Source organism: Triplophysa dalaica, chromosome 7 (genome assembly GCF_015846415.1).
Source record: "Triplophysa dalaica isolate WHDGS20190420 chromosome 7, ASM1584641v1, whole genome shotgun sequence".
NCBI classification, from domain to species: Eukaryota; Metazoa; Chordata; class Actinopteri; order Cypriniformes; family Nemacheilidae; genus Triplophysa; species Triplophysa dalaica.
In genome coordinates, this window is record NC_079548.1 from 1,081,189 (window position 1) to 1,205,435 (window position 124,247).

Consider the following 124,247-nt stretch of genomic DNA (forward strand, 5'->3'; position numbering starts at 1 on the left):
CCATGTTGAAGGAGCTATAAGCGAACAAAAGTTCATAAGTAGTTCATAAGATAAGACCTTAGAATACATCATGTATTGTCATCATCTTACCAGGGTTCTTAGACGGAGCTGCCGCTTGGCGTCCGGATGACTGACAACTCTGCTGTTGGGTCTTTGAGCTGTTCTTTTCCCACAGATTGACGTTGTTTCTGCTGTAACGTGAAGGATCGCCCCATGCAGATGTGCCGTCGTCGATCTCAATCTTCCTGCTGACGGACTGAGGCGAGGGTTCGTCCCAGCCACTCGACTCGGCAGCTGAAGGTATCTGAGGGATGGGCCCAGACGTCCATCCAGACCCTTTGTTCTGACTCTCTGGATGACCTCTGTCCTGTGAGGTCTTTGGAGGTCCCGCCATCTGTGGTTGCGGCTGCTGTTGGTTTTGGGTTTTAAGTGTTGTTTGTTTGTTTGGTATCTGTGCCGGAAGCTGTTTCTCAACTCTCCATCCACCCGTCTCTTCAGAGCTGCCCCATAAACCCTCAGTCTGATCCTTGCAGTCTCCTCCAGGTTCAGGCAGAGGTGTGGTCTGTGCCCGCTCACGTCTGCTGCTCTGATCCCACCCAGCGCGTTCTCTCTTGCAGGAACTGTCATCGTCTTGAGCTTCCCCCCACCCACCAGTCCTAACTTCTCCACGCGTGCCCCAACCATCCCTTTTCACTGCTGTTTTCTCACTCCACTCGTCATCTCTCCACCCCTGACCCTGACTGACCTCCGGTCCATCCTGCTTCTGGAGTTTAGATCTGAAAAGTGGAGCATCACCTGGACTCTTCCATCCCTCCTTACGCACGTTCTCGCTTTCTAGCTCCAGATTCCATGCCACGGTCTGTTTGATCTGGGTCTTACCCCATCCTGTGTTACAGAGGACCCTGGGGTCGAGGTTACTGCGACTGATCATCGTCTGCAGGGTCTCTTCAGTCTGGATGCGTGTTCCATCATCACTGCGGGCCGATTCTCCCTCCACACCATCCCATTCACGAGCGCTCTTCTGATTGTCATCTCTTGATTTCACCGAATCGTTTGCGAACACAGAGTCTTGTAAACCAGCTGCGCTCAACCTCGAGCGGTCCTCTCCTGACGCCCCAACTGAGTCTGACGTCCATCCTGTAGACGTGTGTTCATTTGAACCCCTCATCTCTCGACCACCTGAACCTCCGTCCTTCTCTCCTGCAGGGTCTGCACGGGTGACTCCACCCTCTTTGCTGTCATCTTTTGGTCCTGCTTTAAGCTCCGCCCACTCTTTGTTTCCGAGTGTCTGGTACACCGCACCAGCCGGACTCAAGGGTATGGGAGGAGGTTCCTCAGAGGGAGTGATGGGTAAGGGTCCACCAACAGGGTTGGCAGTCCAAGATGAAGGGTTCAGGCCTCGAGGGCTGTCTTCATCACCAGCAGAAGATGTTGCCTTGGAATCGATGGACTGATCCGGTTCTTTATTTTGAGCCGGTGAGGATAAACCCTCTACTGCACTGGTGTCTGAATAATCACAGAGTGAAGAGCCATCCATTCTTGGTCCAGCAGACGCTCTCTGATCTCTATTCCAGGAGGAACTGTAGACATGTGCTGCAGAACCCTCCACACTCGGCCATTTCTCTGAATCAGAGACGTCCACTACAATCTTGTCCATTCCCTGAGCGGAAGATTGGCCTCCGGAGCCTATCCCCCATGAGTGATTTGCATAAATTGGAGAGACGGAGGTGTCAGATGTGTGCAGTGAAACAGTAGCGTCTGAAAGAGATCAAACACTACATCAGGAATCAAAAAGAACAGAAACACACGTACGGGGGACACTCAACGTTTATTCTTCATGATTCACTCCACAGACTCACCCGAGGCGTCAGCTGTGCTTGCATTCGGAGAGGGCGTGACGTCCCCTCCCTGTCCACCCCCCAGCAACATGCAGGACAGAGGCGGCTGACCCCTCTTTAGTAGCACTTTTGGTTCCTGCTGGTTGCGGAAGCGCGGGGGCACCTCACGGGGCATGTAGCGCTGGGACACCGCGGAGGGGGGCTGTCCGTTGGCCACAGTGGTCCACTTTGCATTGTTCCCTCCCTCGGTGGGCTCAGATGAACCCCCGACAGCAGAACAGGGGGAGAGTGGTTGGGTAGAATCAGACCGTGATGAAGTAGAGGTGAGATATGAGTCAGATAAAGATCCTAATTGAAAGAAGAAGAAATGTCGACACAGGACATCAAGAACCATTCACATGTTTAGAGTCGCTATTATGTTGTTTTATAGGATACTTGACCAAAAGAATGATTCGTTATTTGACATTTCAAACATTTTCTTTCAGCAATTTCTGAAGCGCTACCTATAAGATGTGAATGTCTTACTGTGCAACAGATGCGTTTATTTAATTGTTCATTCAAAAAACAAGTCTCAGTGAATCAACACATACTTGCACACATACATATATTCAGTATATGTAAAGAACTAACCTTTAATACTGTCTTTAGTGCCCTGTTAAAAAAAACGGTATATTAGTTATTACAAAAACTATCACAGATCTGCTGACTCACTTCATAAAGCACACATTGGTCTGAAATCAATGTTTGATATGAATGTGTGTCTTTGGGTATAACTCATTTGAGAAAAAGACACTGACTGTTTGTTTGTGCATCTCTAAAATGTGGATTTGAGAAGGTCAACAAGCAAATGTTTTTACAACGATTCATTCCACCAATTTAATCTTTTAGATGCGTTTGTAAAGCTCAAAACTTAAAACCCAAGGATTATTCTCCACATGATGTGTTTGTTTATTGATGTTCAGACAGCATCATTGAAAACGGTGATGGTTTTACCTCCTGATGAGCGCTGTCTTCGGTCTTACAGTGAGGGTCGTCCATGAACTGCTTCTCCCGTCCTGTTTCTGACACACATCACATCATCAGTTCATATGAATCGACGCTTATACTGGACATATATGATCCGTGATCACATGGCATATTTGTACAAAAATAGCTTTTAATAAACCCATCAGATTCAAATTCTCTTCTAAATATGTGTTGAATGGTTTTGTTCTCATATACAATAAAGGTTCTGGTGTCTTCTGTTTGGGTTTATGTAAAACGAGAGAACTTAGACATTTTTAATTGAAAACAATGATCTAAACTTTATTATGTAAAGTCACGTGAGAGGGAACAATGTAAATGTGACAATGAGAGAAATACTATGGTTCAGCAGAATTAACATCGCATGCATGCATCATGTCATTTACATGCTACTATATTAGCATTAAATAGCATCCACAAGTAATGTGTGATCGTATTGTTTTTGATATCCCACGTGTAAAAAAATGTTGTAGAATACTGTAGTAACAGAAACACTGTAGTAGTACATTAAAATATTTACTTCACTTGTGTTCAAAACACTATTATATCTATGAGATGTACTGCAGCTTGCGGTGGTGATTTAAAGTACACTACAGTGTTTCTTAAGCGGCGTTATTCATCTCTCCACATGAACTTATCAAGCTAACATGCTAATGATGGCGCATTTACACTTAAACATGAAAAATACACAGACATGGAGGTTTATTAACACACGTATCGTATGAAACAATGTTGATTAAATCATTTAATCGTGAGGTCAGCTTATATAAAACTGTTGTCTATATAATGCACGAGTCTGTGTCGATAGCAAACAGCTAAAAACATTCAAAGAAAACTTCAGCACTGATATATACGATCAGAAAACAATCAAAGCAAACAGTTGCACGTGAACGCAACACAGTCGTGTGTGCACGCGCGTTAGTGTTTGAGTTATGGATGTGAGAAGTGTAAAATATCGAGTGTGTGTTTGTAAATGTTTGAGGTTTGTTTTGCTCACCCGTCAGTTCGGCCTCCCCTGCAGCTGCGCAGTGCGCACTGACGTCACAGCGAGCGTCATACGATGAGCCGCGAGCGAACGCACGCGCAGATCGATCGACACGTTACATCGAAGTATCGCGAGAACAAGTTCTCTAGACTTCCGTTGTTTCAATACATATTTATTGCGGTGGCCGTTATAGATTATTACTTTTATTACTGGTGAAGATTGAAATGTTTCAATGTTTGACACGTTTCGCTATATTTGTAAAGATATTTAAAAAAATATAAAATAAAAACATCTTTAAATCTTGCCATTAAACCTGTACACACTTGCTGTTCACATAAATAAACATACGACATATAAACCATTAAATATAATAAACTTTATCATGAACATTGAGTCAATATGATTTTACAGTGTTTATTGAGGAATAATTTCATTACAAAATGAATCACATTTGTTTTTATAATCACAGTTATCGAAACATTTACTGACATGTTGTCATGTGCCAGAATAGTTCAGACAAACATTCGGTCATCTTTTATTCCGCTCGTGGGTTTGTAAACCTGTATGTCTTTCTTCAACAGAACACAAAATAAGTTATTTTGAGGAATATCTTGGTGGTTTTCTGTACATTCAATGGAAGTCAAAGGAGTTATAGACATTCTTCAAAATATCTTCTTTTGTGTTCTGAAGTGATTCAAAAAGTGAAATGTTCAGTTGTGCTTGTGGACATGTGAGGCTCAGACTAAAGTCAGTTCAATACTGTAACTTAAACAGCTGATATAAGATACGCACTTGCTTGATATACAAAATGTAAAATATATAAAACATACGAACAGGGTTCACATTATAATTGAGTCATATAGATTGTTTCATCAGACGCGTGTGCACCTGACCCCCAGTTAACTTCCAGTTTGTGTTCGGTTAGTGTCTAAAATAGTTTTATTTATCCATTTATATTATTATTTTATGTGTATAATAATTGTATAAAATAAACGATCTATTAATTTGTAGTATGTTCATTTTATGAAATAAACAATGTTAAATGGGTCCTCTAGTTTATTTAAAGAAAAATATGGTACAATGACATCTAGAGGTTGAGCTTGGTATCGCAGTCTAAATTCAAAATACTGAAGAGGTTTAGAAGTTTAGTCAAGTAATGCTTCTCAGTTTCTTTTGATTTGTTATCAGAATGAATCTACATGCGCTCTATTGTTTGTGAATGTGTACCGGAAGTTCATATGGGGCTCACAAAAGTGCGCATGTGCAGTAATGTTTGTCAAGATGAAAGCATCTATAATCAGTAAGCAATCTGTTTTGAAACATCCCTCCAATAATGAGAGATAAAAGAAGATGTTCAGGTCTGCTGGATGCGGTCCTGCTCCAGCCACACCACAGACCTCTGCTGCATCAGGATTGTGCTGCGCAGGACAGACAGAAGATCTTCAGTGCTGGTCCAAGTGTTGGGCTCGACCGTACAGAACATCAGAGGAAGAGTCTCTAACTGCAGCTCCTCAATCTGACACGCCTGCATCACCTCCTCCTCCCTACAGCCCGATAACAACTTCCTGAAACAGAGACAGACACACAAAGGGACGGTTTTCAACGATGAATGATATCAAGAACTCAAAGAACCACAACTCCAGCTTTACAGCGATTGGTCACATGACATTTGCAGTTCAAACGATTGGCTGAAAATTATCATCTTGTGAATTCAGATGAGTGTGGAGCTGAGCTCAGATGAATCAGATCTGATGACGTGATTCGGTTCACACATGCTCACCTGAATTTTCTGCCTTTCTTATCTTTGGGTTTGATGTAGATGATGATGGGATAGATGCTTTGCTTCAGAAGATTGTCTACAGAGCTCACGGCCAGCGGGAGCAGACAGTGTTTCTCCTGAACACACAAACACACACATGAGGATCCGCACCACTCAGTTTCTCATTCTGTGTGTGTGTTTACCTGGTTTATAACCTCTTGAACACTCTGTAGTTTGATTCCCATGATTTGATCTGAAGAGTTTAAGAGGAACAGGCTTCGATCCTCACGCACACATCCCTCCAGCGGCTCTGCACACATTTCATTCATTCCTTCATGAACACAACATGAATGACGACATTTACCTTTCGTGCAGTGTGTGAATCATTTGAGGAGTGATGAAAGCAGTGGGCGGAGTCATACCCGGTTGACAGGTGTCAAAGTCCAGAGCGGATTCTGCCGGCTGCAGGAGTCTCTCGATGATCGCGCGGGACAGAACAGACGGTGAGAAAATCACCGGACGCTTACTGGACACGTGAATCATCTGAACCAGACTGTAGGGAATCAACTGCTCCTCGTGACCTGACATGCACACAAATACACATGTTACACAAATGTGCTCACAATCTGTCTGATTGGTTAAAGGGAGAAGTGGGAGGATCTTACGGTTACTGAGTGTGTAGAGCACGGGAGCGGACGAGCCAATGGCACGATAGTTTGATGCGACTGCTTTAATCAGACGAACACGCTCAGGAGTTTTCTTAGAGAACTACACACAGACCCACATTAAACAACTCTGAGAGTGTGTTTGAGAGATGAGACAAGAGAGAGATACAGAGTGAGGGATAATCACCATTCTCCTGTAGTGATTCTGCTCCAGCGCCATCGTGCGGAGTCTCACTAACAACAACTGCTGAGCCCTAAGAGACAACAAACACACATTTCACAAAGTGTGTGTGTTGTGTACCTGTTATAGTTGGGCAAAGCTCCAGCCTGCAGTGCTTTGGCTGTGTGTTTATGCAGTGTGTGTGTGTTGTTTATGTGTGTGAGTGTGTTTATGTGTTGTGTACCTGTTGTAGTTGGGCAAGCCTCTGGGCTGCAGTGCTTTGGCTGTGTGTTTATGTTGTGTGTGTGTGTGTTTATGTTTTTTGTGTTGTGTACCTGTTGTAGTTGGGACTAGCTTCGAGCTCCAGTGCTTTGGTTGTGTGTTTATGTGTTGTGTGTAAATGTGTGAATGTGTTTATGTTGTGTGTGTGTTTATGTGTGTGAGTATGTTTATGTGTTGTGTACCTGTTGTAGTTGGGCAAGCCTCTGGGCTGCAGTGCTTTGGCTGTGTGTTTATGTTGTGTGTGTGTGTTTATGTGTTTTGTGTTTGTGTTGTGTACCTGTTGTAGTTGGGACTAGCTTCGGGCTCCAGTGCTTTGGTTGTGTGTGTTTATGTGTTGTGTGTGTATAAACGTGTGAATGTGTTTATGTTGTGTGTGTTTATGTGTTGTGTGTGTGTGTATGTTTGAGTGTGTTTATGTTGTGTGTGTTTATGTGTTGTGTGTGTGTATATGTTTGAGTGTGTTTATGTTGTGTGTGTTTTTTGTGTTGTATACCTGTTGTAGTTGGGCACGGCTTCGGGCTCCAGTGCTTTGGTTGTGTGTGTTTATGTGTTGTGTGTGTATAAATGTGTGAATGTGTTTATGTTGTGTGTGTTTATGTGTTGTGTGTGTGTGTATATGTTTGAGTGTGTTTATGTTGTGTGTGTGTGTATATGTTTGAGTGTGTTTATGTTGTGTGTGTTTATGTGTTGTGTGTGTATAAATGTGGGAATGTGTTTATGTTGTGTGTGTGTATGTGTTGTGTGTGTGTATATGTTTGAGTGTGTTTATGTTGTGTGTGTTTATGTGTTTTGTGTGTATAAATGTGTGAATGTGTTTATGTTGTGTGTGTGTATGTGTTGTGTGTGTGTGTATATGTTTGAGTGTGTTTATGTTGTGTGTGTTTATGTGTTGTGTGTGTGTATATGTTTGAGTGTGTTTATGTTGTGTGTGTTTATGTGTTGTGTGTGTGTATATGTTTGAGTGTGTTTATGTTGTGTGTGTTTATGTGTTGTGTGTGTATAAATGTGTGAATGTGTTTATGTTGTGTGTGTGTATGTGTTGTGTGTGTGTATATGTTTGAGTGTGTTTATGTTGTGTGTGTTTATGTGTTGTGTGTGTATAAATGTGTGAATGTGTTTATGTTGTGTGTGTTTATGTGTTGTGTGTGTGTGTATATGTTTGAGTGTGTTTATGTTGTGTGTGTGTGTATATGTTTGAGTGTGTTTATGTTGTGTGTGTTTATGTGTTGTGTGTGTATAAATGTGTGAATGTGTTTATGTTGTGTGTGTTTATGTGTTGTGTGTGTGTATATGTTTGAGTGTGTTTATGTTGTGTGTGTTTATGTGTTGTGTGTGTATAAATGTGGGAATGTGTTTATGTTGTGTGTGTGTATGTGTTGTGTGTGTGTATATGTTTGAGTGTGTTTATGTTGTGTGTGTTTATGTGTTGTGTGTGTATAAATGTGTGAATGTGTTTATGTTGTGTGTGTGTATGTGTTGTGTGTGTGTGTATATGTTTGAGTGTGTTTATGTTGTGTGTGTTTATGTGTTGTGTGTGTGTATATGTTTGAGTGTGTTTATGTTGTGTGTGTTTATGTGTTGTGTGTGTGTATATGTTTGAGTGTGTTTATGTTGTGTGTGTTTATGTGTTGTGTGTGTATAAATGTGTGAATGTGTTTATGTTGTGTGTGTGTATGTGTTGTGTGTGTGTATATGTTTGAGTGTGTTTATGTTGTGTGTGTTTATGTGTTGTGTGTGTATAAATGTGTGAATGTGTTTATGTTGTGTGTGTTTATGTGTTGTATACCTGTTGTAGTTGGGCACGGCTCCGGGCTGCAGTGCTTTGGTTGTGTGTTTATGTTTTGTGTGTCTGTGTGTGTGTGTGTATATGTGTGAGTGTGTTTATGTTGTGTGTGTTTATGTGTTGTGTACCTGTTGTAGTTGGGCACGGCTCCGGGCTGCAGTGCTTTGGCGGTGTGTTTGTCCACACGGACGCAGCGCCACTGATATTTTCCGTTGTAACGCGTGTCAGTGACATGCAGCACATCATCGCAGTGAACATTGAGACATGGGGGGTCGCCGTGGGAACAGAGGTCAAGGTTCACACGCACATAGAAGGAATCAGCACCAGTGAAATCAGGAGACGAGAGTTCAGCGCTTAAATCAGAATATTCTGACACAGAGAGAGAGAGAATGCATTTATTATTCACAAATAACATCAGGTCTTTTCATTTCACAATATTTTAAAAAAGCAGAATGTGTGTCTGTTGTGTTGTGCGACTCACTCTGTTGGTTGTGTGTGTGTTTCAGTGAGTCCGGTTCTGTCCACCATCGCAGAGAGAAATGAGCCACTTCAGCAGTGCACTGATGTAGAAGAACACAACCCCCCGCACACAGCACCTGATCCAGCTGACACACACACAAACACACAAACACACGTGTGATGTCATGTTTGTCAGTAGAGTTCATATGTGTGATGGAGACTCTATCTCACCTCAAGTAACTCACTGCCCTCTCTTAGACCGCACCGCTCCGCACATGAGCCCCCCTTCACACTCTGAACAAATACACCTGTCCGGTTGCCCCCCACGAGAGTGATGTCATCAGCCAGACTGAGGCTTCTGGAAGAGGAAGACGTTACAGGAGTCAATCTGAGAAACAAATGAGAAGACAGGAGGTTTATTGATGACTTCGTTGCTAACCGTTTCAACTTCAGTTCATTTGATGTCACATGTCTGTGTTCACGGTTCAGTTCACTGTGATGTGAGGAGCTCATGGGACACAAACACAGAGAGAGGTACACTCGCACCCCAGTGATGATGATGATGGTTTGAATGGGGTGGGTGGAGTCACACTGCTCAGATCAGGAGGAAGGAGCTGAGACGGTAGAGAACCCCACGAACTGCACAGAGACGAATCTAAATCTTCTGCAGTACACACACACACAGACACACACACAAACGTTCTGTAAATAATAATAAAACCACCATCTCAAGAGATGAACAGAGACACACACCTGCATTGGGCTCGATGTCATCACTCCCCAGAGAATTCAAATCAAATCTGTAAACAGACCACAGCAGTGAGACTCTTGTTTGTGTGTTGTGTTATAAATGTCATCATACATACAGTTAATATAATCACAACACTGTGCATTTATAGCTAAACAACATCAACCAACTTTTATAAAAACTTCATAATATTTCATTCTTATCAAACAAAATGATGTCATGATTCCACTGGAAGATCAAACATGTGTGTTATGTGTCATGTGTGTCATACTCTATGTTCACTCTGCGGTTGATAGAGTTCATACAGGGTGGAAATGGAAATGTAGACAGTCTGTTGATGTCCTTTTCTGTGTTAAACTCCTACACACACACACACACACACACACGCAAATACTGATATGTAAAGAAAAGTTCTTACTACACATCATTTTAAATGATTTTATATTTGTCGTAGTTGTGTGAGACTCACCGGTGAATTTGAACAGCAAGTGTCTGTGATCAAATACACAACAGCAATAATTATAACAAAATCACATCACTGAACATCACACACACACACTGAATATCAAACACACACACACACACACACACACACTGAACATCACAAACACCACGTACAGACACAAACAAACACACCGAACATTACACACACACACTGAACATCACAAACACCACTGAACATTACACACACACTCAACATCACACACACACTCAACATCACACACACATAAACACACTGAATATCACAAACAAACACACACATACACACACTGAACATCCCACGCACACACACAAACACACCGAACATCACACACACACACTGAACATCACAAACACCACTGAACATTACACAAACACCACTGAACATTACACACACACACTCACACAAACATACACACACACTCACACAAACACACCAAACATTACACGCACACACTGAACATCACAAACACCACTGAACATTACACACACACACACTCAACATCTCTCACACACACACACACACAAACACACTGAATATCACAAACAAATACACACTGAACATCACAAACACCACTGAACATTACACACACACACTCACACAAACATACACACACACTCACACAAACACACCAAACATTACACGCACACACTGAACATCACAAACACCACTGAACATTACACACACACACACTCAACATCACACACACACACACAAACACACTGAATATCACAAACAAACACACACTGAACATCACAAACACCACTGAACATTACACACACACACTCAACGTCAAACACACACACACACACACACACACACACACACACACACTGAACATCACAAACACCATCGGACATCCCACGCACACACACAAACATCACACACACACACACACACACACACACTCAACGTCACACACACAAACACACAAACACATAAACACACTGAATATCACAAACAAACACACACATACACACACTGAACATCACAAACACCACCGAACATCCCACGCACACACACAAACACACCGAACATCACACACACACACACACACACACTCAACATCACACACACACACACACACACAAACACACTGAATATCACAAACAAACACACACATACACACACTGAACATCACAAACACCACCGAACATCCCACGCACACACACAAACACACCAAACATTACACACACACACTGAACATCACAAACACCACTGAACATTACACACACACACACACACACTCAACATCACACACACACACAAACACACTGAATATCACAAACAAACACACACTGAACATCACAAACACCACTGAACATTACACACACACACACTCAACATCACACACACTCTCACACATAAACACACTGAATATCACAAACAAACACACACATACACACACTGAACATCACAAACACCACCGAACATCACACACACATGCTCGCACACACTCACCTTCAAACTGTTCACTGTTTTGAGCTCCAGAGAGCGACTGTGAAAACACAATAATAAACTAAGAACACACACACACACACACACACACACACAGAGAAAGGATGTTAAGAGTTGTGTGTGCATGTTGTGTTTCTGACCTTCCAGTGAGCTCCACGTGTGTGTAAACTGGGGCTCAGATCTCCAGAACAGCAGGGCCCAAAACACTGATCCTCACTGAACAACGACACGTGAGACTGCACACACACACACACACACACACACACACCGTCAGCACGAGATGAAGTGTAGAGTACACTCATGATGAGGGAGAGATGCTGCAGACATACACAGTTCAGACAGGTGGCGCTCTGCTCTCTCTTCTCCTGATTTCTCTCCGTCTCTCTCTGCAGCTGCTCTAAACTGCTCTCCAGCTCTGCGATACGTTTGCGCAGACGGTTCTTATCCAGCAGGCAGTCTGTGAACTCCAGCTGCAGACTGTCACGACTGCGCAGAGCCTGACAAACACACACACGTCATGTGTATTAGAGTGATCAACAAGGCAAACAATCATAAAGATGAATTGTGCCTCCACTATACAGAGGACTTTGTGTATCTGTGTGTGTGTGTGTTACCTGGTCTCTCTCTCTCTCCAGCTCCATGATCTGGTTGAAATAGGACACACATCGTCTCTGTTCTGTCTCCCAGTCCAACTGTAGAGTCCTGACCCTCAGATGCATCTGCTCACACTGAGACGCCAACTACACAAACGCACATAAACACACACACACACAAACGCACACACACACACACACTGTGAGAAATGCAATTCAACTGTGATTCATGACCCACTTTTATTCTTCCTGTGAGTCACATTTTTACCGCACAACTTCAGTACACAGAACAATATGTGTAATGCACACACACACAACAGACGAACACACACCTTATCTCTCTGTGCCTCTGAGGTGTCCAGATCCCCCTGCAGTCTAGCAATAGAACAGCACAACTCTTGTCTCTGCTCAGTGGCTTCTCTCCGATCCTGCTGGAGAATATCCAACAGAGCCTGCACACACACACATACACACACACACACACACACACACAAACCTTAAGATCATAGAAAACTTTTTGTATTTGAAGATTTAAAAACAATATCGTGTACGATTAATAAGCTGTTTTGACAGGAGTCCCCGTGTTTGTGTGCGCTCAGGTTTAGGTCCCCACCGGGATATAAAACAAGGACACACACACAATCAGAGGAAACACAACGGTGACGGGCGTCTGTGTAAGAAGTGTGTCATGTGATTCTGACCTGATTTCCAGAGACACACCCTCTGTTCCTCTCAGGGGGTTTGGGTTTTTCCTCCAGCACTGAGGGGGTGTGGCCACACACCTGATGGGTAAGAGAGGGGGTGGAGTCAACATCGTTTGGTTTCTCCACCTCCTGCAGTCTCCTCCTCAGCTGTTCCACCTGACAGTGACATCACACAGCGAGATGAACATACAGAACCTGTGTGTGTGTGAGTGAGTGAGTGTGTGTGTTTTGGAAATTGGTGTATGATGTGAGTGTGCATATTTTTGTGAGATAGTGTATGATGTGTGCGCTTGTAATATACGTTTGTGTGTGTGTCTGCGTTTTTTCTTCTTCTAAATTCGGTGTACGATGTGTGTGTTGGCGTTTTTGTGAGTTAGTGTATAATTTGTGCGCTTGTAATACACGTTTGTGTGTGTGTGTGTTCCCACTTGGCCAAATAATGAAAAAGTACCAAATTGCCTACCACAGCTATGCAGATGACACTCAGACCTATCTAGCCCTCTCACCCAATGACTACAGGCCTATTGACTCTCTTTGCCAGTGCATTGATGAAATTAACAGCTGGATGTGTCAAAACTTCCTTCAGTTAAATAAAAACAAAACTGAAGTCATTGTTTTTGGTAACACAAGGATGAAACTAACAAGGTAAACACATACCTTGACTTAAAAGGTCTAAAGACACAAAGTAAGGGAAAAAATCTTGGGGTCATTTTAGAGTCTGACCTTAGTTTCAGCAGTCATGTCAAAGCAATAAGCCGATCAGCGTACTACCATCTCAGTAACATAGCCAGAATCAGATGTTTTGTCTCAAGCCAAGATTTAGAGAAACTACTTCATGCTTTCATCACCAGCAGGGTGGATTACTGTAATGGACTCTTTACAGGTCTCCCAAAAACACCATCAGACAGCTGCAGCTCATACAGAACGCTGCTGCCAGGATTCTGACCAGAACCAAAAAATCTGAGCATATCACTCCAATCCTCAGGTCCTTACACTGGTTACCAGTTACTTTTAGAATCAACTTCAAAGTATTATTATGGTCTATAAACCACTTAATGATCTAAGACCTAAATACATCTCAGATATGCTCATTGAATATAAACCAAACAGACTTCTCAGATCATCAGGATCAAGTCAGTTAGAGATAGCAAGGGTTCACTCAAAACAGGGCGAGTCAGCGTTTAGTCATTACACCACCTGTAGTTTAAATCCAGATTAAAATCACACTTGTGTAGCTGTGCATTCACAACCATTTTTCTTTTGCTCTTGTTCTTTTTATATATACAGTACACTCACATTTTTAATCACTTTTATTACTGTTTTATTGTTTAAATCATTTGCAACTTGAAGATACGTCTTATCTCTCTCTGTCAATCATTTTATGTAAAGCACGTGTGTATGGAATGTGCTATATAAATAAACTTGCCTTGCCTTGTGAGTGTGTGCGTGTTTTTGTAAATTGGTCTATGATGTCTGTGTGCGTGTTTTTGTGAGTTAGTATATAATGTGTGCGCTTGTAATATATGCGTGTGTGTGTGTTACCTCAGTGACCAGCTCTCTCTCACGAGCAGCAGATCTGCGTTGTTCCTCTAACACTCGTGAGTACTTCACCGTCTGATCCAGAAGTCTCTCCTTCAGTAAACCCAACTCACGACTACCAGACTCCCAATCCTGCCTCAGCCTGACACACACACACACACACACTTTCATTTACTTTATAGTTTTAAAACAGATTCTATTAAGACTTTGTGTGTATATGTGTGTGTTCACCTCTCCAGTTGTATTCTGTCCTGTTGTAGCTCTTTTGCTTTGCGTTCAGATCGGCTGCGCTCCTCCTCGGCCACACGGCACCGCTGAGAGAAACGCCGTTCACACAAACGACTCATACGCAACTGCTCACGCAACTTACGCACCTCAACCAGCAGAAACTGAGTCAGACCCTCCGGACCCTCCTCATCTACAACACACATTATAAGTCAAGCATATGTACACTTTACCAAACACACACACAGTTGTGTGCACACACACAATATAACACAACAACAAACTGATTTAAAAATACACAAAAAACACACACTGTTGTGTGCAAACACACATAAACACACACAGAGACACACACCGAGCATGATGGAACAGCGTTGTGTGGGTTGTTCTCCTGTGAATTGTGTGTATTGTTCAGGATGGTAGAACTCCAGTGACTCCATGAAGGCCTGTAAACCCCGCTGGCCACGCCCCCTCAGAATGTCCAATAAACGACCTGCAGCGAGCACACATCAGCCAATCAAATCACTTAAAAAAACAAGAACACACTAACTGACATGTTAGTGGATTAACAGAGGTTTGTTTCATTTGTAATTTAATGATTTTAATTTAGCTGTTGTAATGTTTAAATACATTTTTTTTTCCTCACGTTTATGAATCATGTGTGTGCGTGCGCATGTTTTTATATAAACCTGAATGCACACCAACACATGGGGACCCGTGTCACTGTGGGGACCAAAATTGAGGTCCCCATGGGCACAAAAGCTTATAAATTGTACAGAACAATATTTTTTTTTAATCTAAAAATCCAAAAAGTTTTCTACGATTAGGGGATAACATATAAAGTTTGTACAGTATAAAAACATTATGCCTATGGACTGACCCCACAGAGATAATAAACCAGATATGTGTGTGTTTGTGTGCGTGTATGTGTGTTTGCATTTGTGTGTGTGTGTGTGCGTGTAGGTGTGATTGCATGTGTGTGTGTCTGTTTGCATGTGGTTGTGTGCGCGCACGTGTGTTGTTTCTGTGTTCTCACCAGCTTTACTGATTCTCAGTGGAAACTGACTGGAGTTCAGCACCTCGTCTTCATCCTGCTCATCGATGACTTTGCACTGACGCAGGTACGGGGTGAGTTTTGCCGGGTTTAACAGGCGAGTGAGTTTGTGTCGGACTCCTTCCACTCGCTCCCACAGCTCCTCATACTTCTCTTCCTCTGACGCGTCCAGACTCTCGTCTCCCAACGGCCATTCACCTGTACACAGGAGAAATAATCCATGTGTGTGTGTGTGTGTGTGTGTGCGGCGTGTTAAATGCGATGTGAACATACAGACATGCTGAAATGTGTTGTTACAGCTCATTGAAATAACACTTCATTCTTCCTGACGACTGATGAAATAAAAAGCTATTGTATCATGTACGATAACATGGCCTGGACACATCTGTTGGTACCCCTTAGAAAAGATCCTACATCATTGCATTATCACAAGACTATCAAGGCATTCTGGAGCCAAACGTACTGTCCAGTGTCTCAGTTGCAGGTCATGTCCTCCAACAGGATGAAGACCCAAAACACAAAGCTGGAATCACCCAAGAATGGAGAAGAACAAAACATGTGACTATTCTGAAGTGTCTCCTATGAGTCTGATCTGAATCCTGAAGATCTATGGAAAGAGCTGAAACCTGCGGTCTGGAGAAGACATCACACCTGTGAAAGCTGGAGCAGTTTGCTCAGACAGAGAGGGCCATACTACCTGTGAACAGGTGCAGATTGAATATAAAATCAAAAGCAAAGTCTGATTTCCATTCAATGTGGAATAAACAGTGGTGGGTTGCCAAATTGCGCATTCTTCATTTTTTGTGGAGGGGTACCAACTAATCTGAGCATGTCTGTACATGTTAATCTACTGTATGGGGAGACAGAGACAGTGATGTCTCACTGCTGAAGAATGCAGACGGTACCAGTGAGAGTCAAACACCAGAGAAAGAGAGATAACAGACACTTTCAACTTCGATCTGATCACCGATCAGAAGAACACGCGTGATGATGAGTTTGTTATTGACATTGACAAGAAGAGTCAAGAACATTTTACGTTCTTCTGTCTCAACTAGTTTGTAAGTTGACTTGCCAGGAGTATTTGTCCCTTCGACTTAAAACCGCTTGTATTTCCATTCTACCGCTCGGAAGTCAAATGACACGTGGTGTTATAGCACAAAATATTGCATACCCAAGTCACAATGTGCAGCATTTGTGCGAGTGCACATTTTGTTGTGGTGCGACTTGTTACTTTACCATCGTTTTGCAATGTAAACACTAGTCGGTCGTGTATGGCTGTTCGAGGGCGTCTCGCTGTGTTGGGAGTGCATCGCACAGATGAACAGCAGCAAACTGATAGTGCACTCCATCTGGCTTACATCTATTTGACGTCTGCGTTTACATATGCAAGACATAGTTTGCTCAAGCTCTAACACGTCTCTGAGACATCTGTGCGTCTGTAGTAGGTCTCATAGAGATCTGGAAAACATCTGCGTTGTTAAAACATCCTATACATCTTAGTAAGAGTAGTTTAACATCCATTCTAATTCATAAACATCTTATATGACATCTGACAGTAGACGTCTTGGAGACGTATTGCAGATGAGCAAACTATGTTTTGCAGATGTAAATGCAGACGTCACTTTCATGAAACCATCAGAGAAATATTCAGATTCTACCTATAGTCTGAAATATTGTTAAAGTTAGGAATGGTAAAATAACTCCTGACTTCTCTGAATTATTTTATCCCTAATTGTTCATGTTAAGATTTGGATTTGTTTGCATTTACCTGCTATATGTGACCCTGGACAACAAAATCTTAAAAAGTCTAAAGGAGCACGGGAACATTTTTAGTAATCACCAAAAATACATGGTTTGCGTAGAAATTACCTATTTTTCTCATGCCTAAAGTCATTTGGATTTAAACATGACGCGATGATCATGAAGATCATGTTCCATGAAGATATTTTATACATTTCCCCCTGTAAATGAATAAAATCTTTACTGCGACAGTGCCTATGACAACAACTTCAAAAACGATTTTCAACTTCAACAGTTGATGTTCCGCCAGATGTTCAAGCCATTTTCCCTGACCAATGGACCTCACCGTCTTGTAGTGGAGCTACAACTTCAGCTATTTCACAACACCTGATCAATGGTCTGTCACAAGGCACTGAAAATTCAAGCCACTGATACCAGGTTAAGTTTAAGTACAGTACAGTACTTTGATGGTGTATATTGTATTTGTTCAATAATAAACTGGCCATGGCCAATAATACTATTGCTATTATTTATCTTCTCTGAGGTAAATGTGACCTGTGGTGTCATCTGTCTTCCTACAGGTGATGCGTTGAATTGTGCGAATACACAAGAAACCATGAAAGTAAGTTTTACTGTATTGTTAACCACCTTATAAGTCATTTAATTGTTAATATTGGTTTACTCTTGCTTTTTGTAAAATCTTTGAGTTTTATGGTTGTATGTGTGAATGTATGTTTTAAAGTCTTTTTATAACATAATGTTTTTTATTGTTATTTACACACTTTACAATAAAGTCATTTTCAGTACAGACCGTCCAGGTAATGGACAAGTATGTCTACTAAACTTTTTTAATTGAAAATACTTTGAATATTAAGTACATAAAACTTAACTGAATCGAAGCTAAAAGATAAGTAAAAAATGTAAGTTGGGTGAAAACATTATTTCACAGTATTATGGAGATGATGATGTAGATAGAGAAGAACGTGAACATGAGTGTGAGGGGTCGGTGTCGCTCTATCAGAGAACAACAGACAGGTCCAAACACATGCTGGAATCTCTCTGAATGAATGTTTCACACTGAAGGAATTCATCACTGTTCACAAACACTAAACTGACATCAGCACATTACACTTACACAAAGATAAAACACTACGGTCACATTAATGATATTGATAAGAATGTTCTAACACACAATATCTACAGCACACTATATATACTGACATTTATGCATTTTCTATGATGGTCATAAGTGATGTCTATGTGTATGTACAGTATCAGAGAGATGAAATGTGTGTCAGAAATAAACATAATGAAAGAGTAAAATGTCTCACCACTCATGATCCAGAACAACCGAAGAGATCAGAACGAACTGAAGAGAAAAAAAGAGCGGAAAATGACAAATGAGCTTGAGTTTGAGACGCTCGCACCTATAATAAACACTCCTGACTCATTACACACACAGAGTGTATATATCTCGCCGCTCTCTCTCCCCACTCTCTTTCTCTCTCTCTCTCTCTCTCTTTCTCTCTCTCTCTCTCTCTCTCTCTCTCTCTCTCTCTCTCTCTCTCTCTCTCTCTCTCTCTCTCTCTCTCTCTCACTCTCTCCCTTTCACTCACTCAAGCCCCTCTATCTCTCTCTCTCTCTCCCCTCTCTATCTCTCTCTCTCACTCGTCTTATCTCAGTTTGAGAAATGACACATTAATGAATAAGTCTCTGAGTCTTGAGCTTCAGGTGTTTGTGTTGTGTCGGCTGGGGTTAATCATTAAACGTGCGTCCGGTGGGTTTGGTCAGACTGTGGGTGTGTGTGTTAGTGACCTGTGTCTTGACTCACACAGTGTGTTTGTGGATTTCTGCCACTAGAGGATGCTGTTCACATTCAACACACACAAGTCTGTTCTAAATCTGACGGAACACTGACACATAGACACCTTTAACGACCTGTGTCTGCTGTTGTCAGATTTGTTGTGATGTGTTGTGTATTATACTGTATGTGCCCTACACTATAACGTCACTTTATAAAGGATACTTAAGCGATGTCATTTATTTAACACATTTTGAGTATACAACTAGTTAACGACTACATTTTTCTGAGAAGTTAATCAAAAGTGAAAGTATACTTTCTCCTGTCTGAGGTTTGTTGTGTTTCATGTTGCGTTGTGGCATCACCTGTATGATGTTGTTGTCTTGATCTCCACAGCAGTTTGATGTTGTTCTGTCATCTCCTCCATCTCTCTCTCACTCTCGTGAGTTCAACAGTGTGTCTGTGTGTGTAGCAGTGGGTGGAATGTGCCGGAGGGCAGAAGTGTCCAGCGGTCATGATCTCCATCTCTGATCGATACAAACACACAATCACAGCTTTGTCCTGCAGAAGAACGCCTGCTTGTGTTCATCTAGACAATAAAAGATGTCAAAGCTGTTGCTGACATTAAAGAGACAGTCCACCCAAAAATAAAGATTCTGTCATGAATGAGTCATTCCTCAAGTAGTTTCTTCATCATTTTCTTTGCTGTGTTGAACACAAAGAATATAAGCAACTGAGATTTCCGGGGTAGTCAAAAATGGCAGTCAAAGGTGCCACAGAACTGTTCGTTTTCCTAAATCCTTTGAAATATAAATTATAATATTGTATATTTTTTTGTTCTGTTAAACACATTAGACAATATTTTATATGATAAATATACAAAAAACATACAATATTTTTTTCCTGTATGGTAGTCAATGGTGCACCAAATATCCGTTGCTGACATTCTTCGCAATATCTTCCTCCATCCTCATCAGAACAAAGAAATTAAAACAGGTTTGAAACAACTTGAAGGCGAGTAAATTATGACAGAATATACATATTTGGGTGAACTAACCCTTAATAGAATCTAGACTTAAACAAAATCTTAAATGAATATCAACAGCAAAACTCAAACTATTGCATATGTTTAGATATAATCAAATATCAAATATAATGCACATATATATCAGATTCAACATTAAACACAGAATCAAAGCATTTCTTCATCGACAGGGTCAATGTTATCATCTTCAGTTCTGTCATGTGTGATGTTCAGTTCTGTGAGCGTTTACTGTAGTTTCTCCTCATTCAACCCAGGAGACGCTTTCATGAAGTCGTGGAATTCTCTGGAGTTTTAAAGCTCATTTGTATTGAGATCTGGTCCTCTCGCTCCCGTCTCCAGATGCTTGTCTGTGTGTTGTGGTTGTCATGACACCCGTCGAGCTGAGAAAGATGTTTCTGGAGTGTATCAGCAGTTCTTCAGGATTGATGGAAGCATCTGTGTCCTTAACTTCTCTTTTACACACTCTCTGTACACATTCTTGGAGTGTTAATCACTTTAAAATCAAGAACTGCTCCTGAACCACCTTTAGGATTAAATAAATAATAATTATATAAGAAGAAACCAACAAAACATGAAGTGAAAAACTCAACAAACATCATCATCATCCATCAATTTGAGATAAAGAGAGCAATTCATAAGACATTCAGACAGTGTTATTATTATTGTGTGTTGTTATTTTCTATCTGAGAGTGTGATGTCGTTTCAACTGGACAACATGTGACGTTGGTTTGTGTCAATATGACCAACAATAAAAGACGAAAACTCACACGACATTCAGTATAATGAGATGAACTCTTTTATAAGATTTGAGGTAAAACATGATTTATGTTGATTTATTTCTCGTTTGCGCTCATGAGAAACACCTCAGTGTATTTTTAACACATACGTCACTGTTCAACAGAATAAGTCTGAGGGGAAAAGTTCGCAGTTTAATTAAATAAACGTGTTCATATCGACTCTCACGCGCGTGTTTTTATGTTCAGATTCTGTCTGAGAGGAAAACTTACTTTAATTTCTGAATGTGTTCATGTTTTGTGATTATTTGACGCTCCTCCGGTCACAGATGCCCGCGCGTGCACACTACATGCGCTATTGCGCTTAGGTTTCCCGCCCCAGCGAGCTCGTGCACGTCACGACAAGTGCGCGCGCACAAACTTCAGAGAGCGCGTGTGGAATATGTGACGCTGATCTGCGTTTTTACGGTAAGAAAAAAATATCTCATAGAGTCTAAATAAAGATTTGATTTGACATGTTTGAGACGCTGTGAATGCTCTATTATTTCATTCACATTTTAATGTTTACGGCCAACATAAAAAACTATTGTGAACTGTATCAGAACTCATTGAGACTTGTGTTGTTGAACGTTATCAAAGTAAATATTACATTACAGTGTTTTCTACAGTTAATACTACAGAAAGTGTACTATTAAAATATTTTAAACTGTTTATGTGGGATTATCAAACTGTTATAATGTAAAAAAAGAACCTGTTTTAATAACATGATTTAATCACTTGGGGTGTTTTGGATAAGACAAAGTCTGTTTCTTTATTTTTTATTATGTCATTTACTGTATAATGCTAATGGGAAACTTTCTGAAGTTTAGACTAAAATATAAATATTTGACATAGACTGCTTACATATAATTGGATCTAATATGTAATCATTGATCATCATAAATATGAAATAACATGTGATTAATTTGTGTGAGATCACTTTTGAATTAGATTCTGTTTTTTGTGTCGTTCTCAGGATATGTGTTGTGTTGTGTTGTGGAAATAAATCACAGACTGACAGACGAATGCAGTGAAGGGAGAGAGAGAATAATCCAGATAATCTCTGTCGGTCAAACCCCTGGTGACGCAGCGGGATTATACTCATGTGGTTTTGTGAGGGGTCTGTGGTGGTCTCAGTGTACAAACACAAGATCTCAACTCAGATGAACATCACACACACAGGACAAAAGGATCATCTTAACTCATATGTATCTGACAGAACATCACATCCCTAAAGCGACAGCGTTCAATGTGTGAAAGACATTTAGTGGAAATATGATTTGAAGACAACATTTAAAAAGATCTCTGAGTAAACCAGCTTAAATTGTGGGCTATTGTGTAAGAGATGTGTCTGTGTCTTCTGTCAGTCAGAGTTTAGTGAAAAGGTGTTTTAACTCCAGTGAATCCCATTAGACGTCTTTAACAGGTTATTTATAAACGTTCAGGACGAGCAGCTCACTGACTGAACACACACAGTCTCTAGATCAGTTGTCTTTTAACAGATGTGTGATGGACAGAGTTTATAAAGAGCACTACCGGTGGTGGACATTTGACGGGGGTCAAACTGGGAACTACAAATGATTTCCTAAACAAATGACTTTAAATTCTGTGATTTGTTTAATTAAATTTCATCAGATATTTCCTGCCTAGGTCACATAACTCAACAGTTTTTCAAACAGATCTTTCTCCATTGATATTTCTGGTCAGTGAGCGTAATTGAAGATTATTGTATCAGTATGAGTTTGGGGAAACAGCCGGTGATTAAAGGACTGGTGTCCTCGTCTCAGAGCAAACGGCGTTTTAAAAGCGATCTGTCCGTGGACATGATCAGTCCGCCCCTCGGGGACTTCCGGCACACAATGCACATCGGCCGCGGTGGAGATGTTTTTGGCGACACCTCATTTCTCAGCAGCTACGGAGGTCCAGCTCATGATGAAGAACCAGATTCACCCTCTGGATCGAGACCCACGAGATTTCTGACGCGCACACTACGACACGTACGGAAGAATCCTCCGGCCCGGCTGAGAGGAGGGTCACGTGACCTCTCCTCACCGCCCCCCTCCGTCTCTCCCATCATTAAAAACGCCATCTCACTGCCTCAGCTGAACCTGGACGCTTCCAACGGGGGGATGAAGAGGACACTCCTGTCCACCTCCATCAGCTCACCGGCCGACTCGCTCTTCTCTTACAGTAAGAGCCTGAAAACACACAGAACACCAAACATACGGTTTTCATATTTCATTTTTCACACTCCTCTGTTCCAGAAAGTGCAAAATTCTGAGTATATGTTGAGTAAAACCCATAGCATTTGTGCTCCTTACACAAACGTTTTATGTTATGTTTAAAATACACAACAACCAATGAAACATTTATTTGGCTTATTAGCCACAGGATGCAGATTCTATAGGTTTTTACGTTTGATTAAGAACATACAAACAAATCATTCAATTCTGTTACATGTAACAAATATGTTTTAACGTTTGATTTTGAAGACACACACAAATCTGTCAATTCTGTTACATTTCTATGTAGGTAACAGTGTTGACGGTAACAGAGGGGACCATTTCAAGCTTTTTAGGCAAACCTCCACTTGCTAGCATAAATACTATGAACACGTGGCTTTAGTCATATCATGGTTAAAATATTGTAAATAACTCACCGTCTGATCAATGATCAACTCTGTTTTCACTTTGAAAATGAGCTAACAGTGTTGACGTATTGGGAAACAAGAAATCATGATTTAACCCTCATAAGACACTTTTACAAATAATATATTATTGTTACGGCCTGAAACATCTTGTGATGTATAAAATAATCATCATGTCAACAGACAAAGAAAAGAAATGACATCAGTCACCTGTACACATTCTCACAGGTGAATACACACACATGTGGAGTGAAACAGTTACTTACATGTGTGTGTGGGTGTGTGTGTGTGTGTGTGTGCGTGTGTGTGTGCGTGTGTGTGTGTGTGTGTGTGATGGGCCTAGTAGGATCCATAAGCAACAGTCTTTAATATAAAAGTAATATCTGTGGAAACCAAAGGCCGACATCAAGGCCACAAACACATTACAATACAAACAATACCAGAAAACTGACACAAGAAACACAGTCACTATATATACACACAAGACACACGTGTTGAAAGTTTGGGTGATGTGGAGAGTGCCCTCTTGTGGCTTTGAGAGGGCCCTGCAGCTGGTGACTGTGACATGATGTCTCTCATCATTGTATGTCTGTTTGATATCTCCATCTAGAATTCCGGAATTTCCCTTCTTATGAAAAAAATGAAAGCACTTTAAGCCAAATATATAAAATAAAGCACTTGAATAAAGTAGCAAAAGAATCACACACACGCACACACACTGGGTCAATGACGTGTTTTGTGTCCAAATTCATTATTTTCCTAAAAAGAATTTGAATAAATACATGTCATATATCAAATGGATCTACAATATGTCCTTTATAAGAAACCCTTTTCATTTTATTGAAATTCAATAGATTTTTTGAGTTTTGGTGTTTGAAAGACCAAAAATGTCAGGTGGTGCGACCGTCCGAACATACAAACAGAGAACAAAACTGAGAAATAAATGTTAATTTTCTCAATAAAATTCTTAATAAAATATTTTGGCATGATTTTATGTTAAATTTCTTATATATGAGGGGAAAAATACTCAGTGCTAAATACATTAAATGTATATTATTTTAAATTAATATATGGTCGCACCACCTGACATTTTCTTATTTGTCATTGACCCACCTACAGATACATGTGTATCTCTGTGGGGACAGTCCATTGAAGTTATGATTTGAATACTGTACAAACTGGATATTTTATCCCCTAAACCTAAAGATCATAGAAAACTTTCTGCATTTTTAGATTTTCCAAAAGTACAGTTATGTACAATATAGTCCCCATCGGGTACAAAAACAAGACCACTCACACACACTGCCACCTGCTGGACTTTAAACATCACACTTGTTTCATAAAGAAGCATCATTGATGAAGTAAATAATATATGAATGACTTTATATATTGGATAGGAACATGTCTTTTAAATCTCTTTTGATCTTACAGGAAAGCAACTTGTTTCTTTTTAAATGCCACTGAGCTGTAACATTTATTAATGCACAATGACTTAAGATGAATGAAAATTTGTAATAGTTAACGATAAAATCTGCAAACTATTTTTTACTAAGAACTTTTATATTACTTTAGTCTTTATATTATTGATCGTTTATATGATATAATAATGAGAGTGACCAGAGATCAGTTGTATTCAGGTATTTGTCAATAATCTGATGTTCTGCAGGTCTTCTGGACTCTGGATTTGTCACACTGCCTCGTTTCTCTCGGATGGATCAGAACTTCAGAGAAGCGTCAGGAAGTTTGTGTTCAGACTACAGAAGGAGTTCACTGCCTGAGAACAGCGACATGACACTGACACGATCTGATTCTCTCACCTCCTTCACCGTAGACCTCGGGCCCTCCCTCATGACTGAGGTTCTGGGTTTGATTGACAGCTCAAGAGGTCTCTTCAGCAGCAGTAAGGACTGGGATATGGAGGAGAGTTCATCCGTCTCTCCACAGGATGATGATGATGATGAAGATGAAGAACAGATGAACATGTGTCCGGTCAGACAGGAGGTCAGGATTGAACCTCAGAGGTTTCAGGAGGCTGCAGACGTGCTGGCGCATCACTTTGGAGGAGATGGAGGATTGATAGAAGAGGAGCGTCACAGATCTTCATCTTTCAGACACAAGAGAGCGCTGTACACCTTCACTGAAACAGAGGAAGAGATCAACCTATGAGATGCATATGATCTCTGATTCCAGACAGAAGTACTGCTCATTTCATATACAGGGACATTTATTTACATCTGCTGACAGAAGACTATACTAACTACTTTGAAATTGTTTAGATTTATTAACATTTCTGTTCCATACATCAGTGTGTTATATAGAGAAGCAGTATTATGATGATTTATGGAGTAAGTGATGATGACACCATTTTACAGGAGAAGAAAGTGTCTTATGTGTTCTTTTCTACCACGTCTGGATCTGTCTTTATGGCTGAAGAATCTGACATGTTCAACGGTTTGTTTATGTCTCAGTCTCTGTTTATTCTGTACTGACAGACTTTAGACAGCTTGTGGCTTTGATATTTTCATGTAATGAAATGGATTTCCAAGAAATGCATCAAACGTGAATGTTTTAAATCATATGGAAGGTTCGATAAACGACAAATATTGGTTTAATAAAGACTAGTGTTAAAAGTGATACATGAATTTTAAACCACCGGTTGTGTTTGATAATATTTTACAGCAAGGGGTTAAATTGAGCCGGGTTTGATACCTGCTGTGCCCCGGTATAAATCTCTCGTTTAAGCATCAATTTACCTTACATTGATACATTGATAAACACTTACATTAATGTGGGATGGAGAAAAGATACATTGTGTTAGGAACACACCAATCATATTGGTAGCTATTTTCAATTTGAAATGCAATAGGCAAATGGCAATGCAGTATGTAAAATGACAATGCAATTGTGTACTTAAATGTACATTTTGAATAACACATGTGCAACATTAAGTGCAAAATGAAAAAAAATTATATATATATATATATATATATATATATATATCAATTACATATGTCAGTCCTTGCACTTAATTAATATGTCATTTAAATTGACATTTTTACGCTCTTTAAGTTGCAAAATTAAAATGAAAGGGATGTGCGACTGCTGTAACGCCCCTCTCACTCGATTGGTCAAATCGCTCACGATTCGGTACGGCCATAATTCTGCTCGGCAGAATAAGAGTCACCTCTAGTCCTTCATTTTTAAGTTATTGCAAGTATATCTCGACGCGACCCACTGCTTATTGTTAACTGTGCGTGATATTTAAGCAGACATATGTGTTGCAATGTACGACTGTATACAGTATTACTTCTACATTTTACACCATTTTCACAAACTTTGATCCCAGAAAAATTGTTGTTAAATTGCTAGAGTGCTTAGTGGGATGGATCAGGGGGGTATTCTAGAAAGCTGGTAAGTTTAAGGGTTAGTTTGCTGACAGTGTTGGGTAAGTTACTCTGAAAAAGTAATTAATTACTAGTTACTCATTACATATTCAACAGTGTAATTAGATTACTGTCCAAATTACTCTGTCCAAAAAGTATTTAGTTACTCATTACTAATTACTTTCTATATCCTACATCAACCTTGATTAGTTAAGTGATTCAAGGATAGACATGAAACGGCTTATTTAATTCATTCAAATAAATAATATTATTAACTGACCAAAGTATTACAAATGTGAGAATTATACATTAAAGCACAGATTTTAAAGTAAGACTTTGAATTTTGATGTCAATTACGCTATTACACACGCATATATTTCACAACGAATTTAGTTTAAGTACATCAAAAGTAACTGTAACTAAATTACAGAAAACATATGAGTAATGCCTTACTTTACTTTTTCAAGGGAAAAGTAATTAAATTACAGTAACTAATTACTTAGTAACTAGTTACACCCAACACTGTTTGCTGATAACCCCAACTTTCAATTAAAAAAAACAGAGATAACTTTCAGGGTATGTAAGTAACCATAGCAACTCACTCTCTGAAGATAACCTGGTCAGGAGCAGCTTATGTTCCAGGTTTAGTTAATTTTAAGGAAATGTTACAATTTCCGACTAGTTAAAGGATGTTAATAGTGAGGTATTTTAACTCCAGAGGAATTGCATATCATCTTGTCCACTTATAAGGCAATATTTTATTTTTTGTCAATATATTATGGGTTGAGTCAAAGATAGTTGTGTTCTAAAGGTTAGAGTGCCAGATTTAAATCTCAAAGATAGCAAATTCAATTGCCAGGCTCCGGGGTTTCATTAGGCCACCCCCAATGGGATCACCAGGGCATATTGTTAACGTATTTAAATTCTTATTATAATTTAATATCCATTTACATTAAAAAATACATAAAAACTTAGACTTAAGGTTTTTTATACTGACTGTATTCCTTAAAAATGTCTTTCTGATCCTCAGCCTCCTCCTACAGTTTAGTAATGAAAAGCCATTTTCCAAATTACAAGTAGCCTTTCAGAATATACCGTTTTCACCTCTTTTAACTTCAACATCTTTACTTTGGAAAGCCTTGGCATTTTAGCAAACAAAGTCATAAAGAAACAAACAAAATGAATGTGTATTTTAAACGGATATATATGGGCTATGTGACATATTGGACATGTGACTGGGCCTAACATTTTAAACCTCTACCTCTGTCACAACAGATCTTCATCCTCTGCTGCAATTTAATTATCATACATGGTGTAGTGTACTGAAAAGCATTACACAATTTTTTCCCAAAAATTATGACCAATTAAGTAGTTTCTAGAATTAAAAGAGTTTCCATTAATATGACTACATCAGCAACTGTTGGAAATATAGCTGATACAAGGTAGAGTCAGTTTTCAGAAAACTCAACAATGATAGATTTTTTAAGGAACATATAGAGAAGGAACAAAAAAAGTTTGAATACTCCCTTCAAAATAAACAATGTGATCAAATACATATGCACAATACAATTTTGGTTAAATACAAAGGTAGACTCATTAAAATAACAGTCACAAACATCTCAACAAATCTACTCTTTATGTAACAAAGATAGCCATGATGAGTATATATTTTTTTTAAATATTGTGGTATAAAAATACTGCATGTATTTAACATATTTATATACTTAATTAAATAATTAATTTATAGCGTTTATGGTTTGATAAACACATAACCTAAAATATACAATTTTAAGATTTGTGTCCCGCACCACTCACCACAGGCCACAACATTATAGTTAACACAACAGTAAGTCCAACAGAGATCAGTAACCTACGTCATTACTTTTTGATTCTGAAAGGATAAGCCAAAAATAATTGGCATAATATCTACAGTACACATGGCCGTTTACAGCACATCTTCAAGTACTTTATGACAACAGAAGCATTAGTTTAGGCACAACACGGTTAGCATATCAATATATCCGGTTTTCAAAGTATAGTAATTCCACCACCAATAACTAACTTATGTTAATGGGAAACAAACACACTACTCACTCGATGGTCAGAGCTTAATCTCAAACATTTTCCAAATTATAGTGATAATTTGTACATTCGCACAGCCAGATAAAGCGGTTGTTTTATACTGGAGATAAAGAGTCAATGCCTAAATAGAAAACCAGAACAAAAGACAAAAGCTTAAGCTTTTGTTATTCATATATACATCCAGGGGCGTAGTTTATGGGGGGATGGGGGGGAGGCAACCCCCCAATATTAAAATCCATCAGTTACAACCCCTCCAATATTTCAACATGAAAATCACAGTAGATCAAATGAAAAATATGTAAAATTACTTTATTTTGTGGCAATAATTTTGTTCCTAATCAAATATGAGTTTGTCATAATAAATTAGACAAAAAATACTCCTCCTCCATTGAACCGATAGGTAACGCCCAACCAATGAGTCGCACTTTCACCAAAACAACGCGAGTATTGTTTGAATAGGAGAGCACACGGGTAACTTAACGTACGCCAAAAATGAAGAGAAGCGATGCACAGCGGACTATATTTAACTGCTGGTCAGAGAGGGATGCAAAAAAAATAAAGCATGTACTGAGAATGAGGTATGAGAATATTGTGTAATAATAGCAAAGTACACACCATATATGTTAGCTAGCTAATCCATTGCAATGTATTTAGCTATAACTATCAGTATCAGTATAACAAGTTACCAAAGCAGCCATCTGTTTCGCTAGTTAATTTTTCAATAGTGTCTGTAATTATCAATTTCAAAAGTATTCACATTGATGTTTGTTTTCTTCCTAAAATAATCTGACTTTTGAACAAATTGGATGAATGAATAATTTAAGTGGCTCACTCATTAAAACAGTGAATCGCTGCCGCCTACTGTCGCTTTCAATACTTAATTTCTTTCTTTTTATAATCTCTTCTATGTTAGAATTTATGTCAGTTTAACATACATTCTAAATCATTACATCTTCTAACAGGAAACGTCCTATAGACGTATTGCAGATGAGCAAACACTCTAAAAAATACGTCTTCCAGATGTAAACACACACAGCAAATAGAAGTCTCCGTGATGTTCGTGTGCTATCTGGGACGTTCAACCCCCCCAATGTTCAAACCAAATCCACGCCCTTGTATACATCATCTATAATATCATTTACTTGGATCAAAATCATTATTGGTCTGAAAAATATAGATTTAATTATTTACTATTGAAAGACAATACTGATGAATAATTCATTTTTATAAGAGCTACACAAAAGGATATAACTGAAGCTAGTCAGAGCTAAGAAATCCACACCTTCATATGTTTTTTCTAGACAGCCTGCACTATTTCTCCTTGACAAATTTCCCCAATAGTCATTACAGAATTATGTTTTAAGTTTAGCCATATTCATGAACTTTAACTATAAAATTGTTGCTTTTTAAAGAAAAACTATTTTGTTTTTAGTCGCAGAGTCCCTGAGGCCTCTTCTCTGCAGACTCTCAAGATCCAGATTAAGGAGCTACTGGAGTCATCCCAGAGGCTGGAAAGCATTTCCAGGCAAATTGAGGAGATTGTCGCCACCGTACAGGGAGCAGCACAGAGGGCAAATTTGGTAACAGTCCTAAAAGACACTATTATGTGTCTGATTTGCAGAGGTACAAAAAACATTTCATCTCAAAATGTGCCAACCAAAACTCTCTGAACTAGAAGGAAGAAATGTAATGCTAAAACAGAGTTGTGGATGTTGCTCATCTAAAATCATGTTTGAGCTATTCAATGATGCTGTACATTGGTTTGCAAGTGTGTGGCCCTTGTTTACTGCGGTTTTTAAGTAACTTCTCATTTTTGAAGATGATAATTGATGACAGCTGACTTTCTGTTTTCAAAATAAGTTGTATCGTCGCTGTCCTTCTAAAACCTCGTATGACCAAATTAACTGTTTTTCAGAAGAAAATTAAAAACATATTTTTTAAATGATTATATACAGTGTTGTCAAAGTTGACAACGAAAACCTACTGACAATCATAAAGGGTGACTAATAATAATGTTTTAAATAATCACAAAATATGGAGATTTGAGGTTATGAAAGGACAACGAAGATATGTTCATCTGCAACAGCTGCAGCTTATCATTACTTTAAAAAAAAAAATCAGCAACAATAGAACAACCAGTGTTGTCTTCATACTGCAGGAGTGTGATTGCATGCAAGGTTTGCATGCAACAGTGGATGGAGAACTCAACACAATGTCCAAAATGTAAAGGGGAAGATATTGTTATTACTGAAGTTGCAGGCCTTTCCAGTGTTCTTGAAATAACCAAGAGCTTTAGTTCTGTGTAAAATAATTAAACAATATTTCCACATACTGATTCCACATACTGATACAGCAGGATGTAAAAAAAATCTAAATATCGGGCTTGTTGTCAGCATGGAGTTGTTTTTTTTGTGAATTTGGCATTGGCTGGAATAGATGTAGCAATAAAAACATTTCGGGTAACATTTCATGCGGTTACATGTGATGTGAGAATAAAATAAAGTTTTTGCAGATTACACTTGTTTACTAACTGACATACACATCTGCATGCAGGCTCCTAGCTGTGCTGATACATTCATGGTTCTTATGTGTGATCTTTGTTCTCATACAGCTATCCCATATTCATGGAAGAACTGATGAAATGTATATATATATTTGTTACTTTAACTGGTATATGGAGAGGGGATAAAGTAGATTGAACGATACTGTCAAGACCTCTAGTTGACAGGATTACCATCACATACCACCCAAAGCCGTTAGTCTGCTATGAGCGAGAGATGGAGAGGAGGAGCGCTGGAGTAAAACCCTCTGTCCAATACTCAGTTTCACTGGGAAATACGTCACAACACTGGAGAAAAGTCGTTTGCAACTTCCGGTTCAAACTGACTTTAATCTAACAGTTGCACCCTCTGTGTCTTTCAGGTGGAGGAGTCAGATGAGCCAGGCATCAATGACACTCCTGTTGCTCTCGTCACAGTAGTCACAGAGGACACTGCAGATCCAGTTAATTTCAGTCCTGCAAGTATTTATATTGTTTTGAAAGACGATGTTATGATGATAGTTATCCCTAACTTGGCTGATGCATTTGCATTGTTGCTTGGGTTGATGTATGCATTGCATTTGGACTATCCCAAGAAACTCATTCACACTTTTACATTCATCCAGACAATCCTAATGGGTCTTGATGATGGTAAAGCACTTAAACCCCGCCTACTGAGTCTCAAAAATGACCTGTTAATGGAATAGTATTAGGAACAACTTAACAGTTGTGTTTACAAAAAATACACATTTCTTTTTTTATATTTTGTTTTTATAGGTTTTTACAAACAGGATAGATTTGATGTCTTGATTTTGATAAATTTATTTACTTTTTATTTTTTCTATTCCATTTGCACTTTGAAGGTCATGGCTGTTAATAATGCTGCTTTAATAAAGTTTTATATAAAGCACTTTAAGATACTCAGTTCCTGATTGTCTTGTTCCTGTTTGATGTGTAGAGATACATATGTTTTTTTGCTCTCTATGTAAGTGTTCATTCCAACTAAATACTTCACCAGGTTATTTCACTGGTTAACACACTTACAGCTATTGGGTAGGTGGTGAAACCAGTATGTGACTTGAGTCACTTAGCTCATCGTGGCACAGACGCCTCTGAGCTAGAAAAAAGTTTTTAAAAAATGAATGCCGACATGTTTGTATAAAAAAACTTAAAGACTGAATAAAAGAAAAAAGAAAATGTACAGCTGAAGTATTTTTTGTAGTTAACTTTTAATTTCATTAGCTTGTGGGTTATACACAAGTATATTTGTTGAGTTAGTAGATTTCCATTTAAATAAGTACCATTGGATCAAAATAATTAAGTATGGAGAAACTAAAAATGTGCGAGTGTTAAACAATATTTTTAAGCACGGTGCACTTAAAATAAAAAAAATACAATTTTAATATTTAAGTTTGATTATAGTGTAACTTTAAAAAAAATCTAACTTAAAAAAATTAAGTTAGTTACCTCAAAAGTTATTATGTAATCAGTTTCTGCAAAAGTTTTGAGTACTATGAATTTATTGGGGTTTACAGTGTAGGACTGTCTTCAGATTTTATAATTTGGCACTATTTTCCCAAACATTACATTTTTTTTTTTTTACTAATATCACAACGAATGATAAAGATGAATTTAATTCTTGTTTCTGATAAATGCTTGAGTCATAGTCTATAAAATGAGTTGAACCTTTTGCACTGAGACCTTTTGGATGATACCAAACATGTGTATGTGTTGAGTTTTTTTCTTGTGTAAGGTCCTTAGGTGAGCTTTTGGGTGTCCTGCGTTGAGTGAGAGGGGAGGAAAGGAACAGTTTGGGGTGCAGGGTGAGGTATGAGATGTACGTAGATCTTATCTCAGTATAGGGAGTTTGCTGTACTGGAGGAAGTCCATTATTTCTCAAAGGAAGGTGTCCTTTTGGTTCCAGTATCCCACTGAACTTAGAAATGCTCTCTATCTTTTCTCTTATCTCTTTTGTCAGTGTGCTTTTGGCCTGTTTTACAAGACTTTGTCCCCACTTCTATAATCATCTTCTTTGTCACTTTCCATTTTAGCTTTTCTATCAAGCGTAGGTTTTGCTGACTCTTCTGAACTTCGTCCATAATCTGCAGTCTCATTTCTTCCAAACTGGCCTGACTTTCTCCCTTGGGCAAGTTTGGAAGGAAGTTCACTTCAGCTTTCATGTGTCCTACTTTTGTGTGCATTAAATGATGAATAGACATTTGTGCGGTAGTTGCAGGCCTTAAATGGGCATGGTACATTCTCATGGTTTTTTAAATGTCCCCTTAAATGCCTGAACAGTGTCGCCTTTGAGAAAGGCTGTTTGAAGTCACACAATGGACAGTTAAAAAGTGTATGTCTTAGTTGTGCTCTTTCACCTGCACCAGTTCTGCATGTGTCTTTGTGGACACGTGATAAATGAATTTTCAATGCATTAAATGATGCAAATGAACAAATACAAGAGTTGTGGAGACATGGCAAAGGGCTAACTCTTGAATACTGACTATGCTGTAAACGGTAGTGCCTAAATAAATGGGCCCGGGTGTCTGAGGTGACAGCACACAACTTGCACTTCCACTCCATTGAATCATTTGACCACTAAAATTCCTTGTGCTTCAGGCTCACTACTTATAAACTTAACATAGTTAATGTTCCTGCATCTGAAATGTGTGATTACCACAGAAAGGTCAGACTTGTTCAATATTTGGAGTAAGTTGGTCCTGTGGGCACAGATAAAACAATTAATATGAAACCAGTCAAATTATGCAATCAACCTCTTTACAAATTAATGATACAAAATTCCAAGTGTTAATGTAACTTACAGATAAAGTTGCTCTCTGGTGACAATGTAGGTCTGCTGCACACGCACACAAAACAGACAGCGAGATAGCAGAAGACTTTTAATTGATTTACTCAAGGACAGCAAAAGCAAAAATAATTGGCAACGACTGGGTAATATAGATACCATTACAACTCACTTTTCAAAAAAGATCAAAGTCTTCTGTGTCCATACATTCACTGCTGACTGCCTAAAATAATTGATCTAGAACAAGAGTGCAAATAACAATATTATCAGATTTCAAAATACAGGTGGGGTATTATCTGCTTTATGCTTTGATATTATGAAATCACACAGAATGTGTCTGCTTCCGCTCTTTATAAACATTTAAATGAATTTATCTGACAACACAGAAACCATGTTGATCCACTTTAGAGGGTGGCTAACGTTAACTTGTTATTCAAAAATATTAGTTCAGGAGATAGTGTAAGGCTAGATTTATATGCTAATGAATTAGAAATGGAATTAGAAAATAAAAGAAATGGTGAAAATAGGTTACAGCCTAAATTAACATTTGAGTCACCTTGGTTTTGGGGGATGCTCACTGCACTTCTTCCACAACCTATAATGAAAAGACGTTTGTAAAGGTTTAATAAAAACTTCATTCGGTAACTATTATGTACATAACCTTAACTTTGTTTGAGTAAAAGTTACAGCTAAGGGCGCTTAACACAAACAGCAGCAACACACTCAAAAACAGAAGGACTATCGCTTGCTGAAAATAGTTATTAACTTATGTTCACATTATTGTCTTGCCACGACCTTAACAGTACACGGGTACACGCGATATTATCTGTCACTAGCTGGCGGACTGATGGTAATTGCGCTTTCGGCGCCTAAAAAATGCGCGCGGCACCGTGAAGATGCGCGTGAAACTTATATATTAAAAATAGCCTCGTCTAGCAGTCAAATATCACGTGTAATATGATATTCTTACAATGTTACAAGAAGCAAAGTAGTTTTGAAGTGTTTGGTTTACTTACAAGTTGCTTCATACAACGTCACTCGAGAGGGTAGCCATCTTGGATCGATTTTTCTGGTAACGTCAGTAAGCGCCGCACGTCATGACGTCATATCACGTGATCAACGGTACACTTAAAAATAGTGAGTGAACCAGCGGTGTTCCCTCAAAAATGCTGAGACACACAAACATAAAAATACGTATTTGTTCATAGACATTAAAAGTTTAAAGGAAAAGTTTAAAGGTGGATTAACTCAGCAAGACATATTACATACATATTACATACATTTTAACTGTAGTGACCTCAGTCTTTATAAGCTAGTAGTACTGTTCGGGCTTACAGTGTAGGGAATGATCAAATATGAACATTGCCATGGATTTCTGCGTACTCGTACTGTACAATCAAATCTGTGCATACGCATTTTTTATAAATGAGGTCCCTGGATTCTCATCTTGTACCTCCATTGACAATGTGATTGTTCATCTTTGATCCTATCACCCAAACCTGTACACGATTTATAAACTGGCACCATTATTCTAACTGGTGAAGATCATCTCCAACACCAACAATCTGATAGATCATCATACATCATAGATTATCATCAGAATTGACGGATTAATCAAACAACAAAATAGAAGATTTATTTTCCAGCAAAATATATATTTCAGGATTACATTTTATACATATAAATATGTTTTTCCTCGGAAACGAATTTAGAAGCTGTTGGCTACCGCTTACGTGCACTTACTTGAACACATGTAGTCTGCTGAAACCGGTCCAGATTATTTCAGTAACACTTGTATTTATTTATCTATTCACAGTACTTTGCTCAAGTTATTTATCTTATTATTCTGAATCAATCAAAATCACCACACAGGTGGGGCTAACCCTGTTGCTACGTATGACACAGTCTTTTAAAGACTCTGAATGGTTGGTTGACCAAGTACTCACCGTACTCACATATTTACCATGCTGTTAATGTCAAAGGATTTGACAGAAGATGAACAGTGATACAATAAGTTTCTGTAAGTGATGTTCTTGTTTGTGTGACCACTTTTGTTCACAAACATGAACCCTGCACGATCTTATGTGTTGTGTCTTATGAACTCACAGTCATTTTATGTTATAGCGATTTAACATTTTGCATTGCATCAAAGAAGCTTTACATGAATACCAAAACCATGATAAACAAAAGTTCAACACACACAAAACAATAGAAAAAAATCAGATAAACTTTTAAAGCAATATGGAAATTTTCATGCATTGCAACACATTTCTTCTCACTCTTCATTTTTCGTCCATTTTCTCTGCTGCTAAAGAAACTCTTAAGTCTCTTAAAAGTCCTCCTCGGTATACTCCCTATACTATATATGACCTAAAGAGTTACATTTACATTTAGTCATTTGGCAGACGCTTTTATCCAAAGCGACTTACAGTGCACTTATTACAGGGACAATCCCCCTGGAGCAACATGGAGTAAAGTGTCTTGATCAAGGACACACTGGTGGTGGCTACTGGGATCGAACCAGCAACCTTTTGATTTAGCAGTTCAGTGGTTTAACCCACTAGACCACCATCTCCGGCTTATTCATTTAAGGGTGGGTTATGAAAAAAAAAATTCTGTACTGGGACCTTTTCTATATTTCTATGTGGAAACACTCACTTTTCTAAGAATTTTCTCACTATGAGCAAGTCTTTGCGCCAAAATGGAGATGTGGACAGAAAACTGGAGAAGATGGGGAGATAATCTACACATATGGGGTGGAGAGATTTGGGTAAACATTTATCCCCCAAACACAGAGGATGCCTACCCGACAAACCCAGTGAAACCTCAGACCTCCTTTCCTCTGTTGATATTCTTGACTGGTCCCTCTGTGATGCATAAGACGAAATGGGCAATTCAACTGTGCTGAAATAGTGGGATCATAACACATAGTCCTATTAATCAAATCTTTTAAATGCGAATTTCCTCTTTATTCTACACTCATCCAAAGGATTATTAGGAACACTTGTTCAATTTCTCATTAATGTAATTATAGTGGTGGTGTAATGGTGTGGGGGATGTTTTCTTGGCACACTTTAGGCCCCTTAGTGCCAATTGGGCATCATTTAAATGCCACGGCCTACCTGAGCATTGTTTGTGACCATGTCCATCCCTTTATGACCACCATGTACTCATCCTCTGATGGCCACTTCCAGCAGGATAATGCACCATGTCACAAAGCTCCAATCATTTCAAATTGGTTTATTGAACATGACAATGAGTTCACTGTATTTAAATGGCCCCCACAGTCACCAGATCTCAACCCAATAGAGCATCTTTGGGATGTGGTGGAACCGGAGCTTCGTGCGTCCCACAAATCTCCATCAACTGCAAGATGCTATCCTATCAATCTCCACTTTTTAAAGACTTTTTAAGTATTGTTTTCTTTGTGAATCATTTCTATATATCGTACTTTGAATTACCTTTGTGTATGAAATGCATTATATAAATAAATGTTGCCTTGCAATACTCAAACGTGAGAAATCGTTGAAGTTAAGACACAATCAGTGTCACTGTTCTACATGTGATTGTTCAAAGACACACTAGACATCATTATTAGACATTTTTAATATGGATCAGATTGTGCTTAAATTGAATGATAGATGGGATCAATGTGATCTGTAAAAAGTCTTCTTGTTTTTGCTTGGTTAATGATAGAGCAACATGACGTTGAATATTTAGGTATGTTTCAGGAATTCATTTACAGTTCACCAATATTTAATCTGAACGGCGGCATGAAAACTGACACTGCATTGAAAAAGAGTTTAGTTTGAATAGTTCCTGACATCAGGACAAAATAAATATATATTTCCTTTATTTGCTGTTATAATTGCCAAAGAAAACTGCTTATACAGACTACTAATATGAAACAATAAAAAAAATAAACAGACTGTCATGGAAAATGTCAGAAGTATTGTCTTAACCACAGAACACAGGTTGTGCCGATGTGATTCTTGTAATCAAATTACATTTAACCGTTTGACTGTGGATGTATTCCAAGCAAACAGGTTTTCTAATGGACTCTTTAATCATCTTTCCTTTCCTCATTCATAAGAAAAACTAACCTGATTGACTCCAAGCAAACAGGTTTTCTGATCTGATTTAGATAATGAAAAAGCAGTCATTTAGTGTCTAGCAGTTGATATGTCGGTCGTCGGTTTCATTCGTCAGGTTTAGTAAAACATGCAATGAAGCTAAAAAATCACATCAAAATACTCTAAACAAGCTCATGTCATTTGTAAATCGCAAGTGTAAAGACATAACAACTTAAGACATGTAAAAATGTTCTTGACATTCACATGGTGAGGATACAAACGTGTAGTTAAACAGTTATGTTTTGTTATATAATGTCAAGAAAGTGAAATGCTTTTCTGTTATTTTTGCTTATTTATGTATCAAATGTAACGGACTGGTTATAAGATTGTTATTCATTTATGTTTTAGTAATAGCTTATACAGCATTGGGCAAGATGCACAGTAATTATTATTCATGTCTGCGTGTGTCTACCTGTGGAAGGAGGAGTGAAACATGACAAATGTATGCTCATGTGCTGTTGAAGGATGAACTTGTTCAGGCAAAGCATTGGATGATGCATGAGAAAGGCTCGTGGTCAGGTTAAGTTAGTTCAAGGACAACATGAGGTATACAAAACAGAGGAACCGACAGCCACCTCCAATACTGCAGACCATTAGTGTAGCGCCCCCTTAGCGTGTTTTAGCTATTTTTATTGCAGTGCGCTCCCCGAATTCATACCTGGCGAAAGATCTCTCTTTCTGTAAATGACTAATTTATCACTATATGTTCACTTTTAGTCCTAACAGTCACTTTACTTAATTTATAATAATCACACAATATCTGTATAGCTAAAATAAAGTAAAACATTAACTTTATGTCTCTGTCTCATACACTAATTAACTGAACACTCACCTGAAAATCCTATTGTTTGTATTACACCTACTTAAATTACCATAACTTTAACAATTAATTACGTTCACTCTAAACCAAATTATTATACGATAAATGATATTATTTACTTTAGATATACCACCCGTATGAATATATATAAAACCCAAAATATAAAGACAATCTTCACAGGAAATAGTTATGAACTATTTACTTCAAGAAAGTATAAAATATTCACAAATGTACAATAAGATTCAAATAATCACAATTTTCAAATCACATTAAATTCCCCAAATTAAATCAAATTGAAATTCTAAATATAATGCCGGCAAATGACTAAATGGCCATCAACATGAATAAACAAATTGAATACCCTGATAGTCAAGTGAATACTCGTAGCAGGCCTGTTGTGTAGCTTGAGATCGTCGAGACCTGAAACAGAATGGTCGCTTTACGCCTCGGCGCACCAAACAAAATGAAACACACGCAACAGCACTGATGAGTCGCCGCATCGTCCTTCCACACTCCGGAACACGATGCTTCCAATGCTCCAACAGCCTTGAAGAATCCCTCCGAACCTTCACAGTCTCTTCCTCGAATATGAGGCTTTTCAGGCTATTCACTCAACACAGCAACCGAGCAGGCTACTCGCTGGCAAAGTCCTCTTAAAAAGTAAATAACATTTAAAAAAGATTATAGTATTCTACTGGCCATTTTGTGGTAGACTAACTGTTAATATTATGTCAAAATCTATCAGTGCATGTGAGAAAGCCACAGTAAAAATCTCTTTCATTTTATAGGAGTGAATCAACTTTTGTTGAATGTGGTGGTTTATTTCACTCTTTCTGTTCATCACAGCGTCTCAATGCACTGTACGGATCTTTGGATCACAGTAAAACTACACAAATGACACATAACAGAAAACAAACTTGAGCCATACGTGTTCATAATGCGACCTTCACAGTATAATTTATACGAGCAGAGTTTACTCGACACTTGAGATACAATGTTAATATAACATACATCGTTATGCTATCGCAAAAAACAGGATACGAGCGTAATGTTTTTTTTCCATTTTTCAGATAAACTCAGAATCCTTTCCTAATGTGAACTCGTGAAACACACGTGACCCTTCCTTTTTTTTGTGCTCCAAACATCAGTTAACTTGTGCCCTCTAGAGACAAATTTAAGTAAAACTGAATCGAATGGACAAGCGGTTATAACAAAGACAAAATCTCAAAAACATGTATCGTAGTCTTATGTTTGTGTTAATTTCCTTTAGAAGTCACAAACAGATATAATAGTGATTGTTAGGCTGCATTACAGTTTTCATCGATTGCTATCACACATTCATGTAAGAATTCACAATTTTCTGACAACTATAAACACATTCTCAGAACAATACACCAACTTGTACAAACCCCACACAAAACTTCCTCATTTTGCAAAGGTAAAACCATGTTCTCATTCAGAAAACACATAATATAATGAACTGGTTAAGTGTCAAGATGTAAACTCAAAGCACACATTTATCCATCAGTAAACATTCAGAAGCAAAACTGATGACACACAAGACATCAGAACCTCAGGATCATCTTAACCGGAACATCCCAGCATCATCTACAGGACTTTATACTGCTTACAGTTAACATACCGTATAAATACAGGACACAATTTATATCAGAGAAATGTCACTGTTCTGTATCCAGTAAACTGTAGCACGTGCACACCCTCACATTTGTGATTGTCAAGTTAATCTGTGGAAACTTTACATGTTCTGTATTTTTGCAGAACTTATAGACGACTACTTACAAACAATCCTTTGTCAGAAGTTTTCTGTAACGAAATTGGGCCAAAGGTGCAGATCATTCCATTCCATTCCATTTTCTACCGCTTATCCGAACTACCTCGGGTCACGGGGGGTGCAGATCATGTTTCTTTATATATTTATGCACTTACATTCTGTATTATGTTGCATACGCAGTTTTTATTGTGCTTTGGGTTTTGAACTTTTCTTATCATGTCTACTTCATCCACTTTCATCTAAGATTACTTACCGTAACAGTAGTGTCGTTTTTTACATTTTCCTAGAGCTCATTGTTGTATATCACACAGTAAGTTGTTGCCAGCATCATATTATTTACCACTCAACTGTATAAAATATAAGATGACGTGTATGTCTGGGTCGGGTGCATTAGAAATTTGAATCGCATTAATTTTCCATAACAAATAAATTATAATTAACGTGTTAAATGCACAGCCCTATTAAAAATACATTCAAAATACCTATTTATTAATTTCTCATTCTTTTATGATATTGGCTTTGTAAAAGTAAAGAACTTTGGAATGAATAAATAATAAATGTTTGCTTCATTAGCGCCAACTGAAGTCTTGCTTTCATAGAGCGGTCCAGATACTCCAAGACGGGTCTCTTGTTATGTGACTTTAATGCATTTACATATATATATATATATATATTTGACTAATGCAAAAGTGTGGGTGATGAATTTTCATTTGATTTCATCTGACCACAGTTTAGTTCAACAGTTCGACACTGGGACAGAAAGCTACTGCACACATTCATGTCTGATCATTATATTGTAGAAAAATAATAGATGATATGTGGTAATAAAAACCATGCAAAGCAGCTGAAAGATAAAGACGATGATCCAGTAAAATTACTAATAACAGAAATACTATTTTTGTTCAGGTGTGTTTTTACAGCTATTAAACCTCGACCCAACAGATATCAACATTCTCAATGACATTAATCCACCAAACAGATATCTGGTGATTGTTTCTTCTGCTGGATCAACACAACTTCTATCAACAGCCCTCGAGAATTTTAGGATGAAGTAGTGCCAACGTTTCTGGCATCATGTAGTTGCAGTTGAAACCATATTTGATATCTGCACATATAGTCACATTACGTTATATTTCATTTTTACAATATTTGTTTCACATTATTATTATTTTTTATATACTCTATATACTAATCAAATGTTAAATGGTCAAGGGTTTCTCAAATATCCGCTGACCTTTATACTCTAAATAAGTGAGAAAAACAGTGAAGTTGTCTATAATATGAGAAGTGCTACAACACAACTTTGAAGAATGGTTTCAGACGTTGTGGTTACAACAATCGTGAGACCACATCATTGGATGTGATACTACTCGCTCATATCTTTAAACAATACGCAAATGCTTCACCTCAATTTACATGACAACTTGTATAAGTATTTCTAACACTTCACATAACTCTGTGAGGAACACCAGATACTAAATGTATTGTATTAAGAAACATTTTTATCTCTAAACCAGGCTGCGAGAAACCTTTCTGCATCTGTTCTGCATTTTAAAGAAAACCAGTAATATTATCAATTAGTTTAATTCATAATCATGTCTCTGAGAATGAGGAGCACACTTCTCCTGTTGTGTCTTCTGACTGTCGTTCAGACCTTTGAGATTTTAAGAAAGACAGACTCAATGAATCATCAAGAGATCACAAGAACGGCCATTATACGTGCTACTGCAACAACCTGCATGAACACTGTTACAGGGTTCACAATGGTACGTATATGAACAGAAACATCTTTAGAACAGTATATCATGTCTCAAACCATAAATATGGTTGTCAAAGTTCTCTTTGCTCTGAACATTAATCATAAGACTATGTTTTTTTGGTTTATTTGTCTGAGCAGCCAAAAGAACTGAACACAAGGACACTGGCAGAAGCCTGCGGACAACATAGAGGTGAAGAGAAGCATTTTAAAAAGGCTATAAGAGTTATCTGCTACTACAACGTGAGAACAGACTTTAAACATCCGTTAAAATCAGAATACCACTTTGATAACGAGAATTTTAAGATGGGGGAAAAAACTCATAACTGATGGAATGATCAAAATCACCGAACAAGTGATGAGTCAGAGTTTTGATGACGCAAGAGAGACGCTCGGAGGAGTTCTGCACACCTTACAGGTGAGTGTAGAAAAACCATGTGTGAAATGATTCAAATCTCACTGTTATATTTATTACACGGCTCCTTTGAATGCATGATTCTGATTGGCCATTCATTACTGCAGGTTCATTATTCCCAGATAACACACGGTAAACTGGATGCAGCAAATCATTTTGACAGGTCTTATTTTGACAAATTAAATACAAATATGTCTTTTAATAACATATATGACATTATATTTGAAACTGATTCAACCAAATAGTCCGTTTTAAACATTTGAACATTGTTTCTTAAATCCAAGAGTAAACTGCTTTTCCTCACGGCAGGTCTGCTTTCAGTAATAATGAGCCAATAAAACATTTAAAATTAGCATTGTAAAAAATTTTTCCTCATGTGTCAAGTAGCCGTGTAATAAGCAAAATATTGAACAAGCAGCCGGCTGTTATGATAAAACAAGCCTCTCAGTGTGATACAAGACCCTCTGCTTTATGTCACACTGTCTGGGATTATTTCTGCCATAACAACCGGCTGTCTGTACATGATCCCTTACGTTGGAGATGAATACAACAATAAAGTTTAAACCATAGAGATTAAGTTTTAAGCGTTTATACTGGTTGAGAATATTTAAACATGCACTAACTCACACGCGTGTCGTCTGGCATGTGAAAGGATTTCTACAGTCACAGTAACTGGAAGGAGCTGGGAAACACCTCACCAAACACTGCTCTCATCAATCCAGATGAAGAGATAATGAACATTTCAGGTACATCACAGAGAAATATGTGTGTGTGTGTGTGTGTGTGTGCTCACCTGAAGAAATTCACTATTCATATTTCCGCCAGCTCACGACCAAGCAACCTGTGAGGAAAAATGTATAAACAATAATTGTGGGTCGAAAATTCTGCAAGATATTCTTGATAATAATATTCTGACATCAGGATACTTCAAGATCATCGGGACAAACAAACCAGCCGGTAACAATCATTTATGAGCAAATATTAGCCAGAAACGATACCGATGTAACCACTATACATACAAATAATGTCATTTCTTGACAGGAAAATGCAGTCATGGGGGACATAAAGACTCTACGACCGGCTTCATGAGAAGCTGGGATGGGATAAATAAAGATTCCAGTACCTCCAGTCACGGTTCACTACACAAGACTGCTGCAGATGTTGCAATTGAAGCCAGTGTGAAGCTGTTGGAGAACATTCAGGACAAGATCAACAACACAAACAACTTTCTCAGGTGTCAATAGCGGCTTTTCATTATTAATTTTTCATTATAAAATGTAACCAACAGTGAAAATATCTGACTGATCTACTTTCTTAACCGGAATTTGTGAAAACACCTCTGTGTTCTGTAATGAGAATGCATAACAATCATTTAAAACATTCCCAAAAACCAAAGACAATGTAAATGTACAACAACAACATAGCCGTGCAACTATTTGTTGTCATTTTTCCTTTTTCTATCATGTTCTCTTAGACTGGTGGGGCTTCATGAGAATAAACCAAAGGGAAGTTGGAAAGCTCTTCTGTTTTCTGCTTTTAAAGACAGATATCCAGATGCTAATGAGAAACCAGATGAAACTATTACAGAGGACATTCCTGAATAAATACATTGTCAAAACTTACAAACATTGTTATATTGTCATCTCAATATCCTTCTCTTTTCTCTTATGATGAAATGTGATGAATGAATTTTTGTTCGTTTGGTATGTCAGCAAGGACATCTTTTACAATCACTTAAAGCAACATGAAGTACAGGACTGTGTTTGCTATTGACTCTTGTAAATTGTCAAATATATTGAATGTTGTTTAAACCTGATTCATGATTCTGAATTTGTCTTTTCACTTTTTGAACTGCTCATTAAATCTCTGCAAACAAACTGTGTGCCTCTGTAAGTCTTCACAGACTTTATGTTCCAGAAAACTTTACTTTCTTCGTCTTGCTTTTTTTATAAAGAAATTCCACAATGTTGTCTTTCAAAAATGTGCCTATATTTTAGTCTCATCCAGGACTTAGGGTCAGGACTTAAAATCTCAAAAGCCCTAGCAGTTTCCCTTGCAATATCACATCCAAAACACCACGGAATTGCAATTTCTTAAAATAAAATTCAGACAGGAATTAAATAATTGAAATTGAACTCAAACATAAATATTAAACATAGTCATCATGCATCTGTGTTTATTAGAACAGCAAAAGCACAGCAAATATACAGTAAAAGAAATTAACAAGACGTTGCAGTTCTACTGCTATAAATGAAGGAAAAGTCCCACCTTCCTGTTCAAATGGTCCTTCATCAATGATCAAAGACTGATGATTATCACGAGGCAGATCCTCTCAGTGCTGTAACGCCGTTGTTGGTGGGAAATGTTATTGTAATGTCTCACAGTCATGAGCTGCAGTGTCCTCTCAAAGCCACAAGAGGCACTCTCCACATCAGCTGGACTTTCAGTGCACTTCAATTCACTTCATCCTTTGGACTCATTAGTCAGTATTGCATTCACCTGTGTCATGTTATATGTTGCACCTCAGGCTGTTCAAACTCAGTCGTTTTAGTCCCTCAATTGCAAAGTCTTTTTTGATATCGACTGCATTTCTGAGCTCTTTACGCTTGTTGGAGTCCCATGTTTTGACCCTGGATTCTTGTTTTCTGTGAATCTCTGCTGCCTGCCATCTGCCCGTCCTGTTTTTTTGTCTGTATGTGCATTATGTTTATTAAAATTGCATGTAGATCCTAAACCCCTCTTTGTCTCGGAGCAGTTTATGACATTATGTGTTCACAGTGAGAATTTTAGAGAAAACTTTCTTGCCCCATTTAAGGGTGGTCGCAGGTAATGTCATGACTGACACTTGACACAGCTTCTCTTAAAGGACTTTGAGGAATGTGAGTTTTAACAATAACATCATGTTCAAGGCCGCTGACAAAGAAGTTCATTCAAGTGTGCTATTAGTAGCCCTACACTTCTTTAAAACATAAAAGAAGTATACTTTCAGTTTAGGGGGAGAGCAGGGACGAAGGTGCAGTTTTTGCTGTGGTCACTCACAAGTGGGGTCTAGCTGTACCAGGTGGTATTTTGTTCAAATGTTGAACGACTTCTGTATAATTTCACCTTGAAGATAAGTTGCACATTGTTACTTTCCACCCCGTCAGTTGCATGGGTCAAAAGTAACACACCATAACAACAAAGAGTATAGATAACAGGAGGTGAAACTCAGTAGAACGTTCCATTGCAACACCCTGCCATTTCGGCCATTTTGGGGTGAAAGCGAATCAACTTTTTGCTGTCGCAATTAGCTACTTTGATAAAAAAAACACGTTAAAGCTGCAGTATGTAACCTTGGTATTTGACCACAAGAGGGCGCATTTCCAACAATAACAAAGGCGAAGCTTGATGACGCTATGAAGCAGGTGACGATGGGAGATGTCGTTTTAAATGCGTTTTCGCCATAGCAATGTATCTAAATTGGATAAACGAATCATGATCCCGGATGAGGTAATTTATTAGTTTTTGTATTACCTGTCTATCAATACACTCGCGAGAGCAGAGTCTCTGTCAAGTCCAAGATTGTCGCGCAGCTCTCTCCATCTCGAAAACGCCTGGCCGATATTTATCCTGGTTTTATTCCTCCGTTTGTCACACAGTCTGCGTGTATCCAAATATGGACGCTTCCGTTTTACTGGCACTTCAATACTCGCCAAAGAGTAATCGTGATCCATAACAACCACTTCCGCATTTGACCATGTGATATTCTGGTCTACACCGGAACAAAGTATAGAGCGGACATTGCGTCACTGAGAGGCGACATTTCTTTTCCGGGACGGCCAGTTATTTAAAATCGGAATTTCTCTGAAATAAAAAATCTTTAGAGACTTTTGAAATATTGTAAGTACACAACTGGAGGAAATATATCACACTGTGCAAGTTATTTTCTGAAATTTTATTACAAAATGATTACATACTGGAGCTTTAACGTGGAAGATGATCTCCGGGTGGCGATCTGCTTTGCTCCGCGCACAGCGCCCATCCATCACATTAGGCGTTTTTTTCTGAATACAAAGTTATTGTTGTATGCGTGTTCCAGGCAGCTTGTTCGTATTCTGTCTTTAGGCATTTCATAGTTATGGGATGTATTTGTTTTTGTCCATAATTTGTTAATAAAATAGCCTGGCTTAGAGATTGTGTTCCTTATTGTTTTAGCTCTGTCAGTATGTAACCAAATCGCAAATCCTTACAAGCTGTCGGAGGAAAACACAAAGAGGAGAAAGGAGGGGGAGGAGGGGGGGGTCGCGGGTCGTCAGCAGTCTAATATTGGGGGTCGTGGTCTGAAAAGTTTGGGAACCCCTGATCTAACAGACCTGTACACCTCATCGCAAAGTGTACATTTCAGTTAAATGATCAAGTTTACCCTCTTTAAACTTATGATGACTGAATGAGATGCGTAGGTAGGTCTTTATTATTGCAGTATTTCTGTTTGTTTTTTTATTCATTCGTTCATTTAGCCTAATAGACTATACTTGGCTCTGAACATCATTATCGAATAAACATGAGCGTTTCATGCCTCAATCATGTCAATAAATCACTCAAACAAAGGAAAAAGTCGGCAGGTGCTCCCACACTGAGTTCTGATCGCATCATTTCTCTCAAAACTCTACACAGAATATTAAAATGTGAGCGCGTGCCGGTTCCTTTTCCACATGAGCACTTTTTGACAGAAGGTCTATAAGTACCTGACATTAGAGACGCAGAAAAAACAAACATAACAGCAACGCCTCGTCTGTCCAATAGAGGGAGACACGTGTTCACGAAACAGTGACAGCGAGAACGAGCCGTGCTCACGCGCGCTCTGAAACCAACGTCCGCTTTCATCGGAAATGACGTCACGAGAGAGTTGGTGTTTAGATGTGACAGCTGGATGCTCCGTCAGATTTCCGCTTTAAACATTTTAATCAGAATTATGCACTTTAACACGCACGTGTCTGTCTGATCTTTAAGCTGTTATCTACAGAGCGGTAAGAGAAACAGATGGATTGTTTTATTCATCACGCTTGTCGAAGAATCATTATTTGTTATGTTAGCCTATGCGTTTAACTGATGACATGAAGAGTTTAGTTCCAAAATGAGTTAACTCGTCATGTTACAATCATGTTTTTTATTGTTCATTTCAATTATTATCAATCAAATTGTATGTTGGTTTGTTTTGATTTAAGCCATAATAATACAGCTAAGTTAACTAACACAATAAATCATGATTTAAATATATAAAATCATGTTTTTATTTTGTTTAATTGTGTTAGTTAGCTGTATTATAGCTGTATTGTTGACGTACATTAATATATACGTATATATATATATATATACACACACGTCACGCAAAAATTCTGTCATCATTTCCTCACCTTCAAGTTGTTCCAAATGTTTATAAATGTCTTTGTTCTAATGAACACAGAGAAAGATATTCGGAAGAATGCGTATAACCAACCAGATCTCAACAACCATTGACTCCCATAGTAGGAAAAAACAATGGTAGTTAAAAGTGCCCCAGAACTGTTTGGTGTTCTACATTCTTCAAAATATCTTCTTTTGTGTTCAACAGAACTGAAAAAAAAATTATTCTTCCTACTATGGGAGTCAATGGGGGGCAAAATCTGTCTGGTTATTAGCATTATTCCAAATAGCTTTCTCTGTGTTCATCATAACAAAGACATTTAGACACTCATTTAAAATGAGTTTTCATTTGTGAGTGAAGTGTCACTTTAAAGAGTAGAGCAGGTTTGTATTGTAACATGTATAATAGAGATGATTGACGGGTGATTATTTATCAATGCACTTCTGTTGGTTTCAGCATTTCAATGAATGAAAAGAGAGCTTGAGACAGACACCAGCAGTGATGTTTACAGACATGGATTATGACCTGGAGGAGGACAAACTGTGAGTATTACAAAATAAAGATCATTAAAAACAATAATAAAGTCAAATCTGTTTGTAGCTGCCAGTCACACATTTTTTTAAGTCCCACCCTCAACTTGCCAACGTTATTCTTGATTGGCTGGAAGAAGCGCCCACTGGCCAATGATTGCCGTCTTTTTGCAAACACTATATTTCTGGATGTTTCAGAGGGATTCCTACAGTTCCCGGAACAGTGACCCTGAAGAAAGACCCACAGAACCTGATTGGGATCAGTATTGGGGGCGGAGCTCAGTTCTGTCCCTGCCTATACATTGTACAGGTGACATTTGTCAATCACTCTTCAGGCTTATTCACACACATCCAACATTCTAAATTCTCACTGACACCGATCCGACAGACGCCAACAGTTCTCTCACACAACACACTAAAATCTCTTTCTGTGAACTATGAGTAGATATATTTAATGTGTTTAAGTATAAAAACATCTATGTGAGATTATTATCTTTGTCTGTACCTGAACATTGAAGACGGACAGACTACGCATTAATTTATCAACCGCAAAACTGCAGAAATCGATCTGAACAAACCGGTTGTGTGTCTGTGTGTCAGGTGTTTGACAACACTTCAGCCGCTCTGGACCGGACTCTGGCCGCCGGTGATGAGATCACTGGTGTAAATGGCAAACCAGTGAAGGGAAAAACTAAAGTAGAGGTGGCCAAGATGATCCAGGCAGTTCAGGTACAACATGTGATCACACAATACACCTCTGATGGGAATGTCTTATAATATTCAGCAGATTTTAAATTGATCTCTATGCCAAAGTAAGAAACAAAACCCTTCGTATATGAAATGATTTTATGACACCAGTGATTCAGGATAGCTGTGTAGCTTCAGAAAATTCAGTTCTCTTTTATCAATGAAAACTGTGACATTATAACCAGCTGTTTATGAGAAATGACCTCTGTGTGTCTGTAATATAGTGATGATGTGTGATTCTGTTTTTTTTATATGTCCTCATGTGTTTATATGTGCAGGGTGAAGTTGTGATTCAGTACAATAAACTCCAGGCCGACCCAAAGCAGGGCAAATCTCTGGATATCGGTATGAATTTCTGTATTACGGCGACTCTACATAAAATGTGTTTGCGTGTAAAAGTGTGTGTATTAGTAAATGAGACGTCTTGTGTTTGGCTGCTGAAGAACAGTGTGTGTGTGTGTTTCAGTTCTGAAGAAGGTGAAGCATCGTCTGGTGGAGAACATGAGTTCAGGAACAGCAGACGCTCTTGGTCTCAGTCGAGCCATTCTGTGTAACGGTCAGAACACACACACGTTACATACATGCACACATTCTGTCTCTCTGTGTTTAAAATGACATTAGCCTTTACGTAGTGTATATAATGGTGTGTGTGTGTTTGTGTGTAGATGGTCTGGTGAAGAGGCTGGAGGAACTGGAGAAAACTGCAGAACTGTATAAAGGTCTTTCATCCACACCACTGTAAACCTTCCATGTTTGACCAATGACTGAAGAGATTCATGAAATAAACCAAGCTGTGTGTGTGTGTGTGTGTGTGTGTGTGTTTAGGTTTGATGGAACACACGAAGCGGTTGCTCAGAGCTTTCTATGAGCTCTCTCAGACACACAGAGGTGAGATCATACACACACTCAGCATCATCATCATCATGTGTCTCAGTCTTCATCGTTCATCTGATCACGTCTGATCGTCTCTCTCAGCGTTTGGAGACGTGTTCTCTGTCATCGGCGTCCGTGAGCCGCAGGCCGCAGCCAGCGAGGCTTTCGTGAAGTTCGCTGAAGCTCACCGGAACATGGAGAAGTTCGGCATCCAGCTGCTGAAGACCATCAAACCCGTGAGAGCTCCGACCTCAGATCAGGTGACAGATTCTCTGGAAGAGTTGGTGAGCTGAGCGTGTTTGTTCTGTTCTTCAGATGCTGCACGATCTGAACACGTATCTGCACAAAGCCATTCCAGACACCAAACTCACCATCCGCAAGTATCTGGACGTCAAGTTTGAGTATCTGGTGAGAACATTCATTCACACGTCTGTTGTGTACACGTGTAGAGACGTCACGTGATGATGATGATGTTTGTGTTTCAGTCGTACTGTCTGAAGGTGAAGGAGATGGATGATGAGGAATACAGCTGTATCGTGAGTTCTCTCCACACAGATGATTCTGTGCATGTTGTTGTGTTGGATTGGATTTATTAGACAAGGCAGTAAAATACACTCATTTGTCTAGGAAAAAATACAAAAAAGGTTTAAAAGGTATTTTCATTGTGGTCCTTGATGTAATGCACAACTTCACTAGTAACTTTGGTGACAGTGACCTTTGCAAATACAATTTCACCCAACATCCTCATACACATCTACATCTACACATCAATCTAATGACCAACTTTTGACTTTGAAACTAAAACCAACAGCATCTGAAATATTTGTAACATTCACAGGAAACGTATTCAACTCTCGAGCACCTGAGTGATCAAAAGATCTGCGACTAAACATATTTTTAAAAGACATATTGTAATATCCATCAGACTCTGCCTATAGTATTATAGTATGTTTCCCTAAAGAAATATGAAGAAATATGTTTTAGTGTTGTGTCTCTAAAAACAGAATTTATAATGAAGCACATTAAGACTTATGACAACTTTTGTGTACGATTATGTAATGATTGGAACCGAAGTGATACGGTTGATAAAATTGATTAAGAGAATTAATTCATTCTGGTACACAACATCAAAACAAATGCACAAACCGTCTTTATTTTCATCCACATTTCGTGAATCTGAATGTCTCATGATGATGTCTGTGCGGTTGGATGATGGTCATGAGACTTTTACACAGAAGATGAAATGTCAGAAGTGTTCCTTGTTTCTGCAGTGGTGTTGTTAACATGAACATTTTCAGAAAAGAATGATTTATAAAAAGATGATTTTATTACAGTTTAAGCACATTCAGTAAACTGCAGTTTTATATCTCAGAGACAGTAGGGTTAAATATGTGAGAATTGATTTGAATCAGAGCATAGTTATAAAATAAACCCCTCTCTCTCAGGCTCTGGGAGATCCGCTGTACCGCGTCAGCACCGGTAACTACGAGTACCGTCTGGTTCTGCGCTGTCGTCAGGAAGCTCGCGCTCGATTCGCCAAAATGCGTAAAGACGTCCTGGAGAAGATTGAGCTGCTGGATCAGAAACACGGTGAGTTCAGATCGCCTTCACGTGTTCCTGACACGCTCTTCTGTGTCTCATCTGTGTCTCGTCTGTGTCTCCAGTTCAGGACATCGTCTTCCAGCTGCAGCGCTTCGTCTCGGGGATGTCTCGTTACTATGACGACTGTTACGGCGTTCTGAAAGAGGCAGACGTGTTCCCCATCGAGGTGGATCTGTCCAGAACCATGTTGAACTACGGCGGGCAGAACCTCTCGTATGAGGACGAGGAAGAGGAGGAGAACCAAGGATTAGAAGAGGATCTCCAGCAGACTGAGAATGGAGCGGAGAAACTCATTGATGATGAATGAACGAGTGAACCAATGAATGAGTTAATAAAGGAGTAGTTCACACTAAATCGGTCCTCTAACTTTTAGGGTGAACTTCTCCTTTAAACTAAATGAATGAATCAGTTAGTGAATCGCTTTAATGAACGAACGGCTGGTGAACAGGTGAATGAATGTGTTTGCTGTGGGCTTCAGTTTGGGTTTAAAAGTGGACAAATATTGAAGTATTTGCATTATTTTGTTTGTAGTTAAAGCATTTCAAAGGGAAAGGACCAAAACTCTGATGAAGTCTTAACAGATTTCATGGGTTCATGTGTATTTGCACACAATTGATCTTCTGCCTTATTGTTTATTTCCGTCACTTAGAAACACTGGAGGAATATATGTGAAAGTTCTTCTGATCTGCATTTGTCAGTGTTGTTTCTGTTTCTGTCTTGTTTGTTTTGGGGGTTTTGATGGGATTTGAATCTTTTGTGGTATTTTCAGGATGATGTTGTTGTGAGAGGGTTGAGGATGTGAGTTACTGTCATGAATCTTCTGTATTCTTTAAATTATCAAATGATGAAGGTGAAGAGAAGCATTATTTAAACAAGAGTAAAACGTCTGTGAAATCTGTTATATGCAAATGAAAATATAAATCTAACTTTATTGACATTGAGAACTGAGTTTCATTGCAGATGTTGATCTGAACAGATGTTATGTGTGAAGCCTGATGTGATATTCTTCTGTGACAGACACACAAGCATCAGATGATATTACACACTCATGTGTGTCTGACTGGATTACACTTGTTTGACTTTATTTGAATGTTCTTTCTCTTTTCATGAAGGTCATGTGTGACTTTCATAATGAAGTGTGAAATCTGAATGTGGTTTATCTTTCTCAATAACTGCTGTCAGATTTCACAGTTATACTGCAGTCATGACACAGTTTCTCTAATATTCTCTGAGCTCATATTAACCGTTTAATCTACATTTTAACACAATAATTGAACATTTAACTCTCGATTTGTAGACTTGAGGTATTGAAGTAACGTAAACAGCAGACTTAGATATAATTTAACAACTATATTTACACCGAAAGGAAACAGTTAGGCACATTTTTTTGATAATCTGATGACTCTTAGCTAACACTGACAGATCATTGCATCTTAATTTAATTTGTTTGTATTCACCAACAAACTCCTCTTTCCTGAAATCTGCCTCGTGTTGTGTATTTCTAAATACACGCAAAACGCGATTTGTACTGTTTTGCCCACATTTATTAAGAAAAAGTAACACGTCAGTGTTGTTTAATTCGCACTTTTTGTTGAGATGAAGCTAAAATAAATCAAAGGAGCGACATAAAACGATCCGCTTCCGCATGTGACACGTCACGGTTCTGGATTCTCTCATTGGACGCGTTTATAAGCGCCGCAGCCCCTCCTCGAGCATCATGTGCCCCAGTGGCCTAATGGATAAGGCACTGGCCTCCTAAGCCAGGGATTGTGGGTTCGAGTCCCATCTGGGGTGAAGATCTTTTTGTTTTTTCTTTGACTGTCGTGATTTCTTTCAACGTGCGTGCGTGAGTAACGTTATAAAACTCGCGTCCGTCTTCACATCGATCGCGATCACGATTCTTTATCGCGGTTTGATCGCGTGAAGAGCTTTGACTCTCGGGATTTATCTTCAGTTCTCCTGCAGCTGCTGATCGGCGTCTTCACAAACACAAACATGACGCACGTGCGTGATTTTATTCTCGTTTGCTGTGTTGTCGTCACCGCGCGTGGAGACAGTAAGTGAACTCTGACTTTATTTAGCCTCGAGTCTCATAAAGCTCATGTTTCATATAAACACAGATCAGATGGCGGCTTTGTGTTAAACGCGAGGCTGTGTTACGCTGAAGGGTTCAAATTACTTGTTTTTTGTTTGTTTAACGGAGCTGCGTGTATTTTTTACAACTAATAATAATGAATGACAAAAACTCACGTGATTCAAGACAGATTGAACCGAAACCAAAGGTGTGTTTGACTTCACACGGCGTTGCGCAGACCGAGTGGAGTGTGACACCCAAGTATCGCGACAGTGTACTCTTTCAAGTGGTTCTCGCGATACTCCGGTATCATCCGCGGTCCAGTCTGCGCATCGCCGTATGCAATACAAAATACAATACAAAAATAGCACAACACACACACAGTTTAAACGATCCGTCAGTGCAAGATCTTAAGAATTGGAGAATTGTGTTGTTCTTGTTGAGATTGTTATTTTGGATTTATAGTCTAATCATCTCTAAACGTTCCCCTGTGGTAAAAACTGCAGAAGTTAATTTGAGGAAGTATATTTATACTGTCTGGGATTATAAAGGAAACAAAGTCACGTGATCTCAAAATAATACATTTATTCCTCATCAGAGTGTTTTCAGTTCTGTTTATTGTATATCTGTGTGTTTGTGCTCTAGGGCTGTTAAAGGCCTCGGCATACTGGGACTCGACCCATAAGGCCGTTGTGCTGAAGCAAGGCGTTCTGGACCCTCAGAGCGATGCTTACGGTTACTATAACGACACTCTCTCCTCCTCCGGCTGGGGTGTGCTGGAGGTGCGAGCCGGATACGGACAGACCGCTGAACCTGATGATGTCACGCTCTACCTGGCCGGATATCTGGAGGGTTTCCTGACGGCACCGTGAGTGTGTCACCTCTGATCATCATGTCTGGATCTCCGGTGGTCATCCAGAAGCTGAATGTTGTTCTTTCTGTTGTTTAGGGAGATTTACGATCATTATAGCAACATGTACCCACAGCTGATCAACAGCCCCAAAGCACTGGTGGCGGTCAAGCGCTTCATGGCGTGAGTATTTCTCATCCTGATTCAGATGACGTGAATCTCCTCGCAGACATCATGTGTTTTTATCTGTCTGTCAGGAAACAGGACGTCTGGTCCCGTCGGCAGGTGATGCGTAACCGCACGGATCCGTTGTGGGTTCACATGGGTCTGATTCTGGCTCAGCTGGACGGACTGCAGGCCGGTGTGGCCGACTGGGCCAAACAACAGGGGAAGAAAGTGAGGAACGTCTTTCATAAAGTTTACGAGCGAGCATCAGAGCGAGATGTTGAACACGCTCTTCTCTCTTCAGCCTCTGTCTCAGTTCAACATTCAGTTTCTGAACGCTGTCGGTGATCTTCTGGACCTGATCCCGGCGCTGGTGCCCGGTGATGAATCCACACTGAATCAGTACAAAACTCCTCCCATGGGTCACTGCTCGGCGCTCATTAAGGTGAAACACGCCACACACACTTCAGTGAATATCACCGGAGAGACTTATGTGCTCTGTTGTGTGTGTTTGTGTTGTTTCAGATGTTGCCGGGTTATGAGAATCTGTTGTTCGCTCACTCCAGCTGGTACACGTACGCCGCCACCATGCGCATCTTCAAACACTGGGACTTTAAACTGAGTGAACCTCACACCGCCACTGGAAAACTGTCCTTCAGCAGCTATCCCGGTACACACACACACACACACACACACGTGACCTCACAGACACACACACACACGTGACCTCACAGACACACACACACACACACACAGACACACACACACACACACGTGACCTCACAGACACTGACTGCCAGTGTTCAGTGGACACTAGTTTTCTGTGTTAAACACAGCTGCTAAGCGTACAGGTTCCATGTTAAAGCAGTATTTTGATCAAATGTAGTCGATTAAGCACCTTTAGGGCCTTGACTGATACAAAAATGCAAATTTAGTGAATATTTGGGAAGTGCTAGAGCTAGCTTTTTTCCGCAGGCGCTATCTAACCACGTAGTTCTACGCTATGCTAGTTTATACGTAAGCTAACTAAAACAGTAATTACCTATAGCCTCATATACATACTAGCATAGCAAGCACTTCATGCAAAAGACGTTGATGGTCATTTTAGCAAAGTTCTAGTGACATGTATCGTCATGTAATTTAGTAAGAATTGCAATCCCAAATAGACGTTCTTTCAGCCAATAAAATCACTCGGGCTCCTATAGGGCAGTGGTTCCCAACCTTTTTTCCTTGGCCCCCCCACGTACATATATGACAATCAGAGCCCCCCAACCCTCGTAAAAAATCTATATATGTGTGTGTCTGTGTGTGTGTGTATACACACAAAATTGCTACTCGCACACACATATATAGATAGTGAATATAAATAAATACAATTAAATGGTTAAGATGAGTAATTTGAAAGATCTTAATGATATTTTTACTTGAATACTCAAACAAATGTTAAGGTTAGAGCCGTGAGGGAACGCGAGTGATTAGTGTTAGTTGCGTGTTGCACCGGTCTCGCATCTCTCATGGAGGAGATCGGAAGCATAAAATGACGAGCGACAGGAGTGTACGACGAGAGAGGACCAGACCTGGACTTTTTGTTATGCTTTATAATGTTTGTGTGGCCGGCAGTCGACCGTGATGGGGGTAGCCGGGCATTCTACTTTCTTTTCGTGGTTTGTTTATTTTAATAAAGCCCTGTGTGAATGCCTGCTGATGGAGCCGGAAATTGAAAAACATATCTTATATAGCATATAAAGTTTTTTGACTGCATTATCTTGGCATTGTAAACACATGACTTTTATATAAAATGATTAGTGGAACATTTTATGCAACTTTATTTAACCTCAATGTATGTCAGCTCCCGCGCCCCTCATGTGAACTCTGGTGCCCCCCCTAAAGGGGACACGGACCCCAGGTTGGGAACCACTGCTATAGGGGACTGAATTTGAGGGGGGACCCGATACCTCATGATACCAGTGTCGTGTTCGTCATTCATGCGCATCATCTGGTGTAAGATAAAAGTGTCTATGTTATTTAAAGTCCCCGTGAATTGGAAGTTGCAATTGTTTTCACTTCCATATTTTAAAGCTTTTCCGTGTGAAATGTAATATCTTATGATAAAAATAGTTGGTGTGACTCTCACCTTTCTCTGCAATTTGATTGGATGTATAAAAACAGCTGTTTTGAAATGGTGTTTACGGATGCTCCGCCCATTTTAAGATGGATCGTCCCTACAGGAAGGAAGTGCGTTTTCAGATTTTAACTGACGATTATGAGGGTACATGAATTTTAAATACATTTCAGTGCTTTTGTAAGTTGCAAAAATAAAATAAAAATTTGTCATTTGAATTGATAAAAAAAAATCAGTACGGTCGAGCATCCTTGATACGAAAACAATCGTTTAAATGTCGTTTTCTTTAAATGCGCATTCTAGCTTTTTTATGTTTATTGATACTTAAGTCAATATTAGTATAGTTTTATTTATATATATTACATATTTCATGAATATTACATTTCATGTTAATTGTAGTTTAATGTTTAGATTTTCTGACGTTTTTTGTTTGATTTATAGATTTTGTTCACATTTATTTCAGATTTAGTGTCGCTTTAGTTTTTGTTTATTTAATTTTAGAGCCTTAAACTGATTTCTGATTAACATCTCTCGTTTCTGTTGACTTTGTTTTTCCAATAATATTCTCAAAAATATTTAAATTCAATGTGGATTTGGAAAATGTGTTCTTAGCTGACCTATCAATCATGATGTCAGGCCGGGGTCAGTATGAGACATGAAACATGACATTCACAACAGATCATGAACAGAGGACTGTGAGTAAGTTCATCATGATTAACACTTCATGTGTGTGTTTGTGTGGAGGGTTTCTGGTGTCTCTGGATGATTTCTATCTGCTGGGCAGCGGTTTGATGATGACTCAGACCACCAATAACGTCTTCAACACCTCCCTCTACTCTTACATCACTCCTGCCAGTCTGTTCGCCTGGCAGCGGGTTCGACTGGCACACGTGCTGGCACACACAGGCGAGGAGTGGGGACAGATCTTCTCTAGATTCAACTCCGGTGAGAAATGTCACATTGTAATGTATGTCAGAGGGTTTTTGATGTGTATGTTTCTGCTCTGGATGTGTGTATGTGATGGTGAATCTGTCCGTCAGGCACATATAATAATCAGTACATGATCGTGGACACGAGTCGAGTGAGTCTGGGCAGTAAACTGGAGGCTGGAGCACTGACGGTGGTGGAACAGATCCCTGGACTGGTGGAGTTTTCAGATCAGACGCAGACGCTGCGGAGAGGTCAGACACACTGTTTCATTGTGCAAAAGGGCCGATAACAGAAGGGATCGAACCTCCTTTCAGTGTTTGACAGTATTGGGTGTAACTAGTTACTAAGTGATTAGTTACTGTAATTTAATTACAAGTAATGTTAGGGATTACTGTTATTTTTTCTGTAATTTATAGTTACTTTGGATGTAATGAAACTAAATACTGTGCAATATATTCAATTGTGGAAAAAGTCTAACTTTAAAATGAATGCTTTAATTTGTAATTCTTACATTTGTATACTTTAGTCAGTTAATAACATTTTTTGAAAATAAAGAATATTTTATGTAGTTTTATATTATTTATTGAATTAAATAAGCAGTTTCGTGTCTGTCCTTGAATCACTTTACTATCAAAGTTGATGTAGGATATAGCAAGTAATTAGTAATAAGTGATTTAATACTTTTTGGAGAGAGTCATTTGCACAGTAATCTAATTACACTATTGAATATGTCATTAGTAACTAGTAATTCATAACTTTTTCATAGTAATTTATCCAACACTGGTTTGACACACAAAAGAGATCATTAGTCTTATCAAAGCTTAAAACGTTCTCCTCATCTTTTAAAAGACACGTTTATGTTAAAAGTCGGAGTTGTTTGCAGGTTACTGGCCGTCATATAACGTGCCGTTTCACCGTAAGATTTACCTGCTGAGCGGATACGAGCAGATGTGGAAGGCGTACGGCGACGACTTCTCTTACGACCTTTGCCCCCGTGCCAAGATCTTCCGTCGGGACCAGTCTTCAGTGAACAACATGACCTCCCTCAAACACATCATGAGATACAACGGTAACCGTAGCAACATCATCACCTCCCTTTCACTAGCATCTTTATGTGTGTTTTGAATCTGACGTCTGTGTTTGGTTCAGATTATAAGAACGATCCGTACTCTGAGGGTGACCCGTGTAAATCCATCTGCTGTCGTAATGATCTGCGCGAGCATCACGCAAGTCCCGGAGGATGTTACGATACCAAGGTCAGAACGTCAACACCTCACCCTGTTAATGAACGCTGATGGTGAACTCACGCTCTTTCTGTCGGCAGGTGACGGATCTTCACATGGCTCAGGAGTTTGTGTCGGAGGCTCTGAATGGACCGACCACAGACGGCGGGCTTCCCGTCTTCTCCTGGGAGAAGTTTAACGGTACTTTACATCAGGGTCTTCCTCAACAATACAACTTCAGTTTCGTCAGCATGCAGCCGCAGCTCTTCAGACCCTGAAAACACGTCTGTCTCTGTCTTAAATCTGGTGGTGATGATGATTTCTCTTCATTGTTTAAGACTTTTTTGTAATCCCATGAAAATTGTGACGCTTCAGTAAACTCTGTGATTTATCAATAAACTCTTCATGAGTTTAATCGTTTATCACTTCAGTTTCCATTTTCAATCCGGACGCTCAAAGACAACTACAATAAAGAGCTGATCGACTTCTCATCATTTAATCTCTCGGTCAGATTTTCCTCTTTTGTCTGAAGCCTGTCGTGTGTTGAATCTGCTGGAATATTTCTGATTGTTATAATCTCAGGTCACGGGGGAATGAACGTCGCATAGATCTGATCATATCTCAATGTTTCTTATATCTGTATTTTCAGCGTTTGTCTTGAGGTGAATGTGTATGATGTGATGCACTGACGGATCTGAGCACTAAATAAATCAACAGAATTTCCAAGCGTCTGTGAATGGATTCCTCTGAAGTCATGATGCTTGTATGAAGAGAAAATGAACGCTTCAGTCACAGAGCTTCACTTCATTTACTGAGAATCTTGAATTGAAGGAACAAGTCCTGGTAGCACACATACATCTGGAAGACGTCTATCTGATGTCTGATTGATCATATGTAATACATCTGCTGTCAGATGTCAAAACGTCTGTTAGATGTTAATTTAGAATGTGTGTAAAACCGCTCTTTCTAAGATGTTTAGCAGACGTCCCTTTGTTTTTAAAGCCTCTTTTACAATTCTTGATAAGCGCAGTGACTGTAGACGTCATGACTCATTCTGAGAGAACTTGATGAGAAATGTTTGAGATCTCAGACTTGAAGCGTGTGCTCTGTTTGAGACGTTAAGATCTCTTGAAACTGACAACACAGGTGAGATTTTTGTGGTCTGTGTTTTTGTGTAAATGTGGATCATGAATTCACTCTCACAGAAGATGAAATATATGAGCTCCATAAAAGTTGTTTGTGATTTGAAGTTCATCTTGGTTATTTTTGTGTATTGTTCTATCCAGTCATGTGTGATGAAGTTCTGCTGTATGTAGAGAAACAGACGTGTGTGTTTTTGCATGCGGTTGCACAGTTTCAAGATCCAACACACCAACTTTCAAAACTATCAATAGCACTGGGTTTTAAAACCAAATGACTTTGATCACTATCAGTTTGTGTTCCCTGAATATCAAACCTGTGACCTTTCTAATGATATACAGGCAGAACTGAATATGTTCAGTGTTTTATTAATACCATACCTCACGTAAGTCATCATTTTATAATAAGTCATCGTTTATTCATGTGGTTGTAAATCTGTATTTGAGTCTTTCTTCTGTGAAACACAACAGAAGATATTTTGAGAAATGTCTTAAAACACAAATGGGGGTTTTGTTCATACTACGAAAATCAGTGGAGTTCAGTGTTGTTTGATTGTGGACATTCTTCAAAAGATCTTCTTTACTGATGAAGAAAGTTGCACACAGGTTTGACATGAGGATGAAGAAGTGATGAAAGACAGCATGTTTAGATGTTGTGCTTGTTTTCACAACTTTTGATTTTCAAGACATTTCATGTAAAACTCTCTCTCTCTCTCTCTCTCTCTCCTGACTCTGTCTCTATGTGTTTCTCCAGAGACTGAGTGATTCATTCTTTCCTATATCACAAATGAAGAAGTGAAACATGTGTGCCTCTCACCTCCCCTCGTCTCTCTCTCTCTCTCTCTGTGTCAGTCTTTATTTAAGCGTTGCGGCAGGTAGTGTGTGTTGTGATGGAGAGAAGAACATGTGCTCCTGGTTCTGACTGGGATTCTTTAATCAAACACTGTAGACCCAGTGAACCTGTCCGGCTGAGACCATCAAAGCCCGTCACTGGTGAGTGACCCTAACCTTCATCTCATGTTCATCATCACGACTGGAGTCAGTCTGAAGTTGTGAAGCATTCGATCAGTAGCTGATGATTGTGTGTGTTGTGTAGATGTTCCTGTGGCCGTTGTGAAGCACGTGTTGAGCAGCGGAGGTCCGGTCGAGCCGCGGCCTGCCTTCAGTCCCAGCGTTTGGATCTGTGTCGGTCTGGTGATGAGCGCCTCACTTCTGGTGCTGCTCTTCTGGTTCATCATCTACAAACATCACCACAGAACCTCACACAACACAGGTACAACACACACACAACAACACATCGTCCCTATTCAATGATAACACACACACCAGAGAGTTTCTCTTCCTCCTGTGGGGTGATGAGGACCTAAGGGGGTCTTCAGGGACACCCCGCTTCTTCATCAGTTCTGTGACCCAGCGGAAGAGCACAACGACACTCTTGTGTTATATTTATCCTCAGCAGTCTTTGGGTTGACAGTGGGTTCGTTGGTGCTTGAGGTGAAATAATGAATCTAAACCGAATATGTTTGATCAAGCAGATCATTTTTACTAACTGCGCACTCTCAATCTGCTCTCAGAGTGACAGCTCAGACAAAAATAAGAATTCTGTCATCATTTATTCATCCTCATGTCATTCTAAACCGTTCTGACTTCCTTTCTTCATCAGAACAAAAAAGAAGATATTTTGAAGAATGTTGATAATCTAACACTGAACCACATTGCCTTCTCTTGTATGAACACAAAACCACCGTGACATTTCTCAAAATATCTTCTGTTGTTTACTGCAGACGGTTTCATCTTTACAACAAACAAACGTTACTGCGCATGCGCTCTTTTGCGACCCCATCTGAACTTCCGGTACACATTCACAAACAATCGAGTGCCTGTAGATTATTTCTGATAACAATCAAAAGAAACCCGGAAGAAGCGTTAATTGAATAAACTTGTCTCTCCGATGGTTTGAATTTAGACTGCGATACCAAGATCAATCGCTAGATGTCAGTGTACCATATGTTTCTTTAAATTCGACCTAACTACAGGACCCATTTAACATTGTTTATTTAATACAATTGATATACAATAAAATAAAAATTAATACTAACATGAATTAAATCAAATACAAATAGTTATATTATTAGACACTAGCCAAACACAAACCGGAAGCTAACTGCGGGTCAGGCGCGCGCGTCTGATGAAACGCTCTATATATGTTTACAATAATTAAACGATGTACAGAATATTTATTATTTTTTTCGCTTTAAATGAGCCTGTTGGTTTATTTGCCAAGCAGGCAACGAGGAAACTCACACCGCAGTGTCTTCACAACAGGAAGAGGACAGTAAACTGCAGGAAGTGCACATCGCTGAGGAAACATGTGGGCGGAGTCTGTGTAATGGATGGGCGGAGCATAGCCTGCCACTTCCGGCCACAGAACTGGGAGATTCTGCTCTGGTTACCACTAAAACTGGACCAGCTGTTGAGGTTTGACTAAACATCAGATGTGTTTCAGTATGGATTTAACTCCTATCAGACCTTTATAATCATATTGACACAAATTCCCAAGTTGAACAAAATGTAAGTTTGTGGTTTCTGTATGAATATATGATCTATACACCAGTGTGCTTAAAACATGACCAACATTTACATAAACAATCAAAACCTACAGTGTGGGACTTCAGTCAAAACACATCAGTGATTCATTTCATCACATTTGTCAGATTTCAGGCTTTGTGTCAATATTTCACGTCTGAACTTCCTGTTTCAGTATAAATCATTAACGTGTTGAATAAATCTGCACATGTTAAAGCACTTCAGCGAGTCTTTAAATCAAGACCTCAGACATATGATGGGTTTGGTTCATTCTGTGACATTAATCAGCTTGTGACAAAAACACATGTACAGTGTAAATACACATTTCAAACAGAAGAATTGACCAAAAGGATGTCGGCTGTTTTCATGAAGAGATGAGCGCTTCAATCATTTAATGAGAAATACAGTAACATTGAGTCTAACACAACAGACGCTGTTTATAAATGTTATGATCTCAGACAGATCTTATTGTGTTTAATAAAGTGTCATATTTATCATTATTTAATGTCTTTGTTTATTAGTCAGTTTAGTAAATGAATCATTTTATAAGAAAATAAAGCTTGTTTATTTTCTATCTACATAAGTGGAATAATGAGTTCTGATCACACATATAACTGTATAAACACATGCTACACAACATCTACAGTAAAACAAATCAATGATTCAATGATGTTTGATCAAAGAATAAACAACAAAACAAACGTACAGTAGAACACACAAACATAATAAACATCAATTCATTCGGTTAAAAAAAAACACACAGGTGTGTGTAGGTGTCTGTCGGGTGTGTTACAAGTGTGTGTGTATGGTTCAGTCAGGTGTATGTGTGTGTCTGTCAGGTGTGTGTTACAGGTGTGTGTTTCGGTCAGTCAGGTGTGTGTTTGGGTCTGTGAGGTGCAGGTATTCAGGCTGGTTGTCTTCAGTGTGTGTGTGTGTGTGTGTCACAGGTGTGTGTTTGGGTCTGTGAGGTGCAGGTGTTCGGGCTGGTTGTCTTCAGTGTGTGTGTGTGTGTGTGTGTGTGAGAGTGTCTGTCAGGTGTGTGTCACAGGTGTGTGTTTGGGTCTGTGAGGTGCAGGTATTCAGGCTGGTTGTCTTCAGTGTGTGTGTGTGTGTGTGTGTCACAGGTGTGTGTTTGGGTCTGTGAGGTGCAGGTGTTCGGGCTGGTTGTCTTCAGTGTGTGTGTGTGTGTGTGTGTGTGTGAGAGTGTCTGTCAGGTGTGTGTCACAGGTGTGTGTTTGGGTCTGTGAGGTGCAGGTATTCAGGCTGGTTGTCTTCAGTGTGTGTGTGTGTGTGTGTGTGTCACAGGTGTGTGTTTGGGTCTGTGAGGTGCAGGTGTTCGGGCTGGTTGTCTTCAGTGTGTGTGTGTGTGTGTGTGTGAGAGTGTCTGTCAGGTGTGTGTCACAGGTGTGTGTTTGGGTCTGTGAGGTGCAGGTGTTCGGGCTGGTTGTCTTCAGTGTGTGTGTGTGTGTGTGTGTGTGAGTGTCTGTCAGGTGTGTGTCACAGGTGTGTGTTTGGGTCTGTGAGGTGCAGGTGTTCGGGCTGGTTGTCTTCAGTGTGTGTGTGTGTGTGTGTGTCTCTCAGGTGTGTGTCACAGGTGTGTGTTTGGGTCTGTGAGGTGCAGGTGTTCGGGCTGGTTGTCTTCAGTGTGTGTGTGTGTGTGTGTCACAGGTGTGTGTTTGGGTCTGTGAGGTGCAGGTGTTCGGGCTGGTTGTCTTCAGTGTGTGTGTGTGTGTGTGTGTCTCTCAGGTGTGTGTCACAGGTGTGTGTTTGGGTCTGTGAGGTGCAGGTGTTCGGGCTGGTTGTCTTCAGTGTGTGTGTGTGTGTGTGTGTCTCTCAGGTGTGTGTCACAGGTGTGTGTTTGGGTCTGTGAGGTGCAGGTATTCGAGCTGGTTGTGTTCAGTGTGTGTGTGTGTGTGTGTGTGTGTCACAGGTGTGTGTTTGGGTCTGTGAGGTGCAGGTGTTCGGGCTGGTTGTCTTCAGTGTGTGTGTGTGTGTGTGTGTGTCACAGGTGTGTGTTTGGGTCTGTGAGGTGCAGGTATTCATGCTGGTTGTCTTCAGTGTGTGTGTGAGTGTCTGTCAGGTGTGTGTCACAGGTGTGTGTTTGGGTCTGTGAGGTGCAGGTGTTCGGGCTGGTTGTCTTCAGTGTGTGTGTGTGTGTGTGTGTGTGAGTGTCTGTCAGGTGTGTGTCACAGGTGTGTGTTTGGGTCTGTGAGGTGCAGGTGTTCGGGCTGGTTGTCTTCAGTGTGTGTGTGTGTGTGTGTGTGTGAGTGTCTGTCAGGTGTGTGTCACAGGTGTGTGTTTGGGTCTGTGAGGTGCAGGTGTTCGGGCTGGTTGTCTTCATGTGTGTGTGTCTCTCAGGTGTGTGTCACAGGTGTGTGTTTGGGTCTGTGAGGTGCAGGCATTCGAGCTGGTTGTCTTCAGTGTGTGTGTGTGTGTGTGTGTGTGTGTGTGTGTGTGTGTGTGAGTGTCTGTCAGGTGTGTGTCACAGGTGTGTGTTTGGGTCTGTGAGGTGCAGGTATTCGAGCTGGTTGTCTTCATGTGTGTGTGTCTCTCAGGTGTGTGTCACAGGTGTGTGTTTGGGTCTGTGAGGTGCAGGTATTCGAGCTGGTTGTGTTCAGTGTGTGTGTGTGTTCTGCGGTGTCGTGTGGAGAGAGTTTTTCTGCGCTCATTTCCTCGTGTGGCCAGTGTTGATATGATGCGCTCGGACAGATCCTGCTGCAAACGCTGGAAATTCTCTCTGAAGAGAAAGAGGGACACAGTGAGTGTGTGTGTGTCAGTGTGTGTTTGTTTGGTGTATTAATTGTGTGAGTGTTGTTCCTCTTACGCTGTAGGTGGAGTTGGCAGGTTGTATTTCTGTCCTATAACTCCAGTTAACCAATAGGTGACCTCCTTTCCTTTACCCTAAAACACACTCAGTGTAAAGCTCTGTGTGACCCAACATTGTATTCATTATATTTCAGCAGACATACACTGTAAAAAAGCAACTTAAAAACGTTAAAAGTTTAACTTCTCATGAGTCAATTGAACCTAAATGATATTGAAGTGACTTGAGTTGTACAACTCGATTTATTTTATTTTATTTAACTTAAAATTTGAAGGCAGCTGAAATTGTTGAAATATTTTTACAGTGAACTAGATGCACTGAACACCATGAACTGATGTATGAATCCAGAATATATCAAATACAACAGCATGTATGTGTAAAAGAGTGTACAGTATAGTGTATGTAGTGTAGTGTAGTGTAGTATAGTGTATAATGTAGTGTGTAGTGTGTAGGTGCTCTGACCTTCAGGTGAGTTTCTCCTCTGCGTTCATACTCAAACTGACACTCTGTTCTCTGAAGGATCTCAATGGTCGACTCGCTCACATGAATCCTGAGAGCTACAAACACATCAGTCACATGACTGTATCAGTGTGTGCGTATGTGTGTGTGTGTGTGTGTGTGTGTGTGTGCGTGTGTTAGTGTGTGTGTGTGTGTGTGTGTGTGTGTGTGTGTGTGTGTTACTGTTAGTGTGTGTGTGCGTGTGTGTGTTAGTGTGTGTGTGTGCGTGTGTGTGTGTGTGTGTGTGTGTGTTGCATGTCTTACGGTGTCCTGTAGACTCCATGCGTGATGCGGTGTTCACAGTATCTCCGAACAGACAGTATCGCGGCATCTTATTCCCCACAACACCTGCAGCGCACGGACCTACATCATCATAGACAGTAATGTTACTCATTTGTGACTTTGTGGGGATGTTTCAGTCCCTATGAACAGATAATAAATGCTAGTTTTCTAGTTTAAAAATGTAAAAAGTGCCCAAAAGAGTTCAGCGTTTGATTATAGAATCGTGTACCTGAATGTATTCCGATCCGGATCCACAGCGGGATTCCCGGCAGATGTCTTAGTGCAAACGTTCCCATGAACTCCAGAATGTCCAGAGCCATGAGACAGACGTCTACGGCGTGTCTGTTCCCGTTCCGCTTGGGCAGTCCAGACGCAACCATGTAAGCGTCTCCGATCGTCTCCACCTGAGACATCAGCGCTGACATTACTAATCTATTACCTTCACATTATACTCCAGACACGAGAAGACGACACACACACACACACCTTGTAGACGTCGTGATGATCCAGAATGCTGTCAAAGTTCTTGTAGATGTCGTTGAGCATGTCCACCACCTCCATGGGTGTGCTGTGATGACAGAGAGTCGTGAAGCACACGATGTCACTGAAGTATATAGTGACCTCATCAAAGAGCTCAGGCTCCACACGACCCGTCTCCTTCAGAGAGCGAACCACCGGCCTGTGAGAGAAACTCTTTCATTACACACACACAACACAAATACACACAGACATGAACGTGTGTGTGTGTGTCTGACCCGGGCAGCAGCATGCGGTTGAGTTGGTCAGCTCGGTCTCTCTCAGCTTTATACAGAGACGTTCTCTCCTCCACCAGGTACTCCAGGTTTCTGGAATACATCTGCAGTCTGCGGATCAGATTGTCCATGTAGCTGGCGTTGGCCTGATTGTGAAGATTGCTGCAACACACAAAACAACGTCAGCTGAACGTCACACACAGAAAGACACACACACACACAGACACACACCTGAAGATCTTCCCCAGAGCTCCTTCAATCCTCTTGAAGTCTGGTCGCTTCTCTGGATCCTCCTCCCAACAGCTCTTGATCAGGACAAACAGCTACACACACACACACACACACACACTCATTGTGAGTTCATCAGAACGTGTGTGTTTTCCTGTGATGTCACTCATTTGGACGAGAGTGTCTCTATACCTCAGCTTCTGTCTCTCCAACACACTCAAAACTGAGATCCGGTCTGAACACATTGGGTCCTCTCGGGTACTGAACACAACAGAGCTTCTCTAGAAGAGTGAGAGAGAGAGAGAGAGAGAGAGAGAGAAAGAAGGTGAGCGAGCGAGAGAGATTGAGGGGGAAAAGTGAGGGAGAGAGCCAGTGAAAAACGAGAGAGCGAAGTGAGTGAGTGAGTGAGTGAGGTTGTACCTGCCGTATCTGAGCAGTCGCTGGTGTAAAATGTGCTTTTCCTGAAGATGATCTCCTGAGCGATGATGGCAAAACTATACACGTCTCCCTTCTGAGAGATACTCTGAACCCTCATGTGCTCAGGGGCCGTCCACAGATCTGAGAGAGAGAGAGAGAGAGAGAGAGAGTGGTGATTGATTCATTGAATGGTTTAGTTCTGTTTTTTCTTCTCTAGTTAAACTGTGTTGTGTGTTTGTGCGCTGAAGGCCGGGAGATGAACCTTTCCCAGGCGTGAGGATGGTGTTACAGCCAAAGTCTGTGATTTTCACCACCATGCGATTGTCCACCACACAGTTTGTGGATTTCAGTCTGCCGTGAACAGCAACATTACTGGAGTGAAGGTACGACATGCCCTGATATCACAACAACGACACAGAGACACACTGTGAGGACTACAGTACTCTTAATCCCAAACGTCACACGACGAAACCGGAAAACAAGTCTCATTGCATTCAGTTTAAATCTTTTGTATTCGCTTCAATACGTATAGAGACATTTTACTCGAGCTGCCAAAGATGATCAGAATCAAGCCCATTACATAAACAATATGACACATAAAAGTATTTTCTTTCTTCTTCTCGTGGACTTTTGAATATTAAAATAAAATGGAAACAGCTAGCTGTTAGCGGATTACCTTAAAAATCCCTAGATATGTGTCATGATTCTGCCTCATCATTTCAAGTCTTTCCTGGTCTTGTGGCAGAATCATGGGAGGATTGCCTGTTTACTGTGGAGAGAGGCGTTTTGGACCATTATGGCTTTCCATACCCTCTCTCCAGTCTCGTCTCTGTTCCCGCCCTCTCATTCCTCGTTTAGTTCTCCATCAGTGTTTCATTCCCGACACCTGTCCCCTGTATCCTGTGTTGGTCTCCCTATAAAACACCCTCGAGTCTATTGTCCTGTGCTCGTTTGTTTTGTATGGTGCCCATGTATATCGTGTTCTTGTTACCATGTTCCTTGTCTAGTTTTGTTTATTGATTGTTATTTAGTTTTATTTCATGCGCCTGTCCGGTGTTGTCTCGCTCTTGAGATGTTCGGTTTTACTCGTTTTGTACATGTAGCATATTCTGGATTTCCACCCATCGTGGGTTTTTGTTTGTATTTATTAAAGTCTTGTCTATTACCCCGTACCGCTGCCTGCATCTGGGTTCTTCCCTACGATGCGAGACAGATATTGCTGATACTTCATACTCTTGATACACTTTTTCCAACAAGCAGATGTAATGAGACGTGTTTGCCGCTTTAGTCACGTGACATTCAGATGCTCACACAGACCTTTGCGATGTCGTACATGACTGAGATCTTAAACTCCAGATCCATGAAGCTCTCGTCTGGATATGAGATCTTGTCGTCCAGCACAAACTGTGAACACACAGTCAGATGTTTGTGTTGTATGAAGGCTTGATGTGTGTTATGTTTGTGTTATTCTGAAGAATGTGACAGACCCTGAGCGATCCTCTGTCACAAAACTCAAACACTCCGAACACGCCGCTGTCGAACTTCACCGTCCCGTAGAACTTGGTCAGGTTATAATAATCGATGCGCAGCAACTGAGAGCAAGACAAGAACACGGTCACATAAATATGATGTCTGAATCAAAGGAAGAAGTGAAGCGTCTTGTTTGAGTGACTGAACTACAGCTCAACACATGCTTTTGAGTCTGAGGACACACTAAAGAGTCATCGCAGATTTTACAGAGTTGAGCTCAATGCGCTGATCCTCAGAGAAATTCCCATCTGTGTTCTTCAGTTCCTTCAGAATCACCGGCTGCACAGAGACAACACACACACACAACTTTATCGATGTCTTATGTGTGTCTCACAAACAACACACACCCAACAGCACCTTTTTGTCGTAACGGCCTTTGTGTATCTGGATGATGTTGTCACCCTTCTTATCTTCATCGATCTGTAACACACACACACACTCTCTCTCAGTCAGTGTGTGTTTGGTGAGAGAGAGAGATAAAGAGAGAGTGAGAGAGAGAGCTGTACTCTGAGACTGATGTTGTTTCTCTGTTTGTTGTCCAGCGGTGTGATGAGCGCAGGATTGATGTGTGACCATTTCTTCTGGTTGTAACGCACTCGTCTGTTCTGTCTGACAAACACACAAGAGTGACTCTCAGCGCATCTCACCTGTCAATCACTCTCTTCAAATATGTATATTATCACTGAACCTGTAGAGTATGAAAGCCATAGCGGTCGCCATGACGACACTGAGGCCGAGAACGATCATGATGATGTTCTGAACCTCCATACCTGAAAGCACACAGATGAGCATCACATGCTTTAATATTTAACAAGACACGTGTTTGCGATGACATATTCTAGTCGGGCAGAACTATGATCAGAGTTCATTGCATGCATCACTTTTGTCATTGTTTATGTAATTATCTGTCAGTTGCTTGGGTTCACGGCCTCCACAAAGTGCATTAAAATCCATTTATACAAAGCTAGTTGTGATTTATCCCGCTTAAAAACTAGTCATTTGTCAAGTTAGAGCTGTAATGATGTTAACAGTGTCATGTGTGATCAGACAGGTGAGTTATTTTTCTCAGTTCATTTTAAACTGACTTGAACTACACCTGCATTAAAGTCCCAGTGAAAGTAAACATGAAAATTCACATTTTGTAAATAGTTTATCAATGAGGGTCATTCTCCTTATAAAATTTGTGTGCCCTCATAATCTTAGTAAATTAGACGGCTTGATGCCACGGGAGCTGAGCAACATTCACATTTCAAATGTAAATCAAATTAATGTAGCGGAAAACTTTAAGGCGGAGATCTGTTTTTAATATAAGTGCCAATAAATGAATTTCTTGTGACTAAATTATGTCTTTTTATCAACACTCACGTGAAGGTTGTTGTTAATACATCATAGGTCAAAGACCAAACGGGTCACATGACCATAAAACATGGCGGACGCAGTATTTAATAGTCATCTTCCAGCCAATCAGAATCGTTATTTAAACAGACCGTGGTATAATAGATGTTGTCAAATAAAAAGTATGTTTTTTAGTTTTAATTATCTTAATTGTCAGCTGAATATTTTGGGAGAGGCCCGAGAAAAACCTCCCCCCAGACCAGGCCCTGTATGTAATGATACTTATAGTGTCCCATCATTTATTATTCAACAAGTCAAAGAGGAAGGATGTGACTTCGGCCAATGAAATGAGGGTTTTGTGCAGAAAGTGTGCGTGTGTTATTGAATACCGTGAGAAGGTTTGTCGCTGGGCAGACGTGATCCGGCCCACGGCAGGTCAGGATTACTGTGATTCCTCTCGGTTTGGTTCACAGACGTGTCAAACACAAACAGAGTCTTATACTGAAGACAAACACAAGAGTTACATTCATAACACACTTGGTTTTGTAGGGTGGAACTTGATTCAACACAGTGCACAGATTGAAGAAGGAAAGTTCAGACATGTGACAAACACGAGAGGTCTCACCTGATAGTTTGAGCCTGTTGTGTAAACCACAGACAGATTGAGATCTCTGTCACCACTCGCATCTATTTTATAGTGTCCACCTACACCTGAAACACACACACACATGTCAGCCCTCGAGCACATCAGTGTGTTTATTGTGTTTATGATGGAGTGTTGGAGAGAGACGGATACCCTGAAAGCTTGTGCTCCTGAAGGGATTGTCAATGATGCTGCTGGACGATTGGTTTTTTATGGCCAGTAGATTCTCTCTCATCACTTGACCAAAGAGAACAACGGCGTCATGGTAACCCACCACATAATCATTGAGTGCCTGCAGGACGATAATGTAACTGACGCACATCACTTACATCTCATGTGACCAAATAACAGCAGCGGACCACAGAACACCGCTCAGAAACACATCTTTACAAACGTACGTTTACAACTCTTGACTGAGACTTGACATTTCAAAACATACATGTAAAAGAGAAGAACATTTAACCCAGGTCAACATTAAATGACATAGGTTAAACTTTATTTTTCATTGTAATAAGTAACTCTGTTGACTACTTATGCAATATACAGTTATTTCCAGTGTTGGGTGTTAATAAGTAATTAGTTACTGTAATTGAATTACTTTTTCTTGAAAAAGTAAAGTAAGGGATTACTCTTGTTTGTTCTGTAATTGAATTACAGTAACTTCTAATGTAATTAAACTAAATACTGTGTAATGTATACAATAGGGGAATTGACATTAAAAAGTCTAACTTTAACATGCATGCATTAATGTATCTTTCTCACGTTTGTAACACTTAAGTCAGTTAATGTATTAAGGGGTCGTTACATGTCTGTGCTTGAATCACTTTACCAATCAATGTTGATATAGGATATAGAAAGTAATAAGTGATTTAATACTTTTTGGAGAGAATCATTTGTACAGTAATCTACTTACACTATTGAATATGTCATTAGTTACTAGTAATTCATTACTTTTTAGTAACTTTTTCTGAGTAACTTACCAGCCGTTAGTTCGCATTTTCGCATATGATTTTTTGATTGATGGGATTCATTTACATTAAATAAAAATATAACAATCAATGTATATGCATTTGCTACACATTGTTTATTTAAATACATGTTTATAATTTGACAGTACTTACTGTACTCACGCACTTACTGTACATGTGTGCACCTTAAATTGTGCTTTTGTATCTTTTAAATCTACATGTGTCTTTAGTTAATGTGTATAATATATGTTATGGGCAATTCCATGAAAATGTCTTTTTACAAAAAGTTTTTACCAACGTTTTTTACTACGGTAACAGCACAGATTTTAACATTTGGTGGTTCACATATCCATGTGAGATCTCTCTTCAAATTTGTAAAGCGTTTGTTTTATTTTTAGTTCATGATTTTTCATAGTCAGGTTAGAGCCATTTTCAGGATTGTCACATCCATAACGCTACATATTCTTCATAAATGGACACACGAAAATGAATATAAAGAAACTATTTGATGTTCTACAAAGAGGCATCACTTCTCCATTCATTGGGTATTATTCACGGTTGCCGCTAGGTGTCACTGCGCTGCAACAGAAGAAAACACATGCAAACACAAAAAAACACAAGCAAATGCAGAAAACATCTTCATCAGTTTGGCGACACATGCCCTGCATATACTCGCAACACAAACAAACACAGAAACGCGCTGCAAGCTGCACGGACGACAACGGAAGTGTTTCCGGGGGACACAAAAAACTGATGCACCTGATTGGGTCGCGCTTCATTTTGACTGTTCAAATTCGTTAGTGGAGTTGTCAGCCACATTGACTATGTCGACTAGAATAAGTTGACAAGTTTTTAATCATTTTTTTTAAACCTTTAAACTTTTTTATAGTGATACTTGTTTAAGTAAGTCGAGCAGCTACTACTTCTCATAGTTTTTGTTAAACTGTTCAAATCAACAGGCTAATAATATCCTGGGGACGTACGTTAAGAAAGTTAAAATAAAGTTATAAAGCAATTACCTTCAATGTGCCTGACAACTCCACTAACGAATTTGAACAGTCAAAGTGAAGCGCGTCCCAATCAGGTGCATCAGTTTTCTGCGGTCCCCCGGAAACACTTCCGTTGTCGTCTGTGCAGCTTGCAGCGCGTTTCTGTGTTTGTTTGTGTTGAGAGTATTTGCAGGGCATGTGTCGCCAAACTAATGAAGAAGCTTTCTGCATTTGCTTGTGTTTTTTGTGTGTGCATGTGTTTTCTTCTGTTGCAGCGCAGTGACATCTAGCGGCCACCGTAATTATTGCTTCAGTATTATGCATTTTATTTCACAGAAATCCTATAAGTTTATCTTCTCACAAAAAAACACGTCATTTTTTGTCACATTCACATAATGATTTATTATGTTTATTTCCCTTTTTAAAAATTGAAAGATGTCAGTCTATGAACAAATTTTCTATGTTTAGATTCTTTTAACAAGGGTTTAGTCAAACATAAACAGATGGTTCAATATAATCGTAACAAATTCATTCTCTGAGCATTTTTATGATACGTCCATAATGCAAAATGTCACGTCCATAACGCTGAAAATGCCCTTATGTCTCTGACAATATGTATCTGACGTTACATATATGGACAAACAAAGTATATGAAGCTCACAACATATTTAATTAAGTAAAGTAACATATATGAAGATTAAAACATGATGGAAATCTAATGTTTATTATGTATGAATGTGACCTGTATGTAGTTCCTAAGGTCTGACTTATATAGTGTTTATTGTGTATAAGTCATGTAATGAGGTCAGGTCAGAGCGTGGAGTGAATGCGTTCAGTACCGTGGCGTTTAAATGTGAGAAGTTGTCACTGGAGTAGTTCCTGAAGCTGTGCATGGTGATGACTAACACGTCTCTCATGTGCTCATAGCTGGAGATGTTGACGTGATATCCCTGACTGAAACACACAACACCAGTCTGAGCGATGCGCTGCACATCTCTCATGACCATCAGAATCATGCACTTACTTGTACATGTCAATGAGGACAAACACCACGTCTGGAGGAACCCGACTGCTGTTCTTTATAGCCAAAACGTCGTCAGGTGTTCCACACAGAACAAAAACTGCACAAACACACACAGAATCACACATCGGCTTTGTCTGGAAACAGCAATAACATGTTTACAGTGGTAAACATTTAAGTTTCCTTTACACTCGCCAAAGAACACATTTCTAAATACTTAGATGACTTTTGCTAAACTCTTCTTCACACAGTTTTCCCAACCAACATTCAACTTGTCCCAGCAGTTCATTTCACATTCAAAATACAGTAAAACTACCAAAACACTTCATTCACGGCTCAAATCAAGAACACCAGCAAGGTTTGTTGTCTGCTGTCAGATGTCATATAGACGTCTATAAGATGATTATGATTTAGAAAAGATGTAAAACTGCTCTTTCTAAGATGTTTAGCAGAATCTTTTACACGGCAGATGTTTTCCAGATCTCTAGCAGACGTATTACAGACGTACATGTGCTGTCATTTCAAAACTATGTAAATTTGTTTCTTCCGCAGAACACAAAAAAAAATATTTCAAAAAAATTAGGTAAATGTATCAAACAAGTGGTACCCATTCCTCTATCACACATACATCTGGTTTACGTCTATCTGACGTCTGCATTTACATGTGCAAGACATAGTTTGCTCATCTGCAATACATCTCTGAGATATCTGCTGTCAGATGTCATATAAGATGTGTATGATTTGGAAAAGATTTAAAACTGCTCATTCTAAGATGTTAAGCAGATGTTTTCCATTCGTCTCCGAGACGTATTTCAGATGGGCAAATGATGTATTGCAGATGTAAATGCAGACTTCAAATAGACGTAAGCCAGATGAAATGTGCCGTAAGGGTCACTTGAATGTGCTTTGTGCCCATACAATAGAAATCAATGGGGGGCCACAGACCGATGTTCAGGACCACCAACTGTTCAGACCGTGATCACTTTAAGTATTGAGAAATGTGTCGTAAAGATTCTGGTGAAATAAGTGTTCATTTGACAGTATGTTGGCATCAACATGCACGCATACACACACTTACTGTTACTGTGTCGGTCTGAACTGTGAAGCGCTTTTTTGACCTCATCATTACTCCTCAGCATGACTCTGGAAATGTTCCTGGCAAACAGAGCAGACGGGGCCTCAAGAGCATTGACATACCTGAGACAGACAGACAGACAGACGGAGAGAGAGACAGAGAAACAGTCACACATCTTGCGTGCGTGTGTGTGCGTGTGTGTGTGTGCGTGTGTATGTGTGTGTGTGTGTGTGTGTGTGCGTGTGTGTGTGCGTACCAGAAGCACTCCTCTGTGTTGTTGACTTGTTTATATATGTAGGCTGTTTTCCACTCTGGCTTCAGGTTAGAGAATGACACGTTCCAGAAGTGAACGAAGAAGTCTGAGATCTTGCGAGCCGGCAGCAGCAGACGGGTGAGTTTCTCTTTATGGTCACATGACAAACCAAAACTCCCCGCTGAGATGATGGGCACGGTCAGAGTCAGACCAACCTCCTGACTGACACATGACAACATCGTTTCAACATTTTAAGGATTTACACTGCATTTATAAGATTAAAGGGGCAGTTTTTAAAGACCGCCGCTAGAAAGCACACAATCAAAACAACAACAGTTGCGTAGCTTGATGACGCCTGAAGGAGCGTGGAATGATGGGATATGTAGTCTTCACTCCACCGCTGATGGCCATCAATCAGCCGGGAATGAGAAATCATGTCAGCGGATGAGGTAAAACAATAAAGTTTTATAAATGTTGTGTATAATTGTGGTCCATAAACAAGGGACTGCTCGAAACAAGCTAGTGGCTTGCTAGACGCTAGGTTCTACTTCCTTATTTGTCCACAACACTGTTGTCATGCGGTTTCTACATCAGTAAAGGCGGTAACGAAGGGGAACGTGGATATGACGCCATTGACAGGCGACTGCACGGGCACGTGTCTCTGTTTAGAATGGAGAGTGTATCACTATTTACAAGTAGTTGGAAACATTTGAGATATTGTAAGTAATCATGTAAACAAAATATATAACATTAACTTAATAGTTTTTAGAAATTTGACTGCAAAAATTTTACAAACTGCACCTTTAAATTGTGATTACATTCATCTTTATATTACATTTATATTAACTGATTCATCTTTAGAAGCATTGAAAACTTGACAGACAACAATAAGTATACAAGTACAATCATAGTTTAGTCAATGTTCATCTTATTGAAGCATTTGCAATAGTACAATGTATTCTATGTATTTCATCATTTTTCTGTTTTTAATTCAGTCAGTTCTAAGTTGTGTTTAATGTTCGGCTGCTTTACAACGGCCGTTAACCATTAAATCGAGTTAAGAATCTTTTGGGAAAACCATCATGTGACCTCATCAATGTGAATTAACCTCGATTTGTAATCACATCATATTTGAGGAAGTGACATCATGATTCAAACAGAAGTTCCTCTTATTTTAATCCATCAAATGAACTCAAACTCTGTCATAAAGAAAGTGACAGTAAACTAATGTGATGTGCTGTAATGATGTTTAGTGAACAAAACCAAGCAGAATTCTCCCATGATAGCCATGTGTGTGTGTGCGCGTGTGTTTCCGGGATCAAACCCACCACCTTCAGGTTGCTGTTATTTTAGAATTGAGCTACAGACACGGACACAAACTCGTATCATGTTTTCATAAAACAAACAAAACATGAGATGTTTGCCTTTGTGGCAATAACTCTTTTTCAAAGCTGTAACAGATGTTAATAATTAAAGAAACACACACGTGTATAATATGTGACTTACTCCACCAGCTGGAAAGTGGCATATGTGCAGGACGGGCCGAGCATGACACAGCCGAGCTCGCTGCTGTTCTGAAGGACAAAACATCCATTAACATCATCCATTAACATCACATCACCTCACAGGAAACACAGCCGCAGGACTTTAGCAGTGAAATCTCCTTCAAACGTCCTTCAGACGGACCGAGCAGAACTCACATGCAGGGATTTGAGAATCTCTGCAGCTTCACATGTGCTGCTGCCGCAGCCGCGCCGCCGGTAATGTGTGGTGTTGAAACCACTGAAGAGAACCTTCATCCTGAAGTCCAAACCTTCAGATAAAACAACATGCCATATCAACACACATACAGTGTTAAAGGAACGCTTCAATCAATAATGGAAATAAAAATCTGTCATCATTTACTCACCCTCAGGTTGTTCCAAACCTGTGTACGTTTCTTTGTTCATGTACGTACACAGGTTTGGAACAACCTGAGGGTGAGTAAATGATGACAGAAATTTCATTTTTGGGTGAACTGTCCCTTTAAAATGACTAGCAGCAGTTTGTCAGTAACTTACTGTAAATTTACATTAAGTATAAAATAATGTTTAACATTCACAAGTCTTCATCTTTACACAAAAAAGATGCCTCCAGAATAAAAGTTTATATTTACATAACTGTTGTCTGGGTCCTGTGCATATTAATTTAGTAAAAATATACTGAATAAACATTTATATATGATTTAAATTATCGGAAAATATAAATACATGTATATGAATCTGTTTACAAAATGAAAATGCACAGAACACAGACATTATGTAAACACAAACTTTTATTCTGGACTACTCCTTTAACGGCCCTAATATAAATCTATAGTGTACAGTTTATACTGTATAGAAACACACACACACATATATAATCCTGCTTTAATAGCTGTTTTTGCTTGACTAGTGACAGTGTACATGACAGTTATTGGACATTTCACTCAAGTCAAATATAAACTTCAGTGTGCTTAGTTTTTTTATTTCAAATGAACAACTATAAATGTATAACATTGGCTCTCATGTAAAATATTCCAATATGGTGAAAATAAACATCAGCAAATGATTTTGCGTTGATTTATACCAAATAAATAAGGGATAATCCACGATTAGACATGCATTAAAGGAATTTAATGCACAACGTGGAGACAAAGAACTTTGCCTCAGTGAAATGCATTAAAATCCTTTAAGTGTTAATAAAGGTCACATTAACTCTCACAGTGTATATATAATCCAGATTATGAGAGTGTGGATTATATATGAAGAGTTTGGTTCCAAAATGAGATAAAAAATGTATTGTGCGTTCCAATATCAATAAAACTGCAGTTGCTTTGATTTAAGACATAATAACTAAACAAATACAGCCAACTAACACAATAAACATATGATTTTAGATGATTTTAGCTTTCCTGTAGCTCAGTGGTAAGAGCATTGCGTTAATAACGCAAGGTTGTGGGTTCAATCCCAGGGGATTGCAAATACCTATGTAAAATGTATAGGATAAAGCAATGTAAGTCGCTTTGGATAAAAGCGTCTGCCAAATGTCTAAATGTAAATGTAGATTTTTTACAAACGGAGTTCTCATCTTGGAACCAAACTCTTCATATACACTGTGAGTGTTAATTTAGCCTTTTTTACACTGGTGGTATTTATTTATGTAAGAATAATATAAATTATGAGTATTAATGAAGATATATTGATCAAAGTGCATTGAAATTATAATCTATTTGATATCATATTTAAACTCTTTTTATTTAAATGGTTATGGGAAACATGCTTAAAATTTGTTAAATATATATGTTTATTTCATAAATGTTCATCAGAAAAATCACAGAAAATAATTGAATAATGTTTTTGTCTTATTAAGTGAATTGCTTGAACTTCGAGAACATTTTCTGTCGAAAACATTTTCCTGGAAAGTGTTGTTTTCCTCAAGGACACAGTTACACTTCATTGTTAAAACTTTCTTAGAAAACTCAATCATTTTATAACTTAAACATTAAAAAATGTTATATGAGCCAGTGACTCACCTGCATCCTGGTTTTTCTGGTTTTCCACCCGCACGGCCTGATACACCACGTCTTGAACAAACTTCAGACTCCAGGGTGAACCTTCATCCTCTAGAAGAACCACGTTTAACGTGACGGAAGAGTTTCTGCAGTCTAAAACATCAAAGCCGTAGACACCCAGCGCTGAGCTGAAGAAGAAGAAGAAAGTCAACATCACGTCCACTGCCGTCGACTGTTCTTACAAACACACAGTCATTCCTGAGCTCCATAAATGTCAATCTGAAACCTTCAGAGAGCACAATCTGCCTTCCAAAAACACATTTCACATCACACAGAACATGATGTGATGATATCACGTTCTACTCCACTTTAAGTGAAGTGGAAGTGTGTGTGTTCACAGAAACGTGAAGAGGAAACGTGCGGTCAGGTGTGTCTCTGTGTGTGCGTTAATGAACAACCAACACAGAAGAAACAACATCAGTCTGATCATTTCACCTGTTTCACCTGATCAAACACACTCCTCTTCTCATCACACCTCACTTTATTCTGGTCAAATACACTTCAAATGACAGTTATAAAGACAAGTCTCCATACTTGTCATTTATAAAAGTCTAACGAAGTAAGTGTACTTGACTTGTACTCGTGTTTATTCTTTTGATTGTGTAGTTTAAGAAATACTTTTTTACGGATGCTGTTTTAAACATATTTAAATTTGTTTTGTTTTTTAATCTTCCACGTCAAATAAAAAGGAGCAGATTTTTGAACAAAAAAAAATATGTAAAATTACAGAAAATGACCACAAATTTATTTTTTTACAGGTTATTTTTGATACACGGTCAAAAACTATAAAATTACAGGAAAAGACAACAAATTTACAAGAAGAACGGGAAAACAATTTAATATATACATCCTTATATCCTATTATTTGACAGAGGGGAAATATATTTTAAGGTATATTAATAGTGCATAGTTTAACAGACTGTCTAATAAACATAGATGTTCAAGTTTATAACGTGTTCAGCTTGGTTGTGGAATGGTTTACAGTAAATAAAACTGAAATATAAACACAGAAACACATTGGTCTAATAAATGTGCAAAACAACACATAAATAGTGAACTATAAGTATATTAAGTTGAGTTTAAAGTATTTAAAGTATAATTAGTACAGAATAAAGACTACTAAACTAGCAGTCACTAGTAAACACTTCATCAAGTAAATCTGTTGTTTACATCTCCTACCCTTCAAGTATACTGAAGTATACATCCCATAAACGTTCTAGAAGAGCACAGAAGGGCCAAAGGTCGCGTGAGGCTGTAAAACTGCTGAAGGTCTGTCAGATAAATTGTGTGTTATAAAAACAGATAAAAACTCATAAAACGTCAGTGTCTTCAGGCACAGTGTTGACTTGGAGAAGAGGAGGATGATGATGTGATGCACAGAGCCAATCAGATCACAGATCACAGGTTTAATGACTCCTAAATCTCACGTCAAATGACACAATTATATGTTTAAACCTGTAAGAGCCCATCTTTAACAAACTGACCTCTTTTATAAAAAAAATCTCAGTATACAATACATTATTAGTAGTGTTTAAAATACTGGCTGTATATACCTAGAAAAGAGAGAGAGAGAGAGAAAGAGTGTGAGAGGGAGAGAGAGAGAGAGAGAGAGAGAGAGAGAGAGAGAAAGAAAGAAAGAAAGAAAGAAAGAAAGAGAGAGATGTATATATATATATATTTTTACTTATAGACTTTTAATTTTATTCTATCTTATTTTTTATCTTAATCTGTATTATTCTGCATGTTTATATTTAATCTTGTGCTTTGGCAATGTAAATTTTCTTTTATCATGCCAATAAAGCTCATTTGAATCTGAATCTTGAATCTTGAGAGAGAGAGAGAGAGAGAGAGAGACCTTTAACAGACTTTTATTTAAAAAAAAACATTGTAGTCAACATTCCTTCACACTTGAATAAAAAAAGGGGGATTTTTTTTTTTACATATATCCCCATACAATAACTTTAATTACATTCTTAATTTAAACACGTTTTACTGTCACAGAACCTCATTTTTAATTTAAAAACAATTCATTTTCATCATTCACTGTGCACAACACATCATTCAGAGCCCAAATTTCTTTAAATCCATTCAAGTTATTTGTCAGTTTAAAAAATGCAAATTCTGCTTTGATTCTATTTGCTGTAAGGGCGTTATAGACCACCTCAGGACCTACTTCCCCTTCTCCCTTTAATTTCCTTTTCCGTGTTAGCCATATTGCCATTTTGGCCCCTCCTATTACAAAATTAATTAGCGAGATTTTTTTTCCGTCAGATACCACATATTTTGGCCCAAAGATGAAAAGTTCAAACACTGCCCCCAAATTCCTAACACACTCTTCCAAGATCTGAAACAATCCTCTTAACCTTGAGCAATTTAAAAACAAATGATCTATTGACTCATCATTACCACAAAAAAGACATTCTTTCCCTACGGTGGGGTCAATGTGTGCCAAGTCTCTGTTTGTAGCTATTGCCCAATATATAATTCTCCACTGGAGATCCGCAGTGCGTTTCTCAATAGGGAGTTTATACAGGGACCTCCAACAGCCACTAGGGGATGAATCTGGCCCAAACAATTCTGACCATTTTGTCTCTTTGCAGTCTTTTAGTGCGTTATAGTGTGACACTTTCACACAAATATTATAGAGTGCCTTTTTTGAAGCAGTCTCAAAAACATCAAGCACAGGAGTCCTGAATTTTAGAATGGATCCTTCCACTGGCTCCTCATCAATCGCTGCTGAAATTTCCACTAAGGGAAAGTGTCTCTCTCCGTTTGGTTCAGGAACTTCCTCCTCCTCCGGGCTTTGTCCAAAGGCAGAAGGTAGAGCTGAGACAATTCCATCCATTATTCCCTTCATAATCCTTATAGACTTGACACCTGTTATGTTGCACATTTCTTCTGGACTTTTCCAGTTTGCACCATTCTTTAAGTACCCGATTCTTGTGCAGCCTGCTGTCGCCATTGCGTTCTTTATGCTCCTGGACTCAAGTGCCTGTACTTGTACCATCGGATTATTAAAAATAGGTTCATTCTCCATCCAAAGTCCAATGTTTAAAAGATCTCTCTTGACTTTGAAAAAACAGGTCCATGCTCTCAAAACAGTTTTGTAGAAAGGGGAAAAAAACCTCAAATCCATGTTAGTAAGTTTAATTAAAAATAATTGTGTATCATACTTAAAATTGTTCATTTTTTTCAACACCGCACAAGCTGCATCAGCCCAGCATGGTTCCACATACAACAGTCTTTGAGCTGCTTGAAGCCTGAACGTCTTTATCCTGTTCTCAATGTCTATCAGGCCTTGTCCTCCCTCTTGAATGGGTAAAAAAATTACAGCAGATTTTTTCCAATGCTGTCCATCCCAGAAAAAGTCAATTAACTTCCTTTGTAACTCTTTAACAACACTTTCTGGTGGGTCCATAACATTCATTTTGTGCCATAACGCAGAAGCAGCCAGATTGTTTGTGACCAACACCCTGCCCCTGTAAGATAACTGAGGTAGCACCCACGACCATTCAGACAACCGATCACTCATTTTCTCCACCATACCCTCCCAATTTTTTTCCCTAAATTTCTTTGTTCGTGAATACACTCCCAACATCTTCAGACCTTCTCTGCCCCATTTAAGTCCCCCTGGAAGAACAGGAGGGGGCTTTCCCTGCCAATCTCCTGACAAGTATCCCTCGCTCTTTTCCCAATTCACTCTGGCTGACGAAGCTTTTTCATCAGTGTTTAAAACCTTTGTTAAACTCAGAACATCTATCTCACTTCTTATAAAAACAGTTATATCATCAGCATAGGCAGAAAAAATAATTGGTCTATTTTCACAGCCATCTATCTTAAACCCCTGCAATTTCTCTTTCAGTTTATATAATAAAGGTTCCATGGCCAACACGTATAACTGTCCTGATAAAGGACAGCCTTGCCTCATGCCTCTATGAACTGACACTGGATAGCTTAGCCCCCCTCCAACCTTTAGCAATGCAGAAGCTCCCGTGTACAGCAGTTTTATCCAAGAAATAAAAATCTCACCAATACCAAATGCATTCAGGGTTTTAAATAAATAGGAGTGATCAACTTTATCAAATGCTTTCTCTTGATCAATGGACAGAAAACCTACATCCTCATTACTGGCATTTGCCAGATCCATTACATCACGCACAAGAAAAAGATTATCCATTATAGTTCTTTCCGGTAAACAATACGTTTGAAATTCATTGATAACATATTCCAAACATTTGTTTAATCTATTTGAAAGACATTTTGCAAGGATTTTATAATCAGTACAAAGTAAGGCTACAGGTCTCCAGTTCTTTAGCAGGCCAAGATCACCTTTTTTTGGTAATAAAGATAAAACTGCTCTTCTTCAACTTGTTGGCAGTTCCTGTTTTTTTATGAGAAAATCTAAAAACCTCAAGTAAGTCTTCTTTTAAAAGAGTCCAGAATTGTTTATAAAACTCAGACGGAAGTCCATCAATGCCAGGAGACCGACCGTTAGAGAGTTTTTTGACAGCCTCTGATATTTCATCTACTTGAATATCGGCATCAAGCCATTTTCTCTGCTCGTCTGTGAGCTTTGGCAAATCTCTAAGCAGGTCGTCCATACAATTAGTATCACAGTCTCTTGCTTTGAATAGATCAGTGTAGAAGTCTTTTGCATGGTTTCTCATTTCTTTCGGATTGGTTATTAAAGTCCCATCTGGTAGTTTCAAATGTACCATTAGTTTTCTTCCACCTTTTTTTTTTCTTCTCCAAATTGAAGAAGTATGAACTTGGCGCATCTACTTCTCGTATTGAAGAAAAACGGGCTCTTATCAGAGCTCCTTTTGCTCTTTCATTGAACAGAGACGCCAGCACAGTCTTTTTCCCCTTTAATTTTTCCACTTCTTCTGAATTTTCTTCAATGATTCCTCCTTCAATTTCAGTGATTTCTCTCTCAAGTGTTTTAATTGTGTCCTTTAAGAGTCTATTTGAGATAGCTGTGTAATTCTGACAAAAGATTCTTATTTGTGCTTTTCCAACATCCCACCATTGCACTAAATCTTCATATTCTTTTTTTTATCTTGCCATCTAGACCAAAATAGCCCAAACTTGTCGCAAAAAACAGAGTCATGTAATAATTTTTGATTAAAATGCCAGTAATAGCTACAGTGCTGTGACTTTTTTAAACTCATTTCTATCATACACAAATGATGATCAGAAAAACCATTTGGACAAATATTGGCTTTTAAAGCTCTATTAGAAAATGTTTTACTTATATAGATCCTATCCAACCTTGCAGCACTTATATGGTCATGAGAAGCTTTAACCCATGTATATTGCTTCACTGTTGGGTGTTTTACCCTCCAAACATCAAACAAGTCAAAATTCTTTATAATGCTGCTTAACAAATTAGCAGACTGGGGATGTGGTTCGTCGCTATTTCGGTCTAATGTGAAATCTAAAGTACAATTCCAGTCTCCCCCAAGAACTATACATACATCATCATCATTATTTTTTAGAGCACTAGATAATTTTTTAAAAACATCAGCTCTTTTTGCTCCATTGTTTGGCGAGTAGATATTAATAAAAATAATAATAAACCCCATTACCTCTGCTTTTACAACCAAAATTCTACCTTTAACTATCTCATAGGAGGATATACTAGTCATATTGAGCTTTTGGGAAAAAAGAATTGCAACACCTCCACTTAAATTGGAGCCATGACTTAGAAAAATCTTCCCCTCCCACCACATTTTCCATTCTATTTCATTGCTTAAATCACTATGGGTTTCCTGTAAAAAGGTAATGTCCAAATGTTTATTTTTTATTAATTCATACAAGGCAGCCCTTTTTCTGTAATTTCTTCCCCCATTAATGTTTATTGTCCCCATATTTATGCTCTCCATAAGAAGTAAAAAAATAGAAAGACAAGACAGTAGAAAAAGACCAGGAAAGGAAAAAACACCCTTTGTGACATGATCATTAAATTACTTTTTAGCTATTCTCCATTCTTTTCGTATATTCGTCACGATTTTTCTCAGTCTAAATGTTTTCCTCCGGCTCAGTTCATCCAATCCTACACTCCTTTGTACTTTTACTGCCGACCTCAAGAATCTTTCAACATCAGGAAAAAACATCTGAATGTTGTAAGTTTTTCCAAACGTTTTATCAAGGAACTCATTAATTTCTTTCACTGTATATAACTGATCATCACCACTCTGAGAAAATATGTCAGACATTCCTGAAAGACTTTCATTATCATCAGCTATCTCCTCCTCATCATCATCATCATCATCTCTATCAACAGCCTTAGCATTATGTTCATCACTGTTTCCAGTTTCATCTTCACTTTGAAACCCGTTCACCTTATTTTTCTTAACGTTCTCGCAAACAGAATCACTCTTTTCAACATTTATTTCTTTTTCAATTTTATCCTGATTCTTCTGTGATTGTTTGTTTTCTGTTTTATCTCCCTTCCTTTCAGTTTTCTCTGAACTCTTTCTTTTCATGGCATCACTCTCTTTTGTCTTGCCCGGTCTTACCATTTCATTTAAACCACTCGGTCCCGCCGTTTCATTATTCAACTCGTTATTCTCAGTGTTCGTTTTATGAGGGCACGCATTTTTCTTGTGACCTATTTCACCACATTCAAAACATTTTAAACTTCCAGTACTTGCATAAAGCATGTAGGACTTGCCCTCGTGCCTAACTCGGAAGGAGATGTCAAGAACCGCTGAATCCAAAAACATAAACACTTGACGTCTAAAAGACGTAACATGTTTCAATGACTCGCTTTTACATCCTAGTGGAACCATTTTGATTCCACTAGCGATTTTCCCAAATCTCAACAATTCCCTTTCAATGTCAGGATTTGGTATAAAAGGGGGACAATTCGAGATTGTTATACGGCTCGATTGAGCCACTAGCGGAGAAACAACTGTAAAAACGCCACTTACCAAAATGCAGCTCTCAATCAACCGACTGGTAAAGTTCCGTTCTTTTAGAAAAATCACTACAGCCTTGTTCATCCGTGAGGCCGAGACAACGTTGCTATACCCCACCTGTTCGCCTATTGCCACAAGCACGTCTTCGACTGAGACGCCGGATTCCGTTACACATCTAACGCCATGACGGAGCGAGAGAGCGGAGTAACCCTCACCTGAGTGAGGCTCCATCTCGAACACCCCCCACGAGGCCAAAAACGAAAAACACTCACCGAAAATACAGACAGAGAGAGAGAGAGAGAGAGAGAGAGAGAAAGAAAGAGTGAGAGAGAGAGAGAGAGAGAGAGAGAAAGAGAAAGAAAGAGTGAGAGAGAGAGAGAGAGAGAGAAAGAAAGAGTGAGAGAGAGAGAGAGAGAGAGAAAGAGTGAGAGAGAGAGAGAGAAAGAGAAAGAAAGAAAGAAAGAAAGAGTGAGAGAGAGAGAGAGAAAGAAAGAGTGAGAGAGAGAGAGAGAGAGAGAGACAAGAGAAAGAAAGAGTGAGAGAGAGAGAGAAAGAAAGAGTGAGAGAGAGAGAGAGAGAGAGAGAGAGAGAGAGAGAGAGAGAGAGAGAGAGAGAAAGAGTGAGAGAGAGAGAGAGAGAGAAAGAGAAAGAAAGAGTGAGAGAGAGAGAGAGAGAAAGAGAAAGAAAGAGTGAGAGAGCGAGAGAGAGAAAGAAAGAGTGAGAGAGAGAGAGAGAGAGAGAAAGAAAGAGTGAGAGAGAGAGAGAGAGAAAGAGTGAGAGAGAGAGAGAGAGAGAAAGAAAGAGTGAGAGAGAGAGAGAGAGAGAGAGAGTGAGAGAGAGAGAGAGAGAGAGAGAAAGAAAGAGTGAGAGAGAGAGAGAGAGAGAGAGAGAGAGAGCGAGCCCCCTATAGGACAAATTAACAAAACTAAAAAAACAAAACTATTGAACTTTCACTTCTGAACTTTCGTTTTTATCATTTGTATAATTATCATACATTTAATTAACCCGTGATTGTTTAACTAAAAACAAGAAGGCATCTGTAAATAAATGTTTATATGGATGTATTAAATGCGCTCGTGTATTAAAATCACTTTAATGAATGTGTTTGATATAGTTTAGAGTGTTGTGTTGTGTTGTGTTGTGTAGTTGTTGTTGTTGGTTAAGGTGATGTAACGTTACATGAGAGCTTTGACTTCACTGCATCCGAAGTCCCGAGTACGTGTGTCACGGGATCAGATTCTTCGCTTTTGATTGGCCAAGGCAGCCCCTCCCCGGGCGGATAGTCTGAATTCATTCACACTTTGTAGTGGTCATGTAGACTGTTGTGTTTACTCTCACACGAGTTCACAACACTCGATGCTTTTATCTCTCGTTTTTAGGACAGAGCAGAGACTGTGTCTCTTTTATTTTAAGCGTTGAGTCATAGAGTCGCTCAGTGTATATTTGTATATATTTAATGGTTTTATTAGATGTAAATGTTGACATGGACATTCTAGCGCGTGCAGCCGGAGGTCGGAATGTTTTGTGTTTGTTTGATGTGGACGGAACCCTGACGCGCCCCCGAGAGGTAAGACGTGATTTATATGAGATATTAACGCGAGGTAAATGACGCCTCCTCTTATCAATTATATAAAGTAATGTTTATATTTACATCGCTGACCCGAGGGACCGAAGTATTAAAGCACGCGCACTTTAGATAGCTTGAGCGCGCGCGCGTTTGTGTATGTAACGCTCGTTCTGCACGTACCCTATGCACGCACATACCGCCGCTGCAGCGCTCTGTAGAGATTGATATGATGTTTTTATTCATTTATAATAATCACTGTCGCTTGATCATTGGCATATTAATTCAGAATAATGACATTTGATCACTCAACAGCTCAAATCATTCATTGCGCTCGTTCTCTGTGGACGGCGCGTCCCGTCGCGTCATCTGATGCTGCAGAACGCGTTGAACGCACTGTTCTTTATTTTTGCTGATCGTGTGTATAGTGTTGTGTTACTCTTCCTCGTCCACAGTATGTGAGAACTCGAGACTCAAATGTTGTGTGCGCGTGCGTGTGTGTGTCTTACCACTGAGCTTTCCTGTAGCTCAGTGGTAAGAGGTTGTGGGTTCGATACCAGGGGATTGCAAATACCTATGTAAAATGTGTAGGATAAAGCAATGTAAGTCACTTTGGATAAAAGTGTCTGCCAAATGACTAAATATGTGTGTGTGTGTGTGTGTGCACGCGTGTGTGTGTGTGTGTGTGTGCAGAAGATCGACCCTCAGCTGGATGAATTTTTTCAGGATTTACGTAAAAAGGTGAAGATCGGAGTGGTGGGGGGCTCTGACTATTCCAAAATAGCAGAACAACTCGGAGATGGAGAAGAAGGTTTGACACACACACACATGCACGCACACAAACACACGCACACACAGTTTAAAAACTCCCGGTCAGAATCATTACTGGTGGTGTCGGGTCATATCCATGAAAACTGGTTTTAGACCTGGGACAGAATGTGGAGACACTGGTTTTACTGGACTGAGGCTATTTCCATCTGTACACATCTAAACAAACACACACACAAGTTTGTGAGGGTTTGAGTAATGAAATAAAACCTAGAGCTCAGGACACCTGAAGTTTAATGTCTGTATGAACATAAACAAGCAGAGGAACCTGGAACTGAGCTCCACTTTCACTCATGTCTGTGTACAGATCTGTGTGTTTACAAGAATGATCAAAGGATTGTGTGACATCACTTCAGACTGAATGTGTTTGAATGTAAATGAAGTTGTGATGATAATTGAGTCCCTGATTGTGTTTTGTTTGTCGTCAGTCATTCACAAGTTTGATTATGTGTTTGCTGAGAACGGGACGGTGCAATATAAAGACGGCAAACTTCTCTCCAAACAGGTGAGCTGAGGAACTCTCTGTGTATGGTGTGTGTTTGTGTGTTTGTGTGTGTGTGTGTGTGTTGGTCATCTAAACCAGTTTCTTGTGTTTCTCAGGCCATTCAGAATAAGTTAGGAGAAGAACTACTGCAGGATCTGATCAACTTCTGTCTCAGATACATGGGCCTCCTGAAACTGCCCAAGAAAAGGTAACGCACACACACACACACACACACACACACACACAGATGCAATAGTATCCAGCTGCAGAGCCGCAGCTCCTCCAGCCGTTTCTGAACCACAGCCACAGAACAGAGGGGCGGAGCTTGAGATTTGCTTTTGTAACAGGCTAACCTTCATGCTTTTACATAAAAGCTCTTTTCAGTTTGTTTATGTATAAATTATAGTAAGACATTACGGGACGGCACAACAAGCTTTATAAAACATTAATCTTGAGCTTTCTGCCAAATGTCACGGGCAGAAACTGAAAAACAAAGGTCTCATTGCATCCGGTTTTTGTCATTTGAATGCCCTTCATGACATAAAGAGCCTCATAATGCCATCATGTTATCATATTTATATATAAACATATTTAAATTTTCTTCTCATAGAAATTTGAATATTGAAATAAAATAAATCGCATAAAAAATGGAAACAGCTAGCTAGCTGATTACATAAGAAATCATAATATATATCGCTGATAGTTAAACAGCTGTTATCACTTTTTCCATCAAGCGAGTGAGACCTGTTTAATGGTTTAGTCATGTGACATTGGCATATACCTTATATTATTGTATAATTCACACTTGACTTCTTTTTTGACAAGAAATGTTGACAATGGCTCATTTTTAGTAAAAAAACGGTTGTTACAATAGCAGCCAGCAATGTCCGTAGATAGCACTAAGGCAGACAGGCTTCAAAGTCAGCGTACCAGTAGTTTATTTCAATTATAAACAGAGAGCATCTTTGCAATAACTAATCACATATTTAAAAACAACAATACTAGTTTCTCGCTAGAAATCCAATAAGAAGTAATTGAAAGTGAAAATTAAACTTACATTTACACAAAACTATGCATCTGGCCGCCATTTTATTTTTTCCTTCTCGACCAATCAAATTCCTCGAATGTTGTTATGGAAACGACAGGTTCGTGTCATTGGTTAAGTGTGAAAAAGGAGCTTGAGTTAGGGCTTTTATTTTCTTAAAATTAAAAAAATTGATGCTCTGAGCTGCAAAAAAAGGTGCTGGCGTTTAAAAAAGCACTCAGGACATATTTTGAAAACATGGTTAACTCCACGGGATTATAATGTAAACAGACGCTAGCAGCTTAAAAACAATCCAAGTGTGAACATGGCCTAATGTGTGTTATTGTATTAGCCCGTGTGTTCTTGTACATGATGTTAGAAATCATGTTTTAAACTTGTGGGCATTTTTTGACAAGGTTTTATTGTTTTATAATATAACTAGGTTGTATAAAAAAGCAAACAGCATGGTTTTAAAAGAATTCAACTACAATTTATCAAATAAACAATTCACTCTTATTATAACAGCTACAGAACAGAAGTGAGGGGAGGCGTTATTGACAACGAGCACATATGTTAAGTTAAGCGTTTATTTATTAAATATTTAATTTGTGCTTTTGTGGGATTATTTTTCCAGAAATGTGGTTCTGGAACTGCGGCTGTGGTTCTGCAGCTGGATATGTTGTGATCTTCATGTCATTTCAACAATCTCTCTCTCTCTCTCTCTCTCTCTCTCTCTTTGTGTTGTCAGAGGGACGTTCATTGAGTTTCGTAACGGTATGTTGAACATCTCGCCCATCGGCAGAAGCTGCACACTAGAGGAGCGACTGGAGTTCTCAGAGATTGATAAGGTGATGATGAGTGTGTGTTTGTGTTTGTGTAGTGTGAGTAATAAACACTCACACAAAGCGTCTTGTTCTGAACAGAGAGAGAAGATAAGAGAGAAGTTTGTGGCAGCGCTGCAGAAAGAGTTCGCAGGAAAAGGTCTGCGCTTCACCAGAGGTACAAACAGGAAATGACATCACACTGATCTGTTCATCATTAATAAAGCTGACCTGTGCACTGTGCTGTTTGTTTGTGTGCTGGTCAACACACACACACACACATTAGTGCCTTGTGTGTCTTATCACCTTTAGCACAGATAGTGTGTGTGTGTGTGTTTACTTTAAAACCTGTTTGTGATTATATTATCTGTCACACACCTTAAATGAAGACACACTGCTGCTCATTTCAACATCCACACACACACACACACACACCTGTATTTACATTTTACAAAAACTGAACGTTTATTAAAAAAGTCACATGTCACATGATCTGAGCTTCATTCATGTGTGTAACACAAACACTGAACACATGATTGATTAATCATCACATTCACTATCTTTAAAGAGAAGTTGTGTCAAGTTGTGTCAACACACACACACACATTTTGTCCCAGCAGTGATAAACAAATAAAAACATTTGTCATGTTTTATATTCTTATGTATGAATGAGGGGGGGGGGGGCTAAGGGGTGTGTTAGGTAATCAAGCACACTGATTGGCCGTTGCTCTGGCAGCTGTTGTTTCACCAGTGGAATGTGACGACAGACTGGTGATGAAGGGCACTCAAAAGTGAGCAAAACCTCCATTTGGTGACCTTCTTATTTGTAAAGACACTTATGAACACAAACAGTGATTTAAAGCGATTTTTAGGTTAAAATGTTTAGAGCTGTGCATCAAAACAAGACTGTGTGTGTGTGTGTTGTGTTTTTGTCTTTCATGAATGAATAGATGTCTTTTCACAGTTTAGTGTTATATTATATAAATCTATGTCGTCCTTATTTAGATCAGAGTGTGTGTTTGGTGAAAAGAGAAATACGTTTTTAACCATCATGTACTGAAGTCAGTCCTGTGGGCACAAACACTCATGTGTGATACAGCTGAAGAGAAATACACACACACACACACACACACACACACACACAGTGTTTCATTACATTTCCCAGTGTTCATTGTCCCACAATGCAATGTGCTTGGCTTGATTTACAGTGTAGCTCAGTACATCCTGTACAGTGTTGGGTAAGTTCTTCAGAAAAAGTAATGAAGGACATATTCAATAGTGTAGTTAGATTACTGTACAAATGACTCTTCACAAGTATTTCATTACTAATGACTTTCTATATCCTTCATCAACATTGTATAGTTAAGTGATTCAAGGACAGACATGAAATGCTCTTTCAATTCATTCATGTGAAACATAAATTAGTTTTACGAATGTGAGAATATACACTTAAGATGGATTTTAAATTTTGATGTTGATTTCACTATTTGTCACACATATTACACACAGTATTTAGTTTAATTACATCAGTAACTGTGATTAAATTACAGAAATAATTACAGCAATCCCTTAATTAACTTTTAAGTTACGTAACTATTTACTTAGTAGCTGATCCTGTTATACACATATTAGTGTTCTTGTTTCATACACACTACACTCTCTTGTGTGCCTCATTTCAGGAGGTTTGATCAGTTTCGACGTGTTTCCGGAGGGTTGGGACAAACGTCTGTGTCTGGAGGTTCTGGAGCAGGAGGGATTGGACACCATCTACTTCTTTGGCAATGAAACATCACTGGTGAGTGTGTGTGTGAGTGTGTGTGTGTGTGTGTGTGTATGAATGAGTGTGTGTGTGTGTGTGTGTGTGTGTATGAATGTGTGAGTGTGTGTGTGTGTGTGAATGAATGTGTATTAATGAGTGTGTGTGTGTGTGTGTGTGTGTGAATGAGTGTGTGTCTGAATGAGTGTGTGTGTGTGTGTGTGTGTGTGAATGAGTGTGTGTCTGAATGAGTGTGTGTGAATGTGTGTGTGTGTGTGTGTGTGTGTGTGCACGTGCGTGTGATTGTGTGTGTGAATGAGTGTGTGCGTGTGTGTGTACATGTGTATGTACGTGTGTGTCAGGTGGTTTATGGACTGTTCTCTGTCATCAGGGTGGGAATGATTATGAGATCTTCGAGGACCCTCGAACCATCGGCTTCACAGTCTGTTCTCCTGAAGACACAGTGCGTCTCTGCAGAGCCATCTTCTTCAACACTCCACCCAACGAGTCGTGACGCCCCCCGCAGGACCCTCAGAGTACTGACTGATGCTTTTAAACCACTACTGAACATCACACATGACTGATGACATGACTCTTCAGCTTTTCCTCGGCTGTTTAAAAGGTGCTTTATATTTAAATGACTTTCTGTACGGTCTTGTCTTGATTATATGTTGATTTGCACTGCAAAAAAAGATTTTTCTGTGTCTTAACATTCTAAAATAAGTTTATAAATATAAACTTGCTTAATTACTTGAAATGTAAAGTGTAAAAGTGAGTGATGATGTGTTAACAAAAATAATCTTGTTTTCCTTTTGAATTATTTTCACGTTTTTTTCATCACTGGCAAAAACGTTTTTTTAGAAAAAATGACTTTCAATTGTTTTGCTGTTCAAGGAATATGTCTTGATTCATATTAGTGCTATAAAACAAGACAAAAATACTGAGTAAGAAAATCTTTTCTGTACCGTACATTGTGATTGTTAATTTGTCAGGTTTTACCAGCAAACAGTTTTTGGTTTGCAGAACGGTTCTAAAAAGACTAAACCTTCAGAGAAACGTCCAAGAACATTCTCGTGTGGTCTTCCAATAATGCAGAGAAAGCAGAAGTTAACATTGTGGGATTATTGTGTGTCTGTTTGGGTGGATGTCTGTATGAGGTATTCAGTCTGAGATGAATATTTATTAACATGAGAGACACGTTCTGTCCACACTGCACTAGATTTGATTTGTAAAAGAGTCACTATGTGTCTAAATGTTTTAAAGCTTCTCCTAACAAATATCTGTGTTTTGATACAACACGCGAAAAAACATCATCTATCTGATGAGATGTGAAGAGTGTGTGTTCATCATTCCACAAAAACATCTCACATGAGGATTAACAGTAACAGTATAACATATCTGATGATGATTGAAACACTTTAATTCTGTGCGACTCTCTGAAAGAATGTGGAGAGATCATGTAAGTAAATTGGATGTTTTGTTACAGAGTATGACATCATATTTTCGAGTAAATGACGTTTGCACTCTCCGAGGTCGACAAATTTATGCAATATGAATGAAACAGTTGTTGTCTGGAATCATAAACATGTCATATATATATATGTTGCTAATGATGTGTTTGTCTTTTTTGATGGTGGGATGTTCAGTTTTCTAAATGAATTTCAGCGTGACCGGTTGATTTGATATGACGTTCAGACAGATCACAGAGAGAAGTGCGAATGATTTATTAGTCTCAAAGTACACATGCAAATAGTGATCAAATGGTAAAAGCGCTTACACAACAAACAAACAAAAACATTCACCGAAAAAGAAACACTCACTGGAACATCACAATTGAAACGATCAGACAGACGTACAGCAATCTGATGATGAAGAGACGAGAGGGACTCAAGAACACGATCAAACAATCACAGAATAAATTCATTCACAGAAAGAGACTGGAAGATGCAGCAGTGCAGCACACATCTGACACACTTCACCACAGAAGACACACAACACCTGATGATGTGTCACTTTTATACACAATGCACACATATGAGCAGTTTATAGAAAATAAACAAGTGTAAATATAACATAATTATAATGTAAGGATGACCTTTACCATCTGTCTAGACTGTCCAGTCTGTCTGACTGCAGGTGAAAGACAGCATTTAGGCATATTGACAGAACTGTTTATTAATGAGATGAGATGAGATTCAATTTTATTGTCATTACACATGTACAAGTACTATGCAACGAAATGTATGCATTGTCCCTGTAATAAATAAAATAAAAAACAAAATTGGGGAAATAGAAATCTCAGAGTTTTTAAAGGATGGTACATGTTTAAGATGTGATGCTATTAATAGAACAAATTATGATAAATATATTGACACGCCATTGTTTTTCTACACACTTTATCTCAGGCTTTGGCACACAACTACACAACACAAATATAATGAGGCGGACTATAATGAGATTGAAAGGATGACAACAGTGATGTGAACACCACGTCATTCACACCATCAATAATAGAGAAGAAAAATAATAGAAATCACTGAATAAAATGAATCATTGCATTAGAGATTCAGTTTGTGTATCCAGTTAAAGATGTTTAACACAAGAACCTGTAAATAAAACAAAGATTCAGTCAATTAGATGAAATAATCAAAATATTTTTTTATAATTAAATTTATCTTATATTATTTTTTACAACAGATAAAGAACAGGTGTTTATTTCCCAAATGGTTTCAACTCTCCAAATTGTTATTTTAAACACTGTAAACTTTTTTGCTGTAGTTATCCAGCTAGTTGTAACCTACTGCAGATGTGTATTTATGTTATTTATTAGAAACACTTTGTTCAAAGATAAATGAATATTAAAGATTAACAAGAATTTATCTTTACGGAAAATAGCCGATAAAATAACCGCCTCCTGCAAAGCATTCTGGGAACCAGAAATGTTCTGTAAGGATCAAGACTTGGTAATGGTCAATGATCATTTATCTTTAAAGAAACAAACTGGTGCCAGTAATACTGTCATTTCTACAAAAATTGTTTACAGTGAAATATGTCTGCACATGCAATAGAAATCTGAATGAAATAAACACACCGGCCTGTCAACTTCATCTGTCAACCTTCTGGATATCTGTGTGTTTACCTGACTATGATTTACTGAAAACACTTTCACATGAAAGACTTTTGATCTTTTGATCAATCGAGTTGTAAAGTGTGTGTACTCGCCTCCGTCCTCCTCCTGTTCTTCTTCTTTCTTGGGTAGTTGTGTCCAGGACAGTTTAAAATCAGAGATGTTCAATCCCAGAGCAGACTGGAGCTAAAATCCATCAAATATTTCAATCCACACATGAAACATACTGTCATTTCTCATTCTCTCATCATCACTCATCTCATATATTTACACACATCAAACACTCTCATATATCACTTCTCTCTTAAATCATCACATTTACTTTTGTATTTTAAGACTCTTTTTCTCACCTGATGGAGGATTTTGTCGCTCTCAGCAGCTACATCACCACTGGAGGAAAACTTCAGCCTCAGAAAGGTTTTTTGTCTGTGAACTAAAACAGAAAAAACAGATTAAAAAATCATAAACAAATAAAAACACTGATATTTAGAGAAAACATTGAGCCCCAATGAACCAAAGCAGAATGTCATTTTACTTTAACACTCTATATTTACACGACTAAAATGTTTCTCTACAGATGATAATGTTGATAAAGTGATGAGCGTTCACATGGATCTGTGATAAATGACTAAAACACTGAACTATGAATGACATCCAATAGCTGCTGATGTCACTCTGCAAAGGGAAACATAATACACATGACATCAAAGTTTTTACAAATTGACGTTTTTGAAGTTTACACAGAGACAGCAACTGATGTACTTGTTGCATCAAAGAGTGCAGAACAGTACTCTACTCTCAGCCAGTCTTGTCTCTTTGTTCCAAGGTTACCGCAGGATGCAGTTCATGCCCAGACCTGATGGCAGAGCTGAGAATGGGAAGCGGTGACCTGACAAGTGCTAAGAGGATAGAGCTGGATAAAGGACGCAGCAACTTTGTTTTTTAGTTCAACATTTCAAATGCTATTAGATTGTTAATGATAATCTTTAATTTTTATATTTTTATTAAGCCTTGTTGTGCAAGCACTGATGAGCTTGTGCAGAGGCAGCAGCTTTTGCCAGAGGGGAACTGGAATCCCCTGGTTGGGCCTGGGTTCCCCTGAGGTTTTTTTTCTCGATGGGAGTTTTGGGTTCCTCACAACCGTTTGCATATTGTTTTGCACTATCTGCCTGGCCGGGGGGGCTGCTTTAGAATTCATACTTGTATTAAATGTGTCTCATGTACAGCTGCTTTGTAACAATGAAAATTGTAAAAAGCGCTATATAAATAAAGTTGAGTTGAGTTGAGTTGAGACAGAATCACTTTCAAACTATTTAAAATCTGCTCTATAGTTTGCATTTCAGTCACTGCTCCCATTTAAATGAACAACCAAAACTACACAAAAGCTTTCTGTGTGAAGTTGAGTCTGAATATATTGTTTAGTGGAGCAGTTGTCATTGAGATGATGAGAACACAAACAGATGATTTTCTTCAGGAGCTTCTTAAATCAATCACTCATTTACTGACTTCAGTCTTATTCATACATTCACATCAACTCATATCAACACACATACACAACACAGTGCCATTGACAAATATATCACACTGAGGTAAACATTATGGATATAATGAACACAATATCAATCAAATGTAATGGGAATGACTTAACAAAAAGACTGAGTGATGACTGAAATCATTGATTATAATAAATATTTACAAGTAAAATGTTCAATGCACCGGCTCTATCAAACAGTACATTTAAAGATATTACCTCCATAGACCTCCACCTCACACAGAGCGAGAATTGATGTACTTCCAGATCTGACCACGTTCACATAACGTCCCTTCATCCCAAGGCATGAGAAACTGATGCTTTGACCAAGTAGAAAACCAGGAGTCACAGCACATCTGGAGAGAGAGAATCACTGAATCTCTATAGAGGTGTTTAGATCAATCAATCAAAAGTGTTCAAGTGATTTCATGAATAACTTTACATGGGATTGTTGTTTCCATTGTTCTCTAGTGAGTTTCCAATACGAATCTCTGCTCCACGGGTTTCATCCAAACAGCAGTCTGACCGAGCAGTGATGATCACTGTACTGACGTCATAATAATCCTGAAGATCCAGCCTCCACCATGGGGTACTATAAATTGATGTATGTATGCAGTATGGAACATTTCTGAGACCATCTATGGCACGTTTAGCTGACCAGGTACTATATGTGGATGACTGTGTCGCTGTTCCTTTAAATGCTAAATTCTCTAGAATATATCAATTCAAAGACAGTCATTCAGTCTGTCTGTAGATATATATAAAGTCAAACAACATTAAAAGATGAATATGAGGACTTTATCATTGTCTGTTGAAACATGTGTTTTGTATCAGTTTGACTCATTGCTTCTTCATTTGACACAACACACATAAACCACAGACTCACAGCTGAAAAACTTCACATTGAAATATCTCTCTAGTACTTTATGAATGATTTTGATAATAAGATTGTTTTGCAACACAAATATGTTTTTTGATTTATGACTTCATGATCGTAACTTGAATGAATGAATCATATGAAAATCCATTTAAATCAACTGTTCTAAAACAATCTCTATTAATATTGCGATAATATTTCCAGTGGAAGCTCTTGAAGACTGAGCATCCAGATGGGTGATTATTTACATTTATTTAAAACAAAAACCTAATCAGAGACACATTCTCATGAGAATTAAACTGTCATCTAAACACAAATTTACAACAATGAATGAACAATAAAAACAATCATTTAAATCATTCAATGAAAAGAATTGATCACCTGCTGAACTCCCTGGAACAGAAACAAGACCTGTTGAACAAAAACAAGAATGTTACACTTTTATTTGTAAATTAGTTAATGAAAGTTAACAGCCAGGTCTTTATTTCTTAATTTCTGAAGAATACTTTTAAAGATTTGAATGAAGAATGACTGCCAGCATGTTTAATGTTGAGATGATGGTGTAGGTGTACTCACTAGAAAGTAAAATCAGTTGAATGAGATTTTCCATGTCACTGGTGAAAAAAAAGTAATATGAGAATAGAAGAGAATTGAGTTTCTTATGTGTTATGAGCAGAACTTTCCTCTGGGGTTACAGATGAAGATTTCACTCAGTGTGAGAGTCCTCCTCTCTTCTTCACTCTTCTAGCAGTACATCCCTCTGGATATTTGACTGTCACTCTCTCCACTCTCATGACATCACCACTGAACGTCTTAAACTACTAAAACACTTATTTACAAATCAAATCTGGTGTCAGGAAGATGGTACAATCTTCCATTGCAGAGGGAAATCTCTTACAGGAAACCAGCAGATAAACAAAGAGAACAACTTTTCTGTTGACTCATTTCTTTGCTGGATTGATTTCTATAATGAAAGACTGACAGAATGTTTTTTCTTCTGAACTCACAGCAGTGTTTTCTCTTCCTGATAATCACTCTCATCGTGTTTTGTGTTATGACTTCAGAATAAAGACACTTTCCTACAGACAATTTAAACCCGAGATCTTTAATGATACAACTATTAAATTAACTTGATTCTCCACAGAAAAACAAAAGGCTTTCTCAACATCCCCCTTATTATTCTTTGCATAAAACAAACTATTATTTACTGTAAAACAACATCATAGAGATCACTTTAAGTTCATGGCGCTTTAATTTTTTTTAAGTGTTTGGATTTTGTAGTGTTATGTGTACAAAAGCTAAATATTGTGCTTGATTCATATCTTCAACATTACTGCCTTTTGCAAATCTATAATTCTTTTAAACCAGTGTTACAAACAGTAGTTTGATCTCTGAATGTTTCCAGTGTTTGTTTTCAGTAGGAAAATTCTCTTGTGCTTATCATATGTTTTGGATACACAAAAAATGTAGCAAATTTTACTGTCTACGAGAACATTCAAATGATCATAGATCATGTCTTGGAACTGAATATTGAGGTCAGAGGTGTCTTGTTTCTCGCATTGTTTGGTTTTCAATGTGTGAAAAGGACATAAGAGCTGTTTTGCATTGATCTTGATCTATTCTCATCTGTGATTCAAAGAAGATCATGTCATAGTGTAACACAATGTTGAAATATATTCCACATAGATTACAGAATAAATGCTGATGAATCATGATGTCACTCAAGACGAGTGATGCAATCGAAATACTTTGTTCATGTTATTAATGGTTTTTAGTAAATGTTTTACCAGTGGAGATGTCTTCTGTGCGCTCGCATAACAGGTGCTTGTTGTCAATATTTACAACGTCAAATCAAAGATAAAGTCATTCATCATTTATTTTTTAATGTCCCAGTTTCACAGACAAGTCTTCAGTATAGTCCCAGATGAAAACACATGTTTGGCCTGTCTAAACTAAAGAAGACTTTCACAGAGAAATCTTAAATATATCAGCATCACTATTTTGTTGTTTTATACCATGGTCTGTCTGAATACTTGATTCTGATTGGCTCTAAGGTGAATGTTAAACTGATTAATGGCAGTTTTGATCGGCATGATACTAAATCAATGCGCTGCATTTACTGCAAACATATCACCTCACACCCACATGCAGAGATATTCACAATTCTTTCAGCCAGAGTCCAAGTCAAAATAGTGGAAAGTAGAATTCAAAAATATCAAAAACATCATTGCAGCCGCCAAGTGAGACGCAATATGGCGCCAGTTTACTTTATCAGAAAATATTCCAGTTGATTTAATTCAGCATAAACTTATACCATCCGTGCTGATCAACGTTACATAAACAAACAATACTGGACAAACTGTACACATCAATATTTTTCTTTATCTCTCATACAATGCACTTAGAAAAAGCCACATTTACATTCTTTGACAATATTGATAAAAACAGTACTATTGTGAATTTTTTATATCCTAAATTCCCGTGCGGTCACATCACCGTATGACAGCTTGCTATACGTGACTAACCTTTGTGTATGCATTCTTAGAAGCCCAATAAAGTTTGATGTTGTTGTTCTGGTGTCTAGTTATTTTCCCTCATTTTCCATTTAGCCGATCTTCCCAAAGTTCCTGATTCTGAAAGATTAATAAAACCGAACGCGACACATGATGCCGAGGCTCCCGCCATGATTCATGTGACTGAAGTTTACGCAGAAAATTCTATGATAAAAGTTCTATTTACCGTTGTATTCTTTCGTAAATCAAATAATCCGTTTTTTTCAATATTCCCGAGTCCTTTTTGTGGAGTCGAGTCCAGTCTGAAGTCATTTTAAATGCGACTTGAGTGCCCATCTCTGCCTACATGCACACACACGCATCCACGCACACACGCGCAGCGGTCGCTCAGGTTCTATGAGCTGAAGATCTGGCCTGACCAGGTCTCATGTTTGCATCCTGGTTTCAGGTGGGTGATGGTCACCTCGACCGCATGGACCTTCAGGTTTTTGGGTGGGATGGGACAGATCTTGTACGTCACCTCGTCTCCCTCCAAGGGCACATAATTACCCTCCACACTGACAACACATCACACAAAAGAGGAAACACATGTGAAACACTTTGAGATTTGACTTCATACATCATTATTGTTACACAGATGTTTATGTGACTGCTGGACATCAGCAGAACAATACACCACAAAAACGTTAAATATTGGCAAACGTTTGTTAATGCTCGACTGAAATGTTTCTCTTGATCTAAATTATCTTTTTTTATCTCAATATCTGTGCTGAAATGTTTGAAATGAATTCTGTGGAGAAACATAAAAGTGAGCCAACATGTCAATTTCCTTTACTGGAAAAAATTTACAACAAAGAAAAAGCAACCAATAAGAGCCCTGAATAGATGAAACTTCAAGAAGCCAAGAAAATGATTTTCCAAATTTTAGTAAAAGGGGATTAGCATCGGAAAACCATTTCACTTCATCTGTATATGTGACCCTGGATCATAAAACCAGTCTTAAGTAGCACAGGAAATTTTTTAGTAAAAGACACAAAAGTCATTAGGACATAAAGTACAGATCTTTTCCATGAAGATATTTTGTCAAATTCTTACCTTTAATATATAAAAACTTATTTCTGAGAGTGGCAGTGCCCCTGATGAACAACTTCAAAGGCCAGATACTGTCCTTTGTAATAACTCATACACCAATAGAGATCTCTTATTTATTCAGCTCTCAGATGATGTAAAAATCCCATAAGACTGGTTTTGATGTCCAGGGTCACATATTTTAATAATAATTGAACATTTTGTCACAATAATCACAGCAGCGGCGGGTGTGATGTCACTCACTCTGAGATGTGCACAAAGATGTCTTCACCACCGTTAGACGGTCTGATGAATCCGTGACCCTGAGGCTTCCAAAAGTTCTGACACACACCCTTAAAGACGGGACCTGCGTTTGCACGCATAGTCCTGCACAGAGAGAGAGAGAGAGAGAGAGAGAGAGAGAGTTTTCTCTTATGTGTTTAGATTTGGTGTCAGCCAGAGTAAATCTGCTGTGCTCCAGTAAGTTTTTTTTGTTTATTTGTCAGTGTAATGATTTACATTGATAATAGCAGCAAAGAAAATGGATCTATATGCAACGTAGCAACCTAATTCACGCTTGTAAAAGCAACGCAGTCACACACTTTAACCAGTCAGAGAACACAAACTAGTGCCGTACTTTCGCACAGAAATCCATGTACATGCACGTCTGTGTGTTTACTTGCAACAACTGCAGCACGCACAGTCGCACAAGGATGATGACAAACAACTGATGTAGCCTTTGAAACATGACGAAACTAAAGCAAATCTCAGTCTGACTCTGTCATTAACGGCCCTGTAGATGCACATCATAATGTGTTTGTTTAAAGCAGAGAGACGGAAGCAGTAAAGAGAAGATGAGTTTGAGGGAGCAAAGACTTGATAAACAAACTCCTAACATCTCCAGCCAGTCAGGTCTCAGACATTAGAACAATGACGCTTTTACCCAAAGCTCATATGTCAAACAGGAGCAATAATACAAACATTTGTGTTCTGTACTTGCGGAAATGAAATTCGTATTTATTTTATAGCTCTAATTTAGGACATTAAAATAATGTCTGAGATAACTGTGTGTTAGGCAGGAGAGTTCAATGCAGTACCGTTGGTTCTACCAACTTTGATTGGACATGGCTGTGAAACAAGAAACATTGTGTTTTTTTAAGATAAAATATGTTCTTTATATTAGTTGGTGCCATGAATAGACTGGTTTCTTGTAATATTATAATAGTAAATTCTTGAAAAGATAATTATTGATTGTTAACAGAAACAAATCTCCATACTGAGCATGCAAACATGATAATAAAGTTTAAATCAAGTGTGTTGAAGATACTTAAATATTTCCCCAGTATTGTTGCACTGCACACAGCAGGTTTTTAATAAAACATTGATAGTAAAGGTCATGGGAGCTGTAGGTCTAGCACACCCCCGGTGTCAGTGTTGTGTGTGTTTATCTTACTCTGAGTACGAGCGTGTGCGTTTGGTGGGCAGCGGGCTGGGTAACTCTGCGGGCGGCGGGGTTCCTCTCTCCAGCACCTGACTGCTCTCTCTCCTGAAGGGGAACGACAGCGAGAGCGGTGCTGCTTGAGGAGAACACAGGGACGCGTCCACAGGAGACGACAGATCTGCTTCTGCCATGATCACAACCTCACACCTGTGTGTGTGTGTGTGTGTGAGAGATTTAGATGAACTCAGGTTTCACAAATCAATCTGTAACAGAGAATGAAGAAAAACAACACACACAACAAAACAAGCGTGAGTTTACAGCACATGATGACGCACACTCTGTGTCCTTTGCTCTGTTTTCTGTTTGCTCTTGCACATGTTGTCCTAACAGACATGCAGAAGAACAGCTTTTGCTCTGCTGTGTTAAGTCTCTCTGTGTGTATGTGCCCGGGGCGAGAGGGATGCACGCCCGGTTCCTCCCAAACAAAAGCATTGATTATGTGCTCTGTACACATAGAACTCTTCTGAATACAGAACGCTGATGACATCCACATGCTTTGACTGACAGATGTGAATCATTCAGTAAATCAACAGTAATAATCTGTTCTCAGGTCGATGTAAATCAGTTGTAGTTTAAAGGGGTCATATGGCACAAACACGTGTTTTTCTGTGTCTTTGGTGTGTTTTATGTTGCCCATGTTTTTATTAAACAAGTAAAATTGCAAAAATAAACGTGTGGGAACAACAAAAGATGTATTCTATCTAAAAGCGAATGCTCACCCAGACCTGCCTGAAACGCCTCGTGCATACACATTACATCTGAAACAAACCATAACATTGTTTTAGCCCGATGTGACCCCTTTAAGTTGAGGACGCAGTGAATGTGTGACGTCATACAGCTGGTGTCCGTATTTGCGTCAGTGACGTTCAGTTATTTATCAGTTGATAAATATTTGTCTCTTGCGCGCGCCGTCATTTGTTGTGTTCTTTTAAAACGCAACAATAAACAAAAAAAATCGAGGACTACACTCACAAAGCCATCATCTCAGATAAACACAGACACGTGACAGTTTATGACTGTTTGCGACGCACCGCACGACAGGAGCGTCAAATGAGAAAAGTGAGCGCGGCGCGATGTCCTGTACGTGAGCATGCACGCTTCCAGAATCTTCTCCACGAGAGAGGGGCGTGTCCCGAACCTATGTGCTTCCTAACTAGTCAACATTAAGATGTCATATGTGCATTTCAAACTAATAGCATTTGTGGGGTACCGGGCGCGTTCGCACAGACGTTTGTGAGACGCGAACGATTAAACCCCCACAACAAAGGCACAAAACATCAGTACAATGTCAACGACGCCATCTGTTCGGTTAGCTGTTTTTTCAAAGCTGTAGAAAACGAAAGTGTATCTGATGAAAGAAACGGAGTGATGAACTTACTGTAGCAGTCTGGAGATGAGGTCTCGTTCTGTCCTGCCGTCAGATCACAGCAGATGTGATAAATCACACGCGCTCAGATTCTCTGTGTGTCTCTGTGTGTGTGATGCACACGCGCTCAGATTCTCTGTGTGTGTCTCTGTGTGTGTGATGCACACGCGCTCACAGGGGAGATCCGACACGCACTGAATCAAGGTGATGACGCACCGCACGCGTTAATGCGTCACATGCGTTTAAATATCGTCAGATGACACATCCATAATAATTTAATAAAAAATTCAATCCGAGTTATGTTGAAATTATTCGATGCATATAAATCTTTTTTCTAGATCAGACATAAACTCAAAAATTGGCTCATGACGTCACATGACAAATTCGAACATGCATCATTCGCACCAAACCTTAAAGACCTAAACAGACTCAAAAATCAAAACAATATATCTTTATTCTTACATTAAAAAAAACTATTTCGAGTTTGTATAACTTATATTACAATGTCGTAAATAAACTTAAAACAGTATAATCATAGTTTTACTACGAATGTCATGTCTTACATAGAGTAAAAACAGCTGAATCACTTCAAATACTTTTTAATGTTGCAAAATCGGGTAAGAAACCCAAACAAACAAAACACATCTTTTGAAAATGAAATGAATTTCTCTGACAACGAACTCAACAAACCGGTTATCCTCACAAACACTAAAACGAGACCAACATCACAACTTTGTAATTATCTTTAAATGATTGTAAATAACAGTTTGTTGTGTTTCGTATCGGTGAGCAGCCTCTGCTCTCCGATTGGTCCGTGCAGCTGTCAGTCAGCTCCGTTCATCAGGATGTAAAGCTCAGGAGTCTGTTGCTATGGAAACTGAGATGTTAACCATTCCACCAGGACAAGAGACCCAGACCCGGTTCACTGACAGAACCCTGCGGGACAGACAGATCTCGAATGATTTAAAACCACATTCTGCTAATAATTATTTGGCATTACAAAAGTGTAAAAGTGTTTCTGAGTTACAAATGACCCGTCTGGATGAGAGGTGATGTATTTTATTGTCTCTCTTACTATGAGAGTATACGGAGACTCTTTCTGCGGTGTGCTGTCGTCTGTTCCAGCAGGTGGCGCTGTGCTGCCGGCTGCACTGGTGGGTTCCTTCTCTGTACTGGGACCAGTGGGCGACGTGTCGATAAAGACCTCGTCCACCACCCGAAAGCGAATCTCCTCTCCCTGGTCCATGTAGAGATCATGAGCGCCCTCATCCGTCTCATACTCCCACATCCACACCTGCTCCGCCTCGTCGCTGCGGCAACAGTGAAGGAACAAAGCATGCTGGGTAGCTACATTTTTATGAGTGATCCCAGCGTAATACTCATTATGGTTTCTCTATAACATCTGCAGCACGGTTTTTAAATAAACTAAACATATGCGTGTCGTCATAATGAGGTTTTCAGGAGCAGATAATGTAGAGGATCATTCAGGATACAATTTGGCCGGTTGCTGTAGCGACTCTGGCGGGATTATGATGTCGTCAAAAAATCCAAGTGTGACTGCGGAAGCAAAACGCACAGAGATGTATTTACAGTTAACATGCGTCTCTGTCTAAAGACATTTTTATTGCTACACAGATTGAACACATACTGGATTAATACTTCAGTATACATGCAAAACCAACATCAGCATGTTTTTTTATAAACTAAAGTGATACTTCACCCAAAAATGAAAATTCTGTCATCATTTACTCACTTTCGAGTTGTTCATAATCTGTATAAACGTCTTTGTTGTGATGAACGCAGAGAGAGATATTTGGAAGAATTTTTATAACCAAACAGATTTTTCCACCAATTGACTCACATAGTAGGATAAATTACTTTGTTCTGTTGAACACAAAAGAAGATATTTTGAAGAATGTAGGACAGGAAACAGGCCACTTTTCACTACCTTTGGGGGGAGGCAATTAATGGGGGGCAAAATCTATCTGGTTATAAGCATTCTTTCAAATGTCTTTTCTGTGTTCATCAGAACAGAGTCATATTTGTGGGTGACGTTTCCCTTTAAGAGAGATGTTGAGTGTCTCACCGTGAACCCCCTCAGCACTACAGCCCTTTATCTTGCCCACCAGAATCTCGTCAAGGAATGGATGAAACACCACATATCTGAAATGGACTGGACAGAGAGAGAGAGAGAGAGAGAGAGAGACAGAGAGAGAGAGAGAGAGAGAGAGAGAGAGAGAGAGCAAGAGGGTGAAGAGAGAGAGAGAGACAGAGAGAGCAAGAGGGTGAAGAGAGAGAGAGAGAGAGAGAGAGGTTGAAGAGAGAGAGAGAGAGAGAGAGAGAGAGAGACAGAGAGAGCAAGAGGGTGAAGAGAGAGAGAGAGTGAGAGAGAGCGAGAGAGACAGAGAGAGCAAGAGGGTGAAGAGAGAGAGAGAGAGTGAGAGAGAGAGCGAGAGAGAGGTTGAAGAGAGAGAGAGAGAGAGAGAGAGAGAGAGACAGAGAGAGCGAGAGAGAGGGTGAAGAGAGAGAGAGAGAGAGAGAGAGAGAGAGGTTGAAGAGAGAGAGAGAGAGAGAGAGAGAGAGAGAGAGAGAGAGAGAGAGAGAGAGAGAGAGAGAGAGAGAGAGAGAGAGAGAGAGAGAGAGAGAGAGAGACAGAGAGAGCGAGAGAGAGAGAGGGTGAAGAGAGAGAGAGAGAGAGAGAGAGAGAGAGAGAGAGAGAGAGAGTGAAGAGAGAGACAGAATGAGAGAGAGGTTTGAGAATGTCAAATAAGGTGAATATCATCAGAGTATAAACACAGAGTTTAGTACCTTTAGTGTGTGACGCTCCGTCCCCCGGAAAGATATAAGAATCGTCCAGTTTAGTGATGTCATACAGACAGATACACAAACCCACTTTATACACAACCTGCAAAAGTACACAAGGCAACATTATAGAAAAGACACAGCACGGCCCTGATAGCACACTCCATCTCACACACAATACATAAATTTGCTCTAATAGGAATACGTCTCGGAGACGTCTGCTGTCAGATGTACATCTCTGAGATGTTTATGATTTAGAATGTAACTAAAACAACTGCTCTTTCTACGATGTTAAGCAGATGTTGGGCCTGGGTTCCCCTGAGGTTTTTTTTCTCGATGGGAGTTTTGGGTTCCTCACCACCGTTTGCATATTGTTTTGCACTATCTGCCTGGCCGGGGGGGCTGCTTTAGAATTCATACTTGTATTAAATGTGTCTCATGTACAGCTGCTTTGTAACAATGAAAATTGTAAAAAGCGCTATATAAATAAAGTTGAGTTGAGTTGAGATGTTTTGCAGATCTCCAGGTCTTCTGCAGATGTCTTCCCCTGTATGGTCTACACATGTACGTGTGGTGTGTATTTGCATGACGAGCAAGGCCGGATTAACCATATGGGCAACTGGGCAATTGCCCAGGGGCCCACAACCTCTAAAGGACCCAGGGCGGTGACGCTAATCAACGTGCACTGAGCCGGTCGTGTGACGGCAAGCGATGCTACAAAACACAACTCAAAAAATGCAAACAGGGAGAAGCTAAGTGGAAATTAAATAAGCAGAAGGACATCAGGAATGCAGAAATTGTAAAATATACACCGAAAATTGGGAATATTTCTTCATACTAGTAAACGTAAGCGACTGTTCTGCTGAGGCAGCATCCGTCAACGAGGACAGCTCTGCTAGCCAGGACATTTCTTCACTGCCGGCGCTAGCTAATGTTCACAGACCCGAGAGCGAAGAGCCCTACGCAGCATCTTCAACCGACGGCCCGGATTCTGCTGTGATGGGTCTCGAGTCTCACCGCCATCTGAACCGCTCGTCGTATTTGCGAGCAGCCCCTGTACCACAGACACGGCTCTCTAAACTTTCTCTCTTACACCAGTTTGCACATTCAAAGTCCAGAAAAATGCCAGTGTGAGATGTGTTTGCCAAATGAAATCAAGCATTTCATATTTAAACACGCTCTTCCCCATTAAAATTGTGTATTTTATTCAGCATTTCTTTTTGTCTTGTCTAATTGAGAAATTTACAGATTTCCAAATGTTTATCTTGCACTGACACGTTTAACCCTTGCCTGTCGTGTTGAACTGTGATGTGACAGACTGTTTGCTGTTTTAAGAAAAATTTAGGAGCAGTATGGGATCCATGAAAATGCTGTAAATTGTTTATTGTTGTTGAGAGAAAACAGCAGATTTCAAAATGTGTATATTGTCCTATAATGTGATTGTCCTGTTGAATTCTGAGGTGACAGGTGATTTCTGTTTAAAGTGAGTTGAGGACCAAAATGCTTCTTGATTCTATGAGATGATGGATGTTTTTTCTTGTCTGTGGACGTCCTCTGTGAATGGCTCCATCAATTCAATACATTTGTGCTGGGAGTAGGTGTTGTTAAATAAATACTGGATTCTTTGAAAGTGGTTGCTTATTTATTTATTTGTGTCAATGGAGGACACTTCCTTCATTTTTGCCATATTATACAGTTGCCGGTGCATTTTTTTTTTCATAACATCATAAATGAGAGGCCTAACAAGAGAACACAGTGGTGCATTTGTAGTTCTATGAGCATTTGCACATCTGTACATCAAAATGCACTTGATGACAGTTAGTTATTGTAATATTGACTATGTTTACTGTATTACTGTAATTTATTCTGTATTTTGCCAGATTATGGTGATCCTGGGGGGGGGGGGTGATGATGGGGAATTTGAATATTGTTGCCCAGGGTAAGTGTTAATCTGGCCCTGATGAAGAGTGTGTGTTTTTGTTAATGTACCTTGTTGGCCAGTTTCTTGTTGAGTTCTTCAGCGATGGCTTCATTCAACTCTCTGTGGAAACTCCACGGTGGGATCCGGACCGTGTCCACCATCTCGACCACAACAAACATCCTCTCAACCCGCCCAGAACCGATCACACACAGAGAAGAGCTGACCCGCGATCAGCTGAAGGACACAACACAGGACAGAGCTTCTTAAACATCACAAACGCGACTGATCAATGAACACTGATGTTACTGATGTATGGATCATGATAAACTGATAAACTTAATTAAATTACCTTTATACTGTATTCACTTCGGCAGCCCGTGTGGGAGAGTACATGTGTGTTATTCCGCTCTTTCACTTTCACACCCATAAACTACAATCACTCAAATGCATGATCTGATCTCACAGAATGACAACAGCTACACGTGCGCCGAATCACGACGGCAGCTGACGCTTTACGGGCCTGACGTCACACTCACTTCCTGATATTCTAAAATAACAAAGTTAAATTGTATTACGCGTCTTTTTCAACTGCATGACTGCAATTATAATAATAGTAATAAAATAAATCGTGGAAAACCCCAATATGCCCTTTACTTTATATATTCAAATTAAATTGACTTTTTTCTACATTTCATTTTATGATAAGACGGCGTGTATTGTTGTTTGACAAATATGGGTAACATGACAGATCTCACATATTAAATATCGTAGATATAACATAATATCGCCAACGTTTCACCGAACGGCTGTCACTAGACACTCAATCTCCCAGCATGCAGTTGGGAATATCTGACAATCAATACGTCACTGCGCCCCCTACCGCGTGGACACTGCAGTTGTTAAATGCTCAGCCAATGGAGGTTCTGTTGCCATAGCACCTTTTATTTTTAGCCTTCCGCAGCACAACCACACGTATGGAAAAATTAATTCGCCAACAATTAGATACTTTATTAGTTAGAGGTAGTTTATAGATGTGTTAATAAAAGTCGCGTTGTTTAAACTGGGATGTATACAAAATGTAAAATCCACATGAATTCTGAGTCAACATTTTATAGTTTACTACATCAAACACATGTTATAATAGTTTAGTGATTAAATGACAATGATAGATTTTTTTTACAGAGTTCGTGACGTTTGTACACGCAGAGTTGTTGAATTATTGCGCGCAGAAAGTAGTTCCGGCCGCCAGCACAGCTGCGTATAAATGCTCGAGACCGTTAAACAGTGAAGTTTACACGGGCGCGTGCACGCTCAGGACATGTCACGCCATCAGTTTAACACAAAATAATATCAAAATTAAAAGTGCGTTTTAGTCGGACGCCGCAGATCTCAGTGAATGTTTCTTAGTCGACGCGAGCACGCGAACGTTGCGATGCTTTAAAAGCATTAAACGGATTAATGGAAATAACAGGCGCGTGATGAGAACGCAGGGTTGACTAGGTAAGTGTTTTATTTCTTATATAATAAATTGAGTACATGTAAGATAAATAGTTATGGATTGCTTTGCTCTGAATATTGTCGTGTTGCATGGGCACAGTTATAATGTTTGTTGTTATTTTGAATGAGTGATGAAAAAAGTGAGATCGGTTATGATCATCTAAACGATGTGATTCATTCGTCTGCACTCGTGCGCGTGTGTTTGTGTTTGCCTCTGACGTTGTAGTCTGTCTCTGTGCGTGCGCGTGCGCGTGCTGTATACAGATAGTCGTTTATCTGCTTAACGTATGAATGTCAGATAAACATCATCTGTATCAGTGCGTTTACATGCGGAGCATTTTCTCCAAGTGCTCGTGATTGACACGCGCACGCGCACGCATACACGCTTTTACATTATCAATAGAATTCGGACTTTCCCATAGACTCTTGTTTTTATACACAGTTAACGTTCGTTATAAAAACACAAGAACCTAACCATAACCCACACTTTCACACTACAATTTAGAAAAAATATCTTCATTTACTGTATTTTTATTGTTGTTTTTATAAATGGAGACATCCGCAAAAATACAAAATGGGTACATTTCATTGGCGCTTTGCCAGGGGCCATGCAAATGTGTTTAACAGTGTGTGAACTCTTCCAGTACGTCTAATTTCTACATTAAAAAAGTAAATGTTAATTATGAGTTCTGTATTGAACTAAACTCTATAGGGACGTTGATGTCGTTAAAGTTATTAAAAGTGGTAATGTGTTTTTGGATGTGATGATATTCTATTTATATAATATCATATTAAACTCATGACCATGACATGTGATGTATGTGTGACATTGAGTGACATTGAATGTTTATAGCCTTTAGTTTATAACCTTTAGCATTTCCAATGGCAACTAACCAAGCAAATGCGTGAAAATGGACGTGCCACAGCCGCACAGAGTCTTAAGGTTCATATTTCTGTACAAAGCTGTTGAATATAAATAATATTGTTGGTTTTGTTTTGTTTTTTGCTTTCTCTGGCATTCCTCATGAGTGATGGTCCTCGTATGATCACTGTGTGTGTAGAGAGAAATAACCTCATGAAAGTTCAATCATGTGGAAGATCAGTATTGTGAAGAGGTGTCACGTCAATCATCACACTCGCTGATATGACATCATGGTTTACTCCATTATTGGAGTAAATGTGATTTCTAGCTATTCTAAAGTTAGACGATTTATAAAGTGTATCAGTTTGTTCAAACACATTCATCCTGACACTGTTATTTTCGTTAACCGAGTGACCTTATACATTAACTCATGTTATGTCAGTGAGCTGAACTGATGAGGGATTTCATAAAGATCACTTGCTTACATGTCCTTTTATTGTGTTTTTTTTCAAGGAAGTTTGAAGAAACTGGAACTTTGAGAGCCATTTACACGCTGCAAGCATTCATGGGGTCAAGATTCATTTTTTTAACATCAAATGGTCTGTTTTCTTTTTAAATATTTTTTGATCAATGCACCAAAATCGGAAGCCCTTTTAAAGTAAAACCCAAGGCTGAGACGCAGGACTTTCGCAAGAAATGTTGAGACTGCCATAAGGTGTTTCACAGGAACTTCAATTACTGACACAGTCATGCATCTGGAGGTGAAGGTCGCCTTGAACTTCATCGTGTCTTACTTGTACAATAAGCTCCCACGCCGGAGGGCGGACCTGTTTGGCGAGGAGTTGGAGCGAATCCTTGTCTCCCGTTTCGAAGGGCACTGGTACCCTGAAGCGCCTTTACGCGGCTCTGCCTTCCGCTGTCTTCACCTGGGTGTCCCGTCTGACCCGCTGGTGGAACTTGCGGCCAAGAGGAGTGGTCTGGACACGATGGAAGTCCATGCTAATGTTCCTCCCGAGCTAAGCATTTGGATCGACCCGTACGAAGTTTCCTACCAGATTGGAGAGAAGGGTGCCGTGAACATTCTCTACATGGAGGATCCACCAGCTGTGGGGGGTCAAAGTTCGGATGCGAGTGTGCTCAAAAGCAAAGTAGGGTTGGAGGATGTAAAAAGTCTGGGCTTCAACCCAGAGGCTCAGGTGTTTGTGCCCATCGGAGGCCGGACGTCGCCCTGCTTGCTCCGGTCTCTTTCCAGCTCTCCCACTCCTCTTTCTACCTCGTCCTGTCCGGGGCTGTTCGGTTACACCGCCTCCAGCACCCCCACCAACCCCAGTGCCCATTCTTCCAACACGTCCTCCCCATCTCCACCCATCGCAGGCCTCGTGTACCCACACTCCACCCCTCAGCCCATCACCTTTACCACCGCCAGCTTCGCTGCAACCAAATTCGGCTCCACGAAGATGAGGAAGAGCGGAAACTGCGGAACGCCCGGCGTTCTCCAGACGCAGAGGGTGACAACACGCTCGCCCGGAACTGTTTCTCCGCCTGGTCTGATGAATCACAGACCTATATCGCTCTCCATGCGCTCCCTGACGCCTCCCGTCTCCAGCCAACTGTCCCCCAATGCCAAAGAGTTTGTGTTTCCGGCGTCTCAGAGACCGGTCTACTTTGATACTGAAGCGCCGCCTATGGCTTCGTTCCACACTCTGCCCCCCCACATCTCTTTCGACCCGTTCTCCAGCCCACCACCCGGTCAGCCCTTGGGAATCATCGGTGCCAATGGTGGAATATCCTTCATTGATAAAGCTCCGTTTGTGGAGGGGCTTGGCGGATACAACCTGCAGTATTCAGGCCAGGCGTTCCAGCCCGTGGTGTTGGCCAACTGAGACTGTCCCAGAGTTTCTAATGCTGAAATATTTCCCATCAATCATTGTTACACTACCAAGAGAAGTGAAAGTATTATGACTTGAGTGTTTCTTGTGGGTGTTACTTTTCCCCCATTTGCTATTAGTTTCATGTTGACCAGCACTCATTTCTTTGTCTTCGTTGTTTTCTGCATTCAATCACGTGATTGTCGGGGTCTTTATTGGCCAAATGTTTGTCCGTAATCTGTTTAGTTTACAGACGCTCATTATTTTAGTGTTGATTCAGGAAGCTAATAATCTTTTGAAGGAATGCTTGATGCTAATTTGGATTTTGGATAGGCGCTAAAGATGATTTCCGGAAAGTCCGTCTTCTCCGTGGTCGTATTTAAAGGGAATTTATGATCCGTTCACTGTGCCAGCGAATGTCTCGCGGTGAGCTCACGTCTTGTGTTTGTGTGCTGTTCAGTTGAGCTTTAAATGCACTTTATATTTATAGACCGCCTACAGTTTAAATACACAAGGCCGATTTTGCAGAAACCAGCCAGCTGTTAATGCAGACATATCTCGAAGGCTGTTTTTAGTGCACTTGATAGTTATCCGCATCCTGTTTGACCTTCAGAGGATGGAGGACATGAGTGTTTGTGTCTCTTAAAAGAGTGAAGAGATTCAGGCGTCCAGGCGGAGACCCGATGTGACTTTTGATAAGTGGTACATGAGGGACGGTGATGTTACGGGCACTCGCTTTGTATTATTACGTTGTTGGGTGTTTTTGTATATAATTCCGAGTTTGTCGACGTTGATACAGAAGAGATTTTATATGGATGTTTGCACACTGTTGTATTTGTTTTTCACAGTTTCAGGACTATGAATGTGACCTCATTTTGACTGTTTTGTCAGGTGGTTGTAGATGCTCTTCAGGGCACAGAGATGATGGCTGGCTTTCTGCAAGACATCAGTCACAGACGGTCGTGCTGCACTTTATCCACACCGGCCTTTTAAAACACCTCGCTAAAAAACACAAGACGCTGGATGCTGAAGGTCTTTAAATCCCCCTTTAATGGCCATGTGTGTGTGAACTATATGATAATGTGCTGTAGTTTAGAGATTGTAATGAAATGAGACCGCATGTGATGTCCAACATTGAACTGTGAACGTCAACTTGATAAGTGTATCTGTTGGTTTCATTTCGGGTAGGGTGGGATTCAGATTTCTCTATCTGGTGTATTTTTACATTTCTTTGTAATTTATTTACGAGTTTTCTATATTTTCCTGTTTTTTCAGAACAGCATTTGTAAAACAAATGAAGAGATATATACTATAATGACACAAATCCGTATATATTTCTTATGTTTGAGATCTTTTCTTTAGTTTCTTACGTGCTGAAGTTATTTTTTCAGAGATAACTCTATGAATATAACTATATATGCAAGATGAAATGATAAATAAAATGTTTAACAGTGTATGATCTTTTCTTATTTCTTCCTGATTTCTTTCTTTTTTTTTCCCAGAATGTTGGACGGTTATAGTTTCAATTTGTATGCATTCATTTAGCAGATGCTTGCAAATGAGCACGTAAAGAGCCAACAACAAGTGAAGTTTACAGGTCTAGAGTTGAAGTGTGACAAAGATAAACAAAATGTGAGTTCATTTATTTATTTTGTGAGTTCCAAATAAAATAAAATTCAAAGATGAAACCATTTTATTCTGGAGTTCAGTGTCAGATCTCAGATGTTATGTAAGGATGCTTTTCAGTGTTCAGCTGGTTTTTACGTACTCACCCCCCCCCCCCCCCCCCCCACACACACGCAGAATAATAATGAACTCAAACAATGGAGAGACACACAAAGCAGATGCAGAGAATGACACACGTGTGTGTGTGTGTTCAGAGGACATTGATTGAATGTTTACATGTGCTTTTTGTCTTCATACAACATGTATATGTGTATTAATATGGGGAACAATCTTTGTGATGATGCTTGTGTGCACATGTGTGCTTTATAGATGTCTCTGGGTAACCCATGATGTCACCAGCAAGAGCCAATCACAGAGCAGGTTAATTGTGACCTCAACAAGGTCAATGCCTGTTTTCTCTTTAATATTCATGATACAGTCATCAGATGACACAGACTCACCTCTGATGGGAAGACGACTTATTATCAAAACAGCACATAGAAAATAAATAGTTACTGTTCAAAACGTCATTTATATGAAACACAAGATTGCTACATTTCAGTTTGATAACAGAGTCTGCAGCCCAAGATAACCCAGATATATTGGCAGATCATTTAAAAAATATCAAGATCTATTGTATATCACAAACATTGACCTTAGTGAATTGACAGTAGACATATGGGTTTGGTTTGTAGAAGAAATGAAAACTGAGCAGGACACATTAAAAACACAGAAGATCGCAACAGTCTTTTAGCGCTACATGTAGAAGAGGACACGCCCACTGCACACGTCACCATGACATCAGCATGCAGAACCACTCGGCAGTCACTACATATTAAATGTGCGTTAATTTACAAAAACAATCCTTAGAATTACATACAATAATATTGTAAAACACAAGCCCTAAGAATACAAAGTAATTTGTTTATTTAGGGAGAAGCTCGAATCTTTAGTTGAAAAACTGGAAGCCCATTACAACGTTTTGCTAATTTTAAACATATTCTGAAAATCGCAGATTTGTTTTATTTGCATGAGTAATAGTATTTCTCTCTCTCTCTATATATATATTTATATACTTATATCAAGAAATGTACAAACGCATCCAATCCACATGTTATTGTGCAGTTTCGCACATCAAGCCTCATTCACGAAACCCAAGCAAAACACATCTCTAAATAAACTGCTGGTGTTTTATAAACGAGATGAGACCCATTAATGATGTGTTTCTCATTGACACAGCAGTGCCGAGCTGCCAAACTTCTGTAAAAACACAAACATGATAAAAAGCTAAAAGATGTTCGACATGTTATTGCCCTGGATTGAGTTCTGAAAACTAAACTAAACAAGTCCAGTTTATGATCAGACTCCCAGTTAAAATCCCTGCACACACACTTGTGTTTAAATCATACATAAACAGTCACCGTAAATCAAAAATCACCACAATATTAACAACAATGACATGTGTAAATGCGAAGTGGACAGATGTGTGTATATACAGTGCTGATCATCTTCTGTGTCTTGGGTCAGATAGAGCGGGCGGGCGTCAGGACTACACCTCTGTTATCATCTACAGAGACCCTCATGACATCATCAGACACCAGCGTCTGACCTCCACCATTATTCCAGAGGATTATTACTTTTCATTATAAACAAAAACCTAAACAATTGCTTAATATAACAAGTCATGCGCCTTTTAACACACCAAAGTTACCCAAGAGGTAAAACCAAAATTGTGTACTGAAACATTGAGTAGAAACGAGAGGAGGAAACAAACTTTAGTGCAATGAAACTAAGAGTCTTATCTGTCTTCATCTGTTACCGAACGAAGAACAAAACTCGCTGCTTTCATCACTCGTCGAGGTGAACGACGACGGTCAGACGCGCCCGCCGGGGTGGAATGACACACGAGGGATGTCAGAAGGGTAAAGTTCACAATGTTTTATATATTGTGTGATTCAGATCCACTCGATCTGTTAGAGCCTCAGAGTCCAGAAACTCTCCTGATCTTCACTCATCCACCCCGTCACACAATTGAATTACCCAGAATCCCCAGCGGCAGGAAGTGTGCGAATCACTGGGGAAAACGGTTCTCTTGATGAAGTTTGTCTCTTACAGCGCTCCGTATTTGGCCTCACACAGCGACACAATCTTCTTGGAGCGGCCGCAGTCTTTGCGCAGCTCGGCCACTTCCCGTCGCAGTGCCGCGTTTTCCCGCTCCAGGAACGCGGCACGGACGGCGATCTGGTTCTCTTTCAGTCGCCGAGCGTCCCGCGAGCGTTTCGCCGCCGTGTTGTTCTTATTCCTGCGTGACCAATACTTATCATCCTGTGACAAGAGATTGACATCAAAATCTGTTTTAGGACAAACGTGAAACGGCCAGTTTGAGAAGCAACAGCACACAAATCTATACTTACATCCATTTTAACACATGATTAAAAAGCATATAAATGAGATATCCATCACAAAAGAACAGAAGGTAGGTTTATATGAGCCGTCACCTTTGCCTCTTCGGGGACGAGCACTTTCCGGGCTTTTTTGATCATGGGTTGAGGTTTGAGGTCATCCTCTGAGAAGCGGTGTTTGCGGGGGTTAAAGAGTTCTCCTCCTGGAATGCTGGACAGAACCAGATCTGTGGGGTCCGGCTGGAAGGGGACGTTCACCTCGATCTCGTCCGGCTCAACGGAAGCAGGTGACACATGACCTGAATCATCATTGGTGTCTGCTGGTGACAGAGAAGCGTTTTATGAGGGCGAACATCATGTTTGGACAGCAAATGGTGTGTGGACTGTTTAAACATCACAAGTGACGGTGTCATGTAAACATCACTTTCTGTTTGTGGCTCCACATGAAAGTTGAAAACATGAACAATGTTTTGAGTAACAAAATGATCTGATCAGGTCTAACAAGTTTTTCAGGCTTATACATTTGGGTATTAAAGCGTTATTAATTACATTAAGTGTTTTAACATCATAACATACTGCAAGAAAACAAAAGGTTTCTCTCACCCTCTGCGGTCTCCATCACCTCTTGCTCTTTTTCATCACCGACGGAAGACGACTCCTGCTCGTCCTCATCGTTCTCCTCAGGGATCTGTGGGACGGCCGTGGGTGACTCCGCCCCCTGACCCTTGCTCAGCTCCTCCTCCAGCGTGACGGGAATCCCGTTCTCCAGCAGGAACTCGTCCAGGTCCATGTACTCCAGGTGGAAGGTCTCACCGTCGTACGGGATGGTCTTGTCCCAGATGGTGGGGGTGAGAGAGGCGGAGACTCCACCTGTGCCACCGGACACCCCATCCACTGAACCCTGTTTCTCCTTCTCAATGTCTGGAAGAGACGAAACCATCGTTCAGTCAAACGTTAAAGATCTAAATTAAACAATAAAGGTTGATTTATAGGTATGTTACAATGTTATCAATATTACTGCAAAAGCAAAATTACCTTAATTTTTTCTCAAAAGGTGCTTAAGATGTTCTTCACAGATATGCCATAGAAGAACCCTTTCTGGTTCCACAAAGAACCACTCAGTCCCTTAAAGAACCATCTCTTTCTTTCCTTTTCATGATCTGAAGAACTTTTTTTCACCACTAAGAACCTTTTGTGAAACCATTTAGACAAAAAAGTTTTTGCCATAGAAGAACCTATTGGCTAGTGCTGTACAATTAATCGAAAATTAATCGTAATCGTCACTTTTGGCCTTCAACAATTACAAATCTAAATAATTGAGGTAATTGGATTATTGTGCCGCATTGCATTTCACAAAGATCCTCTGTTTTCGTGGGTTTAAATCCACAGTGCACACCGTCCCTTAATAGTGGTTCAGCTGTGCTATTTCTTTACGTTTATTTTTCTGTTGATTTTACAGTTGTAAAGCCAAGTTTTCTTTCTAATTTATTTCAAAAGTTGGCGAGTAATCGTGTTATATTACCGTGATCTCGATATTGGCCAAAATATCACGATTATGTTTTTCACATGATCAAGCAGCCCTACTTGTGAAGCACCTTTGTCTTTAAAAGTGTATCTCACACCTCATACCTCAAAGCAAAAGTTATGATTAGAGGATAAAGAAAAGTGGACAGGATATGACACGGTTCATTTCTACATCTATGGGATATTTAATGATTGTTTATTAAACAAGTATGGCACTTTTTTCCAAGTCTTCATTTGTCTTTTTGAATGTCGCAAAAAGCAGTTGATGTTGATGTTACATTCCTTCCATTTATAACATTTACACAAATGTATGTGAATATTGCACTTCATGAAATAAAACTAAACCACCAGTATTGGACACTACTGTGATGGTTAATGCATGTTTGTATAGTAATGTGCCAATACAAATTATTTTAATAATATTTATTTATATATATATATACTGTACCATACTATAGTACTATCATCTCTGTACTATGGAGCATGTAAGCCATTTCCAATGTAGGACCACAATACATAAAATACCAGTGTACCAGACTATAAGCTAAAATATATGTCGACACACAAAGCAGCTGAAGGGTAAAATAGATCTTTCAATATTGCACAACGACAAGACCATGTTTGTAGACATGTAACATGGCAGTACCATAGTATTTATGTACCTCTGAGTACTGCGAAGGTGCCAGATGTCTAGTATCGCGGTATTTACGCGTCGAGTTGGCTTGTTACCGCTGCGTCGCGGTATGTTCTGGAAGGGAACTTTGTGTTCTTTAAAGGACCAATGAATGCAGCGCATGACCACAAGCGCGCGCGCACGCACAAGATTGGAGGTTTAAAGCATAAACATTCATAAAGATCGTGTGAATGATACAACATATACATTATTAAACATGTTCTGACGCAGATTGTTATTCGATATCGTGTTTGCACACAGAAGGTTTGTTTACCGTCGTCTTGATCCTGCAGTATGTTTGGAGGAGGAATATTCATAATCTTCTTCAAAACAAAAGACGACTTCTGCGGACTTGTGGTCACATTCACTGACTCCTGTCCGGGCATCACTGCTGAGATATTAATCGATAAAAACTGCTGCCGTGTCCGTAAAACCCGTTAAAGCTCCTTTTTCTACGCGAGAAAACACACAAAACAACACCGTCGACACTAGTGCTAGTCTACTCGCGAGTCACGCCCCCTGAATGAAAATTGAGTGCTGATTGGTTGTCTCACGGAGTAAAAATAAATATTTAAAAGGTCAGGGCAGAGCCGCTCGTTTATTGGTCGACTGTCACTATAATTCGCGCAGACCTACAACAATTAAACAGAACAAGTCGATCGAGAATTTGTTCAAAAACTAGTTCTGAATGTCTTTAAGACCGTCAAACATGAGAAATATACTCAATTCACCCTCTTTTGACTATACATGTAACAGAATGATACTTTTATTACAATTAAAAATACTCCTTGAGTTACACGTGCTAATGTAATAATTGTGGATCCGTGCGGTTTCTTTAATTGAAAGTATCTTTCAAACTAATTTATTAAATCTGAGAAGTGTGAACATGTTCATTTTGGTCTATTTCTCCACACTAGCCGTGAGCTCGTGTCTCCAAACGTGCCGTGTGCGCGCTCACTGAGTGGGAGGTGTTTCAGCACGTGCAGCGCGTGCACTGAGCACGTCGTGAACGCGCTGGAAGAAGTCTCTCATATCGCTTTTATGAAGCAGCACAGTAAGTGCACACTGTAGATTACACATTAGATGACACTGTAAAATGACATATTTCTCAATTAATTGAATTGTTTTATATAAACTATGAGGAAAAATAATCAGAACGAGCCGTTAAAAGTCATGAATGAAGAAAATAAGACGGTCTCCTCACAGCCTCCTCTTTAGATTAGATTCATTAGATTCAACTTTATTGTCATTACACATATACAAGTACAGTGTAACGAAATGTAGTTTAGGTCTAACCAGAAGTGCAATTAGCAAGTGCAGATATACAGTGTGAATAAATACAGAATACAATATTAGGAAAATAATTTACGATGGGCATGTACTATGAAAATATGACAGTCGGTATGTACTATGAACAATATAGACAGAAGGCTATATACTGTGAACATTAATGTACAGGAGGTTATGAACAGATAACAATATAGACTATACAATAGTGCAAGTGACTTGAGTGTGCATTAATTACAGACATTAGCTATTAAAGTTACAGTGCAGTATATGAGTTAATGTGGTTATTAAAGGTACAGTGCAGTACATGAGTAGATGCAGTTATACAGTTACAGTGCAGTAGCGAGAGAAAGCGCGAGAGTTTATGATCAAACTTTTCTTCAACGGTTTTAAAGTCAGTCAGAAGAGTTAAACATTGATATAACAGTAATATGAGTACAAATATATGTGATTACTGTCTTATATATTTGAGCTATACCAGTGCAGTTACACTAATATTTTACGAGTTATTTGTAATAAAACTTGAGGATTAAAATATATACATGTAATATATGTAGGATATGCATATTGACACAAAACAAAATAATATATATACATTTTCTTACTAACAGGGTAACTTGGCTTAAAGTACAGTTTATAAGGACTGGATTTTTGGCAGCCAGCTGTGCATCTGAGTGTTTGGACAGGAGTTCCCCGCCTCTTCAGTTTTTCTGTGGAGCCTGTCTAAATAAACTTTCTTAACCTTACCTGCATCTGAGTCCCTTTGTGCACCGTGACAAACAATAGTAAATCATAACAATAATAATTAATAAAGAAATATATAAAGAGAGCGATGGAAAGAAGTTAAAGATAATAGGCCTTGTTAACAGACTTACTGCACTAGCTCCTCCCACATTTTTGACCCTGAACAACAAAACCTTGTTTTATTTTTGCATCACCTGAAAGCTAAATAATCAAGCTTTTTATTGATGTATGTGTTGTTAGGATATGACAGTATCTGGTAGAAAAACTCTGGAATCTGAGTGTGCAGAAGAATCAAAATATTTAGAAAACGGTTCAATACTTTTTGAATCAGAGCTCGACTGACCTCTGCTGGTGAAAGTGTGAAAGCGCTGTGTCTCAAAATGTTTCACTATGGACAAACGCATTCATTTAATAATCAATAATAAATTCCATTCCATTTTCTACCGCTTATCCGAACTACCTCGGGTCACGGGGAGCCTGCGCCTATCTCAGGAGTCATCGGGCATCAAGGCTCAATAATAATTTAATAAATGAAATAATTTTGGGTCTATTCGTTTATTAATAAATCCGCATATTCATTACATGACAACAATGTGTTTTACATAGGCCCTACTCCCAATAACTCAAAACAATAAACATAAATGTTTTGTATTGTGGATGTGGACATTTGTCCTGTTTGTAAACAAGTCAAACTCATGAATTGAGGAAGTAAAAAAGAATGTAGATGCATTCACACAAAAATGCACAAGCACTTATATACAACTATAGTAAATCTTTTGCTGTAACCACCCATGAGGGCGTGGCTTGAGTCTCTTCTTTGAATCAAAGTACAAAGCAGTCACATGGGTGTGTGAGGAACGAAGCTTCTGACGTCATTGGTCACATGATCATGATAGAACAATCAAGCATCGATACTGAGCTTCACTGAAAATCTCTTCATTTTTTTGAATCAAGCATCAGAACTTTGGTGTCACAGCTCACATCACTAGATTCTGCATCAAATTCACGAGGATCTTCAAAATATCTTCATGGAACATAATCTTCACTTAATGTTCTAATGACTTTTGTCATAAAATCGATCATTTTGACCTGTACAATGTATTTTTGTCTTTTACTAAAAATGTTCTTGTGCTTCCTTTTACTGGTTTTGTGATCCAGGGTCACATCTGTGATTGTAATAGAGATTGACATCATGTCAGACAGTGTCTCCAGTGGTGTAAAGTGGGGTTTAAATCCTCCTCTCTGTGAAAATGCTTTTTTTCTGTGACATGACAGATCATAAGGACATTTGTTTTCAATAAAATTGATTAAAGACTTAAAATTAATTTTGATTCATAAAGTTTATGTTGAGGTGTAGGTGTAGGTGTAGGTGTGGGGCTTTTATAACTCAATACGTTGCCATCATTTTAATAAACGTAATGATTTACACACTGTTATTATTGCATAATGTTTAATGCACAACAATACTTGGGTACAAATAGAGACGTTACCTGCCACTGTTTA

General features: G+C 39.2%; 13 protein-coding genes, 1 long non-coding RNA gene and 1 other non-coding gene across 27 annotated transcripts in view; 7 read left to right on the forward strand and 8 right to left on the reverse strand.

Annotated features, from left to right (window-relative positions):
* The window catches only part of tnrc6bb.1 (trinucleotide repeat containing adaptor 6Bb.1), a 12,497-nt gene extending 8,614 nt beyond the window's left edge, over nucleotides 1-3,883 (reverse strand). For both annotated transcript variants that reach the window (XM_056752242.1, XM_056752241.1), the window contains exons 1-6: nucleotides 3,859-3,883; nucleotides 2,832-2,899; nucleotides 2,469-2,490; nucleotides 1,860-2,186; nucleotides 91-1,758; nucleotides 1-14 (exon numbers count right to left, since the gene is read on the reverse strand). The exon at nucleotides 1-14 is cut by the window's left edge and continues 145 nt beyond it. In XM_056752242.1, coding sequence (XP_056608220.1) covers nucleotides 1-14; nucleotides 91-1,758; nucleotides 1,860-2,186; nucleotides 2,469-2,490; nucleotides 2,832-2,876 — 2,076 coding nt within the window. In that variant the 5' untranslated portion in view covers nucleotides 2,877-2,899; nucleotides 3,859-3,883. The remainder of the gene's footprint in view (nucleotides 15-90; nucleotides 1,759-1,859; nucleotides 2,187-2,468; nucleotides 2,491-2,831; nucleotides 2,900-3,858) is intronic.
* A 363-nt stretch (nucleotides 3,884-4,246) lies between these two features.
* On the reverse strand, nucleotides 4,247-21,450 carry zmp:0000000896 (caspase recruitment domain-containing protein 10). 5 transcript variants are annotated; one of them, XM_056752246.1, is made up of 28 exons: nucleotides 21,350-21,450; nucleotides 19,663-20,865; nucleotides 18,828-18,865; nucleotides 16,383-16,453; nucleotides 16,220-16,279; nucleotides 15,739-15,954; nucleotides 15,058-15,195; nucleotides 14,709-14,895; nucleotides 14,481-14,619; nucleotides 12,936-13,094; nucleotides 12,567-12,686; nucleotides 12,256-12,381; nucleotides 11,971-12,138; nucleotides 11,782-11,877; nucleotides 11,645-11,681; nucleotides 10,172-10,194; nucleotides 9,974-10,062; nucleotides 9,708-9,754; nucleotides 9,501-9,618; nucleotides 9,186-9,342; nucleotides 8,977-9,100; nucleotides 8,624-8,864; nucleotides 6,458-6,524; nucleotides 6,271-6,373; nucleotides 6,028-6,186; nucleotides 5,809-5,936; nucleotides 5,627-5,742; nucleotides 4,247-5,411 (listed from the first exon to the last, which is right to left on the reverse strand). In XM_056752246.1, exons 7-28 carry the CDS (start codon nucleotides 15,140-15,142, stop codon nucleotides 5,201-5,203), a joined length of 2,700 nt encoding a protein of 899 aa, XP_056608224.1. In that variant the 5' UTR covers nucleotides 15,143-15,195; nucleotides 15,739-15,954; nucleotides 16,220-16,279; nucleotides 16,383-16,453; nucleotides 18,828-18,865; nucleotides 19,663-20,865; nucleotides 21,350-21,450; the 3' UTR covers nucleotides 4,247-5,200. The 5 variants fall into 5 exon arrangements, with proteins under 5 accessions (XP_056608224.1, XP_056608221.1, XP_056608223.1 ...); XM_056752243.1 differs by lacking the exons at nucleotides 16,220-16,279; nucleotides 16,383-16,453 and having other exon boundaries at nucleotides 19,663-19,824; nucleotides 20,572-20,865; XM_056752245.1 differs by having other exon boundaries at nucleotides 16,220-16,453.
* A 40-nt stretch (nucleotides 21,451-21,490) lies between these two features.
* Nucleotides 21,491-26,350, forward strand: cdc42ep1b (CDC42 effector protein (Rho GTPase binding) 1b). Its single transcript, XM_056751732.1, has 3 exons — nucleotides 21,491-21,544; nucleotides 22,092-23,305; nucleotides 25,429-26,350. Exons 2-3 carry the CDS (start codon nucleotides 22,852-22,854, stop codon nucleotides 25,926-25,928), a joined length of 954 nt encoding a protein of 317 aa, XP_056607710.1. The 5' UTR covers nucleotides 21,491-21,544; nucleotides 22,092-22,851; the 3' UTR covers nucleotides 25,929-26,350.
* A 6,700-nt stretch (nucleotides 26,351-33,050) lies between these two features.
* Nucleotides 33,051-35,663, reverse strand: LOC130425522 (uncharacterized). The gene is made up of 5 exons (XR_008907076.1): nucleotides 35,586-35,663; nucleotides 35,126-35,164; nucleotides 34,742-34,806; nucleotides 34,586-34,620; nucleotides 33,051-34,483 (listed from the first exon to the last, which is right to left on the reverse strand). It is a non-coding gene; the product is annotated as an uncharacterized LOC130425522 (long non-coding RNA).
* A 12,704-nt stretch (nucleotides 35,664-48,367) lies between these two features.
* Nucleotides 48,368-53,555, forward strand: pick1 (protein interacting with prkca 1). The gene is made up of 13 exons (XM_056752885.1): nucleotides 48,368-48,491; nucleotides 49,325-49,410; nucleotides 49,597-49,708; nucleotides 49,999-50,127; nucleotides 50,424-50,490; nucleotides 50,612-50,701; nucleotides 50,811-50,864; nucleotides 50,971-51,033; nucleotides 51,121-51,254; nucleotides 51,334-51,426; nucleotides 51,504-51,554; nucleotides 52,464-52,608; nucleotides 52,683-53,555. Exons 2-13 carry the CDS (start codon nucleotides 49,370-49,372, stop codon nucleotides 52,925-52,927), a joined length of 1,224 nt encoding a protein of 407 aa, XP_056608863.1. The 5' UTR covers nucleotides 48,368-48,491; nucleotides 49,325-49,369; the 3' UTR covers nucleotides 52,928-53,555.
* A 769-nt stretch (nucleotides 53,556-54,324) lies between these two features.
* On the forward strand, nucleotides 54,325-60,721 carry plbd1a (phospholipase B domain containing 1a). The gene is made up of 11 exons (XM_056752284.1): nucleotides 54,325-54,676; nucleotides 55,340-55,562; nucleotides 55,644-55,727; nucleotides 55,802-55,940; nucleotides 56,014-56,154; nucleotides 56,235-56,379; nucleotides 58,576-58,776; nucleotides 58,872-59,012; nucleotides 59,645-59,830; nucleotides 59,911-60,017; nucleotides 60,086-60,721. The coding sequence occupies exons 1-11, from the start codon at nucleotides 54,616-54,618 to the stop codon at nucleotides 60,260-60,262; spliced, it is 1,605 nt and encodes a 534-aa protein (XP_056608262.1). The 5' UTR covers nucleotides 54,325-54,615; the 3' UTR covers nucleotides 60,263-60,721.
* trnar-ccu (transfer RNA arginine (anticodon CCU)) lies at nucleotides 54,342-54,414 on the forward strand. The gene has a single exon. It is a non-coding gene; the product is annotated as a tRNA-Arg (tRNA).
* A 120-nt stretch (nucleotides 60,722-60,841) lies between the features above and the next one.
* LOC130425868 (tumor necrosis factor receptor superfamily member 17-like) lies at nucleotides 60,842-63,928 on the forward strand. Of its 2 annotated transcripts, XM_056752286.1 has the most exons (4): nucleotides 60,842-61,130; nucleotides 61,976-62,116; nucleotides 62,220-62,396; nucleotides 63,408-63,928. In XM_056752286.1, the coding sequence occupies exons 2-4, from the start codon at nucleotides 62,014-62,016 to the stop codon at nucleotides 63,605-63,607; spliced, it is 480 nt and encodes a 159-aa protein (XP_056608264.1). In that variant the 5' UTR covers nucleotides 60,842-61,130; nucleotides 61,976-62,013; the 3' UTR covers nucleotides 63,608-63,928. The 2 variants fall into 2 exon arrangements, with proteins under 2 accessions (XP_056608264.1, XP_056608265.1); XM_056752287.1 differs by having other exon boundaries at nucleotides 60,842-62,116; nucleotides 63,411-63,928.
* Nucleotides 63,929-64,066: 138 nt separating this feature from the next.
* Nucleotides 64,067-87,323, reverse strand: gucy2ca (guanylate cyclase 2Ca). Of its 4 annotated transcripts, none has more exons than XM_056752283.1 (28): nucleotides 87,052-87,323; nucleotides 80,078-80,244; nucleotides 78,225-78,337; nucleotides 78,031-78,098; nucleotides 76,528-76,746; nucleotides 76,275-76,393; nucleotides 75,200-75,296; nucleotides 75,015-75,129; nucleotides 72,372-72,510; nucleotides 72,201-72,286; nucleotides 71,965-72,076; nucleotides 70,929-71,010; nucleotides 70,747-70,849; nucleotides 70,598-70,660; nucleotides 70,448-70,519; nucleotides 70,198-70,302; nucleotides 70,028-70,114; nucleotides 68,973-69,105; nucleotides 68,714-68,851; nucleotides 68,486-68,574; nucleotides 68,297-68,388; nucleotides 68,069-68,227; nucleotides 67,800-67,992; nucleotides 67,543-67,717; nucleotides 67,296-67,394; nucleotides 66,996-67,090; nucleotides 66,534-66,610; nucleotides 64,067-66,446 (listed from the first exon to the last, which is right to left on the reverse strand). In XM_056752283.1, exons 3-28 carry the CDS (start codon nucleotides 78,321-78,323, stop codon nucleotides 66,272-66,274), a joined length of 2,991 nt encoding a protein of 996 aa, XP_056608261.1. In that variant the 5' UTR covers nucleotides 78,324-78,337; nucleotides 80,078-80,244; nucleotides 87,052-87,323; the 3' UTR covers nucleotides 64,067-66,271. The 4 variants fall into 4 exon arrangements, with proteins under 4 accessions (XP_056608261.1, XP_056608259.1, XP_056608260.1 ...); XM_056752281.1 differs by lacking the exon at nucleotides 87,052-87,323 and having other exon boundaries at nucleotides 64,067-65,953; nucleotides 66,247-66,446; nucleotides 80,078-80,441; XM_056752282.1 differs by lacking the exon at nucleotides 87,052-87,323 and having other exon boundaries at nucleotides 76,528-76,742; nucleotides 78,031-78,093; nucleotides 80,078-80,441.
* Nucleotides 87,324-88,340: 1,017 nt separating this feature from the next.
* LOC130426747 (phosphomannomutase 1) lies at nucleotides 88,341-95,121 on the forward strand. The gene is made up of 8 exons (XM_056753666.1): nucleotides 88,341-88,606; nucleotides 89,297-89,414; nucleotides 89,860-89,936; nucleotides 90,032-90,123; nucleotides 91,688-91,787; nucleotides 91,863-91,938; nucleotides 93,440-93,555; nucleotides 93,908-95,121. Exons 1-8 carry the CDS (start codon nucleotides 88,496-88,498, stop codon nucleotides 94,028-94,030), a joined length of 813 nt encoding a protein of 270 aa, XP_056609644.1. The 5' UTR covers nucleotides 88,341-88,495; the 3' UTR covers nucleotides 94,031-95,121.
* Nucleotides 95,122-95,259: 138 nt separating this feature from the next.
* On the reverse strand, nucleotides 95,260-100,761 carry LOC130426746 (fucolectin-like). Of its 2 annotated transcripts, XM_056753664.1 has the most exons (7): nucleotides 99,628-100,761; nucleotides 99,433-99,462; nucleotides 98,617-98,884; nucleotides 98,394-98,530; nucleotides 96,994-97,076; nucleotides 96,739-96,829; nucleotides 95,260-96,122 (listed from the first exon to the last, which is right to left on the reverse strand). In XM_056753664.1, exons 1-7 carry the CDS (start codon nucleotides 99,659-99,661, stop codon nucleotides 96,100-96,102), a joined length of 666 nt encoding a protein of 221 aa, XP_056609642.1. In that variant the 5' UTR covers nucleotides 99,662-100,761; the 3' UTR covers nucleotides 95,260-96,099. The 2 variants fall into 2 exon arrangements, with proteins under 2 accessions (XP_056609642.1, XP_056609641.1); XM_056753663.1 differs by lacking the exon at nucleotides 95,260-96,122 and having other exon boundaries at nucleotides 96,315-96,829.
* Nucleotides 100,762-100,909: 148 nt separating this feature from the next.
* csdc2b (cold shock domain containing C2, RNA binding b) lies at nucleotides 100,910-105,700 on the reverse strand. The gene is made up of 4 exons (XM_056753668.1): nucleotides 105,512-105,700; nucleotides 104,086-104,336; nucleotides 102,897-103,019; nucleotides 100,910-102,121 (listed from the first exon to the last, which is right to left on the reverse strand). Exons 2-4 carry the CDS (start codon nucleotides 104,262-104,264, stop codon nucleotides 101,959-101,961), a joined length of 465 nt encoding a protein of 154 aa, XP_056609646.1. The 5' UTR covers nucleotides 104,265-104,336; nucleotides 105,512-105,700; the 3' UTR covers nucleotides 100,910-101,958.
* Nucleotides 105,701-105,935: 235 nt separating this feature from the next.
* On the reverse strand, nucleotides 105,936-110,732 carry polr3h (polymerase (RNA) III (DNA directed) polypeptide H). The gene is made up of 7 exons (XM_056753667.1): nucleotides 110,572-110,732; nucleotides 110,291-110,456; nucleotides 108,308-108,404; nucleotides 107,586-107,672; nucleotides 106,993-107,056; nucleotides 106,575-106,809; nucleotides 105,936-106,435 (listed from the first exon to the last, which is right to left on the reverse strand). The coding sequence occupies exons 2-7, from the start codon at nucleotides 110,399-110,401 to the stop codon at nucleotides 106,385-106,387; spliced, it is 645 nt and encodes a 214-aa protein (XP_056609645.1). The 5' UTR covers nucleotides 110,402-110,456; nucleotides 110,572-110,732; the 3' UTR covers nucleotides 105,936-106,384.
* A 760-nt stretch (nucleotides 110,733-111,492) lies between these two features.
* Nucleotides 111,493-116,145, forward strand: LOC130426744 (protein Tob2). Of its 2 annotated transcripts, none has more exons than XM_056753661.1 (2): nucleotides 111,493-111,722; nucleotides 113,095-116,145. In XM_056753661.1, the coding sequence occupies exon 2, from the start codon at nucleotides 113,331-113,333 to the stop codon at nucleotides 114,462-114,464; it is 1,134 nt and encodes a 377-aa protein (XP_056609639.1). In that variant the 5' UTR covers nucleotides 111,493-111,722; nucleotides 113,095-113,330; the 3' UTR covers nucleotides 114,465-116,145. The 2 variants fall into 2 exon arrangements, with proteins under 2 accessions (XP_056609639.1, XP_056609640.1); XM_056753662.1 differs by having other exon boundaries at nucleotides 113,099-116,145.
* A 351-nt stretch (nucleotides 116,146-116,496) lies between these two features.
* On the reverse strand, nucleotides 116,497-121,229 carry tefb (TEF transcription factor, PAR bZIP family member b). Of its 2 annotated transcripts, none has more exons than XM_056753588.1 (4): nucleotides 120,988-121,229; nucleotides 119,120-119,437; nucleotides 118,613-118,836; nucleotides 116,497-118,439 (listed from the first exon to the last, which is right to left on the reverse strand). In XM_056753588.1, exons 1-4 carry the CDS (start codon nucleotides 121,097-121,099, stop codon nucleotides 118,224-118,226), a joined length of 870 nt encoding a protein of 289 aa, XP_056609566.1. In that variant the 5' UTR covers nucleotides 121,100-121,229; the 3' UTR covers nucleotides 116,497-118,223. The 2 variants fall into 2 exon arrangements, with proteins under 2 accessions (XP_056609566.1, XP_056609567.1); XM_056753589.1 differs by having other exon boundaries at nucleotides 118,613-118,833; nucleotides 120,988-121,228.
* Nucleotides 121,230-124,247: the final 3,018 nt, after the last annotated feature.

Excerpts from the sequence above, each read along its gene's own strand:
- tefb (XM_056753588.1), bottom strand. The coding sequence starts at position 121,099 with ATGCCCGGACAGGAGTCAGTGAATGTGACCACAAGTCCGCAGAAGTCG. Across the intron at positions 119,438-120,987 it reads ACTGCAGGATCAAGACGACG|ACATTGAGAAGGAGAAACAG; the intron begins GTAAACAAACCT and ends CGTCTCTTCCAG. Across the intron at positions 118,837-119,119 it reads GGTGATGGAGACCGCAGAGG|CAGACACCAATGATGATTCA; the intron begins GTGAGAGAAACC and ends CTCTGTCACCAG.
- zmp:0000000896 (XM_056752243.1), bottom strand. Across the intron at positions 12,687-12,935 it reads GGTGTGTCTCTGGAAATCAG|GCTCTGTTGGATATTCTCCA; the intron begins GTCAGAATCACA and ends GTGTGTGTGCAG. Across the intron at positions 5,937-6,027 it reads CTTTGACACCTGTCAACCGG|GAATGAATGAAATGTGTGCA; the intron begins GTATGACTCCGC and ends GTGTTCATGAAG.
- pick1 (XM_056752885.1), top strand. The coding sequence starts at position 49,370 with ATGTTTACAGACATGGATTATGACCTGGAGGAGGACAAACT. Across the intron at positions 49,411-49,596 it reads GACCTGGAGGAGGACAAACT|AGGGATTCCTACAGTTCCCG; the intron begins GTGAGTATTACA and ends TGGATGTTTCAG. Across the intron at positions 50,865-50,970 it reads AACTGCAGAACTGTATAAAG|GTTTGATGGAACACACGAAG; the intron begins GTCTTTCATCCA and ends GTGTGTGTTTAG.
- LOC130426747 (XM_056753666.1), top strand. The coding sequence starts at position 88,496 with ATGGTTTTATTAGATGTAAATGTTGACATGGACATTCTAGCGCGTGCA. Across the intron at positions 89,937-90,031 it reads GCAAACTTCTCTCCAAACAG|GCCATTCAGAATAAGTTAGG; the intron begins GTGAGCTGAGGA and ends TGTGTTTCTCAG. Across the intron at positions 91,939-93,439 it reads AGGTCTGCGCTTCACCAGAG|GAGGTTTGATCAGTTTCGAC; the intron begins GTACAAACAGGA and ends GCCTCATTTCAG.
- csdc2b (XM_056753668.1), bottom strand. The coding sequence starts at position 104,264 with ATGGCAGAAGCAGATCTGTCGTCTCCTGTGGACGCGTCCCTGTGTTCT. Across the intron at positions 103,020-104,085 it reads CGCACACGCTCGTACTCAGA|GACTATGCGTGCAAACGCAG; the intron begins GTAAGATAAACA and ends CTCTCTGTGCAG. Across the intron at positions 102,122-102,896 it reads ATCTTTGTGCACATCTCAGA|TGTGGAGGGTAATTATGTGC; the intron begins GTGAGTGACATC and ends ATGTGTTGTCAG.
- LOC130426746 (XM_056753663.1), bottom strand. The coding sequence starts at position 99,661 with ATGGAAAATCTCATTCAACTGATTTTACTTTCTA. Across the intron at positions 99,463-99,627 it reads TCAACTGATTTTACTTTCTA|GTCTTGTTTCTGTTCCAGGG; the intron begins GTGAGTACACCT and ends TTTGTTCAACAG. Across the intron at positions 98,531-98,616 it reads AATGGAAACAACAATCCCAT|ATGTGCTGTGACTCCTGGTT; the intron begins GTAAAGTTATTC and ends CTCTCTCTCCAG.
- cdc42ep1b (XM_056751732.1), top strand. The coding sequence starts at position 22,852 with ATGAGTTTGGGGAAACAGCCGGTGATTAAAGGACTGGTGTCCTCGTCT. Across the intron at positions 23,306-25,428 it reads CGACTCGCTCTTCTCTTACA|GTCTTCTGGACTCTGGATTT; the intron begins GTAAGAGCCTGA and ends GATGTTCTGCAG.
- LOC130426744 (XM_056753661.1), top strand. The coding sequence starts at position 113,331 with ATGCATCTGGAGGTGAAGGTCGCCTTGAACTTCATCGTGTCTTACTTG.
- plbd1a (XM_056752284.1), top strand. The coding sequence starts at position 54,616 with ATGACGCACGTGCGTGATTTTATTCTCGTTTGCTGTGTTGTCGTCACC. Across the intron at positions 56,380-58,575 it reads GTCCTTCAGCAGCTATCCCG|GGTTTCTGGTGTCTCTGGAT; the intron begins GTACACACACAC and ends GTTTGTGTGGAG. Across the intron at positions 60,018-60,085 it reads GAGGATGTTACGATACCAAG|GTGACGGATCTTCACATGGC; the intron begins GTCAGAACGTCA and ends TTCTGTCGGCAG.
- gucy2ca (XM_056752281.1), bottom strand. The coding sequence starts at position 80,270 with ATGTTGACTTTCTTCTTCTTCTTCAGCTCAGCGCTGGGTGTCTACGGC. Across the intron at positions 78,099-78,224 it reads AGATTCTCAAATCCCTGCAT|AACAGCAGCGAGCTCGGCTG; the intron begins GTGAGTTCTGCT and ends TTTGTCCTTCAG. Across the intron at positions 76,747-78,030 it reads GCCACTTTCCAGCTGGTGGA|TCAGGAGGTTGGTCTGACTC; the intron begins GTAAGTCACATA and ends GTCATGTGTCAG.
- polr3h (XM_056753667.1), bottom strand. The coding sequence starts at position 110,401 with ATGTTTGTTGTGGTCGAGATGGTGGACACGGTCCGGATCCCACCGTGG. Across the intron at positions 107,057-107,585 it reads TAGTGCTGAGGGGGTTCACG|TCACACTTGGATTTTTTGAC; the intron begins GTGAGACACTCA and ends TTGCTTCCGCAG. Across the intron at positions 106,810-106,992 it reads CTACAGCAACCGGCCAAATT|CGACGAGGCGGAGCAGGTGT; the intron begins GTATCCTGAATG and ends CTGTTGCCGCAG.
- LOC130425868 (XM_056752286.1), top strand. The coding sequence starts at position 62,014 with ATGGAGAGAAGAACATGTGCTCCTGGTTCTGACTGGGATTCTTTAATC. Across the intron at positions 62,117-62,219 it reads ACCATCAAAGCCCGTCACTG|ATGTTCCTGTGGCCGTTGTG; the intron begins GTGAGTGACCCT and ends TGTGTTGTGTAG. Across the intron at positions 62,397-63,407 it reads CAGAACCTCACACAACACAG|CAGGCAACGAGGAAACTCAC; the intron begins GTACAACACACA and ends TTATTTGCCAAG.